Source organism: Diabrotica virgifera, chromosome 6 (genome assembly GCF_917563875.1).
Source record: "Diabrotica virgifera virgifera chromosome 6, PGI_DIABVI_V3a".
Lineage (NCBI taxonomy): Eukaryota > Metazoa > Arthropoda > Insecta > Coleoptera > Chrysomelidae > Diabrotica > Diabrotica virgifera.
In genome coordinates, this window is record NC_065448.1 from 165,896,997 (window position 1) to 166,041,175 (window position 144,179).

Sequence of the window (144,179 nt, forward strand, 5' to 3'; positions counted from 1 at the left end):
GGCCCTATTCATTTTTTTCGTATAAGCAACCGTTACGGCACAGTGGCGCCGTAAACCTCATATATGCTTTGGCGGGCTCCGGTTTTTGTTTTTTATTTCGTCATCTGTTCGTTTTATTGATAAAGTACTTATGTAAAATAAAACAACACAGTGTAACCTACAAATTATGACCTATGCACATTTTACATTCTTTGCGCCCCAAAGCCACAGTGGTGGCCCAAAATCAATTTTTGCATATTTTCGCCACCTACACGCATTTTATTGCATTAATGCTATTTTAATAGCAAAATATTCATTCTTAAGTGGTCACTAAGCAGTGGCGGATCCAGGGAGGGGTGATGGGGGCAATCACCCCCCCTCTTAAACCAAGTGATATTATATTTAAAGATTATAAAAATATTCATTTATTTTTATAAAAATTTAGCCAATTGGCACCCCCCTCTTAACGATGCTGGTTCCGCCACTGTCGCAAAAGCATAAAAAGTACGCCATTCTTTTAAAAATAATAATATAAGTATTTCTATAAAAATAAATGAATAGTTTTATAATCCTTAAATAGAATATCACTTGGTTTGAGAGAGGGGGGGGGGGGTGATCGCCCCGATCACCCCTCCCTGGATCCGCCACTGCTTAACGACCACTTAAGGGTGAATATTGTGCTATTAAGGTAGCATTAATGCAATAAAATGCGTGTAGGTGGCGAAAATATGCAAAAATTGATTTTGGGCCACCACTGTGGCTTTGGGGCGCAAAAAATGTAAAATGTGCATAGGTCATAATTTGTAGGTTACACTGTGTTGTTTTATTTTACATAAGTACTTTATTAATACAACGAACAGGTGACGAAAAAAAAAACAAAAACTGGAGCCCGCCAAAGCATATATGAGGTTTACGGCGCCACTGCGCAGTAACGGTTGCTTATACGAAAAAAATGAATAGGACCTAATTTTAACCTTGTATAAGTTTTGTTTAAAAAGAATGCATAGGTAATGAGAAAATCGTAAAAACATGCTCGCCAAGGGATAGGGGTAGTTTCTGCAGTATATTTTCAAGGATAGGGGTGGTTTCCGCAGGGATGTTGCAATAACCAAATCTATTTTTGAAAAGCACTATTGATGAAGCATATGCCCATATGGATCAAAAAGCAAAAACCAAAAAAAATTTCAACCCCCCATTTTATTTATTTTTTTTTTGGCTACAGGGGTTGCACTAGGAAATCGCTTTTGGTGTCTATGCATCGGTAATAATAACGTGCACAAAAGGATATATGAAGCATATTAATAAAGGGCATTGTGTGTGAAGGATTCCAAGAAAATCACTTTATTTATTAATTCTTCTTTTTTTGGGGTGGTTCCGGGGAAAAAATGGGGATGCGTTATACAAATTTGTAAATAGCACCAGTACATGGGTAATCACTGAAAGTCTTTTTACTCTAACATAAACGGTTCAGATGGTATAAAAAGGTGTTTTTTAAAATGTAACACCCTGTAATTAAAAATAGTACAATTACCCTTAAGTCAAACCTATACCAAAAAATCAGTTACTTATTTGTAAATAATCGTCGCAGAATTTCTTCTTAATTTCCGTTACAGTTAGGGAAAAATATATTTATTTTAAAAACTTGTCAACTTTGGGGCTCCACCCCTGCTAAACGGTGGATGATAGACGTATGCTGTCGGGAAATAAATAGTAGAAAATATAGTCCTCTTCATATTTCTATAAAAAAATTTTTTTGTAAAAGGTACAGGAAGGGCTACGTTCCGCAAAAACCACAAATTACCCCCTTTAAAGGGGTGAAAATGGGGGTTCCGGGGCTAAATTTTTTCAGAAAAAGTTAGTCTTATAATAAGCACCCCTTGATATAACAGAAAAAAAAAATAAAACCGGACTAGTGTCCATTTTGCAAGGTTCAACCTCTGTTTCCTACACTATATATAGAATTATTTATATTATAAATACTAAATATTTATATAATTATATTATAAATATATATGTATTCGGGTTTTGAAGAATGGCGAAAATGTGAAAAGTAGGATACAGAAACCATAAATAGCTCGAGAGGATTTTTGGAGTTTTTTTAACTTTGCTTTTTTCAGAAATATTTACATTCTCAGATAATTTATTTAATGTATTGCAACGCAATATAAACGAGATTAGTTTCTGTGTAAAAAAATTAGCGAATTTAAAGACGTTATTAACAAAAAGAGAGAGATGACTTTGAAAAATGCTGGAATAATATGATGGCAAGAAGTTTACGCACTGATAATGTTGAGCACTGTAGATGCGGACTTCTCGATCTGAAAGTTCCGGTTTTTTAAGTAATTTAGGAAAACATTGGTTTATCAGTATGATGAATAAAGTTTATAAATATCTCGCTTAATATATTATATTAGGCGAGATATTTGATTTTTGTCGTGAGTTTCCGATATCAATAACCATAGTTTCTATATCTTGCACAGACGCAGAAAGGGGCTTCAAGTGTTCAATGGATTCATCTCTGGACTGCGAGGGGGCCCATTCAATTTCTGAATACGTACAGCACTTAAATATCCAGTAACGACACGCGATACGTGACGCCTTTCTTATCGTGCATTAGATGAAATTATTTCCTATATTTGCCGTGTGCAAGTACTTGGAGGGGATATGAGAAACGATCGTACGTGAATAGCGGAGAAATCTTGCAACTTTCTTAAATAAATCATATTGTCAATTGAAATTGTCAAATCGACGTATATTTCATACCTACTGCCATTGAAGAAGAAAAATTATATGTTGCTCCCCAATATTGATATGATATGCAATTATTATAATATAATAAATATATAAAAATAAATTTAATTAATTGTATTTTGCTTGCAGTACTGCATTTTAATAATTCATTTTATTTACTACATACAATTGTTTACCTTTTAATAACATAACCTCAATATTACTTTTTCTTCTTATAATTTTTTTGGGCTATAGCCTTGACAATTATCCAGCAACCAGGACCAATATGATTGGCTAATATAATTAAAAGTGCGAAAAATGTTGCTGAGCTATGAAACCAAGTGTCGCTTTTCTGAACTTGCACGGTCCCAATAGGGTATGAAAGGAACAACGTGTCCAAAGAAACAATTTCTGTAATGTAACCTTTTGCTATTTAAAGAGCCTACACATAAAGACACCAAATCAGTCCTTGCTGTCAAGGAAATTCCACTCCACTAAACAATCTCGTTTCTCTTATGTTGCACTGTGCGTACCGCTCACCTGGTCGACGAAAAACTCTTAAGCGTCGATCAGAGCTTAGACTCGTTCGACTTTTCGTCAAGGCAATAATTAGACTCGTCTGTAAAAACTTACTAATGAAGTAAAAACCTCACATGTAGGTAGGTGGTATATAATTTATTAAAAAATTTTTTCTAAAAATGATCCAAGATGGATAAAATCACAAACGTTTTCGGACCAATCAGTCCATCATCAGGTGGTAGAAACCTAAAATAAGCAAACCACTGTATTAAAAAAGCCAAGATGAAATTTGACTGTCTGGAAGTTAGGAAAATTACAACATGTGGTTACTTACTTCAGATCCAAAGTAGTTGGAACTAGCTACATATTTAGGTCAAAAGACCTTAATGTAATAATAATTATGCCATTTAGGCTACAAAAATGTCGACAATAAGTCGATGTCACAAGAAATTAAATTGCAACGGTATTACAAAGTGGTCTTCATCTTGGCCTCAAACTGACAGACTAAAATATGACATTGAACGGATATTGACAAGACCTTCTAGGGAATTTTATGTGTATGTAGTTATATTGTATTTTAGAAATGCAAAAAATATAAAAAATATTTTTACTTAACTGAATGAATTTAATTAGATATTAAATAAATGAGTAAGAATAAACAATTTAAATTAATAGTCACATGAAATTATTTATGAAAATTTCATGGCGGTGAAAGCGAAAATTTTGCCAACAGGTAATGACGTCACTTGGTAAAAAGAAGAACAAAAAGAAAAATAAACTGAAGAAAAATAAAAATAAAATAAAAAGAAAATTATTAGATAATAATTATAAGGTAAAAGAATTAGTGAATAAATCTGGAATTTGGCTATTCGCGGTGTGCAAGTACGTGGAAGGGGAAACGAGAAACGACCCTGCGCGAGTCGCGGAGAAATATTGCAACTATCCTAAATAATTCATATTGTCAATTGAAATTGTCAAATTGACGTATATTTCATACCTTCTGTCAATGAAGCAAAAAAATTATATATTGCTACACAATATTGATATGATATGCAATTATTATATAAAGGTAAATTTAATTAATTTTATTTTGCTTGCAGTACTGCATTTTAATAACTAATTTTATTTACTACATACAATTGTTGACGTTTTCATAACATAACCTGAATCTTATTTTTTCTTCTTATTATTTTTTTGGACTATGGCCTTGACAATTATCCAGTAACCAGGACTAATATAATTGGCCAATCTAATTAAAAGTGCGAATTTTAGTATAGAGCGTAGAAATAGGGGTCGCTTTGCCGAACTTGCACGGTCCCAATAATGAAATGTAATATAGTTGATAGTCATAATGTAACAGTATAACTGGTTGTCTAATTTCAAGTAGATGTAATAGGGTGAATAAAACACAACTAAGTAAAATACTATGGTTTAACGGAATTGAGATTAAAGTACTAAATGGATGTATTATTTAAGAGAAAGTACTGTGAACTGTAAATACGAAAACGATAAGTGAAAGTTAATATGGTGTGAAGTAAATAATGATATGATGCCAAATTATTGTTTGAAAATTATGTGAAAATAAAATTAAAATTAAAAATAAAAATATAGAGGGAATAAAACGAGGGTGAAAATAAGCTAGAAATGATGCATTATAAAATAAAACAAAAATTGTAGGCCTTGAATTAATGGTTGTCTAACTTGAAGAGAGATTGAAAATAAAATTAGGTAAAGAAATTAAATTAAAGTTAAAAAGAAAATGAACATTTTATGTGGTTACTGGACCAACAGAGACATGAAAACCTAAGCCTACCTCCACAAAGGATAGGAGACACGCAAAGGCACACACATATCCGTCAGCTCAATGATCACATAATAATCATGACAAATTGGCAAAATAGTTCTCAGATTAACATTGTAGGTAATGGTGTGATAAATGTATAGTAAAAAGTAGAGGAAGGTCTTGCTTGTTGAATATAACAAAGCTAATAGAAAGCAAAATGAAAATGTTTGTGGTCAACAAACTGACAAGAGACAAACATGCCTAAACCTACCTCCACAAAGGATAAGAGACCTGTAAAGGCACACACATATCTGCCAGTCCAATGATCACAAACACTAATATCAACAATTTAACTTAGATGAACTGAAGGATTGTATATTAGAGGTGTCCAATAACCACCAGCAACCGAACCACAACCAAAAAACCTGTGTATAAGAATAAAAGGTAAATAGTTCAGAAAAATATTGTAAATGGATGGAGGGTTTGTGAAATGTATATTAAGTAACATGTAGTTAGGTAAAGATGTGGATTCGGAGTTATCAAGCTGAAAAATAAGAATGTCTTAAAATAAAAATGAAGAGAAATATCATGTGAAGCATGGACCCTGTGGAAATAAAATAGATGTATTTAGAAAAATATGAATTAAGTGTAAAAGGTTAATTCTAAACTATGGAAATAATTGACGGTGTATAGGAGTAAAGTCACGGTTTAATGAAGTTTGACGATTAACACAATTGGGGCTAGTACGTATGTCCTTGATAATCTCCAAATCCTCATACAAATCTAACCTGAGTGTATTTTTATCTTGAATGTTGTGGATCAAAGAAACCCCTTCTGGAACCTTGAGATGATGTTTATTGACTTTAAGATGATGGGAAAAAGCAGAAGTATTGTCAAGTTTGGAGTGTTCAGAAGTTCGAACTGTAAGAGACCTAAAAGTTCTGCCCACGTATGTAGCATCACAGTCAGAACATGACAATTTATAAACACCACTGCGATTCATATAGTGGATGGAGTCTTTGGTGTTGGATAGGATTTTACCAAGAGTGTTATGTACTTTAAATGAAATATTAATATTGTCAGAGCTATTAAGTATATGTTTAATCTTTTCAGAAATTGATGAGTTATGGAATGGTAATGATCTATATAAAGGAGGGATGGTTGGGTTAGAATTGTAAGCCGATTGCCGGAGGAGATTGGACTCTCTCTTACGGATAAGTTTATCAATGATGTCAGGACTGTAGTCATTGTTTACAACTATTTGTTTAATTATATTGAGTTCTTTGTTGAATTCATGAGTTGATAAAGGAATAGTGTATAGTCTATGTATGAAACTTCTAAAAGCTGAATATTTATGGGAGAGAGGATGATTGGAGGATGCGTGAATGACATGATCTGTTTGTGTAGGCTTGCGATAAATACCAAAGTTGAATTGATTATTAAGTCTGGTAATGGACAGATCTAAAAAATTGATGGCATTAGAAGACTCTAGTTCCATAGTGAATTTGATGTTTGGATGAAGTTGATTAATTTTTGACAGAAGAAAACACAGCTGTTTTCGGAATGCTGTTTGACAGCTGTGTCGGAATTCCCTAGGATAAAGACGAGACAATCGTCGACATAACGGTACCAGTGTAGGATTTCAGTGTTTTTCATGATATAATTGGATTTTAAGTTATCCACAAAAACATCAGCTAAGAAAGGAGATAAGCAACTGCCCATAGCTAAACCATCAGGTTGTTTATAAAATGTATTATTAAATATGAAAAAATCTTGTGACAGACAAATTTGCAGAATATCTATAATCGGTGAAATGATTTGGGGTTGGATGTTATTATTGGTTAGGAGAGAATTTACCAGACTAATTGTTTCATTTTTGGGCACTGAAGTGAATAAGTTGCTAACATCAAAGGAAAGCATTGTTATGTCAGGATGAAGATTAATAAGTTGAAGTTTCTCAACTAATTGGTAAGAATTTATAACTGAAAATTGAGGAGTGAAGTTGATTAGATTTTTAATTGTCTTAAGAAGGAACTTAGATAAAATAGAATAGTCTGTAAAAAGATTTCCCCAGTCCTGAATGTTCCAGTTCACATGTTCTCTAGCGAATTGTAGTCTAGTCCTGCGATGGTCTGCGTTTAACACAGGTCCTTGAGCTGCGACTCGGATATGAAGACTTCCTTCCGAAAGACGTCTTCTGGCAGTGTCAAGACTGGACTAAACATGCCCAGCTTAAGTAAAATACTTTAAGATGTGGTGAAACGTTTTCTTAAAGCACGGAGGTTACCGTGACACCTCTCTTTCGCTTAGTAAGCACGACATCGTTCCGTTAACCCGTGAGCCGTTAAATTTAATTTTGAGATTCAGATCAGTTGGATCTTTCTGAATACTCAGCTATTTGAAGGGTCAGTTCTGATTAGCTCATCTCTATAATTGCGACGAGAAACGAATTAAGGATTAAAACCCTACACTTTCTTCGTTTTTAAAGATACGAAAATAAAAAAAAAACAAAATGTTCACAAAACATGAGACTACAACATAATTTCGATATATACCCACCATTGCACCTTTTACTACCTATACAGTGTGTCTAAAGCACCCATAACACAAGAAAACCATCCAGTATAAGCTTAAACAAAGTGTGTGTAAAGTTTTGCCGAACAGTGTAAACACCAAAGAGAAAATATAAAATAAAAAAATAGCGAAAACCGGTAATCTGTTCACGAGGAAATCAACTATGAAAATGAGCACATTTTTGGATATCAACTATGAAAATGAGCAGTTAACTGTACATTATAGTAAACTAAAAAAACATGCGAACTGACAGATCTAAAAATTACGAAAACTTCTCTACACTGCACATTGAAAATTTGAACGTGAATGGTAAAGAGAAAAGTGAATAAGGAGCTCCAAATGAGTGCAAACTTTGAAAAAACTAGAACATAAACATGTCATGAGTATTTTCAAGAATATGTTCGTTGTTAAGGTGCTGCCATACCCAGTAAAAACATGTCCGTTATACCCTTAGGCTAGGGCTCCACGAGCTACATATTGACGCTAGCAGGATCAGTAAAATTACGGCGGCAGCACAGCAGTAAAATCATGGCTCCATGAAAGCGGTAGTTTACAGCGCAAATAGCACCGCGTCTTGGTCTTGTAGTGGCTCTATGAACTTTAGTATGACGTTTTACCATTTCCAACTATCGAATATGAAAAATCGGGTTTTTCAGATTCGATACCTTGCCCTCGCATTTTACGTGATACATATTGTGGCAAATTCTCGTTATTGTACCTTGATTAGAAGCGCGGGAAATATGCTGTTTAAACCATCGAATATGAACATTTTTTCATTTGGTTGACTGCAAACTAACGAAAATGGTTATATTCGATACTTCTGTTTTGTATAAATATATCTAAGTCTAAAGGTATATTTGTACAACGCTAAATGTCGAATGTGTCACATTCACTAGTTTGTGTTGTAATTTATTCAACAGTTATTCAATTATAATCTGTAAACTGTCGAAAATGAAACTGCTGAGAAGAATAAAATGCACGTGTTTACAATTAGTGCGAATTTTGTTTCAGTATCGCTTCCAAGAAATTCTTGTGAGGCAGTTTATGATTTCATTTTAACGGATTTTAATTATTTGATTATATAGTTATTCGCTGTTATACATTCGCTACTTTGAATCATCGGACCGAAACAAATCTTTGATTAATACAAAAAGCAAAGGAACGAATGTGATTTTTTGGAAAGAAAAAAATGATAAGCAGTTCAAATTTGTTATCAATCTAACAAGGATTAAACATTACATACAAAAAATATAAAAATTTTCTCATTTGTCAATGCGCTGATTTAGGAGTCTCTAAAAAAGAGTTATTTTGCTCTCCTGAAAAGTACCACTTTTCACATTCGATAGTTGGAAATGGCAGGGACGATATAGTATGGATTATGGATAATCTATCATGAGTATTAATATCGAAGACTAGGCACTAAAATAAGATAACAAAATCCTGGAAAGGGAGGAACACTTTAGGTATATGGGTAGCTGAATTGACTGCAGAGTTGAAAGCGATGAGGAAATTTTGACCAGAATAGAACTTACACGAAAAAGCTTTATTAGCTGGCGTTCTGTATTGTGCAGTCTGTCATTGACCACACGTCTAAGAGTATTGAAGTGCCACGTCTGGTCCGTTTTGTTCTATAGATGTAAAACTTGGAAAACAAAAATAAAAAATCTCAACAAATTAGTAGCGTTGGAGTTATGGTGTTACCGTCGCATGCTCAGAATCTCGTGGTGAATGAATGAATGAATCAAAAATATATATCTCTTATATATCATATAAGTATCATGTAAACCATATTTCTCGATGTTACCAATTTCATAAGGTTGCTAGTTTCATGTACTAAGCAGAAAGCACTGAAGATGATCTGATCTAGATCGAAAACGTTTTGCGAATCCTTTTGAATGACTTTTAATGGTTTTTAATAAACTTTTTTTATACCATTGTACAAACGAAGTTTTTACTTCTGTATGATTTTTTAATTATGGTATACAGCCAGCTACTGAGATTTTCCCATTGATTATTTTTTCTAATATTAATAGTTCACTATCAAACTAAAAAAAAAAATTTCCAATATGAATACCTATAATTCAAAATACCAAACACAGCAAAATAAACGAAAAAGAATAAAAAAAAATCAGATTGAATGGCAATTGCACCTGCCACATACTAGCAACACAATACTGCCTGTGGGGCCAGGCACGAGCTGAACATAACTGTTAGGAAATAGGTCTACCACTATCCGTATGCGACATGACCTTAGCTACGCGCCTCATTCACCTTTAAGGCGACAATCTACAGCTCAGTGGAGCCGCCCAGTATTATCGCTGTTGTTTTCATTTATCACAATTCATTTTGCTGCTACTGCTAGCGTCAATCTCTAGCTCATGGAGCCCTAGTCTTAGTTATCACTAAATATCGATGAAATTCTCACAGCCCAAAAAATTTACTTATATGAAAAACATATGTAATACATCAGTGGCGGCCGGTCAGGGTCGGCAGTGCCGACCCACACATTTATAGATATAGATTTTTTTAATATTTGTATCTGTGAAATAAAAAAAAATCTATCAGATAATACAGACTAAATTTTATTCATGGTTTTTAAAAGGATTTGATCAATCCGAGCGTTAAGTGATCCCTGCGCATAACAGACTTCTCAAAAAATGAATGATCCGAGCCATTCATCTGACTTTTCGGCTAGCCGTCCCCAACTCCGTAGCTTGATGATTTACACGTAAAACTCAACGAAATAACAAGTCGATGAGCAAGCGAACATTACATTCTCTCCGTGGACAATAGCAGATACGGCATGGCAGGTTAAGCGGCAGGTACGGCATATTTCGGTCTGCCGGTTGGTGTTTCATTTGGAAGCATGCATCGGCAGAAATTGTCAAATAATCACGCCGTTTTACGTCGTTTAATTGATATCGTAATTTTTTTAAGTTGTCAGGAATTATCATTTAGTGGACATGATGGATCAAAGCATTTGTTAAAAATCAAAGTAATTATAGAGAATTAATAAAATTGTTTTAGAAATATGTACCTATTTACTTTATGATTCGAAGTGTATTCGTAATACAGAATGAACTAATACATATAATCAAATAGTTACATTTTGAATAACGTTGTTGAATCTGAGATTTAGAAAACCATTTGCTTTTCACTGGAAGTAGATGAAACTTCTGATTATCATGTCATTCACAATTATCAATTATTGTTGTTCGATACGCGTTACGTGGTAATATTTATGAGAGGTTTTTAGGTTTTAGAGACGTGAGTAAAAGCAATATGGCAGAATATATTTTTGGTGTTTTAAAGAACAGATTCAAATTTTTTTTATATCAAAAATAAATTGGTAGGGCAAACTGGGGCAATCTTATGACGGCGTTGCTGTGATGAGTGGTGAATTGAATGGTATCCAGACAAAAGTTAAAACTATTCCATCACAAGCTTTATTTACTCACTATTATGCGCATATAATGAATTTCGTTTTACATGATAAGTGTAAAAAAATAAAGAATATCGTCTTTTTTTGCCAGTTTAGCTCACCTAAACGGATTATTGCTTTAGAACAAATTTGTTTCGAAAAAAAAAGCGAACAGTTTGTCAGACGCGATGAAATTTTAAATCTCGGTTAGTTTTATCTAAGCAGATTATCTCTGGTAGTTTTAGTATCTGTAGCAGATTTTCGTGAACAGCTTTTGGAAGTTTTTGATTTTATTATCGAAGGCGATGACTTTGAAAGTGGCGATACCTCGATCCGTGAAGCAATCGGTTTGAGAACTTTATTAAATAATAATTACTCGTTTAATATTCTTTTAAATATTTTTAAGACAGAGTTTGCCCAAGATATTCCTTGTTGTTCAAAATCAGTCAACTGACATTATTACATATTTCAAAAATAGAATACGAAAGCTGGTGCAAAATCTCAGATATTTTCGTAATGATAGTAGTTTATAATATAAACGCAGTGACGTTTTGGATTCGCTTGATATTTCCGAACCATCCCAAAAAAGACAACGACCTGATACATATCTCGAAAAACGAGTAAGTATATCTTGAAATTTTGGATACCTACTATTATATGCAAATAGATACTCGTCTTTTGAATTTTAAAGATTTGCAAATTTTTGACCTCTTTGACGATTGAAAATTTAAAAGTTACCTTCGCCAAAGAATTTCCAAGATATTTATTATTACAAGTTAGGTACTTAAAAAATTATGCCGATCCAAATATTTTCATAAAGTGGGATAAGTTACAAAATATGTATGGGCCATTCCACGAACATACGCCTGTTTTGGATTACTTCGACAACGAATATTTTACTGTGCAACATAAGAAGTACGAAAGTAAATGGCGCTAATAATTATTCCAATAAACAACAATGTAATTTGCAATTTACTTTCGTTCTTCTTATTTTTCACAGTAAAATATTCGTTGTCGAAGTAATCCAAAACAGGCGTACGTTCGTGGAATAGGGTATATATATAATTCTATGTAGTAAGTACTGCAATTCATTACAAAAACTGTTCATCAATTTTCTTATTACCACCAATTTCTGCCTCAAATAAACGGGATTTACCTTGTCTCAAAAGAATCAACACATATTGTCGAAACACCATGAAATACAAATCAAGTACATCAAATAAAAAAAAAGCAAAAAACAACAAAATCTCCTATGATGATTTAAGCCTTTTAGTTTGATGGTATACCTATATGAGGAGACAAAAAAACCTTGCCGACCCTGTCTCCAAGGCCACGAGCCGCCACTGTAATACATATTAACACAAATGAAAACAAAGCAAATTCTGGTTAAAATTTCCAACGTAAAAATATTACAAAAAAATCCATAGGTATAACTTCAACATACTTAAACGATTCCTCACAGTTCGATGTAGGATCTACATAATTAAATGTCTCGAGTCTCCTTGAATTATTCTCACCGATGTCATTTTCCATTGGATCCTTCTTTATTTGAATACGCTGCACTGTGTTACGCTTACTTTACTGATTCCTCTGTATAATTATTGATTTGTCAATTAAAGTAAAATGATAAATTTACGTCATAAATCTCTTCTATAATCCATATACTACTTTCTGGGCGTAATTTATTCATTAAGCATGATCGAATCCTTAAAAATTCATATCTACTTGCTTTATATTAGGAATAATCTAAATCAGAGCTGCAGCAGTTGAGGATCTATACTTGGTTGATCTAAAAAGTGAAATCAAATAAATAAATTAATAGCTTGTATAGTCTGCCCGGAGGATCTTTGCTAATATATATTACATTACCCACGAATTACTTTTATTTTTTTTTTCTACCCAAAGAACATAAAATCCTGAAATTAAACCGACTGTACAGTTGTGGCCACTGAATAGTTTACACCTTCATTTTTACATTGTAATACTGTAAAATCGCAGTGTATCGCGGTATCCTGAATAAAGTACGCGCCTCCTAGTGGCGGGATACGGGCAACAATACATTGGCTTATAGGGCAGTCCTTACAGTAGGGATCCTGGCCTATACAGAAAAATTCAGGCGGGTGTGGGATAATACTGCACTTTGGTTGCATTGGTGGTGTATTGGATAAACGTGCAGGGCAGGGTATGCTGCAGATAGAAAAGGCATTCAGGCATCAAATATCCAAAAATCTTTTCAGGCCATAAATATTGAAAGACCTACTCCAACGCAATAAAAACTTATACTGAAATGATGGCATCTCCTGAGGTAAAATATGCCGGAAGTAAAATGAGCCCGTTCGGATCTCCGGGGGAACACCATTACAGGTTAGAAAAATTAGAATAGGGTCTTGGAATCTTGGTAGTCTTACGGGTAAGAGTCTGGAGTTAGTGGATGCGCTCAAATGAAGAAGAGTTTAAATTGCTTGTATTCAAGAAACTAGGTGGAAAGGACAAAGGGCGAAAGAACTAGGTGAATGATACAAATTGTGGTATGTAGGGAGTAGTAACACTGGAAATGGAGTTGGTATAATTGCTGTTAGTGAAATGAAAGATAACGTAGTAGAAGTTGTAAGAACGAGTGATAGAATAATGTCAGTGAAATTTGTAATTGATAAAGAGGTATTGAATGGTGTGTGTGTATGTATGTATGCTCCTCAAACAGGTCTAGGTGAGAATGAAAGAAGAGCTTTCTATGACCAATTAGTAGACGTACTGAGTGTTATTCCAGCAGAGGAAAAAGTTATAATAGGAGGGGATTTCAATGCACATGTGGGCCAAGCCAAGACAGGATATGAAACAATCATCATCATCATCAGTGGCGTTACAGCTCTTTATGAGCCAAAGCCTTCTTCAGAACAATCCTCCATTCACCCCTGTCTCTGACAACCCTTCTCCATTCTCTAATTCCAATAGATTTTAAATCAGTTTCTATGTTGTCTTGGTATCTAAGCGCTCGTTGTCCTATCGGCCCTCTTCGGTCAAAAACTTTTCTGACTATGGCATCTTCCTCCCGCCTGATTACATGACCTATCCATCTAAGACGTGCTATCTTAATGAATTGTACAACGTCAGGTTCTCCAAAATTTCTATACAACTCGAAAGTTGTAATGCATGCGCCACAAACCTTGTTCTTCTATGTCACCATATATTCGTCTTAGGATTTTTCGCTCAAAACGTTTGAACAGTTCTTGGTCATTCTGAGTAAGTGACCAAGTTTCTGAACCATATGTTAGCACTGGTCTTATTAGTGTTTTGTAGACAGTCAATTTAATTTTTCTAGGTATTTTTGAGGCCATCTGTCTTCTTAAGCCAAGTAGCACTTATTGGCGAGCACTATTTTCATTTTCATTTCTTTTTCATTTTTACTCAATTTGTGAGTATTTAGAAACTATCTTTCGGTCCTTTTCCTAGACGAAGAGAAGGTAAATGCGTGGCCTAAGTGTCCTCTATTTGCTTTCTCCTATTTCGTCGTCTCTATGTGATTGATTATATATTGTAAAATCCGGAGATATGGGATGCAGCCAGAAAGCAGTTTATTAACGAAAAGTCTTGGATTTAAAATATTGTTTATTATATTTTTATTTCAATTATTCTAATTGTTTAAAAAGTAGTAAACTTTGTATCTAGGGCTTTTCGTTTTCCTCGTAATACGAGAGATGTCGCTGTATTGCGTCTCAAAAGGCGGGTTCATCGCATCGCGATGGTTTGCTTTAAAAGAGGCAGAATGTTTGTATTCCCTTCAGAGTTGTGACTGCATAATCTTCACTGATGATGCATAAGGATGCTGAAATAGTTACTATATGGAGATGGTAGTCCAACTCTGAATCGAATATAAACAAAACCTGCCTTGAACCCTTTTTATCTTTTTCATTTTTACTCAATTTGTGAGTATTTAGAAACTGTCTTTCGGTCCTTTTCCTAGACGAAGAGAAGGTAAATGCGTGGCCTAAGTGTCCTCTATTTGCTTTCTCCTATTTCGTCGTCTCTATGTGATTATATATTGTAAAATCCGGAGATATGGGATGCAGCCAGAAAGCAGTTTATTAACGAAAAGTCTTGGATTTAAAATATTGTTTATTATATTTTTATTTCAATTATTCTAATTGTTTAAAAAGTAGTAAACTTTGTATCTAGGGCTTTTCGTTTTCCTCGTAATACGAGAGATGTCGCTGTATTGCGTCTCAAAAGGCGGGTTCATCGCATCGCGATGGTTTGCTTTAAAAGAGGCAGAATGTTTGTATTCCCTTCAGAGTTGTGACTGCATAATCTTCACTGATGATGCATAAGGATGCTGAAATAGTTACTATATGGAGATGGTAGTCCAACTCTGAATCGAATATAAACAAAACCTGCCTGAACCCTTTTTATCTTTTTCATTTTTACTCAATTTGTGAGTATTTAGAAACTGTCTTTCGGTCCTTTTCCTAGACGAAGAGAAGGTAAATGCGTGGCCTAAGTGTCCTCTATTTGCTTTCTCCTATTTCGTCGTCTCTATGTGATTATATATTGTAAAATCCGGAGATATGGGATGCAGCCAGAAAGCAGTTTATTAACGAAAAGTCTTGGATTTAAAATATTGTTTATTATATTTTTATTTCAATTATTCTAATTGTTTAAAAAGTAGTAAACTTTGTATCTAGGGCTTTTCGTTTTCCACGTAATACGAGAGATGTCGCTGTATTGCGTCTCAAAAGGCGGGTTCATCGCATCGCGATGGTTTGCTTTAAAAGAGGCAGAATGTTTGTATTCCCTTCAGAGTTGTGACTGCATAATCTTCACTGATGATGCACAAGGATGCTGAAATAGTTACTATATGGAGATGGTAGTCCAACTCTGAATCGAATATAAACAAAACCTGCCTTGAACCCTGTTTATCTTTTTCATTTTTACTCAATTTGTGAGTATTTAGAAACTGTCTTTCGGTCCTTTTCCTAGACGAAGAGAAGGTAAATGCGTGGCCTAAGTGTCCTCTATTTGCTTTCTCCTATTTCGTCGTCTCTATGTGATTATATATTGTAAAATCCGGAGATATGGGATGCAGCCAGAAAGCAGTTTATTAACGAAAAGTCTTGGATTTAAAATATTGTTTATTATATTTTTATTTCAATTATTCTAATTGTTTAAAAAGTAGTAAACTTTGTATCTAGGGCTTTTCGTTTTCCTCGTAATACGAGAGATGTCGCTGTATTGCGTCTCAAAAGGCGGGTTCATCGCATCGCGATGGTTTGCTTTAAAAGAGGCAGAATGTTTGTATTCCCTTCAGAGTTGTGACTGCATAATCTTCACTGATGATGCATAAGGATGCTGAAATAGTTACTATATGGAGATGGTAGTCCAACTCTGAATCGAATATAAACAAAACCTGCCTTGAACCCTTTTTATCTTTTTCATTTTTACTCAATTTGTGAGTATTGAGAAACTGTCTTTCGGTCCTTTTCCTAGACGAAGAGAAGGTAAATGCGTGGCCTAAGTGTCCTCTATTTGCTTTCTCCTATTTCGTCGTCTCTATGTGATTATATATTGTAAAATCCGGAGATATGGGATGCAGCCAGAAAGCAGTTTATTAACGAAAAGTCTTGGATTTAAAATATTGTTTATTATATTTTTATTTCAATTATTCTAATTGTTTAAAAAGTAGTAAACTTTGTATCTAGGGCTTTTCGTTTTCCTCGTAATACGAGAGATGTCGCTGTATTGCGTCTCAAAAGGCGGGTTCATCGCATCGCGATGGTTTGCTTTAAAAGAGGCAGAATGTTTGTATTCCCTTCAGAGTTGTGACTGCATAATCTTCACTGATGATGCATAAGGATGCTGAAATAGTTACTATATGGAGATGGTAGTCCAACTCTGAATCGAATATAAACAAAACCTGCCTTGAACCCTTTTTATCTTTTTCATTTTTACTCAATTTGTGAGTATTTAGAAACTGTCTTTCGGTCCTTTTCCTAGACGAAGAGAAGGTAAATGCGTGGCCTAAGTGTCCTCTATTTGCTTTCTCCTATTTCGTCGTCTCTATGTGATTATATATTGTAAAATCCGGAGATATGGGATGCAGCCAGAAAGCAGTTTATTAACGAAAAGTCTTGGATTTAAAATATTGTTTATTATATTGTTATTTCAATTATTCTAATTGTTTAAAAAGTAGTAAACTTTGTATCTAGGGCTTTTCGTTTTCCTCGTAATACGAGAGATGTCGCTGTATTGCGTCTCAAAAGGCGGGTTCATCGCATCGCGATGGTTTGCTTTAAAAGAGGCAGAATGTTTGTATTCCCTTCAGAGTTGTGACTGCATAATCTTCACTGATGATGCATAAGGATGCTGAAATAGTTACTATATGGAGATGGTAGTCCAACTCTGAATCGAATATAAACAAAACCTGCCTTGAACCCTTTTTATCTTTTTCATTTTTACTCAATTTGTGAGTATTTAGAAACTGTCTTTCGGTCCTTTTCCTAGACGAAGAGAAGGTAAATGCGTGGCCTAAGTGTCCTCTATTTGCTTTCTCCTATTTCGTCGTCTCTATGTGATTATATATTGTAAAATCCGGAGATATGGGATGCAGCCAGAAAGCAGTTTATTAACGAAAAGTCTTGGATTTAAAATATTGTTTATTATATTTTTATTTCAATTATTCTAATTGTTTAAAAAGTAGTAAACTTTGTATCTAGGGCTTTTCGTTTTCCTCGTAATACGAGAGATGTCGCTGTATTGCGTCTCAAAAGGCGGGTTCATCGCATCGCGATGGTTTGCTTTAAAAGAGGCAGAATGTTTGTATTCCCTTCAGAGTTGTGACTGCATAATCTTCACTGATGATGCATAAGGATGCTGAAATAGTTACTATATGGAGATGGTAGTCCAACTCTGAATCGAATATAAACAAAACCTGCCTGAACCCTTTTTATCTTTTTCATTTTTACTCAATTTGTGAGTATTTAGAAACTGTCTTTCGGTCCTTTTCCTAGACGAAGAGAAGGTAAATGCGTGGCCTAAGTGTCCTCTATTTGCTTTCTCCTATTTCGTCGTCTCTATGTGATTATATATTGTAAAATCCGGAGATATGGGATGCAGCCAGAAAGCAGTTTATTAACGAAAAGTCTTGGATTTAAAATATTGTTTATTATATTTTTATTTCAATTATTCTAATTGTTTAAAAAGTAGTAAACTTTGTATCTAGGGCTTTTCGTTTTCCTCGTAATTCTTCTTTTAATTTCTTCACTGACATTGTTATCTCTATTTAGCAGCGAGCCTAAGTATATGAAGGTGTCGACACCTTCCAGTTCTAGGTCGTCAATTATTATTCTTGTAGGTGTCGGGTTGCTTGACCTAGTACAACACATATATTTGGTCTTTTGAACATTTATATTTAGCCCCGACGAAGTTTTAATTGTGGAACGTGATTTTAATTGTGGAACGTGTCATCCTGACAAGTTTATGATTGTGAAAACTAGCAGGTTGTTTTTACGTTTATTTAATAGCAAACTTTATATAATATATATGAAAAAATGTCTGTTCGGCAGATATGTTTGGCATTTTAATAAGTCCGACACGTAGAACATGTCAAATGACACGCATTTAATTGGTGGTAAATAGCAGTGTGATTTTTGCATGAGGGTTTAATGAAAGGCTAACTAATCAATTGGAAGTTCTGTCCGAAAATACATGGGACGTTTTCGTAGTCTGACGTTCGAAACCTGTAACCTGTTCCACAATTAAAACTTCTCCTGTTCCCGTACATCAAAGTCTGTCCGACTAGACACCGTTAAGCTATTAACACATTTTCAGCTTGCTATTAATAAACTATTTTTGGTACGCAGGATCCAGGCCTATTATTGCTGCCAGAAAACAGAAAAAAATGTTTATTTGACAAATAAATATTGTTTTTCGCTTAAACTCAATATTAAAGCTGCCACCCACCTGCCTCTTAGCAGTTTGAACATTTAATTTAAGCGAAAAGCAATGTTTATTTTTCAAATAAACATTTTATCTGTTTTGTGGCAGTCGTAAACTGTATTTGAATTAAATAAATTAGATACATTATTCTTTTTGTGCCAATTAATTTAATTAAAAAAAACTTTTTTGGACACCCCATATAAATAAGAATGTTAATATTGAATGGGTTGCATATGTGAGTCCATATTAAATGTAGTAATGAAACACCGACTTACTCATAATCATTTAATAATACTTTGACGACTGGTTTCGATCTCTATACTATTGAGATCATCTTCAGGTCGGCGTTACAAGTAGTTAAATGATGCCGTTACAAGAGATGCGTTGCCAGTTCGTTGATAGGATGTTTATACGTCCAACTTATGCTAATAGGATAGCTAGGTGAGGTACAGGGCAAGCAGACATGTTTCGTAGGTCAAACATAGTAAATCTTTTGAAATTTTAATGGATCCTGAAGGAAGATGTGTACTGAGAAACAGAGAATGTTGTGTTAGAAATAAGAAAGATTCTTAGTTGTGTTAAGAAAGATAGAAATCTTTCTTATTTCTAACACAACATTCTCTGTTTCTCAGTACACATCTTCCTTCAGGATCCATTCAAATTTCAAAAGATTTACTAGGTTTTGACCTACGAAACATGTCTGCTTGCCCTGTACCTCACCTAGCTATCCTATTAGCATAAGTTGGACGTATAAACATGTTATCAACGAACTGGCAACGCATCCCTTGTAACGGCATCATTTAACTACTTGTAACGCCGACCTGAAGATGATCTGAATAGTGTAGAGATCGAAACTGGTCGTCAAAGTATTATTAAATGATTGTGAGTAAGTCTGTGTTTCATTACTACATTTAAGAATGTTAATGTTTATAATAAACATTAATATTATTACTGTATAGACTATAGAGAATTGAATAACTTTCCAAATGAGCTACCACACGACCCCTACTCTCATTTAAAAAAATCATCGATTATGTCATCACGTCCAGATGGATGACGTCACTAGTAGGATATATATGCGAAAAAATCATGTACAGTTGAGTCCAGGGTTCTTTACCCGTGCGTCATTAATACCTGGCGAGATAAAACACATACTTTTTGTTTAGCATCATTGTCTTCCACCCATGAAACTAAAGACAAACCAGATACCGCCTGTTATAAAGTAAATACACATGTTATTTTTATAAACGCTTTAGACTCGGTACATCGAAAAGAGATAGATACAAAAAAGACGCTTGGTGACGTTTTCAGATTTTAAGTACAATTTGTGACGTTTCTGGTTTGTTCACTTGTCACTGCCAGTTTGTTGACTTGTCACTGTCAGTTTGTTGGATTTTTTGCTGTTTTCTTGTCCTGTTTTTGCAGTTAGAATGTTACTTCTATTAAATAAACAGTTTTTTTCACAACCAATTTTATACTGGAGTTTGAAATTTTATGGTAAGTGTATTTTATTTTGCCATTAAGGAATGGTTTTGTTTAAGTTTCCGTAAAAGTGAAATAAATAACAAAAAGAAAATATTCTATTTCCAAATATTTTATTTTATTTTCAAATATTTAATATTACTAATGATATTAAAATAATTTATTACGCTTCTTCAAATGTAGCTGTAATTCTGCACCAAAATTTAAAGTTCTATTTATTCGATAACATAAAATTTTATAGTATAATCCGTGGTCGGAGCAGTACCCACTTTCTGCCACTTGCTGTTGCGTGGAATACATTTCCGACTTATTTCGTATGGTTTAAATGATGACGCACGGGTAAAGAATCATGGACTCAACTGTATACGTACAGGGTGTTTGGTAAAGAATGGGCCATAGCTTAACCTTAGATTCCTGAGGTTAAAATAGGTCGACGTAGGGGAACGTGAATGGTTGACCCTTCCCAAATTCTACGCCACTGGCGGAATTTTTATTTTAATGCAATTATTTGATTCTCCAATACTTTCTATGTAAATAACATGCTCTTCATTCGTAACGATAAAGCCATTAATTTTCGAGATATTTGAAGCTAAAAATGAAGGAGCATAATACATTAATCAAAATAAGTGTGCCTTTTCATTTTTAACTTCAAATATCTCGAAAACTAATAACTTTATCGTTACGAATGAAGAGTATATTATTTACATAGAAAGTATTGGAGAATCTAAAAATTATGCTAAAATACCAGTTTCATCAGTGTCATAGAATTTGGGAAGGGTCAACCATTCACTTTCCCCTGTCGTACGCCTCTTGTATTAACCACAAACGATTATTTAACATAATTTAGTAGGGTGTACAGTACCTACACTTTCTGCCAAGTACCACAACGATATGTCAAATAGTTTTATAGTACCGGGCACACATAGTTCTTAAAGTTTTAAATAAAGAATAAATTATTAAAAAAAGAATACTTTAAAATAATTTGACATATCGTGTGGTACTTGGCAGAAAGTGTAGGCACTGTACACCCTACTAAATTATGTTAAATAATCGTGTCTGGCTACTACCAGAGGCGTACGACAGGGTAAAGTGAATGGTTAACCCTTCCCAAATTCTACGCCACTGATGAAACTGCTATTTTAGCATAATTTTTAGATTCTCCAATACTTTCTATGCAAATAATATACTCTTGATTCGTAACGATAAAGTCATTAGTTTTCGAGATAATTGAAGTTAAAAATGAAAAGGCACACTTATTTTGATTAATATATTATGCTCCTTCGTTTTAAGGTTCAAATATCTCGAAAACTAATGGCCTAATCGTTACGAATGAAGAGCATGTTTTTTACATAGAAAGTAATGGAGAATCAAAAACTTGCACTAAAATAGCAATTCCGCCAGTAGCGTAGAATTTGGGAAGGGTCAACCAATCACGTTCCCCCGTCGTACGCCTCTGGTAGTATCCAGAAACGTGTGTTTAACATAATTTAGTAGATTGTACAATGCCAGCACCACTTACCAAATTTCGTGTTGTTGTCCCATGCCTGTCAGGAAATATTCAAAAATAAATAAAATAAAATTTTAACTTCGACACCCTGTATTTCGGTTATTATCAACTTTTGTACTAAGATAAGTTAGCTTAAATCGACCTATTTTAACCTCAGGAATCTAAGGTTAAGCTATGGCCCATTCTTTACCAAACACCCTATAAACGTGTGTCTGTTCGTGTTTGGTTCGGAATGTTAGCTAAGTTTACAGAGCAAATTTTAAGAGATTGATTAGATATATATTTAAAACTGAATCAACAACGTGTAACAAAGTATTTACTAGTTTATACCTCTTGTTGGTGTAGTCGACCTGGATCTAGACTGGTTGGCAACTGGCAGTAAATCTGATTCCAAATTCTAAAAGAAAAAATCGTTAGTTCATTTTGTACAATGATTGTTTTTTTCCGAAAATATTGAGAAAACACGAAGTTACCTCGCAATGAAAAACAAAATCTAATCAACGGTTTAAACTTATGGTACACTTTAGAGAGTGGTAGTGTATGTATGTAGGTCTTCCTCTAACTATTTTCTGAACTAGATTTCTAAAGAGAGCATTTAGCTCTTAGAGAGCGCATTCCCAAGTGATGATTAGGAAACATTCACAAAATATTTAGAGCCTCGGACAGTCAAGCCTCGGACACTCATAGGCGTCCATACACATGGGCAGGGGGGCCGTGCCCCTCTAGCTTTTCGGGTGATTTAAACTATTGGTATCCATAGTGTACAAAATGTAATGTTCAAAATCTTCACGTCTGCCCCCCACCCTGAAAACTTTTATAATAATAATCCACTAGGAAGAATTTCCTGTAGCTGGCTGTATACCATTAATTACAAGTAAAATTTAATAAAAAATTTTGGTCTTGGTAAAAGGTATATTATTTTAAAAAGCCCTATAGGGCTACAAACATCGAACAGAACGTTTTCGCTCTAAAAAGAGCATCATCAGTGTTGCCTAAAATAAGTAATAACATAATAATAATAATAACATAGTAATAAACATAATAAAGTAATAGCATAATATGGTTATACTTATTTTAGGCAACACTGATGATGCTCTTTTTAGAGCGAAAACGTTCTGTTCGATGTTTGTAGCCCTATAGGGCTTTTTAAAATAATATACCTTTTACCAAGACCAAAATTTTTTATTAAATTTTACTTTTATAATAATATAACAAACAACCCAGCAAAATAGTTCGTGAGACTCAAATTCTTAGTGTGAGAAAGGACAACCAATTCTAAACGGGCGACACAACTACGGAACGCCAAAACTATCGCACGTTCAAATTTTTAGCGTGTGAAACCGGGGTTACACTAATTATTATCTCCAAACTATAACGTGACATTGGTAGAGTTTAAAAAAAGAGCATACTCTAAATGGATCCTTTCTCGCGCCCTATCAATAATTAAAATCAGTACTAACAATGAACCCCCCATCTAGCATCTACAGACCATGTCTTTAAATATTGCCTAGGGAACATGGTACTCTTTAGAAGGGTTTCAAAAACACCTTTTGGAATACCAGGAGCACCCATATGGGAACGATTAGGTTCCTGAAAGGGTTTCAATATGTGTTTATTGTGGGTAGTGAGTAGGTACTAAGATAAACATGTTCTCATATTTCGGTTACATTCTTTTTTAATTGAAAGTGATTTTTCATCTTTCAAAGATATAGCCTACCTCGGCGGTATCCACAGGCTTTGATTGAGAAACCGCTTCTAACACTCCGCCCACAGCACCCTCCTCCAGAATATCTTCGGTAATAATTCCACTCTGGTCAGCTTCTGCTAAATCACCGTCAGCCGTCTGTAAAATAAACTTGTTTATGTAATCCCTATCATCATGTCTATTCTTTAACTACAAATCGAATAGAAATGAGTCGAATCGAATAGATGTCAGCAAGTCGGATTGGAATTTGTAGGAATTGGTATTCAATAAACTCATCTCGACCTCTACTATCGGAACGTTAGTATCGTATTGGGTAGAAATTGATTTCGACTATACAATCTCTGTCGAGATCACATTTCGACATTGAAATCGGTCTTGACGTTTGCGCATTGGTATCATTATTGTTGGTTTGACGTGTATTTGTTAAATAATTAGCGATTTTAGTCTGTGTTGTTATTTATTTAGATAATTGTATGTTTAATTTTATTTACCAATAATAATTATAGAATCAAGGATAACAGAAATCAATAAACATTCTAAGAATTGCTACTCTAATTAATTTACTGGTCGAATGTGTAGATTTGAGCGTATCTAATGCGCTTCAAACGAAAAACCAAAATTTTTCTTAGGGAAAAAGTTACTTTTACCATGCAATAATATTTTATGTTCAGAGATAAAGTTTACTATGTAATTTAAATGCTCAGCACATGTTTTTTCTTTGGTGTTCCGCTTTTTTGTATTCTTGTGTTGAATTTGTCAAACTTAACCAAAACAAACCAAAATTTCTTCTTTTTTTGCCGGCACCACACTTCGCTATGTGCTACTTGTTATGCGGCTTCGCTGTATGCGCCCAAATATTTGTCCTTTAACCCTCTTTTACCTAAAAGAAGAAATACTCAACCCATGATAATTTCCTTTTAGCATTTTATTGTTTTAGGGCCCAATTAAGCAAAAATCATATTTAAAATTATTTGCTACCCCCCCTCCCACATATGCTGCCCAAACATACATTTTATAAAAGTATATTGCAAATAAACCAGAAATAATTAGTGCCTAAAACTTGTTAATAATTAAACTTAAATACCATAACAATAAGTCACTTTAATTGGTTTTTATAAAAATTTTTTATTAGAATAGTAACCGTAGGTAAACTGAATTTACCGCTTGGGTTGATGGCTTGAAAAATGCGCACACTCACGGAACAAGAAACTAAATTACCATAACTTAATACTTTGAAACAGTTTAAATCAAACAAAAATAGCCAACTGTATATAGAAACAACAGCTGATTGTTACAACCAAAGTTTGAACTATTGAAAAAGCCTCCAATATTTAAAAAATCAATTATATAGTCGATTGATGGATTCGACCGTTACTTGATGGAAGTTCATTTTATCTAACAATAAAACACTGAAAACTTTTGTTTTCTATACTTCCACAAAATTTATTATAACTACGTGACTACAGCTGTTTCGCCAGAGTGTTTTATTGTTAGAGAATTATAAAGTCATGTATCTTGTGAGATACATTGGCCTAAAGAGGGTTAAAGCTTGTAAAAACCAACAACTGAATGGATAGCCGTATTTGCTATTCGTGCTTACGCACACTTCGTCCTATGCGGCCGAATAAGGCGCCCAAAAAATAACATATTTGATGAATTCTTCGCGCCGCACTAGCCTTTCCAGTATCTTAACGTCACAGAACACATATTTAATTTTTCAGTACGGGGTTGCTATACCCTATCCCACGAATATACGACTGTGTTGGATTATTTCGACAACGAATATTTTATTGTGCAAAATATGAAGAACGAAAATAAATTGCAAATTGCATTGCCGTTTATTGGAATAATTATTAGAGCCATTTACTTTCGTACTTCTTATGTTACACACTGAAATATTCACACTAAAATATATATTTAAAAAACACACCATACAGCTAATCACTCTGGTCTGCCATATATCTCATTTTTCTTTTCTTATTAACATTCTGTCACCTCTTTCTTTTTAGATTCTTTAGACTTTACTTAACAATAGGATACTGCACACCTAAATCCATTATGACACATTCATTCAAATTTCTTTCAGACTATAATATTTAAGTTTTAATGCATACACTATCCTTTTTCATCTCTTTCTTATCTTTCTTTTCATTTCCATTCATATCAGGCAACCTCCATTATCCATTTATTCCAATTTAATTTTTCACATTTTACATTTGTTATATTTCAGTTGCTATCACATACGTTCACAAACTTCTGCACTTAAATATATTTCATTTAGTTCAGTCTGTTCATTCCACTACCACCTATATAAATCAAACTCATAGTTCTCTATTTCATATACTCATTCAATTTAGATTCTTCTTTACATACTGACACCAACCCATAATTTGACCTATATTGGTAGCTCTCATTCTATTTTTCATCCACTAATCACTTCGTTGGTAGCCTATCAAGGTACATTTCCTCTAATTCCTTCAGTCCATCCAAAACTACATAAAGTTCAATTAGACTTTATTGTCACATAGTTTATTTTATTATATTATTACATACTTTCATTCATTCCACAATATTATATATAGTATTTTTACTACAAAAACGTTATTACGTAGGTCAAAATTTTTGACGTAAGGGAACTGTCAAAACATTAGAATGTGACTTTTCATTATTGCCATGTTTATAATAAACATGGGAATAATGGAAAGTCACATTCTAATGGTTTGACAGTTCTCTTACGTCAAAAATTTTGACCTACGTAATAACGTTTTTGTAGTAAAAATACTATATATATATATATATATATATATATATATATATATATATATATATATATATATATATATATATATATATATATATATATATATATATGCAATCATATCCTTGACACCTATATTTACCTCACTAACTGTATTCTTTAGTTATTTAATTTTGCCCACAATTATTCTCCCACTTTTAACAGACATAATTAATCAGTACAATACTATGCTAATAAATTTAACACATTAAAATAGTCGCTTTTTGCATATATACTGTTTTCTCGCAATATTCTACCCCTTACCTTCAACCTGTTGCCTGCTTGCCTTGTTAGGGAACCAACAGTACATCCCATAAAAATACTCTTAAATTCTGATTTTTGGTTTGTTTAGCTTCGTATTTTTCCACGCAAGTCCAATAATTGTTTATTATGTAGTATATTTCATTGTATTTAACTAAATTTAACTTTAATCTCGTCATTTCACACTCGATGACGTCACAACTTAAACCATGAAATATATCTACATTAAATTTAATAAATCTATAAGTTATTCTGGAACAGAGAGTTGCTAATTTAGACTTAACAATATATTTTAATATTCAAATAATTTAAATTGCATTTTCAGACATTTATTAACAACCTTTGCATTTCCTAAAAAATCCAAAATCAAATTAAGCTTTAACCAAAAATTGGCTTTACCTTGTCATGTCATGTCACTCTTGTCAAATTATTATATGTCCACTTCCGAATTTCTCAGTTGGTCTGTGCCCATTGAATTGGTAAGTACCTAGCATCTTCGAGCAGGGAAGCATGGTGCCCTTTTAGCATGTGTTCCATTATATCTATCAACATCGACTTGTAGTCATCAAATTTTACTAAATTATATTATGTAAACCATATATTATGGGGTTACCACTATATACAGTGTGCGAGTTTCAAACTACTCGACAGAATGTAAGTATTCCCACATGATTTTTCATTCTAACAGTCACAATTTTAACCTTTTTGCTTTAATCTAACGTGGAAATACTTCATTCTAGGCACTGAAGATGTTCTGTATTAGAACTAAAACGTTTTGCAATCCATGACATTTTAGATAGTTTTTAAATAAACGATTTTATACCAGAATACATCTCGAAGTTTTTACTTCTGTATGAGTTTTTTTTACTGAAATATTCGTTGTCGCGATAATCCACAACAGTCGTATGTTGGTGGAATGAACCATACCCAGAGACATGTAAAGAGGATAGACTTGGCTAGGGATATACCACTCAATCATACGCATCGAGGTGTAACGCCGACATAGGATTGAGTGGTCTAGCCATCTTTGTCAGTCACATGCGCGGGGTCGCTTGGTTAAAAGAGATATATAGACCACCGATCGATTGTTTACATGCTGTTTCCGCGTTACGCTTTTTTGGTGAGTATGCCGAGTCTAGGCTTAATATGTCAATGTTGCTACCACCTCCTGAGCGCATCAAATAGAAGTTGGCGTTTTCGATTTACACTGGTTACGATATGAGTTACAGAATGCCAATCCAAACACGAAAACGACGCGGTAGATACCCAACATTCCGATTTCGGGTAATTACGATTCGACTTGGTCATTTCTATTCGAGTTGTTAAAAGTTACAAAACAGGACTGATTATCTTTCAAATAGTAAATTTGGACATCTCGAGAACTTCCAGGAATCGAATAGTAGTCGATTCTTAGTATTCGCGAACCATCACTACAGTCAACAATCTACTAAGAACTAAGACAAAATATTGCTTAACTTCATCGAGAGATGTAACTGAATTAAGGTAATTCCGAATCCTAACTATTTACTTACTTGTGCCGAAATCATGACATTTTCTGGTTCTGGTTGATGGTTGTTAGTTGAACTGCAAATTTCATCAGTCAAACGTACCAATCCCAATTGTTCAATCAAGAAACACTCAATGTTTCCTAAAATTTGTTGTTTCACATCACCTAACCTAAAATATACTTAGTAAATATTTTCGTTTGACACATCAAACTACTACAGTGCGCGTTTTAAGTCTCCTAAGCCTCACTCAGTTATAGAACCGTAAAATATCAATAAACAATTTATTAGTTAATTAAACTAAGGAATTCTTCGCAAGTTTTTATATTTCAGTGACGTAATCATTAAAAATGCGCGTACGGTTGCTATCTTGTAGGATAATTTTAAATATTATCATAGGGCAAGTAATACTTTCAAGATGGCACCCGTCTACCATTTTTAATGATTATATCACTGAATTCCATTGAAGACTGTGCACAAGTACCTTGGTTTAGTAACACAAATTTTTAATTAAGTCAAAGTTTTTAACCTAATAGAAATATTAAAAATATTGAAAAATATTAAATATATTCCTAAAAGATATTTAATTGAAAACTTATTGGGCCATTTTTCTGGTAACACCTCCATGGCTTCTAAAAATTGCAAGCCAGATGGATGCTGAAGCGAAGAAGACAAGAGATAATTAAAAAACTGCCTTCACATTGCAGCTGAATAAAAATGGTATACATTTTTATTTTATTTTATATTGGTTTTAGTCCTTTGAGTAACTAGGTCCATTTTCCATTGGAATTTACCAGCTGAACATACGGGGTCGTGAATTGTAAGTTTTTGAATTCCCTCTTGTCTTCTTCGCTTCAGCATCCATCTGGCTTGCAATTTTTAGAAGCCATGGAGGTGTTACCAGGAAAATGGTTCAATAAGTTTTCAATTAAATATCTTTTAAGCACATTTTTAATATTTTTCACTATTTTTAATATTTCTATTAGATTTAAAACTTTGATTTTCAGTTGCCAGATGTCGCTAGACACCTACTCCATAAACGTCAGTTGCAATGCGGGGATAAACTCTCGGAGTTTCGTCACTTGGGGCAGAGAGCAGCAAACCTACGCCTCTCTGATGATGACTCCAATTAGAGTCGAAAATCGTCGATTTAGCGTGCTGGTTTGCGCTCTCTGTTCTAAGTGAAAAATAAGACAGTTTTGCCTTCGCATTGCAACTGAATAAAAATGGTATACATTTTTATTTCATGTTAATTAAGTTTTATTATGATTTTAAGCTTTTACTAATTTTTAGCAATTAAATTAAACATTTTCAGGTTTTTGTGCTGCAAGTATTACGTAGGTGTCGTTGAAAAGAATATAAAACAGCTTTCAAATTCGATATTACTTGTCATATATGATCTAATTTAAAACTATCCTACAAAATGGCACAATTAAGCTAAGTTTTGTGGTTTATAAAATAAGCAAGGGGTGGTGAAAGATATTTTAAACATGCACTGTATTAGTTTTCATCCGCTTGTGACAACTATGAATAAATATATACATAATTATGTTGTATTACCTTTTACCGTAATAGCTCTCCAATTCTCTGTTTAAGAAGCTTTCTAAATGATGATGGAAAAGTGTTTCTTTTGATACATCCTTTATACATTCTAGTCCAAGCAATAATTGTTTTAGAGTCCTAGCAAATTGATTCTGAATTATGGTTTCTTCGTGATGATCTAGTAAAACTTGAATTTTTTGCAGGATAGAGGTGTAGACAGAGTATTCCTAAAAACGTATTCGTACGCTTACAATATTTTCAATTTTTTTTAATTCAAAATTTAATTAAATTTATATTTTAAGTAATACTTACGTTATTACTAGATGCATTGGAAGATGTATTTAAATCTAACGATGGTGCAGACTGCACAGAATATTTTCTAGATGGGTCAACCTAAAATTTTTAAAATTGTAAAACAATTTTGACATTAAACATGGCCCATTAAAATGATATAGCTATATAGATACAAGTTGAATCAATCGTGCAGGATATGATGCTGGTAGAAAAGAAATTCAGGCATCAAATATCTGACAAGACTATATTACAACCATTAGGTATACTAAAATGATGGCATCTCTTGTAAGTAAAATATTTCTGAAACAAACTGAGCCTCCGTTCGGATTTCTCGGTGAGAACTATTTCAGGGAAACACCTTTAGAAACATCAGAACAGGGTCTTGGAATCTTGGAAGTTTTATAAGTAAGAGTACCCATGGAGTTGGTCGACGCGCTTAAAAGATAGAACAAAGTGCTTGTATTCAAGAGAGGAGGTGAAAAGGACGAAGAGCGGAAGAACTAGATGAAGGATAAATTATGGGGAAGGGGAAAGTAACACTACGAATGGAGTTAGTTGCTGATAGAGAAATGAGTAATTTTTAACGCTCATATGGTATTCACTGATCTTGGGAAATCACATAATAGTTTACAGATATATTCTGTAGTGGACGCTCAAGAAACGAGTTCTTGGTGAGTATGTAAAGTTCTTTGTGAGAGACACGTATGAGGGAGTAACAATTAGTGTTACTACATTAGTGTACTAGGCTGTTCAATAAGTTTTGCGGTTCGATACGAGAGGGCGTTGCTACTAGCCTAATTTTTTTGTTGTGTTAGTACACTCTTCATATGAACGTATATGAGGTATCATTTTAATCTGTCAATTCATTATTTGTTTAGAAGCCATTCAGTATCAATGTGTCGCAATATTTTTTACAATGGAAATAATCAAGTATCGCGCAGTGACTGAATGTTGAAAGTGTATAAGGACTCTTCGCCTTCAATGATTACAGTAAAAAGATGGGTTGCTTAAATTAAACGTAATCTTACAAGCCTTGAATACGATCCACGTCAAGGACTTCCAAAAACAGCAACAACGCCAGAAATCGTAGAAAAATACAGGATATTGTATTGGAAATTCGTTCGAGTGATTTAGTAGAAGCCCTAGGCATCTCATTGGGCAGTGTAAACAATATTTTGACTGAAGTATTGGATTTCAAAAAGTTGTGTTCACAATTGGTGCCGCATTCTCTAACAACGGAACACAAACATATTCGAATGCGACTTACTCAGCAACATTTAGAGCGTTTTCGAAAAGATAAAGTAGATTTTGTGCGTCGATTTATCACAATGGATGAGACTTGGTCTATCACTATGATCCTAAATCAAAACAAGAGGCTAAAGAATGGTAGAACCTGGGTTTTCGGCTCCGAAACGTGTTCCTGTCCAGAAATCGACCAAGAAAGTTTTTTGTATGAGTTTTTGGGATGTGAGAGGATTTTTTTTGTGAATTACTTGCAAACTGATAAAACAATAAACTCTGGATATTATTGTAACCTTTTAGACCAGCTTAAGGCAAAAAAATCGCGAAAAAAGACCAGGTTCTCAAAAGAAAAATATCCTTTTTCATCAGGACAATGCACCCTGTCATATAAGCATTTTACTGTTGTTCTGAAGCTATTTCCTTGTGGCATTTTTATAATTACGTATTTTTTATGGGAAATAAGCCACAATTTTACTAAAAAATGAATTTATTAACGTTTCGAAGCCCAAATCGGGTTTCGTTGTCAAAATACAAAATAATATTAAAATAAAACAAACATGTTGTTGCTAAGTAAAAAAATTCTTCTAATAATTTATTTAATCTGACTCATTTATATTGGCAATTCAGACGTATATTATACATTTTAAAGTAGAAGACTTTAAAATGATATCGCCAATATTTATGAGTTGCGTTCCTGGGACGACTTTACTAAAAGATAGTTCATTCGATTACATGAAATCAATCCCAACTCAAGAATATCCGTCGCAAAAAAATCATAGCATGTGATCTGTCTTTAAAAAGACAACCAAATGCAACGATGACAGTAAAATTCTCGCGTTAGAGATTCCATAGTAAATCACGAGGGAAAACCAGGAAAAAACCTCGTGATACTATCCCGACATCGTAAGTATTTGGTCTTACATTTAATCTACCTTCAAAAAACTAATACCAAATTCTGACTTTAATATGTTTAAATTATAAATAATATTAATATTACTAGATATACAATAAGTAATACTAAAATATAAAATTTGTACTAACTCGATATGTTATTGACTTACTAATCGTGGTATTTTCTTTCTATTATATATATTATTATTATATATATAAATATATATTCTATTATATATATAAATATATAGAAAGAAAATACCACGATTAGTAAGTCAATAACATATCGAGTTAGTACAAATTTTATATTTTAGTATTACTTATTGTATATCTAGTAATATTAATATTATTTATAATTTAAACATATTAAAGTCAGAATTTGGTATTAGTTTTTTTTTGAAGGTAGATTAAATGTAAGACCAAATACTTACGATGTCGGGATAGTATCACGAGGTTTTTTCCTGGTTTTCCCCCGTGATTTACTACGGAATCTCTAACGCGAGAATTTTACTGTCATTGTTGCATTTGGTTGTCTTTTTAAAGACAGATCACATGCTATGATTTTTTTGCGACGGATATTCTTGAGTTGGGATTGATTTCATGTAATCGAATGAACTATCTTTTAGTAAAGTCGTCCCAGGAACGCAACTCATAAATATTGGCGATATCATTTTAAAGTCTTCTACTTTAAAATGTATAATATACGTCTGAATTGCCAATATAAATGAGTCAGATTAAATAAATTATTAGAAGAATTTTTTTACTTAGCAACAACATGTTTGTTTTATTTTAATATTATTTTGTATTTTGACAACGAAGCCCGATTTGGGCTTCGAAACGTTAATAAATTCATTTTTTAGTAAAATTGTGGCTTATTTCCCATAAAAAATACGTAATTATAAACATTTTACCAATGGCTAAAATCCATGGCTTAAAGTTCGAATTGTTGGAGTATCCACCGTTTTAATCAGATTTGGCTCTTAGCGACTTCCATTTGTTTCAACATCTAAAAAAAATCCATACGTGGAGAGCATTTTTCATCAAATGATGAGTACATAACAGCTGTGGAAGCGTATTTTGCAGCCCTTTCTCACTACAATTGCAGATTCTCACTACAAGGATGGAATTTATAAATTGGATTCTCGTTGGAACAAGTGTATTAATGTTCAGGGAGACTAAACTTAATAATAAAGCGTATTTTAAATAAAAAAATTGAGTTTTTCTTATCGAACCGCAAAACTTGTTGAACAACCTAGTATTAGGACAACATTTGTGCCACATAATTTGAATATTTTATTGTTTATCGTCTTTACTAAACCAATAGGAGCGCTTAAACAAATGTTCCCTTAATTTTATTTGAGCATGAAATGACTGAAAAAATTAGAAACTAGTATACTTACCCATTTAGATTTCAAAAAGTGAAGAATCACTTACTTGTTTATTTATATTCTGCGACGACGATACACTCGATTGCGTGACGTTTCTTTCAATAGATTGCAGTATATTAAATCTTCCGTTGTCAGACTGAATCATCTGCAGATCTCTAAATAGCTGAATCAGAAATTGCGGCCTATTTTCATTGGCAGATATTAGAGAGGCGACTTCTTTATATACGCTTTCTCGCATAGCGTCAAATCTAAAAGAAAAATTTAGTTAACATAAATCTGCATTTTATGTAATATTTATACAACAGATCCAAAGTTATAGAAGATTCTGTATAGTCTACAGCTGGATGGGGGCCGAAGGACCATTACCGTTTTAAATATCTAATGAGATCCAAAAACTGCATCTCTATAAAATACCCTGTGAATGCTACAACTTCTACGTGGAAGAAACTTCAAGACCACTAGGTTTCAGGGTAAATGAGCGTGAAACATACATCAGGTGCTGCACTATCACTTAGAGCAGAACTACCAAAACCAACAGATGTGACCGGTATATTATCTTTCTTATTTATACTATTTATACCTATTATAATATATTATACAGTGATGAGCGCGATAATAACCGGCAAAATACCGCAAAAGTACATCAAAACATATTAAGTTGTACGATAAAAAGGAATGAAACTAGTAGAGGTGGGATATTAAGCGATAAAAACCTATACATTTACATTTTATTGATTGTTTCCCACCTTTAGACGCATTGGACGAGTTTGGCAAATGCCACTGTGACAGTGACAGTTTTAGTTGACATACTCCTCTGATAGTAGTATTGAATATAATATTGTATATAAGATTGTATATAATATTGTATATTATATTTATATAATATTTATATATTATAATATTGTATATAATATGATACTAATATTGGTAGACACAATAGTACAAACTAAATTATCAAGCACTTCATCAGTAGTAATTATAAAATTTTTAGAAACAATCCAGTTACTTACGAATACAGATAAACAAATTTCTTTGGTTTGGATTAAGGCTCATTATGGAATTAACGGAAATGAAATAGTGGATAGACTTGCCAAGGATGCTACTACAACAGGGGAAACGATATAAGAACCATTAATGCCAGTCACTGATCTACGACAATGGTTTAAGAAAAAACAAATGGAGCAATGGCAACAGGAATATGATACCTCTCTTAAAGGTATAAGATTTCTTGATATCCAACCAATAATTTATAGAAAACCGTGGTTTAACGATATTACAAATCGGCACTTCATTAAAACCTTAATAGAGCAAGGAACAAACATGGTTTATATCCAGTACACAAAAATAAACTAGGGTTGGCCACTTCTCAAAACTGCACTTGCGGGGAGTTGGGTACATTAAAGCATGTGATTTTTGATTGCGCAAACTTCCAGATGCTGAATCAACAGTTATACAAGAATCTACAAACAGTATGAGTTACTCTCCCCACCAATTTAAATTCCATTCTATGTCCACGAAATATAAAAAAAAATTTCAAAAAAATATATATATAAAAAACAATAAAAATAACAAAAAAAAAAGAAATAAATATTAAAAAACAATAAAAAAAAACACAAAAACATCACAAAAAAAGCAAAAAAAAATCACAAAGAAGGCCTAAACCTCCGAGGTGTTGATTCGGGTTTAGGTCTTAGCGCTGAAAAAAACATATTTTAATATCAATTAGTGGTTTAGTATAAGTATTTAGTAAAAGTGTTTAATATTAGTATGTATTTTTAATGTCATTTATATAATACATGTATGTAATTATTCAAATATAATGTATATCAGTTAAAATTAGGAAATTGTGTCTATGAAAAAGATAATAAAAAAAATTTGAGCTGGCCAATTGGTTCAAACCAAGGTCATACATCTAAACACACACACATACTCCTCTGATATGTCTAAAGGTGGGAAACAATAAATATAATGTAAGTTTATAGGTTTTTATCGCTAAATATTCCACCTCTACTAGTTTCATTTCGTTTTATCTTACAACTTAATATGTTTTCCATCTTTTGCGTTATTTTGCCGGTTATTAGCGCGCTCATCACTGTGTAGTAGTCTATGATATCTAAAAAGTGCTACTAACTTGGAAATTTGTGGTGCATCGGCCACGCTTTCCTCTCCTTCGTCATGTCCCTTCGCTTCTTCCGGAATGCGACTTTCGGCGTTACTTGGATTGTCTAATAGTGGTTCACTGTTGGTATTTGGATGACTCGGAAGCCCGAAATACATGTCGGTATTGTCTTTGTGATAAACGTCTTTTGCTGGTTGTTCCGACGCATCACAATTCCTCATCGAATTGTTCATGATATCAGCGTGTGCTCCTCTAGATAGGGCGTCTAAGGTTTCCAGGCTATAAAGATTTCTTTTAATAGATAAATACATAATAATGGTTCAGAAAGACTGTCAGCTGATTCAAGTATAATGTAAAATATAAGATAATTAGAATTAGTATAATCTATTCAACGTCAGGAAAAGGTGCGTCTAACCAATTATAAGCGAATTATCTTAATTTCGAATTCTTACTCTCTCCATCACTATTTTACGATTCTTCGGACAATATAAATACCGGAGAAAGATGATCAAGCACAGACACACACAAAATTATGGGAAATAAATCAATTAAAGACTAATACAGCTCAAAAGCTCTGGGAAATATGTAAAAATGATATGTCCATACGTCTGAAGAGACAAGTGTATTGTCGGTGATAACATACGGAGCTGAGACCCTAAAGGCGCATTTAAATCAAAGCGAACACGAACGAACGAAGGAACGAATTCGTATGTGTTCGCTTGGTCATTCGTTCGCTACAAAGTAGGACCAGTTACATTGAAGCGAACGTTCGCATTCGTTGATGATCGGGAGTGCATATTGCCCGCAGATGTATTTAAGATGGGCCAGTCACACATTGTGTTTAAGTTTATTGCAGTGTTTCTTGTTGGGTAAATTTTAATACAATAATAGCTTATAAAATGCAATGTATTTTCTGTAAGAAAAAAATATGTCATACTCATAAATATAAGTATAAATTTTGATACGACTTCAATAATTTCATTTTGTCCTGTCTCTATTCTATAATTATTTAATTTAAAAAAATTGATTTTAATAATTCAAATAAAATAAACATTATTTCCAGACTCAAAAATAATAATTTATCCAGGTATTTTTATTATTTTGTTGAAAATTTTGATGATAAGTTGTATTTATTAATATTTTATTTAAATCTGACATTATCAACTAAAGTCTGAGATAAATAAAACGTCCAAAAATGTCTAGCAATTATAAATTCATATTTCTTCTTCTTAAGATGCCGTGTATTTCTGCGTAGGCGTCTATCGTACATTGTCTTGTTAATAAAATCTTACTGTTTTAGCAGCATTGCAGAGCATTTCATAGCCGTGGGTTGTTGTCCACTGGCGGTGGCGATTACGCAGCCATGACATCTTTTTCCCAGACCGTCCTTACCCTATATCTTTCCGGCGAGTATCAGTTGCTGAAAAGTGTATCGTTCCCCTCGTAATATGTGTCCCAAGTATGCAGTCTTCTTACTTTTAACATAATTAAAAAGTTCCCTATCCTGTAAAACTCTCTCGCTCTTCTTAGTACTTAAACATTTCTGACTCTGTCCGTCCATGATATTCTACATTCGACGTAGGCACCACGTTTCAAACACTTCAAATTTGTTAATGGAACTGGCCTCTAACGTCCATGCTTCCATTCCTCACAAGAGCACAGGTCAAACGTAACAATTTTTACCATATAAATTACATACTGACAAAATATTTGTATTCATATTTCTAATAATGACAAAATTAATGACAAAAAAAATTATCCTCTTAAAATAATTTTGAATTCAATATATTTAGGTAGGTACCTGTAATGTGCTTCGAACTAATGAACGCAATCTGTATCAGCAGCCAGGTAGCAGGTATTATACGCTGTTTGGGGGAGCATAGAGAATAATATATTAAACAACCAGCTTTCTTAAAATTCTTCCTCGAAAAAGTTGCTTGCTCTTGGTACGATGACTATTGACTATATTATGTTCAAATATTAAATTGTAAAATTGGTGTATCAAAATAAATTTGCTTTTAATTAATTTTAGCAATTCATTTGATTTGCTTACCTCATTAGTCTTTCTGGGTTGAAATTTATCCAATAAAAACATTAGGCTTTTAAAAGCAAACCAATTCGAAGCTTCTTTTTGTCTTTCTCGTCTAAATGATGCCAGAAGCTAATTAATTTTTTTAGTTCAGAGACATCTATTTTAACTTGTTTTAACATTTCCTATAGAAATGTTAAAACAAGCATAAGTTTTTCTGTTTATTATTTTATATAGCTTCGATTTCGGGTTTCATCGGCATTCTTTATTTCTATATAACTAAATTAATTGAAGTATCTTTTCATTGGTCCATTCCATATTGTAAAATTATGTTTTCACGACTACACAATAAACAACACTATCAAATTAATGTTTGTAAATAAATTAAATCAGTACTTCTAAACGAATTCGTTCTCTACAGTCTATCCACTGTCCACATTGAACAACGATTTCCTTTGATGATTCGCTCACTTACCAACATCGGTTGGAACATGTGCGAATGCGAACGAATTCGTTCGGTCGTGCTCGATTCGCTGTACAAATACAATAAAGTTAACGAACGAATTCGTTCGTTCGTTCGCGTTCGCTTTGATTTAAATGCGCCTTAACATTAACGAAAAGGTCAGCAAAAAATCTAAGAATGACCCAGAGATCATGGAGAGCCATGCTAGGAATCACAAGAAGAGAAAGAATACCAAATAATACCAGCAGGCAAAGAACAAAAACCAAAACCAGTAGACCAGGTAGCTTAAAATAAATGGAAAAGAGTAAGTCCTGTGGCAAGAACATCGAACAGGAGATAGACTATAGTCTTTTTACTACAAAAGCAAGATTACGTAGGTCAAAATTGCTGACGTAAGAGCACTGTAAAAACATTAGAATGTGACTTTTCATCATAGCCACGTTTATATCATTACTTGTCAGAGATGATGTCCATTATTAGTTTTCATTACTTGCCGAAATATATTAATTAACAACAATATTATCATAGTGTAGGTATAATCATTAAAATAGATTATTTAATATGTATTTTTAAAACTAAGTACTGCAAACGCTAAAGTTCATAAGAAAACTTTCTGATCTTTAAATCTCATAATAATCTTATCTAAAAAATCCAAATTCTTTAAATTACTTCTCTGCAGTTGCAGTTAATGGTAAAAGGGAATCCCATTATTTTGTTTTTGTTCAAAATAATCTTTAAAGAAGCATTTTGATCTGGCATATATGTTTCTCAATACAAACACAAACACAATAGTATAGTGTAAGTACCTACACAACAATAATTGCAATAGTTTTTAAATTAAGCTATACTTAATATGTAGGTATTTATAAAAACAGTACAGTATTTTAAAGCTATATTTTGAATCAAATTGTATACGAAATGAAGTAAAAATGTAGCAACACAGAACTGTCACATCAGTAGCGTACGATTGTCTAATATATTTAAATAAAATTATTATTTTCTGGAGTATTTAACTTAAAGGATTGTTTCATAAAATTCATATTATTAATAATAAACAAGCTGAAAATGCGAGCATTATCATAACGAAAACTTTGTGTTTATTTACGTATTTTAATTCATAATATGGAAAATTGCTATTATGAAAAGTTGTTTAGAATTAAAAATTATGTTTTAATGTGCAATTATATCATTCTAATTTAAATGTTGTGCACTATAAAGGTACTTTACTCTTGATCGAAATTCATATTTTTATATACCTCGTATAAAATTAATAAAATTTGATATATGATGGTTGCATCATAAATCTTAGACCATGAAGAGCTTTTTATGAAAAATAACTTTTCTTCGTCAAATTAAAAATAAAAGAGTAATAAATGAAAATGTTGTTGGTATCCAAAATTTGAGAAAAATCTACAAATATTCTTTTCCATTAGAATAGCCAGGGAGGTAGTGTCAAATTTGACCGGAGCATTTTAGCATGGCTGCTTTCTTTTTATTTAGTTAGGTATTCCAAAGCTTATTAACAAATGATGTGTCAGCTGGCCCAAAACCGGGGATTTTAGACAAGAAAAGGTAAAATATGAAACTTGATGGAAAAACGCTACAACTTATGTCAAATATTTATCTACGTGACTTACAACTCTTAATAGCCTTGCTGACTTCTCTACTAACTTTCACTCAGGCAATCCGGGTTCAAATCCTGGCGTTGAAATGTTTGTTTTGATTTTAAAATTGACATTTTATTTTGAAAAATAATTATTTTTATAATAAGGGCGTTATTCAGCGGAATACTGGATTTATTGTGTTTTGATTGATTTGCACACTTTCGATAGCTATTTTCTATTGGATATGATGCGTTTGGAAGGAATTGGCTGTAACCACTGGATATATTTCATGACAAAGCTATTTAGTATTAATTTAACTCAAATTCTAAAAAACAGGATTTATTGCGTTTTGATTGATCGCTCCTCATACAGACAAACATCCATTGCTATATACCTATTATATAGAGAACAGGGAAATATTTAGATTGCTATTAAAAAATAGGGGTTGGTGATAGAAAAGTGAAAAATTAGAGTTGTATGTATCTTTTGGTTCTACATCATATTACATTAAGAAAAAACAGTTTGTCCAAAAAATAAAAAAAAAATGTCAGGAGGGGGTGGTGAGGGCAACCCCCTTTTTAACTTAGATTCGTCGTACTAACTTAGGAAGCTTCAGGGGTTCATTTACAACAACTTTGCTTACTAAGGTCAATCATAATATTTATGATCAAATGCATAGTTCTATTTCATAAGTTCTATGCATAATTCTATAAAAGACATACAGATTTTTTTATATTGTCTCGTATAAATAATACAAACGTGGTATTATAAAAATAATTATTTTTCAAAATAAAATGTCAATTTTAAAACCAAAAAATAATTGCAACGCCAGGATTTGAACCCGGATTGCCTGAGTGAAAGCTAGGAGCGAAGTCAGCAAGGTTATTAAGAGTTGTAAGTCACGTAGATAAATATTTGGCATAAGTTGTAGCGTTTTTCCATCAAGTTTCATATTTTACCTTTTCTTGTCTAAAATCCCCGGTTTTGGGCCAGCTGACACATCATTTGTTAATAAGCTTTGGAATACCTAACTAAATAAAAAGAAAGCAGCCATGCTAAAATGCTCCGGTCAAATTTGACACTACCTCCCTGGCTAGAAGGATGTAATTGCACATATCAGACCATATTTTTTTTTCAAACAACATTTCATATAGTCGGTTCGCTAAACTCAGACACAACTGGCTAGTGATTTTAGTCAGTAATTTTACCAATTTGTCAAAAAAAATAATTACTAAATAGTTAATAATTACTAAATAATTAGTAATCTTGCCAATTTTGGCAAAATTGGCAAAAAACAAAAAAATTACCTACTAAAATCACTAGCTAGTTGTGTCTGAGTTTAGCGAACCGACTATAATAACAATTTTCATTTCATAACAAATGGAACAGTCCATTTATCATTAGGTACTCCCACTAAAGGGAAAGCCGTATACTCGTATAAACCTTTTTAAAATTGTTAATAAAGCATTGCTTTCAAATTATACTCAAATTGTATTTTTGAACATCGTATTTATTTTATATAATAATTAAATTCATTATCAAATGTCATTGATATTTTATTAATACTTTATTTAAAATTTAGTTTGACATTCACGAAGTGTCAAAGTGTAAATAACCTATGCTTTGCTTAACAAATTCAGATTAAAAAACTAGTCTACTTACTAGCAACGATTTCAGCTGACGTTTAGTGTGTCGGCAGAAAATAAAAGGATTGTGACGTCACATTTTAGAATCTGAGGTCAATTATCTCGAAGACGGTTAGAGATATCGAAATGCCGTTTTCAGATTTGGATTTAGAAGACAAAACTACATAAGAATCCATCGATAAATCTGCTCTAAGTATTGCAGGAACGGCAACGCAATAACACACAGACTTTGCGAATTTATAAACGAAAAGTTTTCGTTGAAAATGTTTTTGGTTATTTAATTAATGTAATTCTAAAATTCTCAATGTAATCGCGATTACGTTTTCTTATTATAATACCGTGTCGTATAGCTGTGCTAGAGAAATGTCAATTTTAAAGTTGATGTTTATCTTTACGTTAATTAACATTACAAATATTTCGGCGTATTATTAATATATTTCCGCAAGAAATGAAAACCTATTGACATCATTACTTAGAATAAAGAATTAGAGATATTATTTGTACAGTAAATAAAAACACAGAAAATATTTGACAAGTAATGACATTAACGTGGCCATGATGAAAAGTTACAATCTAATGATTTGGCAGTACTCTGAGGTCAAAAATTTTGACCTACGTAATCTTGCTTTTGTAGTAAAAAGACTATAGAAGATTATTGGAATAGCGACCGCGGACGGACATACGAAGCAGAGGTCCAACACCAACGCACTGGAGAGACGATGTAAAGAAAACTGCCGGGAACTGGATGGTAGCTCAAGACAGGGAGACATGGAGAAACTTAGAGTAGCCCTATGTTCAGCAGTGGATGATAACGGCTAGATGATGATAGCTCAAAAGTGAGATTTCCATAATCCAACAAGATTTAACAGCTGTCATGATGATGACAAAAGATCTATCATTCATGTTATCTATTATTTAATGACGTTTATATGACGTTTAGTAATTTCTTCGCAGCTTTTAACAGTTTCGCAAATGCCATTTTTAATTTCCAATAATTTAAAATTTTTCCATTTCAACACATTCATTCGTTTAAATTCCATAATCAAAACACCATTGTATAATTCTATAACGAAGAAAGTTTAATCAGACCATCTTTTACTACAAATCAAATTTAGATGCAGAGTTAACAGGGAAAGAAACGAAAGACAACAAAGAATAAACAAACTGGACCTGGAAAAACTGAAGATCCAGGAATGTAAAGACAAGTTCGAACAAGAAGTCGTAAATGAGTTAAGGACGCTAGAACTGCACTCCGTAGAGGGCAAATGTAGTAATATCAAAACAGCAGTACTGACAGCAGCAGCGTCCACCCTGGGAAACAAGAAAAAGGAGAGGAAAGAGGAGCATGGTTTGATGACGAGTGCAGACAAGCAATAGAGAAAAGAAATGAAGCACACAAAATGTACATAACAAGAAGAACACGGGAAAGACGAACATTATTTGAAGTCGCAAGACGGAAAGCAGACAAGATATGTAGAAAGAAAAAGAGAGCCTATGAAAACAGACAAATAGAAAAAATGGAAGGACATTTCAAAAACAACGAAAACAGAGGGGCATACGAATACCTAAAAAAGATAAGAAGTGGGTATAAACCTCAAACAAGTCTATGTAAAGATGAAAGTGGGCAAATAATCAGTGACCAACAGAAAGTCACAGAAACCAGGAAGCATTATTTTCAGACCCTACTTGGAACACAAGTAGACATGGAAGATGAAATGGGTATGAACTACGTAGAAAAGAATGAAGTAGATAATGGAGTAGAAGCTCCAACTATAGAGGAAGTTCTCGAAGCTATTAAGGCCCAGAAAAACAATAAAGCTCCTGGAGTTGACGAAATACCAGCAGAACTGTATAAGGTAGGTGGCGACCACCTAGCAAGTCACATCCGCGCGCTCATCAAAGACATATGGCAAGAAGAGAAAATACCCGACGACTGGAAGAAAAGTATAGTATGCAGTATGCCCGATCTATAAAAAAGGAGACAAACTCCAGTGCAAAAACTACCGTGGAATCTCTCTACTATGTACAGCATATAAAGTCCTCACGTATATTATAAACCAGCGGCTCCAACCACTAGCAGAAAATATTATTGGAGAGTATCAGACGGGCTTCCGACGGGGAAGATCGACACTGGATCAAATATTTAGTCAAACAGATCTTGAGCAAATCATGGGAACACGATATTGATGTTCACAACGTGTTTGTAGACTTCAAACGGGCATACGACTCAGTCAAAAGGAACAATCTATACTATATATTGGCTGAATTGGCAATACCACACAAGCTAATAAAACTCATTAAAGCCACAATGGATGAAACTCAGGCATGTGTACGAATACAAAACCACCGGACAGACTTTTTCAAAATTTCGCAGGGACTAAAGCAGGGAGATGGGCTGGCCCCAACATTGTTTAACCTGGCACTGGAGTATGCCGTTAGGCAAATGCAAACTGGAAGAGGAAACCTACTGACTAACCGAACGGTTCAACTGGCCTCTTATGCCGATGATATTAATATTATGAGTAGAACATCAACAGGAACACAGGAAACATACGCAGAGTTAAAAGCACAAACAAAAATGCTAGGTTTGGAAATTAACACAGAAAAACAAAAATAATGACAGACGAGAAGAAATATAGTCCCACAAAACATTATACATGAAGATGACATTGAAACGGTTGGAAAGTTTACATACCTGGGAGTAGAAATATATGCCGACGGATCAGAAGACGGAGAAATGCGGAAGAGAATAACGCAGGCAAACATAGCTTATTTTGCCCTCTCCCATATATTTCGGTCTAAAAATGTCCACCGAAATACAAAGATGAGAATCTATAAAACTTTAATTCGACCATTAACATGCTATGGCTGTGAAGCCTGGGTCCTGAAAGAAACTTCCAAAAACAAACTCGACACATTCGAAAGGAAAGTACTGAGGAGAATACTAGAACCTCTGAGGGAAAACGGAATCTTCGGAAGTCGATACAACAACGAACTTTATCAACTTTATAAGGAAGTCAGACTTCATTAGAATACAAAGATTCCAATGGGCCGGACATGTGATAAGAATGGGAGAGGATAGGCTACCAAAAAGATAATTGAATGCTAGAATGCAGGGAAAGAGACCGATTGGAAAGCCAAGAAAGCGCTGGAAAGACACAGTAAACAGCGACGCACAAGCCCTTTTAGGAGTCCGTGTATGGAGAAGAGCAGCCACAGACAAGCAAGGGTGGAGGCAAAAAATAAAGGAGGCCATGGCTCAATTTGGGCTGTAGTGCCGTAGAAGAAAAAGAAAGTTTAATGGTATTAAATCTTCTTCTTCATGTGCCTTATCCTTTAAGGACATCATGGCCCATTTAACTCTATCTGCAGCGGTTCTGAAGAGTTCTACTGTTGTTTTTTTCCCGTCGTCTCCCCATCCTCTTTTTTCGTCTACTTTCACTTGTATAACTACTCGCATCAACTCATATTTTTCATTTCAAGTATGTGACCAAAGTAGTTCATATTTATTTCTTTCATAGTGCTGAGTATTAAATACATGGTTCCAACTTCCAGAAAGGCGGCTGTAGATATGAAGAAGGCCATGCGATCTGGCCAGGTGTCAAACGATGTAGGAATGCAATCAATATTAAATCTAACAATAATCTCGTGGTTGGCAAACTTAAAACGAGATTCAAAAAATGCCAAAATAAGAGAACAACAAGCCCAGATTTTAAAAAACTAAAATTAATTTAACGTTAGAATAACTAAATTATACAATACTTACCCGGTATCTTTCGTAGTCGTTCTTTGAGGAGTATTTTCTTGCGAAGTACTAGAAGAATCTTGCTCAGAATTACTCTTCCGAGAGAATGACATAAATGCAAACGGATTAATAACTAAATTTGGTTGGTTACCGAAGTTAGGCCGGTCGATAACAGGAGGAAGATTTTGTAGAACTCCGGTGTTTTTGGTAGATAGAAGATTTTGGCGGGAATAACTAGAAAGCATAATACAGATATTCATTATTGCAAATTTATTTATTTTAAAAATAGTAATATCTGTTTATATTAAGTAGGTTGTGGATCTTACATTTAAACGCCGTTAATTGGTACTTCAGCGGTCTTACAAATCGTAAATGTCAGTGCATGATATAGGTCATTATGTTTGTCAACATAAACGTTTTATTGATATTATCAACGAATATAGACGCTAATAGAAGAATTCTTCCCTGTATCTTTTCAGCATAGCATTTGTGTTCGACATGGTGTCGAACTCAAATGTCGAACCTCCCCCTCAACTACCACCACCGCAACATCCCTTGTCTACAAACTATTCTCTCTCTCTCTTGTCGTTTCCCCATATCTGAGGATCGAGATTTCTTCCAATACTCCTAACAATTTTTTTCCATTGGTCTCTCTCTTCAGCTGCTCTAAGAGCTTCGCAGAATGAGTTTCCAGCTGAATTCTTAATTTGGGCCCTGATTCTAATTCAAAGGGCACCGCACACATCTTATGGAAAATATAATGTCACTCAAATTCAATAAAATTGATATGAATATATTCGTTTTAAATTAACGGTAAATTCTTATCATTGCGCCAACTCTTAATTATGATTAATTATGGCGCAAATTGCAATTAAAGTTTATCGAAATCACATTTTTTGAGTCCATAAATGTGTCAGTTACAATCACTATTGCTCTGGGTGCTATTCAAAACAGCTTAAACCCCGCTGGGCCTAAGCGGATTAGTGAAACTAATCCGCTGATTTATGGAGTACCGATAATTTGGGTATTTTAAAATATTTTTTCTCTCTCTGACTTTTGTATGTACCCATTTGATTTCAGATTTATTTATATCAATTTCTACTCTTATTATTGAAAATACAGAGTTGGCGAAATGATAAGAATTGACCGTTAATTTGAAACGAATCTATTCATATAAATTTTATTGAATTTGAGTGACCTTATATTTTCCATAAGATGTGTGCGGTGTCCTTTCGACTCAAAACAAGTCGCAATCAATATGGCGACGTTGAAATGCGACTGTGCAAGCCTTGTGGATTTTAGTTGAACTAACAAAATGATGTCATAAAATAGCGACTTATCGAAATTAATGGCGACTCCAAAAAAGTGGTTGATATTATAATTTCGAGTCGAAATTGTTGTGACACGGACATTAATGAATGGCCGAAAGCGAGGTTAGGTTTAGTTTAGGAGATGTGTTTTGTTTGTTTCTTGCAAGGAAAACTAAAGCAAAAGGTATTAATATGGCTGGGTTTTATGGAAATTTGCTGGTTTTGGAGGAATTAGATAGAATAGTATTAAATTAGAAATATAATAATTGAGAATGTCCACAACGTGAATTATCAACTCAATGAAAGATGTAAGTTAATAATCTGGGAAAATTAGTATAAAACAAGGAAAATTATGTACCAGCTATTTTATTGCTGGACATGCTGGAATCACATCTTAAGATTTCATATATTAGTAATAGAGCTATGCAAAGTCCGCAGAAAGTGTGCTATTTCGTTTATAAACAAATTAGCGTTCCGAAATCTTTTTTTAAATTATTGCTCTGTAACTCAGAAGATTTTAACGTTAAACCAAAAACACTCACAAAAAAATTCCCTGTAATTTAATTCGGCACATAGATATTTTTTTCGATTTTCTTAGGCGGAAATTTTCCACGGAAAATTCGGGTTTTCTAAACAAAATCTTTAATTTTCAACTAAAATTTTAGGGAAGTAATTATTTATCAATAATTAAATAACTTGGTGACATAAATCTTTTTTGTTATGAGTGTCTTGAAGATATGAAAATTTGTATGTACAAAGAGAACCGGAATAAAAAGATAACGGTTCAAATATTGAAATCCTGTTGTTTATAACTCTGTCGCAAATGCCGGTCAAATTTGACCGGTTATACCTGGAACCACTCAATTCGATTTTTTTTCTTCGAAGAAGAAGCCGTGCCCTTTTCAACAGCGTTAACTTAATTTAATTTAATATGATATTTTCACTAGTAATACCACTAGAGGTCAAATTATTTCCGGAAATTTTTTTGAGATCATGAATATTTTGAAAATTTCCTGAGTCGCAGACGAGGGAAATTTTCTAAAAATATTCATGATCAAAAAAAAATTTCCGGATATTAATTTGACTTCGCGTGGTATTCGGTAAGAAAATTCCACACCAAATTTGCATTTGAAAATCCAAAGCTACATGAACAGATTAATAGCGCGCCATAGCTTTGTCAGCAATTATTTAGGCTTTCAAATTCGTAATTTCTACTCATTGTAGTTGCATGGGAATACCATTTCAAGATAGAAAATAGTATATTCTTCAATTTTACATAAGTTTTGAGTAACTACAAGTGACAGAAAATGAATCAAAACTAAATTATGTAAACAAATAAAAACCAGTCTGTCAAAAATGTTCTGTTATTGTAAACGTCAAAAAATTTCCACTATAATTCGCTGTTGGGTACCCCACGAGCAAAAAATTTCCGATAAAATACCTCCGTTGCCATGGTGATCTGTCAAAATAACGTATTTTGATTGGTTCAAAATTACAGGTGTGGAATTTTCTGAGGAGTTCCATTTATTTATAAGCCAAAAAATTGTTTCTTTATAACATTCCTGAGACCGCTCAAATAGTCCGATTTCAATTCTGTAAAGTACGTTGAATAGGTATATGTAGTGCTTTTTATACGAAAATCATATTTATTTTGGTGTATCATAATCTTTCTGGTTATTATTTCGACCGAAATTTTTAATTAACATTTTAATTATTGCTAAACCATTGGTTAGATTGTCGCCGGCCTCCTGATATATAATCTACTATAAAAATCTTTCATGTCACCAATTTATTTAATTATTGATAAATAATTACTTTCCTAAAATTTTAATTAAAAATTGCAGATTTTTTTTTGGAAAACTCGGATTTTCCGAGTAAAATTTTTGTTGAAGGAAATCGAAAAAAAAACTTTGTGCAGAACTAAATTGCGGTGAATTTTTATTTGAGTGTTTTTGGTTTAAAGGAAAAATCTTAGGAGTTACAGAGCACTAATTGAAAAAAAAAAAAAGAAAATTTAGGAGTGCTTATTTGTTTATAAATAAAATAACACACTTTCTGCGGACTTGTCATACCCCATATTACTAATATATGCAATCTTAAGATTAGATTTTAGCAATCAAATACATAGCTGGTAAATAACTTTTCCCAAAATGACATTTTTTCGATAATTTGCCCAGACTATCAAGAAACGTTGCGGTGGTTACATAGCCAATAAATCCAATAAACAGGAGGACCAACCCAAATTCTGAGCAGTGTCCAAATGATAACGTTAATATCCCCAGTTGGAACTAATATCGAAATGAATAAGAAACGCTATAAATTGCGACAGTCATGGCGGACTCGAAATTAAATTGCGACATCGAAATGAATTAGAATCAGCAGCTTGGTCGGACCATCTAGTTGGTGATCGTCCTTTCGTTCCTCCTACAAACTATTACTGCTTCTAAAACACGGAAGAGTGGAGCCACTTTAGAGATTTTCTTATCTAAATGCCACGTGGTCGTGTATATGCAATACTTAGCCTTAACTTTTTACATTTTATAAAATTACAGATCAAATCCTACTTCTTTCTTTACTCCTACCATATCTTTCTGTAGAAAATGAAATATTAATATTTTTAGTACAGTAGAACGTCAATAATGCGGATTAATTGGGACCGGACCCCATCCGGATTATCAAATTATCCGGATTATCGAAATTACCTCAAAAAAGGCCAGTATACACATTAAAGTACAACAAACGTTTTAAAATTTTATGTTTTCGCTTGTACAGTAAAGTGTCAGGTGAAATTAATCAAAACATTTTTTTATGTTTAAACTTTGTATTGTAATTTATAATAGCACCATTAGTCCTGTCGCCAGTAGGGGTACAACGGCCTCCTTAATTCAGATGGACTTACCCAAGTTTTCTTAATGTATTTTGACCCGTAGAACACGAGTTTTTTGGGTAACAGTCGATCCGGATGTCGATAAGATTGTTATAAACAAAGAACTTGAGGAATCACATAACAGCGATTTTTCGCAAAACAAAACATTTTTTTGTATTTTTTGAGTCATTCTAAGCAAAAAATGTTTTTACAAGTTTTTTCGTAGGATGCATAGTTTTCGACATAAACGGGGTTGAACTTTTAAAAAATCGAAAAATTGCAATTTTTGAACCCGAATAACTTTTGACTGAAAAATAAAATAGCAATTCTGCTTACTGCATTTGAAAGTTCAAGTCAAATTCTATCGACTCTGATTATTTTCATTGCTAAAAAATAATTTTTTTATTGTTAAACAAAGCTATAAACACATAGTGATGGAATGGTGTTTTCAATGCATTTCTAATTTGAAATCGAACGAGTAAGCGCGCATACAGAATTTCTACGTATATTACGTACATAAAAAAGCATGCATTTGGCACGGGAAACACTATGTTTATAGCTTTGTTTGACAAATAAAAACTTAATTTTTAGAAATGCAAATAATCAAAACCGATGTAATTTGACTTGAACTTTCAAATGCAGTAAGCAGAATTGCTATTTTATTTTTTAATCAAAAGTTATTCCGGTTCAAAAATTGCACTTTTTCGATTTTTTGAAAGTTCAACCGCGTTTATCTCGAAAACTATGCATCCTACGAAAAAACTTTTAAGACCATTTGAGACCATTTTTAAGACCAAAAAATGTTTTGTTTTGCGAAAAATCTCTGCTATGTAATTCCTCAAGTTCTTTGTTTATAACAATCTTATCGACATCCGGATCAACTGTTACCCAAGAAATTCGTGTTCTACGGGTCAAAATACATAAAAAAAAACTTGGGTAAGTCCATCTGAATTAAGGAGGCCGTTGTACCCCCCCTGGCGACAGGACTACATGTGTACAGTAAAAACATCAGACACTATTTGGGCTTTTAAAAAAATGTGTAAAATATTTTGAACTGCGGTAGAGGTTCGTTTTTCGCAGCGAAGTTCTTAATTTATTTTAAAAGAATCAGATATTTTTGCTAGATACAAATCCGGATTATTGACGGTCCGGATTTTTTACGTCCGGATTATCGACGTTCTACTGTATTAATAACTGAATCTTTTTAGAACTCTACAAACAATATTGTGATTCAAAAGTGTAACAAAATGTTACGTGACGGTTGTGTTGGAACAAAACCATTTTTAATTCAAAGTTATAAATTTTTTTTGAATGTAATAAAAAAATTACTTTTTTCTACGACCGTTTAATAACATGCTCATTATTCGCTATTTTTTAATAGATAATAGCACCCATTACTGTACCCGTGAGTAATAGTTCATTATTCACGGGCTGAAGTTAGATTCAAGTGGCTCCTGCCACTTTAAATATTAATCGTAAATAAACTGCAAATAAACTTGTTTATTTAATACAATGATGATTGTAATTTATATCAATAATTCACTTCGAAAAATTTTTAAAGGGATTTTAACTGTAACAATGTCAGTATATTTTTTACGTTTATATCTTGTTTACTAAACATTTTGACGTTTATCATCTATTTTAGTGATAGTGACGTTAGCGCATTTTGTTTGTGTTAATTGGAATTTACAACTAATATTGTGTTTATTTTTCAAGTTATATTCTGTTAAATATGTTACAACATATTATACTACACAGTTATATTATTTTATCATATACATATAGTTAAATGTAAATATACATTATAACGTATATGAAATATGTCCACCGAAAATAGCCATTTCCTATTTATTAGATTCACTGACAGTAGGTACAAATTTATGCTTATAATTTTTCGGAAACGAATAGAACTTTGATTGACTATTTGTTGTTGTATTTTTACAATAAATAAGAATTTGGTAATAGTAGGCAACCAATTATTCAGCCATGGGGTAAACAGCATTTAGGTATTTTTGTAAATTATTATAATTTAAATCTCGAGTAGTTGACAATTATATTTTTTACTAATTCAAATAAAAAAGGTCGTAGAAAAAGTATAGTATTCTACTAGCATGTAATGGCTATTACTGACTCTGATGAATTACGACACTCGCCTACGGCTCGTGAGGCAAACTTCATCATCGTGAGTCATAGCGTTCATTACATGCTCGTTGAATAATATACTATTATGTAATATTGAGGTTTTCATAGGTACCTTTTTATGTTTTAAAATTATAAATTTAACCCTTTAATATATTAAAAATAAAGATTTTGTGAAAAAACAATTTTCAAATCAATGGCATTGAAATTTTATTAAGCCTGGAAGAGCTCCGTTCATAATCCATTCCCATTTTCCTCTAAGTCTTTGTGTAGTCTCTTTCTACAGGAGTATTTTGAAGTGATAAAAACCGCGACAATTTCTCCGATTTAAACTCTTCTTCTAGTAGAGTAAATATTCGTTGATATTATTTTTTTTTAATGTTTTTGAGAACAATTTCCGAAGCGGCAATCTAAACTTCAAAATATAAACGTTGTTTATAAACGATTGTACTCAAATTTTTATTAAAATGTGGTAAACAATAAGTTAGGTTATGTATATGTCAGTTTGTGTAAGTGGCTAAAATCCCAACCCGGTTATTTATAGGTGTAGCACCAATTAGGATTTTTTCTATAGCATTCCTTACCTTCTAAAATTGTCCCAATAGTTATTAGCTCTATTCCCAGGCACAACTTGGTTGTTCAAAGCTTGGCCAGACCACATATGATTCGGAACCGAATGCGCAGGAATACTGCTCTCCGTAGTATTATGATGGATATTTAATCTATTAACATTTATATTGTTCAAGCAAGATTCTAGCAACTGGCTATTATTGTTGAGGCAATTAAGAGGCATATTTGGTAAGGAACAATCGAACTGGTCTGGCATAGGCATGGCAAATCCGGCATCTTGATTGATTTTTCGATCAATATCTGACTGGTGGCTCCGTCGGTTTGGTGAAACTTGGGAGTTAGTTTGGACAGGACCCGGTGAATAGTTATTGGCTGGTCCTATATTGCAATGCTTCAGTCGTTCTTGAAGCTAAAAACAGTATTTTTTAAAGCTACAGAAAAAAGCATAAAATGCATCTTGGACTTATAATAAATAACATAAAAACCATAAGTATCCTAACTCAATCGTCTCCAAATCACAGAACATACACTCTCAAACATTGATGAAAGTCAATTGAACACAAGTCAAAAATAGATAGAACCCATGAATTATTTCCAATATACATTCACATAAAGAAAAATCAAAACTGTATCAATAACAAGACTGATATGTCAAGTTGACATTTGGAAAATACCCCCCCACATTTATTTACCATTCTAATCTTTTGGCAGAGCTGTGGGGTACTGACGTCAGAAATCGTATGAATGATGAGTGGTGTAAGCGTATTTTTGTAGTTAAATAAGCACGTATACTGTATACATAGCATATATAAGCATATAAGCTGTTTACTCCTGCCACTTCTCTAATGTGTCTAATGTGTATTCTTTGATTATTCTTAATCGTTTGTGTATCTTTCTGTGTTTTTACCGTCTTCAGGATTCTGTAGAATAGCTTTTTTGTAGATTAGAAGGATATATGAAATATGTCGTTTCTATATTCATACAACTATCGTAGCGAAAGTTAAGAGAGTACTGAGTGGAACACATTTAATGTGATGATGTGTATTTGACCAAGGCTAGGGAAGGAGAGATAGTTCTACAACGCAAAGTTAAATCTGGTTCAGGTTGGAGTCAGGTGCTGAAAGAGGCTTGCCATGTAAGCAGTTGACCAGTTCCTGTGTTAAAAAAGTTCCAAAATGTGACGGCACTATATCTTCTCTCTAGTGGTTGGAATACTGCGAATATAACTTCATCTCCTTCATGTGCCCCACAAACGGCTACCACGAAACATGGATCCTCTGGTACATACCAGAAACAAAGAAACAGTCAAAACAATGGACTTCACCCGGCGAACATTTGCCCGAAGAGGACAAAGCCTGTCTTATTGGTTGGAAAGATGATGACCACTGTTTTCTGTGATTCACAAGGTGTGATCTACATCGACTACCTGGAGAAGAGTAAAACGGTCACAGGGTTGTATTATGCCGAATTATCAGGCCGATTCAACACCAAATTGTAGTAAAAAAAGTTCTCTTCGCCATTTAGCGAAGAAAAAAGTGCTCTTTCACCACGACAATGCACTGACATAGACCTTTGCCGTTGCCAAGGCGAAATTGGACTACGATTTGCTTCCCCTCTACCGTATTCTCTTAACTTGGTCCCTTGCGACTTTTTCTTGCTGCCAAACTTGAAAAAATCACTCGCCAGGTAAGTGATCAATCACATGAAGGCAATCTCACGGAGGACCACGTTGAAGACTTCGAGAAAATGTTTTTTTTTTAGACGGACTAAAGAAGTTGGAGCATCGCTGGGTCAAGCTTATGGAGCTAACAGGAGACTATGTCGAGAAATAAATTTCCACTTTTTCAAAATTTTCGTTTTTATTTTGTAGGGTAAGTACTTATTGGACCGCTTGTATTTTTATACAGAAGTGTCGTATTATAAATTATTCTTAAAGGAAACGGAATACTAACTCACCTTTTTTAACGTACTTAAGCAAAAATGACATGATTTAAACTAAAATTTCACTTCAGTTTTAGTTCTCGTGCGAGTCGGACGTGTCAATAGCCGGTGCTGACGAGTAAACTAAACGCTTTATTAATACGAATAATAAGTATCGATAATTATTCAAATAATACATAGACTAATAACTCGCGTTTTTGTTTTCTATTTTTTAATTAAATGAGACCGCCCCCTGAACCTGATGGACCTCCCAATACCACCCTTAGTAGTCCAGATGTGGAAATGGAATCCCCTAGCAATTTTAAAGGTTTAAGTAAGGCTGAACTCAACCAAACTGTAAGTACTTCCGATCCTATTAAATCTAAAGATGACAAACAAAAAGAAATTTTTAAGTATACCATAAATGATCTTGGCCCGTATCATATATATGTTGTAAATAAGGATAGCGATTTTAATGGCAAACTTAATGAATTAAAAATTGGTGATATTATTCTTACAAAATTCCCAGAATTAGATAATAAAATAATTAGTATCGATACAATTGGCAGAAATAGATTAAGAATCAAATTTACGGATTCTAAAAACGCTAATTACCTTATCGACAAAAAAAAGATCCGGTTTTTGTTAAAAACAATTTGGAGGTTTATATACCTAAATTTATTATTATTAGACAAGGTGTTATACGGGATGTCTCACCGGAATTCTCCGATGAATGTCTTAAAAATAAAATTAAAAATACGAAATAAATTCTAATTTTGAGGTAGTAAACGTTTCTAGAAAAAAATAGAAAAACGGTTACCGATGATAAAATAAATTATGTTCCTACTAGATCGTGTGTAGTTAGTTTTAAAACACAAGTACTTCCAAAATACGTTACTATAAATAAGGTGTCGAAAGAAATTGAACGATATCAACAAAAGGTACTACTTTGTTTCAACTGTTTGCGCTGTGGCCACCAGGGGAAGCAATGTAGGAGTACCCCCCGTTGTAACAATTGCCAGAAAGGCCACAATACAAAAGATTGCCAGGAAACAACAATAACTCCAAAATGTTTTAGTTGTATGGGAGACCACTTCACAACAAATCTTAAGTCACGTCCAGAATTTAAAAGACAGAAATTAATTAAAAAATGCATGACTAATAGTAATATCAATTATCATAATGCCAACAAACAAATTCCCCGCAAATCTTATGCAGACGTAACATCAAATAACATTATTAAAGATTCTCATCAACAAAATTTGCCTTCTTCTAATTACCCTCTTGTTAATCAAAGTTTAAATAGTTCTTCTGTTACCCGTCCATTCACTTTTTCGGCCAATAGTAATCATAACAAATATACAGTCGTCAAATTTTCTAAAGGTAGCAAAAGGCAGAGACCAAATAGTCCTGTCTTAACACAGTCAGATCCAGAATACACATTTAACTTTAGACAATCAGGAATTAATCTTCCAATTATAAATAGTCCTTCATATAAAAATAATTTAAGTTCAAATTCTCACACGCTACAGAGTCAAACTCTGATATTTTAGATATAATTTTTACTATTGTTACCGAACTTTTTAAAAATTTTAGGTAAACTAATAATCCCAATGTTACGAAGCAAGACTTACAACAAATATTAATTAGTAAACAATTATTAAACACGCACAATATACCTACTACTTCGTCGTCTTCTCAGCTATAAACAAACTCAACATTTTACAGTGGAACTGCAGATCTGCAGTTGCCAATAAAGAAAACCTAGAATATCTCTTAAATACAACAGAAACTACCATAGCAGCTTTGTCAGAGACCTGGTTCAAAAAGGAAAGGTTTTATAACTTCCAAGGTTATAATATTGTTCGGTCAGATCGTATGGATGGTTTTGGTGATTCCAAAATCCAATAGATTATTTTCAGAAGTCGTAGTACAGAAACCAGCAGAAATGATGTGTACATGCATCGAAGTGAAACTTCTACCTAATAACAAAGCAGTGTACATATTGTCAATATACATTAAACCAAAGACTCGGATAGAATTAAGAGAATGGATACATTTTTTCGAAAACCTACCACGACCTTTTATAATTGCTGGAGATTTTAACGCTCATCATCTTTCTTGGGGTTGTCAATTTAATGATGTCTACGGTGTTTCTTTGCTCAATGCTATTAACCACTGCAATCTTGTGTATCTCAATGATGGTGCACTCACACTTGTTACGTCAGGTAGGAAAAGTGCCATTGATCTGTCTATTTGTACGCAAGACATAGTACATTTAAAATCTTGGTCAATCATACAGGATCCTCATGGATCCAATCACCTTCCTATATATATGAACTTTAATAACTCTGACTCAGGCTTACAAACCTCTGGTCCAGTTCACAACATATGGGATCTTAAAAAAGCCAACTGGAATATGTACACGACAACACTAGAGGAAATGAGCACCATATGTAACTACAACAATTTCATAGACATAATAAACTCAGCTGCAAACACTTGTATCCCGAAAAGAACAATAATAATAAATAAGTACTGGAAGCACAAACCAAAACAATGGTGGAATGAGGCTTGCAACAACATTGCTCGTAGGAGAAAAGAAGCTTTCAGATTATGGAAAGAAAACCCAAACATACAAAATTTACTTGAATTCAAACGAGTTGATGCCATCGCAAAAAAAATATTCAAAGAAACAAAAAGAACGCAGTGGAGGAAATATGTTGAGAGCCCAAATCAGACAACTCCCATCACTGAAGTATGGAAAAAGGTAAATAGTTTTAAGAATCGTAAACAACAGAATAAGCTACCTATTGATCCGGAAGCGAATTGGATAGAAGAATTCCATGCCACAATCTCACCAGACTGGGCAAATGAATGCATAGAATACAAAATAAGTTATCTTTAAAAACTGTTCCCAAAAACAACTTGCACTTACTTGAACGTTTTGAGATGTGGGAATTAGAGAGATCGTTGAAACTACCTAACAATACTTCACCAGGCGAGGACAATATAACTTACTTCATGCTGTTTCACCTCCCATATAAACATAAAAAGTTGCTGTTAGATATCTATAATAGTATCTGGACTGGTGAAAGTCCTATTCCGGATAGCTGGAAGAACTATATAATACTACCCATTAAAAAAAGACAAACCGTTAGACCTCTCAAGTTCGTACAGACCTATATCCCTGGCATCCTGTATTCTTAAAACTCTGGAGAGAATCATAAAGAATCGATTGCAACAATGGCTAGAATTTGAACACATCCTACCAAACTCACAATATGGTTTCCGGAAAAGTAGGTCCACTATCAAAGCTATTACTGTTCTCGTTACAGATATACTGACAGGATATACAATAAAGAAACATACAGCTGCAGTTTTTATTGACCTTTCCTCGGATTTTGATAACGTAAACGTAAACATTTTGTACCATAAGCTGACATCAATAGGAATACCTCATCAAATATGTTCATTTTTAATTTCAGTATACTCCGATAGACGGCTTTCACTAAAATTAAACCAAAATCTTCAAGGATCCCGAACATCGAATCTAGGACTCCCTCAAGGCAGCATACTCAGCCCGCTACTTTTTATACTATATACAATGGACTTCGAAGTAAATTTGAATAACGTGAATATGATACAGTTTGCTGATGATATAGTTATCTACACCAATGGTACTACTATTCCAAATTGTCAGAACATTTTAAACACAAACCTATGGTCAGTTAAGCATTGGTTAGATTCAAACAACTTAATTCTCTCTGAAAAAAAAATCTGAGGTGTGTATTTTTACTAAAAAAGGGATATAACTCAAGGACACTTACAACTGGGACCATATCTTCTTCCAATCAAAAATTGTGTTAAATACCTTGGACTCTATTTAGACAGAAAATTACTGTGGAAAGATACCATCCACCATGCAATAAAAAAACTTAGAAAACTATGAATATTTTGAGAGCATTCTGCCATACCAAATGGGGATCAGATCCAAATACCGCTTTACTGTTCTATAACACAATGGTTAGAAGTATATTGGACTATGGCAGTCACCTATATGGAACAGCAGCACATACTCACCGAAACAAAATAGAGACCCAGAAAAACACATGTTTGAGAATATGTCTTGGTTATCTGTCTTGGTTATCTTAAATCTACCCCAATAAATATTATAGAAGTCGAATCTGTAGAACCTCCACTATCTTTCAGAAGGCAGCTAATTAGTCGCAAATTTATGGCTAAAGCCATATCCAAAGAAGCCAGCTATCTTCGTAACCTTCACGACCTCACTGTCCTAGTACTCACCCATCCATATTGGCACTCACAAGCAACTCCACTCCTAGTAAACAGCTACACCACAATGGCACAAATCTCTAACACCCTGTCAATCAATAAAACTATACCTATCTACACCGAACCTCCCCATGTTTTCTTTTCAAAACATATAAAAACGTACTACCTGGACCCAAAAGAAAATTTTCTAGAAACCATTAATGGAAGATGGCCTGAACACCAATACATATATACTGACGGATCCAAGTTGAATGGAAAAGTAGGCTGTGCTTTTTATGACGCAAACTCTTCCCAATATTACAAGTTTAAGCTACCAGATGAGTGTTCCATATATACCGCTGAAACAATTGCCATAGCAAAAGTATTTAGATACGTTCAGTCCAGAAACACACAGAATCATATTGTATTCACTGACAGTAAAAGTGCAGTTGACCGAATAACAAACCTGAAATCATCGAAAAACCTTACTAGCATAAAGGCAGAAATGTTAAAACTGAACTATGAAGCAACAAAACAAAGGAAAACAATAACTGTAGTGTGGATTAAAGGACACTTCGGAATAAAAGGTAATGATGTAGTAGATACACTAGCCAAATCAGCCACTGACACAGGATACGATCTAACCACCAATATTGTTCCATCTACAGATCTTACCTCCAAGTTTACTTCACATTTAAAACAATTGTGGCAGCAGGAATATAATTCATCAGTGACAGGGCTTAACTATGTCGGCCACCAAAATAACATAGCATCAAAAAGCTGGTTTCATGGATTAACAAAACGAAACTTCATTGTTACAATAAACAGAATTAGATCTAATCATGCTATGACTCCTTTGTACAAATATAAAATAGGACTGGATGAAAACCCATATTGTCTATGCGGAGAAGTTGGTGATATGAACCATGTAATCCTAGAATGTTCAAGAAATAAGAAGAGCATTGAATCATTTTTCGAAGATATGGTAAAGCTCAAATTCTGTTTGCCAACCAATCTAAATTGTATAATTTTTAGTAATAATATTAACTTATATCAATGTTTGTATAATCATTTAATTCGTTGCAAAATGAAATTGTAAAAAACTAACACCATTGGAAGCAATTTTGCGATACAAAATATTATTGTAAGTGTGTAAAAATTAAAACAAATAGGTATGTTAAAAAAGTAAAATAATGATAAACAAATAAAAAAAAAACAAAAAAAAAACAAAGAAAAAAAAAGGAATTAAAACTAAACAAAAGAGTACTTAAATAAAGCATTAAAAAACACTAAAAAAATATAATTAAAAAAATATGCATATAAAAAATGCACTAAACAGAAACACACAAATTTTACTAACATAATAACATTTATCCTAGGGTGTGAGAATTTGAACAATCAATTTATTTATATTGGATCAAAAAATGCTCTTTTTATATTTTATAAATAAAAACAAGTCTGGCTAATTGGTTTATGCCAGAGCCATTTACAAATAAAAAAAAATAAACCAAAATCTTCAGAAGATAATTTACTTGCCATATCAAATGGGGATCAGATCTAAATACCGCTTTACTGTTCTATAAAACAATGGTTAGAAGTATATTAGACTATAGCAGTCACCTATATGGAACAGCAGCACATACTCACCGAAACAAAATAGAGACCCAGAAAAACACAAGTTTGAGAATATGTCTTGGTTATCTTAAATCTACCCCAATAAATATTATAGAAGTCGAATCTGTAGAACCTCCACTATCTTTCAGAAATTTATGCCTAAAGCCATATCCAAAGAAGCCAGCTATCTTCGTAACCTTCACAACCTCACTGTCCTAGTACTCACCCATCCATATTGGCACTAACAAGCAACTCCACTCCTAGTAAACAGCTACACCACAATGGCACAAATCTCTAACTCCCTGTCAATCAATAAAACTATACCTATCTACACCGAACCTCCCCATGTTTTCTTTTCAAAACATATAAAAACGTACTACCTGGACCCAAAAGAAAACTTTCTAGAAACCATTAATGGAAGATGGCCTGAACACCAATACATATATACTAACGGATCCAAGTTGAATGGAAAAATAGGCTGTGCTTTTTATGACGCAAACTCTTCCCAATATTACAAGTTTAAGCTACCAGATGAGTGTTCCATATATACCGCTGAAACAATTGCCATAGCAAAAGCATTTAGATACGTCCAGTCCAGAAACACACAGAATCATGTTATATTCACTGACAGTAAAAGTGCAGTTGACCGAATAACAAACCTGAAATCATCGAAAAACCTTACTAGCATAGAGGCAGAAATGTTAAAACTGAACTTTGAAGCAACAAAACAAAGGACAACAATAACTGTAGTGTGGATTAAAGGACACTCAGGAATAAAAGGTAATGATGTAGTAGATACACTAGCCAAATCAGCCACTGACACAGGATACGATCTAACCACCAATATTGTTCCATCTACAGATCTTACCTCCAAGTTTACTTCACATTTAAAACAATTGTGGCAGCAGGAATATAATTTCATCAGTGACAGGGCTTAACTATGTCGGCCACCAAAATAACATACCATCAAAAAGCTGGTTTCATGGATTAACAAAACGAAACTTCATTGTTACAATAAACAGAATTAGATCTAATCATGCTATGACTCCTTTGTACAAATATAAAATAGGACTGGATGAAAACCCATATTGTCTATGCGAAAAAGTTGGTGATATTAACCATGTAATCCTAGAATGTTCAAGAAATAAGAAGAGCATTGAATCATTTTTCGAAGATATGGTAAAGCTCAAGTTCTGTTTGCCAACCAATCTAAATTGTATAATTTTTAGTAATAATATTAACTTATATCAATGTTTGTATAATCATTTAATTCGTTGCAAAATGAAATTGTAAAAAAACTAACACCATTGGAAGCAATTCTGCGATACAAAATATTATTGTAAGTGTGTTCACGAAAAAATTGACATAAAAAAATTAAAACAAATAGGTATGTTAAAAAAGTGTGTGTGTGTGTGTGTTTATGTTTTATTGGCACTGGTTTAAGCAACCAACTGGCCAGTCAATGTGTTTTGAATTCTCTCTTTTACAAAATATATGCTTAGTATCTAAATTTAAAACTATTAGTACTACTGTTTTTTTTTTACTCTGTTTTTTTTATTATTTTTTTTATTATATTTTTTAACATTTTTTTTATTACAATTTTAATTTTTTTTTTTTTTTTAGTTTTTTTTTTTTTTTTTTTTTTTTGTATATTTTTTTTTTGTATATTTTTTTATCGCGCTAAGACCTAAACCCGATTCAACCTCGCGGAGGTTTAGATCTTAGTATCTTTTTATTTTATTTAATTATTTTTTTTTTTTTTATTTTTTTTTTTCTTTTTTTCTCAGAGCTTTAATTTTAAACAATTAACATGGTTGTACAAAATTTTATAAACATCTAGATTGTTTGATTGTAAAAGGTATATAAGATTAAAAGGAAATTGTACATTAACTTGAACTAGATTGGCAAAAAAGTTTGATATTTCAATAAAATGTAAAGGACATTCTAATAGCATATGTTGTAGATCAGCTAGCTCTCCACATAAACATTCATCATTATCTACAAGTCCTATTTCTCTTTTGTAGACTGGAGTCAGACAGTGATTACTTCTTATTCGACAAATAGTTTTGATAAAGCCTTTATTGGAAACTTGATTAAACCATGTCTTGATGGGAAGTGTAGGCTGGATTTTTTTGTAATAATTTCCTTTGTCTGAATTATTGTATTGTTCCTGCCATTTCGTCCGTTTGATAGATCTCATAATAGAAATTATGTCTCCCATAGGAAGTTGATAAGTATGCAGAGTGGATTCCTTCGTTGTTGCTTTTTTAGCCAGATCATCTACTATTTCGTTGTTTTTTATACCAATGTGTGCTTTTATCCAACACAATATTATATTTTTGCCCGATTTCAAAGCTTCACTGTTCATTGCTATGATGTCACTGATGATATAATTTTCTGCAAAATTATGTACATTATATTTCAATGTCTTTACAATGCTTTGGCAGTCTGTAAATATAACATAATTGAGTTCTTTTTGATTAATACATATTTTGTATGCTTCTTTGATTGCAATGAGTTCAGCTGTGAAAATTGTCATTTTATCAGGTAATCTGTTGTTTATTTTTATACTTTTTTGTGGGTAATATATAGCATATCCAACTTTTCCTTCCATTTTTGAACCATCCGTATATAATTTCTGATAACTCCCCCAGTTTTTTTGTACACACTGAAGGTGGTCTATTTTAGTAAGGAAGTCTGTCGCACGAATATTACTTAAATGACAGTTAACTGGAGATAAATAATCTTCATAATTTAGCTTTCGAGACGAGCTTTGTTCAATTTGGTGTATGTCGCCAATGGAATTAGAAACGTTGAGGAAGCTTTCCACAACTAAAAGCAGTTTCTTTTTTTCCCAGTAATAATGAGTTAGGTATGAGGTGGTTAAATGAACAATTTTATTTAATAGCAGTTTATCGTTTACCGCTGTTTTAACTATAAATTTCTCACTTAGGTATTCCCTGCGTAATGAAAGTGGAGGTTCATTAAGCTCACATTCCATGACCAATATAGGTGTGCTACGAAGATAACCAGTGCATAACCTAAGTGCCTTATTTTTGATCCTCTCGATTTTTTGGAGTACAGAGTTTGATGCTGAGCCATAAAAAATAGATCCATAGTCTAAGATTGATCTTATCAAATTTCTGTATAGTAATATTGATATGTTTGGATCAGCTCCCCAGTTACTGACACTTACAGTCTTCATGATATTCATTGCATTTTCCATTCTTCGTAATATGTAATTTGTGTGTTCTTTCCAATTTAATTTGGAGTCTAAAAATACGCCAAGAAATTTTATTGAAGTTTTATAAGGAATACTAGTATTATCAAATTGTAGATGGCTTTGAGGAACATATCGTTTTTTAGTAAAGGTAACAATGGTTGATTTACTCTCTGATATTGTTAAGTTATTATCGGTAGCCCATTTTTTTATAATATTCAATGTCGATTTAAGGTAGTTATTACATCTATCTATTGACTTATTTTCTGCATATATCGCAACATCATCAGCGTACTGTAGGATTTTTATGTGTTGAGGAAGTTTAGTTTCTAAGTCAGCAGTATACAGTATATATAATATAGGACTTAGGATGCTACCCTGAGGTAGTCCCAAAGATGTGTATCGGGAGTTAGATTGATCTCCATTTAATCTAACGTGAACTGCTCGATTAATGTATAAGTTAATGATGTTCCATGTTACTATCTCGGGTATTCCTATTTCCAACATTTTCGCGTATAGTATGTGAAGATTAACATTGTCGTAAGCCCCTTTTATATCTAAGAACAAAGCACTAACTGCTTTCTTATAAGTAAAGGAACTATAAATGTCTATTAAAAAGTGGCAGAGGCTATCTTGTGTGGATTTACCTTTTCTAAAACCAAACTGACTTCTTGGTAATAGGTCGTTCTTTTCTAGCCAAAATTCCAGACGGTTTTTAATAAGTCTCTCATATGTTTTTAGTATACAGGAAGCCAGACCGATTGGACGGTAAGAATCCCAATTCTTTGATGATTTTCCTGGTTTTAAAACCGGGATAATAGTGTAAACGTGCCAATCGTCAGGAATCTTTATGCGGCGCATCCAAATTTCATTATATATATTTAGTAGTGCAGCCTTACCAATTCTTGAAAGATTTGATAGCATCGAGTAATGGATATTATCGGCACCTGGTGCTGAATTTGAGTTTTTCTTCAACGCAAAGTTTAGTTCAGTGGCAGAAAATGGTTTGACTAGGAAACGGATTGGTTCTGGATAGTCGTACAGAGCATTTAGTTGTAAATCAGGAATTACTAATTCTGCAGACGGCGGTGTGATATTTTGATGGAACTCTTCTATCCACGAAGCTTCCGACAGAATAACAGGGACTTTGTTCTTTGTTTTTCTATTTTTTATTCGGTTAACTTTTGACCATACATCTTTAATAGGGACTGACCTATTTAGGGATCCGACATAATCTCTCCAGCTATTTCTTTTAGTTTGTTTAGTGATCTTCTTGACATGTGCATCATCTTTTTTATACTTAAGTAGGTTTTCATGGTTTGGATTTTCTTTGAATATACAAAAACTTTCCTGTCTTCTTCTGACTGCTTCTTCACATTCTAAATCCCACCAGTATTTTCCTCTGGAAGTCGGTTTTTTTATTTTAAATTTGGGGATGCAGTAGGATGCAGTTGTATTTATATTGTGCAAAATTTGTTCATAAGAATTTATATCTTTAAATTGAGAGAATACATCTTCCGAATACTGTTCATATAATTTCCAGTCGGCATTCTTTAAATTCCACTTTTGTGAATATGGATTATATGTATGAGTTGGTTGATCCTCTAACTCTACTCTTATAGGCGTATGGTCTGAACCAAATAGGTCTTGAAGTGTTTTCCAAGTGATCAGGTGGTTTAAGTCAGGAGTACAAATGGTCAGGTCTATTGCCGATTTCGAGAAGTTCCTAAAGAAAGTAGGAGAGCCATCATTTTTGAATATTAAATTATTATCGTCTATACAGTCCATCAAGATTTTACCTTTCATATCTGTTTGGTTGTCTAGGCCCCAGGCAATGTGGTGAGCATTAAGGTCACCTCCTATTATAAATGGTCTTTCTATAGATGTTATGAAATTGTTCCATTGTTGTAACAATAACTTGGTTCCTGGGGGAACATACATAGATATAAATGTGACAGTATATGACTTAAACGTTATTTTTATTGCTACTTTATTGACGTTTATTAAATCTACTTTCATGGTGACTTCCTCGTAATATAGGTTTGAATTTATTAAAATTGCTGAGCCACCGCCAACAGTTACTGAAAAGCGGTCGTCTCTGACAATATTGTACCCGTGAAAGTTATAATACTTTTCTGGTTTAAATCTAGTTTCTGACAATAATGCGATATCAACTTTCTGGTCTTCTAATAGGTGGATAAGGTTTTCTCTATTAGAGTTAGCCGATCTACAATTCCATTGACAAATTACCAATCTATTCATTATTATATAAGAGAGAACTTAAAACTGATTGAATTGAATTTACTAGAACTGATTTTTCTGGAATTTCAAAATTTTTGTGATTTATATTAGAGATAATACTTGTAATTATATTTGATATTAATTCTGTTAATTCTTTTGATGGTTCATGTATTTTAGATCCTTGTTCTGGATTAAATGTAGATTGATACGAAGAAGAGGAGATAATACCACCAGGTCTGTTGGACATGGGGTTTAACTTTATTATTTTTTGATGTTCCATTGTTACTTGGTCTGGTGAGGAAGAGATAGGTCGTTTGTATTTTGGTGGTTTTATTATTGTATATCTATTTGAAACTGAAGGTAGAGCGAACTGATTGGAAGATGTTTGAGACGTGGACAATTGAGTAAAGGAATATGAAGAGGATGGTGCATTCATATTTGGAGTTTGATGAGAATTTATTGAGGAATTATTGGCTGCTATAGATGCATAAGTTATCTTAGGAAAGAGTTTAATTGTTTCCTTAAAAGATAAGCTGTTTTCAGACATATAATGTTTTATTTTCTTTTGGCGATCAAATTCTGGGCATATCTCCCATTCATTAGTGAAGTGTTCACCTTCACAGGATAGACATTTTTTGTTAAACGATGATAAAGGACAAGAATCGGAAAGGTGAGATTCATGACACTTAAAACAGCGAGGATTACTTTTACACTGCTTACTCATGTGCCCATACCTATAGCAGTGGTAACAGATAATTACCTTTTGCTGGTATTTTTCAACAGTGTGTAAGACATGATTAATTACTACATACTTTGGTATATTCTGGCATTTAAAAGACACAATAACTGATTTTGTTGGATTAAATATTACTTTGTCATCTGCTACTATTTTTCTTGTTATTCGTTTCACATACTCAACCGAGAATTTGCAATGGTGATCAAATTCCTTTATTCTATTTTTAAGATATTCTTCCGATATATCTGAATCTATATCCCTTACTACACCTAGTTTAAACAATTGAAATTTTGGAATGTATGCGGTCAGATTTTTTTGAATAAGGAATTTGGAAGTAACTAAAGCATTTGCGCTACTATAATTTTTAAATGAGACCCTAACTCGGTTGCGTCCGATTGAGTCAATTTTTTTTATATAATTGTCAATTTCTGGATGTAACGTAAATAGGATCTCGCCTATTTTAACAGCGTTTAATTTTCCTGTAAAATTTAAACTGGAGTTTTCAATGAAAATGTAAAAAGGTCCTAAATCAATTTTTTCGTATAAATAAACAGGCCTGGTTTTTTCTGGTTGATCTGAGTTTACTAAAGTATTTTGTTTTTCATTAATATTGTTAAGATTAATACTACTACTTATCTTATTTTGAGGCTGGTTGGGTAGAAATCCATTTAAATCTTGTAAATCACAGCTACTATCCATCGAATTCTCAATATCAGGCGGTTCGCCTCCACTAGATGACTCCATAGAGGAGTTTTCAAGTAACGTTTAACTTATGAACACTTTCAAAATGTAAACTAAATAAGGAAAAGTTTAACAAAACTAAACAAACTAAATTAGAACGGTATAAATCAAATAATCCGCCAAAAATTAATATTTTTCGGAGAGATTTCCAAATTTAAATTAACTTTGACAATTATTTTGACGTATGTATGTTAAAAAAGTAAAATAATGATAAACAAATAAAAAAAAAAAAAAAACAAAAAAAAAAACAAAAAAAAAACAAAAAAAAAACAAAAAGAAACAAAGAAAAAAAAAAAAGGAATTAAAACTAAACAAAAGAGTACTTAAATAAAGCATTAAAAAACACCAAAAAATATAATTAAAAAAAATATGCATATAAAAAATGCACTAAACAGAAACACACAAATTTTACTAACATACATAATAACATTTATCCTAGGGTGTGAGAATTTGAACAATCAATTTATTTATATTGGATCAAAAAATGCTCTTTTTATATTTTATAAATAAAAATAAGTCTGGCTAATTGGTTTATGCCAAAGCCATTTACAAATAAAAAAAAATAAACCAAAATCTTTAGAAGATAATTTACTAAGTAAATTGAAAACTTACCATTGTTACATTATTTTTCAAAAGTCCCATCTCTCTCTGCTGCATCCAAAGCATCTGATAACACTGATTCAAAGTATTTAACATGAACGATTGCGTCTGCATTGTGTTATTAGACAACCAATTGTAATATCCAGCAATATCATTGGGTACGTTATTACACATATTTGATGGAAACCACTGCGGTGGTACTTCAGGGTTCGGATTTGCTATATTACCGGTGTTGGATCGTTGCGGCGGTGGTGCCTGAGGAAACGGTTGTGGAGAAGAGATGAGATTGTTACGCAATTGCTGCATGTTTGATGGATTCTCGTGATTAACTTGCTGTTCCAGTAACGTGTCGCACATGCTTCGTATCATTTGGAGTTGTTTTTGCATCTGAAACATCAAAAATAACAATAAATGTTTTTTGCCCGTATAATAAGGCCTCTCGCAACAATAACCGATATTCGCCCCGAACGCGAGCATAATCAGTAATTCTAAGATACTAAATGAGCTAGTGCTTCAGACGTGCCTTTGTCCCTGTGTTTATCTGCGGCGATATTCAACTTTACACAAGCGTAGTGGAACAAAGACGATGATAATCATAACATAAAAATATTATAGTAGAGAAATTTGAAACGGGAGAAGAGCTATATCTAAATTTCAAAGATTTAAGAACGGCTTTAGATGAAGATGAATAAAGCCATATCTCTGTTGATTTCTCATAACATGGCCAATATATTCTAGTTTGCGCTGTTTGATTGTGTTAATAATCTCGGATTCCTTGCACATTCTACGTAGGACCTCAACATTAGTTACACGATCCACCCATGAAATTCTTAAAATGCGTCTGTAACACCATATCTCAAAGGTCTCGAGTTTTCTTAAAGAAGCTTCAGAAAATGTCCAGGCTTCTAAACCGTATGACGTAGAAAATACATATCATCTGATGGTAGAGATTTTGGTACCAAGTGACTTCTGAAAAGAGACTTACGAACGCTGATCTTGCTTTTTATATGCGTTGTATTATTTCAGCAGAGTGGCCCATTGACTGTCTATGTTGGTACCAAGGTGTGTGTAACTATCCACCCTGTCAATTGATTGTTGGTTAACCAAAAGCCGTGTATTTAATATTATGCGCTTACTGACCATACACTTAGCATACACTTTGTTTTTTTCGTATTGAGATCAAGTCCATGTTCCCTACTTGTATCTGATATGCGCGACGTTATTCTTTGCAAACCATCTAAGCTATCTGCAAAAATTACTGCGTCGTCGACATATCTAATGTTTAGACGCACTCCGTTGACTAATACGCCCTCCTGTATTTCTCCCAGTGCTTGCTCGAAGATATATGTATTCAGAGTACATAGTAAATATCACCGTGGACAGAATACATTCTGATCTCACTCCTCTATCTATCGAGACTGCCCTTGTCAATTGGTCATCCACATCATGTTGGCAGTTTGGTTGTAATTTAAATTATACAGGGTGTTTCATTGGGAACCGGAAATACTTTAATGGTAAATAGAGGTCACCGAGGCCGTTCTAGGTGTACTAAATTTTTTGCCCTACCGACTTTTATATCGGAGTTACAGAGTGTTTTATCGATTTGGCTCATTTCTTTCCTAAGCCATAACTTTAGAACCACCCTGTATATTTTTTTAATATTTGGTACACATATGTCTCATTCAAAACCCAAACGACCGACATACTAATCACAAGAAAAATCCAGGTCCGGATTAACAAAAAATTATAAAGTAATTGTGACCTTAAAACAACACCCTGTATATTGAAATTTTGAAAATCTGTTTGCATATTTGAAAAGAGCACAAAAAACTAAGTCTAATGGTTCGCTTGGATTTTTCGGCCAGATAATTTTTTGACTTTAATTTTGAAATTATATTGAATTTTTTAAGAACTCTACATTAAAAAGCAGGTATTATTAATTTTTAATTATAAATTATTAAAGTTATTGAATAAATACTCATTTTAAAATGAATCAATACTTATTTACCACATTGGAAAGACCCAATTATTAATCACAAAAAAATCCAGGTCCGGATTAACAAAAAAACATAAAGTAATTGTGACCTTGACACAACACCGTGTATATTGACATTTTCAAAATTTGTTTGCACATTTGAAAAGACCACAAAAATCCGAGTTTATCGGTTCACTTTAATTTTTGGTGCAAAAATGTATTAACTTTAATTTTGAAATTAAATATATTCAAATTTTTAATAACTCTGAAATTAATAAGCAGGTTTTTAAAGCACTTTTAATAATAAATCATTCAAGTTAATGAATAAATACTAATTTTAAAAATAATCAGTTATTATTTACTGCGTTAAGGCTGTATGACACTATACATTTTCTTGTATCATTTCTAATATCGTTTCTGATATGTCAAAAAAATGCATAGTGTCATACACAGATTCTTGTACAAGAACTGCGGCAATTTCTGCGCAAAGAGCAAAAACGTAAAACCTGCTGGTAAAACATCTAAAATGTCATAATTACTTACTCATAATGGCGGCTGAAATGAAAATGGGATAATGTATTGATGAATTTATTTGTGTTTTTGTAGGTATTATTTATAAATCTTTTATTGATACTTAATATACCGTTTGGTATGGACTACTGTTCTACTAATAACCATATATTTAGCTCGTAGTAAAGTTCCAACTATAAATTTAGGTTTCATGGTGCATAATTTTTTAATAGACGAAAATACAATAGTTCCTACTTTGGATCAAACTGAAGATAATTCTAATGCAAATATTTTAGCACAAATATCAAAACAAAATAAAAACACAAATAATCAACCTCAGTCAACGTAAAATTCTGGTTAACATTAAAATGTTAATTATATAAAAGTTTATAAATTTTATAAAATATTTAAAATCAGCTGTGTCTGTAGATGCAGTACTACTATAACGTGACACAGGGTGACAAACAAGATTTCGACCAATCACGTGCCGAATTTCATACAATTTTCGATACAAGAACTTGCATAGTGTCATACAGGGCACAAATGTACGTACAAGAAATGATACAAGAAAATGTATACAAGAAACGATATCAGAAACGATATTAGAAATGATACAAGAAAATGCATAGTGTCATACAGCCTTTAGAAATATTTACTAAATATAATAGTATTTAAAGATTACTCACTTACCAATCACAAGAAAAATCCAGGTCCGTATTAACAACAAAATACAAAGTAATTGTGACCTTGAAAAAACACCCTGTATATTGAAATTCTTAAAATACGTTTGCACACCTGAAGAGAGCACGAAAAACTAAGTTTAATGTCCCGCTTTAATTTTTTGTGCAGACAATTTAATGGCATTACTTTTGAAATTATGTCGAAATTGTTATTATGAGTTCCCAGAGTTCTTAAAAATTTCGACATAATTTCAAAATTAAATTCATTAAATTGTCTGGCCAAAAAATTGAAGCGAACGATTAAACTTAGTTTTTTGTGCTCTTTTTATACCTTTGTGCAAACGGATTTTGAAAATTTCAATATAGAGGGTGTTGTTTTAAGGTTACAATTACTTTATATTGTTTTGTTAATCCGGACCTGGATTTTTGTTGTGAATTGTAAGTGGGTCGTTCGAATGTCGTAAATAAGTATTATTTTTAAAATGGGTATTTATTTAATAACTTTATAATTTATTGTTAAAAGTGCTTTAAAAATCTGTTTTTTAATTTCAATGTTCATAAAAGTATCAATATATTTAATTTCAAAATTAAAGTCAATAAATTTCCTTCACAAAAAATTAAAGCAAACCGATAAACTCAGATTTTTGTGGTCTTTATGTATATATAAGATGTATTATGTATACCTATATGTATATGATTATGTATATATAAGATCACAATTACTTTATGTTTTTTTTGTTAGCCCGGGCCTAGATTTTTCTTGTGATTAATAATTGGGTCGTTCCAATGTGGTAAATAAGTATTGATTAATTTGAAAATAAGTATTTATTTAATGGCTTTAATAATTTATAATTAAAAGTTAATAATACCTGCTTTTTAATGTCAGAGTTCTTAAAAAATTCAATATAATTTCAAAATTAAAGTCATAAAATTGTCTGGCCGAAAAATTGAAGCGAATGATTAGACTTAGTTTTTTGTGCTCTTTTTAAATATGCAAACAGATTTTCAGAATTTCAATATACAGGGTGTTGTTTTAAGGTCATAATTACTTTATAATTTTTTGTTAATCCGGACCTGGATTTTTTTTGTGATTAGTATGTCGGTCGTTTGGGTTTTTGATGAGACACATGTGTACCAAATATAAAAAAAATATACAGGGTGGTTCTAAAGTTATGGCTTAGGAAAGAAATTGGCAAAATCGATAAAACACCCTGTAACTCGGTTATAAAAGTCGGTAGGGCAAAAAATGTAGTATAGCTAGAACCGCCTCGGTGACCTCTATTCACAATTAAAGTATTTCCGTTTCCCTATGAAACACCCTGTATATGGTTCGTACAGTATAAATACCAAACAAAAAATATTTAAGTCGTAGGTCTGTTCCTTTTTAGAATCGTTTAGCCAAGTACACTGGAATTACAGCCACAAGACATATTTTATTATTACGCGTAGAAATTATATTTGAAGATTTCTATTATTGTAAACTTAAAGAAATAAACCATAACTTGTTTCATTTAATTTGTAAAAGTGGATTATAAAGCGTTTTTATCAAGCATCCTTGTCAGGATTACACTTTAACCGTGATCGAACGAAGGTGATAGTTTGGCATAAATTGGTGACACTTATTTGACAGTTGCGATGTTGACACTTTAGATTTGTTTTTATTATTCACTACAAGTATTTGTCGTATTATATTTATTGTTTATATCATTTGCTTTAACGAAATATTATTACTTAATTCTTGTCTTGTATTTTTAATGTTTTTATTTATTTACATTTAATATTCCTTTATTTGATTTAAAATGAATTCAGGAGTTTTTTGTAATTTGGCAACAATGCCAACTTACATCTCTGACGTGCAATGGTATTTATACTGTACCAACCATATGATCTTTAAGTCTCTAACATCTAATCCAGCCTCTTTCAAGATGGTTATGAGCGTATCATATTTTACTCTATCACATGTTTTTTTGTAGTCGATAAAACAAATATATAAGTCATAGTTGACATCCCTGCACCTACGTATAAGCACTTGAGACAGCGAATAGAGCCTCTCGTGTGCATAAGGCATCACATCACGGTATCCAAATTGTGTCCATGATACCTATTCTATTGACAACACTGTTTTATTTTACCATTTAACCTACACTAAAACGTGAGATGGACTTATAGTCATGAATTTTGTATATTAATGTATTTTTGAAGTTATACTTCTTTAGGCGCGATTTCATTGAGGGTGAAATTTTATTGATCTGCGCGCATGCGCACACCGACAGTATGGTATTAGTCGTTATACGGGCTCTGATTGGGTGTTGAAATGATCTGTCAATAATTGGTCAATATGGAAGTTATCGGTAAACAAAAATATTGTATATATTAGTTTTTATTGTTGTGAGGACAGAAATAAAATCAAATTTATAATTATAGTGACTTTTTAAATAGTTTTGAAAAGCCGCAGGTACGTAATTCTAAATGTTTCAGTTGTATTCCAATAAAAAATTATCTTCATACCTATCTATTTGGAAAATGTAAAAAAAAATAATTGCTTTAATTTACATAATCTGATTACGAACAAACTTTCTACAAATCTTCATCTAATATATCGTTTTCTTACTCTATATTTTGTTGTATGTTAATTCGACAAAAATCAAACTAATAATTTGATTCATATAAATAAACAAAATGTCAAAAAGTTTATGGTGTAAACGTTTAGGTTGTGTATATTCCCACATGACGTATACGCGAATGTGGTGTAGTGGGAAATCGCTTCAACTCTCGTACGGCGCGGTAGACGTGAAGTGGGTTCAAGCCCCAAGCAAGTTATTTTTTTTATTTTTTTTATAGATTTTATGATTGTAAGTATATTATTATATAATTTTAAAGCGACCACTTGGCGACACATCATTCTAGAAGGAAAAGGGACCATAACACGTAAACAAAAAAAACCTGATCTAGATAAATCGAATTGTTCTTTTTATTTCACAGACATTATGGTGAGCAAACTTTTGTTTTTAATAATATATCCTCCCTGGATTATTTGAGACATTTTTACACTTCTATCACCCCTACTGTGGTTTTTTCTTGCACTTACACAAATTCCAACAACTACCAACTATTTAAATAAATTCAATAAGTGAGAAATTTAAATCAACACAAAATGCGTTTTCCATAGTTATTGATTTCATGTGTAATGTGGTTTGTCTACTTCCACCATGGACAAACATCACATAACTGTATTGTAATACAGCTACTCTAAACACATAACTGTAACATCAAGTTTAATTTTACTTTATTCGATTATTTATTACAGTGGAGTGATGGCCGTTACTGTTTTCAATTTTAACAAGCTTTACACCAGTGGCTACATAACTAACAAGTGAATATTTCAACTTCCTGTGGAACTGTCATTTCTGTCATGTCATCATTCAGGATTTCCGTTATCATTCGCCAGTTGCCACCATCTATTCAACATGTGAACATCTCAATTTGGGCTGAAATGGTACCTCGAGCAGAATACATGTGATCTTTTGTGCATCCATGTTCAAGTTCACAATTATAATCTATGTTTCCATGACGGATCAATTTTAAAGGGTTTTCACCCGTGTATGTTTGTATATTGGTGGTTAGCTTGTCAGCATCGTGTGAGTATAACCTATAACTTTTTAAAACCGTAGTCAAAATTTCAAAAACTTTTCATTAACTTATCAGGTTATACGTATTTTAGGTCAGCACTGATGATTATCGGTTATCCGATCGAAAACTAGTTCTGAGTTGTAGCCCTTTTTAGGGAATTTTAATAAATATACCTTTTATAAAGAATTTTACTTGTTTTTTTTATTCTGGTGAATGTTCTAGGGTTATCCAGTATCGGCATCAAATAGTACAAAAGTTATAAAAGTTCGTTGAATTTTAATCGTCGAAATTTACCTACAGCTAGTTTTTATTTGTACGCGACGCGAAATATGAAATGTAAAATAAATTCTAGTTATTTTAAATATGTATCAGTGTAAAATAATTATTGTAAATATTAAATGAATTAAATGAGTGTGTGTAAAAAAATATATAAATTAAGTGTTTTTATTTAAAGTTAGTAAAAATAATAAATAAAGTCAATCGTGTAACAATATTTAAAATTTCATAAATTTTCTAGATATAACCCGGTATAGTTACATACTTACTTGATTTGAATTAAGTTCTTCCGAGTTTGACCTGCGCGTTTTTTTAAAACGACTAGTCGCACCAACTGAGTTGCTTCTGAAGTGCGCATCAGACGCGTAAGGAACTGCGTTTGAAGGTTGATACTCACTCTGCTGAACATAGTTCCCACGCTGAGAGTTTTCCGGCTGCGAATTAGCTAAGCCAGAAGGTGAATAGTTCAAGGATGGAAGTGATAGGAAGTTGTGTTTCAGTTCTGAGTAGTTATTTGCAGCGTCGGGAGAGTCGTCACTAGAAATAGAAAAACGAAATAACGACCGTATTTTTCGTTAAGGGGGGAGGTATGGTTTGACATTAACATTTCAAGCACATTTTTGTGAATTTTTTAAACTATGGTTTAAGGTAGAATTATTTTATTTTTAAATTAAATGAACATATTCAGTACAATTCAAAAAATAATAAAAAAAATCAAGGCAAAATATTGAAAAATAAGCCAACGTGGCAAATTTTTACAGACACCTAAAAAAATGTTTTGCGGTGGACATCAGAACTCCTCACTGGATAATGTTAATAAAAAACTTCAAAAATATTTTAATTAGATTATGAGTTTCTCAAGGTAACGCTATCGCGTTTTTTAGTTTTAACGATTTTTGAGTTTTTGGTATCACTCAGAAGTCAAAATAATGAAATTTTTTGTAAAAAAGGTGAAAATAAACATATTAATTATTGTTAAGGGGATCGGTACACATTTTCGGCTCCAATGCTATTAAATGGGATTCATTTTTTTCGAATCCTGAGAAAACTAATAAGTATTTTTGAAAAATTTAAACGCAGAATGAAAGATTACGTTATTACCGAGGGCCGAAAGCCCCTGAAAACGTCTATAATGTTTATTTTAATACGTTACAGGCGTGAAAAACTTTAAGAGAGAAAATTTAGTCTGATTTTAATCTCAAATATCTCATTCAGAAGAAACTTGTTATTTATTCTAATGTACTTTCGGCCCTCGGTAATAACTTAGTCTTTCATTTTGCATTTAAATTTTTCAAAAATATTAATTAGTTTTTTCAGGATTCGAAAAAAATGAACACCATGTCCGTGGTAATATTTTGTAAATCGAACATTCGCTATCTTTGTCCTACAACGCACTCAGTCGAACAGAATGTTCTGACAAGACAGTGACAATTTTAAGATATTTGACAAGACTTCAGAAATATTTTGAGTTGTTTATTAAATAATATTGATAGTGTATTTGATTAAATAATTGATTTAAGACGTGAAATTAATAAAAAGTTATTTATTGTTTATTAATTATGGAAGATCAACAGCAGATAATTCACCAGGATATATTTTGCGATATAAGTATTTTGTTGTTAAAGATGTTCAACATCTAATCTAAGCGTTCCATAGAAACAATATATTATTAAAAAAATCACTTCATCACTTTTCCTCTTTTTTCGATTAAGTATTAGTTTTGATTGCATAGTATATAAATTGATATAATTATTGAATACATAGTTAGTAAAAAATATCATATTAATTAACTGAATTAAAAATATCCAAGAACATTCAAAAGTCATCTCTAAGTTACTGGTAACAATGTCATTGTCAAGTAGTGTTTATATACATATCCATACCAGTGAGAAATTTACTATAGTCTATTCGCTAATCTGAGACACAACTGTCTACACTACAATCACAATAAAAAATGCACTATATAGAAATAAACAAATCAAGACACGTTGAATGTTGGAGGAGCACTCCCAAATCATGATTTGGGAGTGCTCCTCGTGCTTGTTTATTTCTAATGCATCTTTATTGTGATTGTAGTGTAAACAATTATGTCTCAGATTAGCGAATCGACTATATACGTAATTTACCGTGTAAAGAAAGAAAAAGTAGGGATAGACGTAAAATATCTGCGCCTGTGCTTTTAAACAAAAAATAAGCATAAAACAAAAAAGACATCGACAGCGTTACCTCACGAAATGTCTTAAAGAAAATGCATGCAAAATTTCAGGTGGATCGGTCAAATAGTTTTTGAGTTACAATGACCACCGTCCTTGAAAAAAGGAGTTTTGAGAACAACGCGTTTAAAGTTTTGACAACTTTTATTTGAGTGATGCACACCGGAATATGTTTTTGAGTCGCGGAGTAATTTACAAAAGAGAAGGGGAATAGCAGTTGAATATTTCTCACTACGCTCAAGCGCACTGGCGCGAAGCTGCTGCAAAGAAAGTCGAAAGTAGGAATATTCAACATGCTGTATTTCCGGTAATTTTGCCTCGATCAATCTGAAATTTTCAGAGAGTATTCTTAAAGTTATGTCCTTTTTTTAAATTAAATTAATTGAAAAAGACTGTAAGACTTGTACACACTTCTAAGTACCTACGTCAAAACGGCAAACAAGTGTACCTATGTTCTAAAAAAAAATGTTTTTTTTTTATTGTATCGTCTAGCAATTGCTCTTCTATAAAGGTTTTATAAGAGGACGAAGCTCTGATGATGCTAAAACGAAGCTACTTAGCTGATAATAAAACATTTTTTACACACTATCAATTTTTTTGACAACATACACTTGTTTGCCGTTTTGACCTTTTTTTAAATAACAAAATATCGAAAATTTCAAAATTTTCAAACCATATCTTCCCCACTCCCTTTCAAAAGTATCTTACCTTGAAAATCTCTCAGAGTCGCTCTCTTGTGATATTATAGAAGTCCATGGGTCATTTAAACCGTTAGTTATTGAGCTGATCTCAGATTTCGTGTCAATACCAATGTCTTGATTTAAATTTGAAGCATTACCTATAAAATTTAAATGCAACAAAATGATAAAATGACTGGCAAAGGACACTACATAATTCTTGAAAATAACGACAGCCTTTATACACGAGCAGGACACCCTCAAAAAAGCGCTTAGTTTTCGAGATACTGACCACGGAGAGGTGAATGGCTAATTTTATTCATACTTTATATTTTCGAGGGTGCTGAAAACGAAAATGAAGTTTATTTTGAATTTTATGTGGGGAATGTCAAAATCGCAATTTTAACCTAAAAATAAAAAAAATGAAATCACGTTTTTTGCGTTTACCTCGTTACAACTCTGTTCAATTTTAATATTTTTTTCTGAAATTTTTACAGTATATAGCTAACATTTATGAAGACAACGGTACCTGTTTCAAGCTTTTATTCTTATCCTGATAAAGGTTATGAATTTTTCAAAGGAAACGGTGCGGATTTGTGCATTGCAAAGTTGAATCGCTGCAAAGTTGTGTGACGAAATTTAAAATTTAGCTTCTTAATCACGTTTATGTTAAATTAGAGAGTACAAAGAAGTTTTCTGGTTAGGTTTAGATCAAAATGTTTTATAGAAAAAAATAGTGCAACTTTTAATGTCGACATTAGAAATCCCCAATATAACGCTTATTTTTCGAAATACTGACCATGGGTGGAGAATGGCTAATTTTGGTCTTAGATTATGTTTTTGACCGTGATGAAAACGAAAATGAAATTTATTTTAAATTTTAGGTGGGGGAATATTGTCAAAATTGCAATTGTATCCTAAAAATAAAAAAAAAATAATAAATTACGTTTTTATGCATTTAGCTCGATACAACTCTGGTCCGTTTTAATATTTTTTTTTCTAAAGTTTGTACACTATATATCGCTCACATTTTTGAAGACAATGGTTTCTGCTTTAAGCTTTTAGTCTTATTCTAGTAAAAGTTATGAATCTTTTAAAGTACAAGGAGCAGATTCGTGAACTTCAAAGTTTAATCGCAAAATTTGACTGACAAAATTTGAAATATAGATTTTAAATCAAATTAAAAAATAAAACATGAGTACAAAGAAGTTTTCTGGAAAGTTTTTAATCAAAATGTTTTATAGAAACAAATGGTGCAACGTTTAACATCTACGTTATAAATCCCCAAAATAACGCTAATTTTTCGAGATACTGATCATTGGTGGTGAATGGCTAATTTTGGTCTATGTTTTTGATGGTGCTGAAAACGAAAATCAAGTTTTTTTTGAATTTTAGGTAGGAGAAAATTGTCAAAATAGCAATTTTGCCCTAAAAATAAAAGAAAGTTAAACCACGTTTTTCTTAAAATAAAAAGTTGCACGATATTTTTTCAATAACACATCTAGACCTAAAACTCCCCATAAAACTTCTTTGAACTCTAGGGTTAAAATAAACGTAATCAAATACATAGGCGTAACCAGGGGGGGTTTTGGGGGTTGTAACATCCCCCCATTGGGATGTACTTTGAGCTCTATACGCTTAACACCATAGCCCTCTGGACCTTCCAGTAGTTGTAACCCCCCCCTTTCAGGTAGTTGTAACCCCCCCTTAGGATCATCCTGGTTACGCCTATGATCAAAGAGATAAATTTTAAATTTTGTTACTTAATTTTTGCGATTTAACTCTGCAATTCACGAATCTGCACATTTTATTTTTAAAAATTCATAACTTTTATAAAAAAAGACTGAAAGACTACAGTTACTTTCATAGTCTTCACAAAGGTAAGAAATATATGCCGTAGAAATTTTAGAAAAAAATATTAAAATGGAACAGAGTTGTAGCGAGTTAAACGTAAAAATTCGTGACTTCACTTTTTCATTTTTAGGTTAAAATTGCGATTTTGACAATGTTTCGTCACATAAAATTCAAAATAAACCTCGTTTTCATTGTCAGCACCATCGAAAACATAAAATAAGACCAGAATTAGCCATTCACCTCCCATGGTCAGTATCTCGAAAAATAAGCGTTATTTTGGGGATGTATGTATAACGTCTGTATTAACAGTTGCGCCATTTTTTTTCTATTAAACATTTGTAACTAACCCTTTCCAGAAAACTTCTTTGTACTCTACGTTTTAACATAAACGTGATTAATAAGATAAATTTTAAATTTTGCCTCTTAACTTTTGCGATTAAACTTTACAATTCACGAATCTGCACCTTGTACTTTAGACAAAAATATTAAAATCGACCAGAGTTGTAGCGAGTTAAACGCAAAAAAACGTGATTTCACTTTTTTTATTTTTATGGTAAAATTGCGATTTTGACAATATTCCCCCACCTAAAATTTAAAATAAATTTCATTTTCGTTTTCAGCACCGCCAAAAACATAATCTAAGACCAAAATTAGCCATTCACCGCCCATGGTCAGTATCTCGAAAAATCACCGTTATATTGGGGATTTCTAATGTCGATAATAAATGTTGCACTATTTTTTTTTTTCTATAAAACATTTTGAACTAAAATTTTCCAGAAAACTTCTTTGTACTCTCTATTTTAACATAAACGTAATTAAAAGGCTAAATTTTAAATTTCGTCACTTAACTTTTGCGATTAAACTTTGCAATGCATAAATCAGAACCTTTTCCTTTGAAAAATTCATAACATTTATCAGAATAAGAATTAAAGCTTAAAGCAGGTACCGTTGTCTTCAGAAATGTTAGAGCTATATACTGTAAAAATTTCAGAAAAAAATATAAAAATTGAACAGAGTTGTAGCGAGGTAAACGCAAAAAAACGTGATTTCTTTTTTTTATTTTTAGGTTAACATTGCGATTTTGACAATGTTCCCCCACATAAAATTCAATATAAACCACATTTTCGTTTTCAGCACCTTCAAAAATATAAAGTATGAATAAAATTAGCCATTTTATTCCTCCCGCTCGCCTATTACCTATCTAACATTTAACCAAAGTTTTAAGATTCTAAATCGTCTCTATTAAGCTTTGACTTCGGTAATCAGAAATAGGGTGAGTTCTTATTCTTTTGGCATCATAACCCTGGATGGGTCTTTGCCTTTCTGGCTATGTACTTCCATTCAGATTTCTCGTGTGCCCTTCTCCTTCATTGGCTTACATTCATAGATTTCAGGTCCTCTCTAACGTCATCCAACCATCTCGTTCTGGGCAACCATCTTGTCTCGGACATATCCCAGCCATAACAGTCTTTGACTTTTCACAGATCTTCCAATATCATACCCTTCATTTAATTCGTTAATTTCGTCATTTCTACTGATTCTCAACATTGACTACTATTATTGACAATAATACCATACAACTAGGCGAAGCAATAAAGCACTAAAATTGGCCTTACCTCCGAAAAAAAAACGACAAGACGGAGCTTAATAATTCTTTTTGCATTCGATTCGTGAATGTGCCAGGAAACTTTGTGACCCATAGCCATGATACAATATTGAAAAATTGCATACAAAAAATGCATTCCTAATAGTATGATAAGATTGATCCAAAAGATGGCATAACCCAGAAATCCAAAGTGAAAGTTCTCCTCCAACACCAAATTGTTCTATATGGTCCACATAATGTTCAGAGAAAAAAGTCACACCATTTTGAGCGTCGGGTTTGGGAGGGAGAGGGGGGAGAAATCGGTAAATTCGTAGTTTTTTGCGTTTTTCGTCAATATTTCTAAAACTATGCGGTTTAGCATGAACAACCTTTTATACAAAAAAGTTCTACATTAAATTTGAAATAAAAAAAGTTTTATGCATAATCCTTTTTAAATGAACGGTTCCAAAGTTACAGAGGTAGTATAGTATAATTGGTCCAAAAAAGGCCTAACCCAGACATCAAAAATAAAAGTTTTCCTCCAACACCAAATTGTTCTATATGGTCCACACATGGTTCTGTAAAAAGTTACACTATTTTGAGCATCCGGCTTGGGGGGGGGGGAGATGGGAGAGAAGTCGGTAAATTAGTAGTTTTTTTACGTTTTTCGTCAATATTTCTAAAACTATGCTTTAGCGTAAACAATATTCTATACAAAAATGTTCTACATAAAATTTAAAACAAAAAAGGTGCTTTACATAATTGTTATAAAATCAACGGTTCCAGAGTTACGGAGGGTGAAAAGTGGAGGTTTTCGATATTTTTATATTTTTTGGGCAATTGATGAGGATTTTGGGTGCTGAGGTTGACGTTTCTTCAAGTGGTTATCACTAGCATACCATCGGTCACTGAAATAGCAAATTTGATTTATAAAATCCAATCCTGTTAAATAAAATCAGTAGGAAATTGTCCAAAAAATAGAAAAAGTATCGAAAACCTCCACTTTTCACCCTCCGTAACTCTGGAACCGTTGATTTTATAACAATGATATATACAACCTTTTTTGTTTTAAATTTTATGTAGAACATTTTTGTATAGAAAATTGTTTACACTAAAGCATAGTTTTAGAAATATTGACGAAAAACGTAAAAAAACTACTAATTTACCTACTTCTCCCCCATCTCTCCCCCCCCCCAAACCGGACGCTCAAAATGGTAAAACTTTTTACTGAACAATATGTGGACCATATAGAACAATTTGGTGTTGGAGGAAAACTTTTACTGTGAATGTTTAGGTTAGGCCTTTTTTTGGACCAATTATACTATACTACCTCCGTAACTTTGAAACTGCTCATTTTAGAAGGATTATGCATAGGGCCTTTTTTATTTCAAATTTAATGTAGAAAATTTTTGTATAAAAGGTTGTTTATGCTAAATCGTATAGTTTTAGAAATATTTACGAAAAACGTAAAAAACTACGAATTTACCGATTTCTCCCCCCTCTCCCCCCCAAACCCGACGCTCAAAATGGTGTGACTTTTTTCTGAACATTATGTGGACCATATAGAACAATTTGGTGTTGGAGGATAACTTTCACTTTGGATGTCTGGGTTTCGTTCTAGTTATACCATACTATAAAGTGTATCTCGAACAGACAATAAAAAAAATTCAGAACTCGTCAATTATCGGCGGAAATGAGTTCAATTTTGTGACTCGGGGGGTTTTTGGGGTCGCTGAAGATGAATATGACGTCGTAAGTGATCTCCGGAGTACCTGGTGCCCAGGGTACCTACTGTTTACTTCGTCTTGTAGAGTTTTCGGCAAATGCAATAAAAAATTAGCCAGAAATCATTACTCGGAGGTTTTTGGGGTCGCTAACGACGAACATGACATCGGCAGTGATCTCCGGAGTACCTGATCCCCAGAGTACCTACTGTTTAGTAGGTACGCTGGTATTTTTACAGTAAATTTATTAAACAATTAGTCAAAAATTGTTACCCGGGGGTTTTTGGGGTCCTTAACGACGAATATGACATCGGAAGTGATCTCCGGAATGTCTGGTGCCCAGGGTACCTACTGTTTACCTCGTCTTAGGGAGTTTTCGACAAATTCATTAAAAAATTAGTCAAAAATTATTACTCGGGGATTTTTGGCTCGCTGACGACGAATATGACATTGGAAGTGATCTACGGAATACCTGGTACCCAGGGTACCTACTGTTAACCTCGTTTTCTGGAGTTTTCGGCAAATTCAATAAAAAATTAGTCAAAATTCATTATTCGGGGGATTTTTGGGTCTCTGACGACGAATATAACATCGGAAGTGATCTCCGGAGTACCTGGTGCCCAGGGTACCTACTGTTTACCTCGTCTTTTGGAGTTTTCGGCAAATTCATTAAAAAATTAGTCCAAAATCATTACCTAGTCACGAGATAAACAGTAGGTACCCTGAGCACCAGGTACTCCGGAGATTACTTCTGATGTCATATTCGTCGTCAGCGACCTCAAAAACCCCCTGAGTAATGATTTTTGACTAATTTTTTAATTAATTTGCCGAAAACTCCCGAATACGAGGTAAACAGTAGGTACCCTGGGTACCAGGTATTCCGTAGATCACTTCCGATGTCATATTCGTCCTTAGTGACCCCAAAAACCCCCCGAGTAATGATTTTTGACTAATTTTTTAATGAATTTTAATGACGAGGTAAACAGTAGGTACCCTGGCACCACGGACTACGGAGATCACTTACGACGTCATATTCGTTTTCAGCGACCCCAGAAACCCCCGGGTCACAAAATTGAACTCATTTCTGAATTTTTTTATTGTCTGTTTGTGATGCACTTTAAGAATGCATTTTTTGTATGCAGTTTTTCAATATTATATCATGGATAGGGGTCACAAAGTTTCCTGGCCCATTCACGAATCGAATGCAAAAATAATTATTAAGATCCGTCTTGTCGTTTTTTTTTCGGAGGTTCAGTGCTTTATTGCTTCGACTAAACAGACACTTACAAATATCTGGGACACGAGATCAAAATAAGCAGGGACAATCAAACACACGAAATACAGAGGCGAATAGACCCGACCTGGGCAGAATTTGGCAAACCCATATTCAAAAAAGTTCAATTCCCATGTGTCTCAAGCAAAAGGTTTATAACCAATGTGTTTTGCCTGTACAAACTTATGGAGCAGAGACTTTAACACTGACGCAAAAATTCGCGAATAAACAGAGTTACGCAACGAGCCATGGAACGTGGAATACTGAACGTGAGCCTTCGAGATCACATAACAAACCAACAAATCAGGCAAAGATCAGGAGTTCAAAACATCATCGAAAGAGCTACGACGCTTACCTAAGTGGAACTGGGCAGGGCACTTAGCCAGAACATAAGATGTGATGTTGAAAAAGTAACTATTCGTTACAAAGTACTCGTTACTTACGAATACCGAAAGTACAGATTACTATACAGAGAGGCAAATCGTTACTTTGATTACTCTGATAACTTCGTTACTTCGTACCAATCGTATCAGAGCGAGTAGGTACCTATTTGAATATTGTTTCTACAATCGGTTGATATCGGAATCGGACCGGTATTCCACGAGTGTTCGGTATCAGTACAGTTTACTAAAATTTTATCTATGAAGGGCGAAGGCTATGAAGAGTTTTACAGGATTACAGGGCGCTGAGAAGTAACTGAAACAGAGGGAGATGGGAGGTAAATCATTTAACAAAGCATGCAGCCTGATTAATAGATGTCTATACTATAAAATACGATATGTCGAGGTAGATAATTCACAGATGTTTGTTCCTTTAAAAATAAAAATGCAACACATTAGATTTTAATAATAAATACACACTATTCTTATCAGGCCTAGAAAAAAAAAATACCTAGCTTAGATTGACCGGAAAAAATGTAGAAATGATAATATTTCTAGACTGTGATCATCTGTTTTTATTAGACCAGGGCATTTAACACTAAAAACACAGGACTGAATCTATTTTTAAATATAGTAGGTACCTAGAGACTTGCAACTTTTTGCATTGTATTTAGGATTAGGATGACATCTGGAAAAAAGTCTACAATATAAAAATGGGTGGAAATGCATTAGTCGGATCGGGAAATGCAAGGGCCGGATTTTCTTATTTCGTGATATTTGTGGTCACTGAACACGAATATGCAATCAGAACCGACCTCCGAAGCACCTGGGTGCCCAGGGTTACTGATAAGATACAGCATCTAGAGTTTAGAGGGTTTATTTTTGCCACTTAATTGATGCAAACAGATTACTCGAGATTACTGATATTGTGGAACAGCAATGACAGAACAATTAACAACATTAATTAACAAAATTATAAAACACAATAAAATACCGGAAGAATGGAGAACAAGTGAACTAATTCTACTATTCAAAAAGGAGATAAAAGCAACCAGAAAACTAAAGAGGTATCAACTTGTTAAATACTACCCTCAAACTTACAACTAAATTTTTACAAGACCTAAGAATCAGAGGATAAGTGTAGCAGATGAACAACAGGGTTTTCGTAGTGGAAGATCGTGTAACGATGCAATATTCGTCATAAAGCAAATTACTTACAAATCACTAGAGTATAATAGACTAGCATTTCTATGTCTGTCTGACTTGAAGAAAGCATGTGACAGAGTAGAGTAAGACTCACAGATGTAATCCATCTTCTGTATAATTGAGAATTTCCCTTAGATATCATAAAAACTATTGAAAAAATCTACCATAACAACAAAATGAAAGTCAGAATAGATGGACAACTTACAGAATCTATAAATACAGGCAGCGGATTAAGACAGGGAGACTCATTGAGTCCTATGCTCTTCAATTTAATCGTGGATGAATGTTTATGTACTTTTGGATGCATTTTATACTTCAATTACGCATTTCCACCCATTTTTCTTTTTTTTTCCTCTGATTCTGGCCTTTGTTTAGAACTAGAACCTTTAGCCACGTAATTGTATAACTTATCGCTAACTCAGGTTTAATTTGTAGTGTGTGTGTTGAGTAAGTGTCTTGTTACTTTGCAAAGTCGACGTCATTGTCTTTGCAAAGAGACGCTAATTGTATCCGAACGTCTGCGGTCCCTCCGGTGAGTACCGATCCCACAAGGACAGAAACTATTTTCATTTATTAATTTATAATAAATGAAAAAATCTCTGACCCTGGCAAGATTCGAACTCACTACCATTCGGAACTTTCGATCCAAAGGTTAGGCGCTCTTACCACTGAGCCACAGAGGGGATCACCCATTTTTCTATTGAAAACTTTTTCCTGTTTCACTATTTCCCAAAAAATCATTTATTTTTCCTAAATGCCTTGGTCTATGTGTATTTTATTGTTATGATCCAAAAATCTAAAATAATATCTGCCCGGGCCAAAAAATTAGTAGAATTTATAAAAAAAATCGTTTTTAATTATTAATTAGTCTGGACAAAATTATGTCAGGCACCCTTGTTTTTAATAATTTTTAACATAATAGATTACATATCATTTAATTTTTATCCATTAAATAGATCGGTGAAGGTCGTTGTTATATCGGATCTTATACGAAATACTGAGAAATGCGATTCTCGATATGATTACCGGTACTCAAATACAAAAGCAATCATAGTAATCAAAATATCCTCCTAGTACAAAATATGTACTGAGAAATGCGATTCTCCATATGATTACCGGTTTTTTTTTTTGGAGGTCGTCTGACATATGTCTCCGATGGCACTGCAGCCTCATGGGCTTATTGTGCCAGCCATCCTACCTTTTATGTCACCCAATCCACAAGCTTGGTTCCACGTACCAAATTGTACATCCCTAGCATGGGTTGGGTGGCATATTCTGCTGGACTTAATTTTGGTTGTCCAAAAATAGCCTGCCTCTTGTGATCCAAAGCCTCACACTCGTACAGTACATGATATGCTGTTTCAGTTCCCCTATTGCACTATTGCCCTATTATCGGTACTCAAATACAAAAGTAACAAAAGTAATCAAAGTAACAAATACTGTAAATGATTATACAAAAATAACGATTTTTAACGATTACTCGAAAGTAACTATAATCAACATCACTAATAAGATGGACGGTGGACAAGAGGTATCATGGAATGGAGACCCAGTAACTATAATAGAAGTCGAGAACGACCATCGACTAGATGGACCGACAACATAAAAAGAGTAGTGGGAAACTGGTTCCAAGCGGTCCAGTGTAGAGAACACTGGAAGGAACTGAGGGAGGCCTATGTCCAGCATAGGCCGTGGACGCGATTGGTTTATTGATGATGATGACTGATTCTCAATGTGCTGTCTTCCTCTTGCACCGGGCCGTATACTTTTCTAAATATCTTTCTCTCGAATGTATTGAGTTGGGCTTCATCTTTTTTTAACATTTAGTCTGGGCAGATTTATCGGAGAATAGGCCATTTTTGGTAAAAGTTATTTACCAGCAATTTTATTGCTGGAATCGAATTTTATGATTGTATATATTAATAATATAGATATGCAAAGTCCGCACATAGTGTGCTACTTTTTTTATAAACAAAATGACGCCCGAAAATCGTGTTTTTTTCAATTTTTGCTCTATAACTCCAAAGATTTTAACATTACATCAAAAACACCCAAAAATTCACCGTAATTAAATTCTGCATAGAGACGTGTTTTTCCCGATTTACTTCAACGAAAATTTTCCCCGGAAAATGCGGGTTTTTTCCAACAAAATCTTTAATTTTCAACTAAAATTTTAGATAAGTAATTGTTTATCAATAATTAAATAACTTGGAAATATAAAAGCTCTTTTCGTATAGATTATAATTCCAGAAGTCGATGAAAATTGAATAAACAGTTTAGCAACAATTGAATTGTTAATTAAAAATTTACGGTCGCTATAATAACCACAATAATTATGATACATAAGAATAACTATGATTTTTGTATAAAAAGACACTGTACCTATCTACTGTACTTTACAGAATTGAAATTGGACTATTTAAGGCCTCAGGAATATTTTAAACTTGTAAACAATTTTTTGGCTTATAAACAAACAGAATATCTCGGGAAATATTAAATTAAATTAAATCATGAAAACGAAATTGGAAAAAAAGCATCAGGACGCTTCTTTAAAAGAAAAAACGTTTAATTTTGATGAGTTGTTCCTGAGATACAACCGGTCAAAGTTGACCGGAATTTACGGCAAAGATATAAAAAATAGGATCATAATTTTCGAACAATCACGTTTTTATTTCGGTCCTCTTCCTCCACAACAATTTTCATATCTTTAAAATATTCATAACATATATTATTATAATAAAAGCTACCGATATTACGAGTGAAAATTGCCAAAAATAGCAAAATTCCAATCAAAAATTAGGTCGGAGAAAATGTAATCGCAAAGTTTAAAATCGGTATAGCATCGAGCAATTTTCTTCATTCTTCTTTTGTTCCCAAGTAACTCGAGTAGAGCCATCTAACTATCGCATTATTAAATGTCAAAGTTGCTTTTGTTTTGTTATAATAAATTAATTTATTTATTATAACAAAATTTTTTAATTTGTTTAAATAAAGATTGTTTAAATAATTATAAAGCTTTCAAATGAGAATATCTGTGTTTTTAACGTTAAAAGGTACACTTGTAGTAAGTTTATCTAAAAAAAAAGTCTACAACTGGAAAAAATATGTAGTTTTCTTTTCTTATAAATAAATTAATCTATTGTAACAAAACAAAAGCAAGTGACATTTAATAATGCGTTAGTTAGATGGCTCTACTCGAGTTACTTGGGAACAAAAAAAGAATGAAGAAAATTGCTCCATGGAAGGCCGAGAAAATGCATTTTTTAACGCATACCGATTTTGAACTTTGAGATTACATTTTCTCCGACCTAATTTTTGATTGGAATTTTGCTATTTTTGGCAATTTTCACTCGTAATATCGATAGTTTTTTTTTATAATAATATATGTTATGAGTATTTTAAAGATATAAAAGTTGATGTGGAGAAAGAGGACAAAAGTAAAAAGGTGATGGTTCGAAAATTATGATCCTATTGTTTATATAATCTATACGAAAAGAGCTTTTATATTAAGAAGTTATTTAATTATTGATAAACAATTACTTATCTAAAATTTTAGTTGAAAATTAAAGATTTTGTTGGGAAAACCCGCATTTTCCGAAGAAAATTCCACACCTGTAATTTTGAACCAATCAAAATACGTTATTTTGACAGATCACCATGGCAACGGAGGTATTTTATCGGAAATTTTTTGCTCGTGGGGTACCCAACAGCGAATTATAGTGGAAATTTTTTGACGTTTACAATAACAGAACATTTTTGACAGACTGGTTTTTATTTGTTTACATAATTTAGTTTTGATTCATTTTCTATCACTTGTAGTTACTCAAAACTTATGTAAAATTGAAGAATATACTATTTTCTATCTTGAAATGGTATTCCCATGCAACTACAATGAGTAGAAATTACGAATTTGAAAGCCTAAATAATTGCTGACAAAGCTATGGCGCGCTATTAATCTGTTCATGCAGGTTTGGATTTTCAAATGCAAATTTGGTGTGGAATTTTCTTACCGAATACCACGCGAAGTCAAATTAATATCCGGAAATTTTTTTTTGATCATGAATATTTTTAGAAAATTTCCCTCGTCTGCGACTCGGGAAATTTTCAAAATATTCATGATCTCAAAAAAATTTCCGGAAATAATTTGACCTCTAGTGGTATTACTAGTGAAAATTTCCGTCGAAGTAAATCGGGAAAAACACGTCTCTATGCAGAATTTAATTACGGTGAATTTTTATTTGGGTGTTTTTGATGTTAAGTTAAAATCTTTGGAATTATCGAGCAAAAATTGAAAAAAACACGATTTTCGGGTGCCATTTTGTTGATAAAAAAAGTAGCACACTATCTGCGGACTTTGCATAACTATATTATTAATATATACAATCATAAGATTCGATTCCAGCAATAAAATTGCTGGTAAATAACTTCTCCTTGTATTTTGCTAATTAGCCCAGAGTAATTATCTAGGTTTCACAACCATAGGTTACTAGAGGTCTAATTAATGTTCTGTAGATAGTCATTTTGGTTCTTTTATCTAATAATTTCGATGTCATCAATCTTTTATTAGCATAGTATGTACGATTCCCGCTGGAAATAATTTCTTAATTTCTCTACTTACGAAATTCTGATTGATTTCTGTGCCCAGATATGAGAAGGTATCCACATGTTCGATGTTGTAGTTATCTCTTGCGATATTATTTTCATTGTCGGTGTTCTTTTGAAGGTCATGTACTTCGCTTTTGTTTCGTTTTTTGGTATTCTTGTTTCTTTGTTGGGTTTTTGAATCCTTCAACATTCCATTTTTTAATTCGTCTATTTGTCCCTTTTGTCACTGTCGCGATTTTCTGCCGCAATTTTGCCCCCACTACCCAAGTAGCACAATAAAAACATTTTAGTTTTATTTAAGGTTTATAAAGGTTTTATTGTGGTAAAAAAGAAGACAATGGTTTTAAAGTTACCTTGTAGATATACTGCCAGAACTTTAAAACTGTTAAGCATCTGTCACTAGTCTTAAAGTATCTAATAAGAGTATCAAATAAGACTAATTAATCTTAATAGATAACTTGTCTTATTGTGGTTTTAAAATGGTTTATTTTCAGTTCATTTTAAAACTAATCAGTTTTATGAAGAACTTCCGGACTGTTTGGTTTTATTAGATTCTATTTTGTGACCTTTTAGTTTTATTGCAGTTTTAAAGATTCTCCTAATATGACTAATAAAACCTATTATTAAAACTACTTGATCTCAAGACTATTATGTCAGTAAATCATATGCTTTAAAACTATTTTCTTAGTTTTCTTTAAAGTTGCTTTCTTAAAAGCAATTATTAGGCTATATTAAAACGAAACGCTATTAACTGAATCAATTTGGTTATCGTAAAGACAAAACTATGCTTCTTGTTAGAAACAATAAAACTAAACTCATCTCCTCTTCTTCATGTCCAAAATGGTCGGCCATTTGTTTTAGAGAGAAACAGTGGTATAGTGTGTTGTAAAAAGTGGAAGTACCGTTAGGATGGAAGAAATAAGTCGCAAGTACTTAAAATATAAAAGAACTGGTCATTTTAAAAGAAAAATACAACACACACACACAGCACTACGAGGCCTCGATTTTAGGTTAGATTCACATTAAAACCGAGTGGCATTATTGACAGCAGCATTAAAATTAAACAGTTTTAATTCCAAGGCAACCTTGTTTTTATGTAGGATATATGCTCTTGGAAAGGTATAAAATAAAACCATTTGATCTTAACAATTCTGTGTCGATAGACCAAATAGTTTTATTTGGATTTCGGCCATATTGCTTTCTGGAGATGTTGAAAGCCATGATAGATTACGATATAAGGCTTACATAAAAATTATAAATAAGCGACTTAAAGACATAAATTCGATTTATTTTAACATTAAAACATTAAAATTTTAGATAAAATTATTTTTCTTTCAAATTAATATTTTTCGGAATTAAACTTTTTTATTATTTTTATTTTTTATCGCCAAAAGTCAGAAATTTTAGGGCACGTGAGTTATTTAGACTATTTTTGTTAACATTATCAATAAATTTGGGGGCGCAAGTGTTTTTCTAGTTTGACAGTCCGAAATAACCAAGTATTTTTTATTATTTTATGGTTACAAATACGTATCTACCTATCAAAACATATGTAAAAATTTGTTGGCATATATAGAGTATATGGGTTTGAAGAATCATTTAATATGGTAAATTGTCTTTAAAAGTCTCCATTTAAGAAACCTTTTTAAGTTTGCTATAAAACTGCCTGCACTTAAAATGTCTTTTAACATGGTTTTAAAAGCAACTTCACAGCAGCTTTAAAACCAGTTGCTTAAGAAAACAATTTTTAAGAAGGTTTTTATTTTTGGTTTTATTGACCTCTTTCAGAGTGGGCCCTTTTATGCTGAAAGCGGTTTTATTGCAACCTTAAGGTTTACTTAAAAACCATACATATATACATACATAATCGAAAACCTCTTATACCCGTAGGTGTCGAGGTGACTTAAAACCAAATGGTTTTAATTTTAGTTTTATTCTACAGTTTTAAAGCATCCTTAAAATAGTTAATAAACCCGTTTGGTACTACTTGGTAGATAGTGATTTGAGTCAGAGTTCGCCTCGCGATACGTTCTGACATTAGTTATGTCTGTTGCTCATCTTTTTGAGGTGATGACGTGGTCAATTTTATTGGTATATTTTTTTTTCTGGAAAGTACTAAGTTTCAAAAGTTTAGGACGTTTAAAGCATCATAATCAAGAATAGTAATTGAAAATAAAATAATACACGAATATACTGAATACTGACCTTTATGCTTCCCCATAATTTCCTCCAATTCCCTCTTTTTACATTCCAATTCCGTCTGCAGAGCGATCTTCTGAGCAATACTAGACATATTCGCCTTATTCACTTGATTACCTCTTTCTCTGGAATTGGTGTTAATTTGTTTAGGTCTGCTATCACGACTAGTAACGTTCGGATTTCTGAACATGTTGCTGTCGTTGTGGATGCGAGATTTCAGTTTCGGTTTCTTGACGTCTTTTTCTCGGAATTGTTCTGCCGATGAACACAAGTAACAACTGGTTTTTCTGTCGTCGAACGGGTTGTTTGTGTTCTGGAGGATATTATCCGGCATTTTGACGACTTCGAGCATATCTTTCAATTTGTTTAGTTGTTCTTTCATGGCGCAAATTTTCTTGAATTGATTGTCTAAAAAAATAATAGAAAGATATCATAAAATATTAACTTTTCAAATGTTTATTTCGGAATCAAATTGAGTACATCTTAATCAACCACCGATTTCGAAGCAATATTAAAAATTTAAAAACTTACCCCAGCGCTGATATTAACTCAAATCAACAAAGCCAACTAAGCCTAATTTTTTGGCTGCATATGATTGACAAAAATAATAAAGAAAAATTCAAGAATACATTCACGACGAAATGTCGCGTGGCACCTAAAATATAGAGAGTCGGTTTTGAATCTTACCTGTGTCTTCATAGGTATCACCAAAGCTTTGTAACTGAGCAACTAATCTATCTATTTGGAATTTTCTATTCTGCAATTCTATCATTTTTTTATGGAGCTCGGCGTGTTCTAAAGCAAGTTCTGAGTCCGTACCATCCAGAGTTTCAAGCAAGCGTTCATTCTCATCATGACTGTTATGCATGCTAATGATGTGATTATGCAGGCTATCCACATTCGGCAAACCTTTGTCCTGGTTGGACAATGCGTGAGGATGTGGATGGATCTGCTTTTTTATTTCGCTTCTATCCTTTGATGACGTGTCGAATTCGATATAGTTTCTAATGTCCTTGTTGGATGGAGTGTGAACATCATTACAAACTAAACATTAAACACAACAAATTAGAAATGTAATAAACCACATTAAAAGTATAGTAACCAAAGCACATAGAAAAGTTTGACTATCTAAAACAGCTCGAGCAGAGGAAAAACAAATAATGCTAGAACAAGAAACACCAGAAATTACCACAAATGAAGATGTTAATATTATGTGTAAGTACATAGGAAGTTCGAAAAACACTTGAAAAGCTGAAGAACACAAAAGCTGCAGGTAAGGACGGAAAACCAAACGAATTACTGAAATATTGTGGAGCAGAAATGGCAGAACAATTAACAACATTAATTAACAAAATCATAAAATACAATAAAATATCGGAAGAATGAAAAATGAGCGAACTAATCCTACTATTCAAAAAAAAAGATACAAATCAGGCAGGAAACTACAAAGGTATCACCTTGTTAAATACCACTCTAAAACATATAAACTTAAATAGATGCATAGAAATCGGCCCACTTAAAAATTTTGTCATTTTTGATGTCTCATATTTCCTAAACCTGTTGGCCGATTTAAGTGATTTTTTGAACATATTATAGCCTGATTCTGTAACAATATCGCCGTAATAATATTGTTGCTAAACAGGTAAATTTTCATTGTATACCGGGTGTACCAATCAAACTGTGTTTTTTCTCAAAGTTCGCATCACCCTGTGGAATATTCTAGTATTTATAAAATACTTAAATTAAAACCCAACTATAGCCTCAGGTTTTCTTAAAATTTTGTTTTTTGATTCATTCGTTTACGTTGGATAATAAAAAAGTTAGGTACTTTAACAACTAGACATGTTCTTCATCAATACACAGTGTTTTTAAATAAGTCCGACACACTTTAAGGGATAATTCTGCATGAAAAAATAATGACAGTTGGCTTTATAAAAGTATGTCCGCAAATGTTTCGCTTCCGAGATACGGGATGTTGAATTTTTCCTTACAAACTGACGATTTATTTATTGCTTTAAAACCAGTTGAGATATGCAAATGAAATTTGGTAGGTTTTAAGAGATAGTTATTGCGGATTTTTTGACATAAAATTAAGAATTTTATATTCACCATTAGCGTGCATAAGGGTAATATGATCGGTCATATTACACGTATGCGCGCAATGGTGAATATTAGATTCTTAATTGTATGTCAAAAAAAAAATGTGTGTGTACTTTGTACGCACATAAGAAGTTATACTTCTATATATGATTTCAACAAAATCAATATATCTACTTTAAACAGTTTTTTTGTATTGTATTTAAATATTAAATTAATTTTAGAAAGAACTAAAAGAATACCAAAAATAAAAAAAAAAAAGAATATGCATTGTCCGGGATTCGAACGTGGGACCTCTCGATCTCTAGGCGAATGCTCTATAGACGAGGTACCGAGGTTACCCTTACGGACGACTATTTCTCGGTCATAATAATGACAATCGCGGTGACAAATAGATAATTGAATAAACATTTTCAATAATATTTATTACCCTACTCCCAAAAGACACAAACATTATAATAAATATATTTACTAAAAACACTAATACATATATTCTTTTCACGCACACCTTAGTTGCGCTATATAATTTAAAATATTTAGCGACTGTCACCATACTCTCGTTGTGCGCATGCGCCAGGAATGTTAAAATTTCACCCTCAATCGCGCCTAAAGAAGTATAACTTCAAAAATGTGCAATAACTACGTCTTAAAACACACCAAATTTCATTTGCATATCTCAACTGCTATTAAAGCAATAAATAAATCGTCAGTTTGTAAGAAAAAATTCAACATCCCGTATCTAGGAAACGAAAAATTTGCGGACATACTTTTATAAAGCCAAGTGTCATTATTTTTTCATGCAGCATTACCCCTTAAAGTTTGTCGCACTTATTTAGAAACACCGTGTATTGATGAAGAACATGTCTAGTTGTTAAAGTACCTAACTTTTTTATTATCCAACATAAATGAATGAATCAAAAAACAGAATGTTAAGAAACCCTAAGGCTATAGTTGGGTTTTAATTTCATTGTTTTATAAATGCTAGCATATTCCACGGGGTGATGCGAACTTTGAGAAAAACACAGTTTGATTGGTACATCCGGTAGACAATAAAAATTTACCTGTTTAGCAACAATATTATTACAGTGGTATTGTTAAAGAACCAGGCTATAACATTTTAAAAAATCACTTAAATCGGCCAACAGCTTTAGGAAATATGAGACATCAAAAATGACCAAATTTTTAAGTGGGCCGATTTCTATACATGTAAGTTTAGGTATTATAACTAAAATTGTACAAGAACGAAGATAAGTTTAGCAGATGAATAACAGGGTTTTCGTACTGGAAGATTGTGTACAGATGCAATATTCATCATAAAGCAAATTACTGAGAAATTACTAGAGTATAATAGACCAGAATTTCTGTGTCTGATTGACTTGAAGAAAGCATTTGACAAAGAAGACTCAAAGATGTAATCCATCTCCTGTATAATAGAGAAGTTCTCCTAAACATCATCAAAACTATTGAAAAGATCTACCAAAATAACAAAATGGAAGTCGGAATAGATGGACAACTTATAGAAACTATAGACATAGGCAGCGGAATAAGACAGGAGACTCATTAAGTACTATGCTCTTCAGTTAAATCATGGATGAAATCATCAAAAGCGTCAACAAACTAAGAGGATATAGAATGGGAAACAAAGAAGTAAAAATACTCTGTTTCGCAGACGACGCAATATTGATAGCCTAATATGAAGATAGTCTGCAACGATTAGTCCACAGATTTAACATAAGAGCAAAAGAATTCAATATGACAATTTCATCTTAGAAAACTAAAACAATAGAAATCAGTAAAGAACCAATCCGATGCAAAATAGAAATTGATGGTATCAGTATTGAACAAGTAATGGAAATAAAATACCTTGTTACCTGAATTATACTGTCAAGCTACGGAGACTTGGACAAAGAAGTGATAAATCAAGTACGGAAAGCAAATAGATTGGCAGGATGCCTTAATAACACTATATGGCGAAACCGACATTTTAACACTGAGATGAAGTCCAGAATTAATAATCATAGTGCATCAAAAACAGGACCCGATACAGCCACAACACAAAGACTACTGAAAACGGCAGAGATGAGAGTACCAAGAAGAATTATAGGAAATTCGCTGAGAGATCGACAGAGCAGTGAAGACATTAGTAGACAATGTATAATGTATACAGTGTATAAATTAATGGACGCTGAATACCTAGACAAAAAGAATGGAATAACCACATAAGCAGAATGAGGGAGAAACGTATGGTCAAAATACCAAGAGATAAATCACAGTAGAAGTATCGGCCGACCGCGCAAAAATGGAGTGACAACCTTCGGCCTATTTCATATTTTACGACTTCGGTCGTCACGACAAACAGTCATAACGACAGTTAGTCGTACATTCCATTAGTCCAATACAGCAATGTACGGAGCCTTTCACACAGGACGACCACAACTAACTGTCGTGCCGTTGCTCGAGTGAATCCAGTGGCACGTACATATTGGCAGACAATATAGATGGGGAATTTTTAATTGCACTGGTACAAGTAGACCAGTGTTGTGGGACAAAACTTTGGATGTGTAAAAAGACAGAAATGCGACAAGGAATGCATGGCGTGAAGTTTTGAGTGGAGGTTAACCCTGATTTTGAAAACTTAGAGGACCAGGAGAAAACTAAGTTTGGTAAGTTGTACTTACTTTATTTTACATTTAAAGTATACTCGTAGATTACAAACTTGAATTTTTTGGCCCATTAATTTCCAACGTTATGTAAACGCAACATTTTTAATTGTATTATTTTTAATGTATCACTACGTGAATAACATTTTTATTGCTATATTTTATTTAAAACAGAACAAAAAGTACAAATCTAATAAAATATTTTGAAATAATTATGGCATGTAATGTAATACGCCTAAAGATAAAGACAAGAAGAAGAAGAATAAGTATTTTGATAACGATTTCCGAAGTAGAAATCGAAACGTCAAATAAACTTAATCATAAAATAAAATTGTGGCTTATTCCCAACTAAAACTTCAGAACAATTATTATATTTTATGTTATTTAATTACAAAAGATTATAATTAGGATTTTTAGTAAAAATGCTTATTATAAAGATATGTTGCTTATCTTTGTTTATTTTACTTCTTATGATAAACTATAGTGAAATTTCATGTTGCTTCCTGTCTTAAGCAAAATTCTATGAAGTATACAGAGCTATAATAAAACTCTAATAATTCAATAAATCATAAAAATTTTAATCCCTTAGGCTTAGGAAATAAGCGGGGAAACCCATCGTTATACCTGCCATGTAATAAACTAATATTTGTCTGCAGAAAGCCCAAATTTTTTACATTGTTGTAAAATAGTACCGGCACATTTGTCTAAATTTAAATACGCACCAATCACATCTGCAGATGTTCAAAGAAGTTTTTCTGCGTATAAATAATACAAGAATAAAAAACCGCTAAACGCCGTAAAAATGAGTGGCGCATAAAATATTCCAGCTACAAAAGATCTGATATGAATATTACGTGGCGCGAAAATGGATTTTCATTTGATGCAAAACAAAATTCTAGTTTTATTTTAAAAGATTTTTCCATAATATTTGCTAAATTTGAAGTAAACGCGCCACAAAAGAGTAACTTTGATACAGTTTGAATTTTGAAACTCTTTTGTGGCGCGTTTACTTCAAATTTAGCAAATATTATGGAAAAATCTTTTAAAATAAAACTAGAATTTTGTTTTGCATCAAATGAAAATCCATTTTCGCGCCACGTAATATTCATATCAGATCTTTTGTAGCTGGAATATTTTATGCGCCACTCATTTTTACGGCGTTTAGCGGTTTTTTATTCTTGTATCAGGAGTTTTTCGAAGTTATTTATAAATTAAATGTATGAAGTTGAATGCAATGTTCCTCTATTACACGTCAAGCTTTATAAATGGTCACCTTTGTTGCATTATCTCCCAAATGATCTAGTGTCCATCGAATGTACACTAGATTTTTTTTTATTCGAAATAGATTGAAAAAAAATTGAGATGGCCGGTAAATGAAGTCGGATTGCCCGTTGCCAGATCAAATTTAGCGTCGTAACCACTACAACTACATAAACCATTTCGGGAATAATCGTAAATTGGATTATACTTTTGTAGCTTAAAAACTTCTAAACGGCTTAACCGATTTTGATCAGTAAACATGAGTTTGAAACGTATTGACCAGTAGTATCTGATGGATCTAAGGTCAAGTATGAAAATTGAAGCTACTACAGGAATTATTGAGCTTGAGAAACCGTTTTTCCCACAGGAAATAGATTTTATCATACTTATGAAGCCTATAACCTAAAAAATTCAAATTTTCCGGGATATGAGGTATACACCGTTAAATTCGTCTGGTGTACTTCTATAAACGCTAAGTTATTGGCGCAATTTGTAGGTTGAAATGTTGAGTAATTGTCGAAAAACCAAAATTTTCAAAGTTTAGTTTTTCAGTTTTTCGGCTATACTGAGCCGTGTGTAGGTCTGATTCTGACGGCTTATACACCATTTGAAAGCTTAAGTCAACACTATTAATTTGATGTATTTGCGGTTCTCCTGGCTCTTCTTGATCCGAATATATATACCCCCAAAACATATGCCGTTTTGTACCTACCAAGTCCTATAGCTGGCTTATGGGTGGTCAAAAGTCACAAACTACACCGGTTCTAAATCGGCCCTGACCCCCTCTTCAAACACAGAGGAAAAATATCAAATCGGTTTAACTTTCAAACACACATACATATATATCCACAAACATTTTCCCTTTTTTAAATAAAAATTAAGTCACATTTCTAAGCTCTATAACTTTTGAATGGTATAACCGATTTTCAAAATTAGACATGCGTTGGAAAGGTAATGATCAGTACTGTTAGAAGCCGCAAAGGTCGGACTTAAATTTTTGAAGTTTTTGGGAGTTTTGGGGGCCAGAACGAAAAACAGACCTAAATAGGAAGGGCCGTAAAATCGACACCCTTGGACCAAAATGGATGGTTGACATATGAATGGGTGAGTCTTTTTCTGAACTTGAAGATGGGAGTTGGCACAATTTTCAATTCAGTCAGATTTAGAAAATTGAAAATTTCGTGTATATAATAGTGTCGCGTGTAGGGGGGCGTATTTCTGCGCCACTGGCGAGAACTGCCGTTCTCTGGTAATTTTTTCGATATAAAACTAACAGCTTCGATAACCAATAAATCGAAAACTATTAATTTTATCAAAAAAATGTATAATGAACATTTTTTGCTTATAATTAATATTTTTACCAGCATTTGCGGTCAAAATATAATAAAAAATTTCCACCCTCGAGATGAGGTGGCAACAACCCCATGGTAAAAGCGTCTTTCGGCATCATATAGATTTTGATCCTTGGACTATCCACTACTTATTGTCAAATTTTCAAGCAAATCTATCCATTCTGTAAAAATTGCGAAGTGAAAAATTTCAGTTCCTGGACTAATTATACTTTTGGAGCTCTATAACTTCTGAACGGTTTACCTGATGTTGATCACTAAACATGAATTTGAAACGTATTGACAAGTAGTATCTGACCAGCATCCAAGATCGAGTATGATAACTGAACGTATTACAGGAATTATTGAGCTTGAAAAACCGTTTTTCCCGTAAGAAATAGATTTGATTATACTTATGAAGCCTATAACTTAAAAATTCGAATTTTCCCAGATATGAGGTATACACCGTTAGACGCGTCCTGAGTCCTTCTACAAACGCTCAGTTATTGGTGCAATTCGTAGGTTGAAATTTTGAGTAATTGTCGAAAAACCAAAATTTTCAAAGTTTAATTTTTCAGTTTTTTGGCTATGGCGAGCAGTGTGTATGTCTCAGCTTGATCGCTTAGGCGCCACTTGAAAGCTTAACTCAACCCTATTGATTTGGTGTATTTGCGGTTTTCCTGTCTTTCCTTGAACCTAAGATATATACCTCCAAAAAATATGCTATTTTGTATCTACCTAGTCCTCTAGCTGGCTTACGGGTAGTCAGAAGTCAAAAATTAGACCGGTTCTGAATCGGCCCTCACACCTTCTTGAAACACAGAAAAAAAAATTCAGATCGGTGTAACTTTTCCACACACATACATACATACATACATAAATATCCACAAACATTTTCCATTTTTTAAATAAAAATTGAGTCATATTTCTGAGCTCGATAACTTTTGAATGGTATAACCGATTTTCAAAATTAAACATGCGTTGGAAAGGTAATGATCTGTGCTATCAGAAGCCGCAAAGGTCGGGCTTAAATTTTTGAAATTTTTGGGAGTTTTGGGGACGAGAACGAAAAACAGGCTTTAAATGGGAAGGGCCGTAAAATCCACACCCTTGGACCAAAATGGAGAGGTAACATATGGATGGACGAGTCTTTTCCTAAACTTTAAGATGGGATTTGGCCCAATTTTCAATTCAGTCAGGTTTAGAAAATCGAAAATTTCGTGTATATATAGTGTCGCTTGTAGGGGTGTTGTGCGCCACTGGTGAGAACTGTCGTTCTCTGTGGATATTATGTATAAATAATATATTATGTATAAATAATAAATTTTGCCCGATTCATTCTACGACCTGTGCTCTCTACGACAATAAGATGAATACTGTCGTAAAGTGTGAAAGTCCGATAAGCACGACAAACCATCGTACGACCGTTTGTCGTGACGACCAAAGTCGTAAAGTATGAAATAGGCCTTCCATAGAGGTATCAATCCGCTAATGGACAAGCAGAATTGCTTATAAAGAGGAGGAAGAAGAGGAAAAGTATAGTATAGTCATATAATCAAACGAATATAACATTTTAGATAAAAGCAAAGAGAATGAAATGATGAATGAAACATTGACCTCAAAAAGGAAGTTGTTACAGTAACGCACATAAAATTCTCGCAAGTTTTGTGCACTGTTTCTTGGTATAATAATTAGTTTTTCTTTACTTAACGACATAATATAATATCTACTAATACCTTCTAATAATAAATTGCTTTGATTGTGTCCTGGAGAACATCGTTTGTTTTCAGATTTTCTTCGTAGTGGATACCCCATTTGCTGACAATCTTTTAAAAACCCTAAATTGTAGCCTACATTCTCTAAGTTAACATTCTCTTCATTTTTCCTACTGGTGAATGCATTTTCTGCAGGAAAATCGTCTATTCTACTTGAAATCTAAAAAAAAAAAGATTTGAAACGAATCTTTTGATTCCACCAGGAAAATTACTACTATCTGTATTTGTATGTATAAAATCTGTATTTCTCTATGTCACGCCATATCTTGAGAACGACTTTACCGATTTCTTCAATTTTTTTTTAAAGTTTTATAATACGGTGTTGAAGATTTACAGAAAAAAAAATTTAAGAATATTGCACAAAAATTCAAAAATTTCAGAATGTAAAATGTGATTTACACTTACACAAACGACTACTCTGGACTACCTTATATTTTTGTTAGAAAAATTTTTCTTTGTCAAGTGTTATCTTCATTCCAGGTTAGCAATCATCTGCTTTTCGAAGCAACTACTTTAAAGTGTTGTTTAAAGTTGCAACATGTCTGATTTGTCTGATTCCCACACTACTTCTGGCCCTCTATTTAGCTTGTATGTATTAGGACCCTGAAGATACCATATTTTAACCCAAGCATTATACGTTCAAGATATTGCAGTTTTCTTTAATTGTTGTGTTTTGTCTTCACCCAATTTTGAAAAAAATGTGAAAACTTTTAATTATCCACGTCTGTCTGTCTGTGAACACAACTCCTCCGTCATTATACTAGTTAGAATGACAAGTGAGGTGTCAAATGAAAGCTTATAATCCAAGGATGGTACTCAAGGTGAGAAATTTGACCTAGACTGTCTGTCCGTCCGACCGCGAATATAACTCATCCGTCATTATCCCAGGTAGAATGACAAATGAAAGCTTATAATCCAAGAATGGCACTAAATGTGATACATTTGACCTAGGGTGTCTGTCCATCTGTCCATCCGACCGCGAATATAACTCCCCCGTCACTATACCAGGTGGAATGACAAATGAGGTGTCAAATGAAAGCTTATAATCCAAGGATGGTACTAAAGGTGAGAAATTTAACCTAGGCTGTCTGTCCGTCCTACCGCGAATATTACTCCTCCGTCATTATACCAGGTAGAATGACAAATGAGGTGTCAAATGAAAGCTTATAATCCAAAGATGGTACTAAATATAATAAATTTGACCTAGGCTGTCCGTCCGACCGCGAATATAACTCCTCCGGCACTCTACCCGGTAGAATGTCAAATGAGGTGTCGAATGAAAGCTTATATCTCAAGGATGGTATTAAAGATAAGAAATTTGACGTCGGACTTCCGGTTTTAGAGTTGCAACCGTAAGTACTGTTTTAAAGTCACCAAAATAGTATAAGCGATATATCATTTGACGTGCCTTAGCAAGATGAAAACAAATAGAAAATTTTGGTTTTTATATCACTTCCGGTTAAAAAGTTCTAACCAAGTGCCAATATATTCGCAGAAATAGTACATGTAACACATAAATCGGAGCGTATTGAAAAGTTGAGTTTAAATCTTTAGTTCCGGTTTTGAAGTAATTTCTGTTTACACAATGATCACCCAAAGTTTAGTAACAATGCCTCAAAATCATTAGTAAAATCGTATATCAATCGACGCAAAGTTACACGAAGAGTTGAAATATCGACTTCCAGTTCTACTTTCGATTACTCTGGGTGAAAACCTAGGACTTACGAAGTCCAATTACTTGTTCAACTTTCGATTTGTTTGTTCGTTTTTCTTAATACTTCGTAATGTTGGTAAATTATTATTCTAAATGGGAAACAAGCCACAATTTAACTTAAAAAATGATTTTACTGACGTTTCAACTTCCAACTCGGACATAGTTATCAAAATACAAAATATTACTTAAATTGTCGCTTATTTCCCATTTAGAATAATAAATTACATAAATGTCACAAAGAAATAGCTTCAGAACAATAGTAATGTTTGTAATATCAACTCACAATCTTTAGAAAGGAGTTAAGTCTTCTTGTCACCTATTGATTCTAATGAAGGTAAAGGGCAGGTAAGGAGATTTTTTTTTATTTTTTTTTATTCCTTTTTATTACAAGAATGATAATCTATTGCAGTTTTCAGAAAACAGAAATTTTCGAGTAAAAGTAGCTACAGCTTTGATATTACAATAATAATTATATCACTATTTATATAATACTGTGTAAATTTACAAATAACAAAAACAACTACAGTATCAAAAAAATTAATCCTAATTCTAGATTAATCTATAAAATAACTAAAACATAGTAATTTCTTACCTGATCATCTGTTTTCTTCATACTAGCCATTAACGAATTTGTTACTTTCAAGTATTCATGGATTTGGTTCAACTTATCCTCTATTTGCTTCTTGTTTGGACATTTTGTTATGTTGTCACATTTTAAAGTAGCACTGGAAGCATTTCTTTGAGATGTTGGAGAACTGGGATTGGATGATCCTATAAAAACAAAACTACAATTCAAGTAACAGCAAAGATATTGAAGTTTAAAAAGTTAAGAATATCTAGAACGAATATAGTTGGATCAAATAATAAATATACAAAATTAATTATAGACAAAATCTATATGAAAGTACCTAAAAGCAGGTTTCTTAAAATGTAATATCAAGTAACGAACAGGGCAATGAAAGTACTGGGATTTATACAAGGCACATCTCTGGACCTCTGAGGTAAACTACATTATGTCGACATGGTGTTGTTTTGAATAAGTTCCTTTAGTACACTTATTTTATTAGTTGGATTATACAAATTTGGTTCTACAATTATCATTAAAATATGGTCACATTGTTTTTCCAATAATTATGGGATATATCAGATTTTTATAACATTCAATGACATAGTGTAGTTTACCTCCAATGTCCTGATCTGTCTTTGTTCACATTTAAAAGACTTTATTGTGGTCTCGTTAGGCCCATTCTAGGGTATGGATCAGTTGTATGGTCCCACCATACAACTGCTACCTTGAACATATTGATAGGGTCCAAAATAAATTTCTTTTAAGAGTGAATACTGGAGAGTGGAATATGATTATCAGTGGGTAAGAGACAGTCATGATTTTCCAGCACTCTAGTCAAGGAGAACATTGTTAAAATTATGTTTCCCGGACAAAGTCATTAATACTATGCTATTATATCGACGGTTGAAAGGTAAAAGGTTGTAACCCATAAATCAACTTTTTTCAGGAGTTAGGAAACAAATTCCATTTAAGTATCTTGATGAGGAATTAACCTAATAATTTTTTTCATTAATTTATAGATCAATTACTGATTAATGAAAAAAAAATATAAACTTAATTCCTCATAAAATTACTTAATTGGAACGTTTTTTCTACTTCCTGAATAAACTTGATTTGTGGGTTACAACCTTTTATCTTTCAACCGTTGATATATTGTAGTCAATTTTTATCACTTGTCAGTCTTAAAGTACCTAGTAGAAACAACAGACAATCAGAAATCTCTTCAGTGTCATTTCACCACATTAATTATGGTATCAATGAACTGACTACATGATTGGTCCACAGTGCTAATAGCCTGCCAAGACAAATAAATATTTTTGACACCAAAATTAGTTCATTTAAAAAACAAATAAAAAGTAGGTATCTTAAAATAAGTGATCTCTTTTACACGATAATCCTAGTCTGTTCTTGCTACCTGTATTAAAGTTTGTTATAGTTTATTATTTTGGGATATTTTTGATATTTTAAACATTTGTTGTTGTTACAGTGTAATTTTGTTAAAACTTTTGTAAATGGATGCAGTTAATAAATAAAATAAGTAAATAACCATAAAACAAAGTAAGTTATCAATCGATGTAGCACAGAAAACGACAATAAATATCGTTCCCGTACCACCAGATTGACAACAGGTGAAATACTTTCTTTGGTTGCAACCTCCCGAGATTTTTAAAAATTATAAATCATACAGGATACCGAGGAAATTAAAATGAGAGAATTTTAAATAATTCACAACCCATCTGCTCAGCGTGGTAAAAGTTCCAACAAGAAAGATTCCTTAGTACTCAACAAAAGAGTAAATGAATTAAAATGTATAACATTTTCAATTTCTTTGCAACACGAAAATGCAGCAGCTGCATAATACTCTGGTTAAATCGATCCTGCACTCTCCTATTTAACCAGAGTATTATGCAGCTGCTGCATTTTCGTGTTGCAAAGAAATTGAAGATGTTTATACATTTTAATTCATTTACTCTTTTGTTGAGTACTAAGGAATCTTTCTTGTTGGAACTTTTACCACGCTGAGCAGTTGGGTTGTGAATTATTTAAAATTCTCTCATCTTAAAATAAAAATGTATACAATTTTTATTCAGTTGCAATGCGAAGGCAAAATAATCTTACTTTTCAATTAGAATACGGAGTGCAGTCCAGTCCTTTGAACCGCGATTTTCGGCTCTTATTGGAGCCTTCATCGGAAAGGACGTAGGCACTGTTCTCCATATTTTAACTGATTCGTATCGAGAGGTTTTCCCACCCATTGCAACTGAAGTGATGATAGTAGGTGGCTAGCGCCATCTGGCATTGAAAGACGAAATAGTTTTCAATCCTAATAGTAAATTACTAATATTGAAAATATTAAAAATATTACTAAAAGATTTTTAAATTGAAAACTTATTGGTACACTTTCCTGGTGACACCTCCAAGACTTCTACAATTTGCAAGTCAAATGGATGCTGCAGTGAAGACGAGAGGGAAGGAATTCTAAACTATGCAATTCACATCCCCCGTCTGCAGCTGGTAAAGTTCCAACGGAAAAATGCACCTAGTTACTCTACGGAGTAATACGACTATAAAATAAAAATGTATACCATTTTTATTCAGTTGCAATGCGAAGGCAAAACAATCTTACTTTTCAATTAGAATAAGGAGTGCAGTCCAGTCCCTTGAACCGCGATTTTCGGCTCTTATTGGAGCCTTCATCGGAAAGGACGTAGGCACTGTTCTCCATATTTTAACTGATTCGTATCGAGAGGTTTTCCCACCCATTGCAACTGAAGTGATGATAGTAGGTGGCTAGCGCCATCTGTCATTGAAAGACGAAATAGTTTTCAATCCTAATAGTAAATTATTAATATTGAAAATATTAAAAATATTACTAAACGATTTTTAAATTGAAAACTTATTGGTACACTTTCCTGGTGACACCTCCAAGACTTCTACAATTTGCAAGTCAAATGGATGCTGCAGTGAAGACGAGAGGGAAGGAATTCTAAACTATGCAATTCACATCCCCCGTCTGCAGCTGGTAAAGTTCGGAAAACGGAAAAATGCAGCATCCATTTGACTTGCAAATTGTAGAAGTCTTGGAGGTGTCACCAGGAAAGTGTACCAATAAGTTTTCAATTTAAAAATCTTTTAGTAATATTTTTAATATTTTCAATATTAATAATTTACTATTAGGATTGAAAAGTATTTCGTCTTTCAATGCCAGATGGCACTAGCCACCTACTATCATCACTTCAGTTGCAATGAGTGGGAAAACCTCTCGATACGAATCAGTTAAAATATGGAGAACAGTGCCTACGTCCTTTCCGATGAAGGCTCCAATAAGAGCCGAAAATCGCGATTCAAGGGACTAGACTGCACTCCGTATTCTAATTGAAAAGTAAGATTGTTTTGCCTTAGCATTGCAACTGAATAAAAATGGTATACATTTTTATTTTATAGTCGTATTACTCCGTAGAGTAACTAGGTGCATTTTTCCGTTGGAACTTTACCAGCTGCAGACGGGGGATGTGAATTGCATAGTTTAGAATTCCTTCCCTCTCGTCTTCACTGCAGCATCCATTTGACTTGCAAATTGTAGAAGTCTTGGAGGTGTCACCAGGAAAGTGTACCAATAAGTTTTCAATTTAAAAATCTTTTAGTAATATTTTTAATATTTTCAATATTAATAATTTACTATTAGGATTGAAAACTATTTCGTCTCTCTCATCTTAATTTCCTCGGCATCCTGTATGATTTATAATTTTTGAAAATCTCGAGAGGTTGTAACCAAAGAAAGTATTCCACCTGTTGTCAATCTGGTGGTATGGGAACGATATTTATTGTCGTTTTCTGTGCTACTTCGATTGATAACTTATTTTGTTTTTCGGTAGATGACTCTAGTACTCTAGTACATCCGTGACATTTCGTTCTTTGCAATTCGGAAAGGCCCAAAGTATGATGCCTGGGGAAATCGGAGAGAAGAGGATATTGGACTACTGATGAGGAGGAAAAACCTCCGAAACCGGTATAGACTCTTCCTGCACTCTCCGATTTAACCAGAGTATTATGCAGCTGCTGCATTTTCGTGTTGCAAAGAAATTGAAAATGTTTATACATTTTAAATAACCATACTTACCAATAGAATTTAGAGCTGAATAACCAATTTGAGTGGCAAAATTCTGATTTTCCAGTGTAGATTCCACAATTAAATCTTTAATTTTATTACTTCTTCTAGGATTTTTAACTTCATTGGAAGAATCGCGAGATGGATAACAATCACTGGACTACAAATTAAACAAACTAGAGACTTGCAAAAATACTTAAAAACACCATTAAATAAATTGGAAAAGACTAACAAAATGAAGGTTACGGCAAGAATATATGAGTTAAAATACTTATGTGTGGTTGGTCTGTCTCACTAGCAGGACAAGTGCCCCTTTTTTTCGATCAGGGAAATCTACATTCCCTTAAAGTGAATCTACTAACATCGACCTAGGGTCATTTCAATTTTATAATTTAATATTATAAACATGTGAAGTAAAGGTTTTATTAACCAAAATGTGGGCTAGTTTCAACTAGCGATGATGGTCTGACTGGACCGAAAACATTTTGGAGAATTGTAACTCATTTGGATGAATTTAAAATTTTTTTAAATAAATTGTGCCTACTAATAAAATGGGAGAGGGATAATTGAAAGGGTCCGCTGAATAACGTTGTAAGCACCACATCACTTGTTTTTAAGAAATCGAAAGAGAAGTTTTAAAATTATAACAATGGCAAACTTAAGCATTTTAAGAGTTAGTGATAAAGTTTGTAAATAAAAATTATAAACTGTATTATTCACCCTTAAAATGTATAAACTCACCATTATCACAATATTAAAACTTTTTCTTCAACTACTCAAAAACGAACAATGTGGCACTTACGTTATTCGGCGGACCCAGTCAATTGATATACGGATACGAGACCCTTTCCATATCAGTTGGCCCAAAGTAGATTTAAAAGAAAATCAAATTTTATAGAACAAAAACAAAAGTCCAGCATACTTAAACTTTGAAAGTTTTAATTCATCGATAACTTTTTTATTTACAGAAATATACAAAATATGTTTTAAATTAATAAGAACGATTTATTAAACAGAATAATACTAAATTAAAAAAAAAGCAAAAAATATCTAATTTTAACAAAACAAATGTGGAAGTTTACAACTAAGTGACATCTTTTTTATTTTTAATTAGATTCAAAATTGTTCGAGACATAGTTTTTATAAAGTTCTGACAACACTCTGGTGTAAATGGATCCCATATTTTTTGCAAGTTTTGCTTCAATTCTTTGACGGATCTAGCAGGATGTTTCCTCAATGTTGTTTTTATTTCGCGTAAAAAAGAGGCGCAAAAGTTTTTTCTCGGGGACAAGTCGGGACTGTTAGAAACGTATTCCAGAAGTAGTATACCGTGGTCACCAATCCAGTTTAAACTCTTTTTTGAGGTATGGCAACCTACGCCATCTCGTTGGAAGACAAAATCTTTCGCTAATTTAAACTTATTGAAACGACTTTGTTCCACAATCGGTAAGAAATTATTAAAACCTTCAAATAATATTTGCCTGTATTTAAGACTCCATCGATAAAATTCAATTTTTCCAAACTATTCGATGACATGCTGCCTCAGACCATGATAAACGTAGGAAACTTGACTTTTCTGTTGAAACATTAAGCTGAAAAGCTTTACTTTTCCTGCGACTCCAACACAAACTCGACTCCAACACAACCTTCAAATCTGGATTCATCACTCCATTGTATTGTATCCCTTAGTGAATTTGTCCAACTTCAATGCTCTTTTGACCATTTTAACTTATTTTTCTTGTGTTGTAATGTTAAGACTGGATTTTCGTTAGTCTGAGATAAAATTAAAATTTTCACAAAGAATTCGTATTGATTTTTTTAACTTTACCAATCACTCTGTAAGTAGAAAATCTTAATTTGTGGACCTCTCAGTGACATGTCGATCTAGAAACGTATGTTCCCACCAGTTTACTCCAAAAACTACTTAAATCTAGATGAGTTGCACGTCGGTTTTTCACTATAATGCGTCTTAATCCCCTTCTATCTTCTTCGCTTATTTTACTTTTTCCTACATTTATAGGTTTTGTGATGATAAAACCTGAGGTTTTGTATCTTCTAACTATATTTCTTACACTATACTGTGGCAATTGAAACATTAATTCGCGATTTTCGATAATTAAAAGATCTATTGATGATTGAACAAAAATGTTCTCATCCATAACTTTACCTTCACTCATTCCCATCGATGACTTCATCCCGACAAACGGCAATAGGCTTTATTATAATATCACAAAATCTATTTAACAATTATTATTGACAATTGTTTTGATATCATTTTCCATAGCCTAACTCTGATTTTAAGATAATTTTGAAAAAATCAATGTATGTTGATGTAATTGAATCAAAAGCCACGATTGCCGCGATTTTTTTATTATTGTTTGAAATAAATAAAAAAAAACCATAAGGGTAATGTTTTCAATAAATATTAGTAAAAAATGCAATAATAATTAATATGGGAACTTATAAAAATATGTTGATTATCACTTGTTTATGGTAATCGTCATAAACTGCAAATTCCAAAGGTGGGCCAACTGAAATGGGAAGGGGCTCGTACATGCAGAAACCGAAATATCCGATAATCAATTTGACTTTATGTAGGGCAGATCAACAATAGAAGATGCAGTTTTCATTATAAGGCAGTTAATGGAAAAATACAGGAATAAACAAACAAATACTCATATAGTATTCACTGATCATGAGAAAGCATATGATAGAGATCCTCGAGAGATTCTATAGTGGACAATGAGACTGATAAATTACATGTGAAAGTAGGATTGCACTAAGGCTCAGTCCTTATTCATCTCATTAATTTTGAATTATATAACAGAGAAGCCACAGGGTAACATTCCCTGGTGCTTAATGTAGGCTGATCATGTAGTGTTAGTAGGAAATAGTGAAAACGACTTAGAACAAAAACTGAAACAATGGAGACAAGCTCTTGAGGAAAAAGGTTTATAACTTAGTAGGACAAAAACAGAGTAAGTACATATTTGTAATGATTATTTAAAGATGGAGTTATTACAAACAAAATGATATCTTTGGATGGTGAAATGATTGTGAAAAGTAATAGTTTTAAGTATCAGGATTGGTATTACAGAGTAATGGGGAAATATATGTAGATGCATGCAGTTGAATTAGGGTTGGATGAATGAAGTGGAAGAAAGTATAATGGGATTTATCTCATTATTAAGATCGTCTAAAAATCCTTAAATTTACTAAAGTATTCGTTAGATATTTATTTAAAAAACAATAAACATCACGCTTATTTGTTATAATTGCAAAGTGGAACACGTTAGCTAAAGTGCACGTTTTGCTTACTCAACAAGGTTGATCATTCATTTGACACGGTAACGAAAATATCGAGGGGTTCAAGCAAAAACCCGATAACTAAAAATAACATTGTTTCGAGATAATCGCGATTAACGATTTTAGGAAGTTTGAAGAACATTTCCAATCGTCATAGGAAGTTCAATCAAATCGTCATTAAACTGGCATATGTGAACTGCCCAATAAGCTTACTGCTGGCCCAGATGGAGTGCCTAATTATTTATTAAAAAAGTGTGTCTGTACCCTTGTAATGCCGCTTGTTATGTTGTTTAACAAATCTCTGGAAACCTCTATGTTTCCTTCTTCATGGAAAGAAAGTTATATTGTTTCTATATTTAAAAATGGTCAGAAAGACAACATTGAAAATTATCGTAGTATATGTATACAATCTGCAATCCCTAAGCTCTTCGACTGTCTTATAGCAAAGCAACTTTCTTGGTTCTGTAAAGGCTTAATATCTCAATCTCAACATGGATTTTATAGCAAAAGATCCACTGCAACCAACTTGGTTTGCTATCAATCTGATATATTATCTCAAATGGAAAACCGTAAACAGGTAGATTCTATATACACAGATTTTTCCAAGGCATTTGATCATGTGATCATCAAATACTATTGGACAAATTAATTAATGTAGGCTTTCATGACACATTTGTTGAATGGATTAAAAACTCTACATATGGTAGAAGCCAAAGAGTCAAGATAGGTTGTCATCTGTCTGACAGTATTTCAGTAACATCTGGATTTCCTCAAGGTGGCCACACTTCTACACTTCTTTTTAATATCTTTGTTAACGACATCACTTCCTGTTTCCTAAATAGCAAATGTCTAATGTTGGCAGATGACTTGAAATTCTGGAAAGTTATAGATAGCCTAAAAGACTAAGCTCTGTTGCAAGATGACTAAGGGTCGATTTCTCATACCTGCGGTAATCTATGGTTCAGTTGAACCAGGTTCACCGGTGATCTACGGTTTTGTTGGGAATGTATTTCTCAATGCACATTCATTTCAGCGCTCATTCTACAGCTTTCGAGAAATGCCAATAGATGGCAAAAGGTAAAGAACTGTTGCCATTTTGAAGTACCTTTTTTATGCTGTTTTTGAATAAAGTTAAATTTAAGTATTTATAGTCAAATAGTCATTTTAATAATTATAAATAAATATTATAAAAATAAAAATAATGTTATCATTTATCGTTAGGCTTAATATAATAAAATAGGATATATTTATATATGACAGCGTTTCGTGTTAATACAACGCATGCGTAGTAAATGAAATCATTTGAACTAAGTTCTGAAATCTTTGAACGGCCGAATTCCACTGTTCAAGTATCGTTCAAGTTTAAACTGCCATCGGTTGAATGTGCGAATTGAGAAAGACGATTTTGACTTTAAACTGACGTTTACTAGAAGTTCAGGTTAAACTGGAGTTGAACTCGATATGAGAAATTGGCCCTTAGACAGATTACAAAATTGGTGCAATCAGAACAAACTTCACTTGAATATAAAAAAATGTTGTTTTATAAGTTTTTCTCGTAAAGTCAATAGAATCGAAACAAGTTATACTATTAACAATATGCCATTGGATTATGTTTCTTCTATTCGGGATTTTGGTGTTATTTTCGATGAGAAACTTACTTTCTGTGACCACATAAACACTATTTCAATAAAGGCATCTAAACTTCTTGGTTTTGTTACTAGGAATTGCAAGTACTTCTCCATTAATTCAACAAGGTTAGTGTATTGTTGTTTAGTTAGATCTATTTTAGAATACTGCTCAGTTGTTTGGTCACCCTAATTTTCAGAATAATATTGATACATTGGAAAGACTCCAGCATAGATTTTTGAGATATTGTGCTTACCATGTTCACACTGCCATTAGAAATCATGATTATTCCTATATTGAACAACAATTATCTTTACCCCCACTTAAGAACCGTAGTGATATATCAGGTGCTATATTTATATATAAGATCATACATGGATTTATTGATTGTCCAAACCTGTTAAATCACATTAACTTTAATGTTCCAAACCAAGCTCTACGTTACCACAATGTTTCCAACATTCCTTTCCGCAGAACAACATATGGCATTCATAACCCATAGGATAGATACATCGGGCTATTAAATGAATTTGATTATGATATTTTCAATATAACTTTACCTCGGTTCAAAAGATCTCTTGCTTTGTGATATATATGTATGGTATTGTTGAATTTTGTTCTTATTATATTTTGTATGTTTTTAGTATGTAGTGAACTTTTTAAATGTAACTTTTGTTATTGTTTTTACACTATAGGTAATTTATGTTTTGAAACCTAACTGATATTGTATTGTAATTTAACTGTTAATGGGGTTATCCCGTGTTTCAAATAAATAAACTTTCTATGGCGATTTGAAATCTTCTTCAACCTTCCTAAAATCTTTAATCGCGATTATATCTAAACAATGTTATTTTTAGTTATCAGGTTTTCGCTCAAACCCCTCGATATATACAAACATATTTACAAAACGAAGTATTTGATAAATATGGGAACACGATCAGATTTGAGTCATTAGTGGGTCAGTAGAGTTAGTTAGTTAGTTAGGTTTGGGAGTTTGCTGCCGTTAGAGCAGAATAATGTAATCACCTATCAACTGAATACATTTATATGGTATTAGTTAACCAAAATAAAGTAGTTATCAGTACATAGTGTATTCCTGATATCAATCCCATCACCAGTGTAGTTAAATCACCACGTACCACCATGAAAGCAAGTTGTGTGTTGTGTGATAAAAAAATTCCAATAAAGCTGAAGGGAAAATTCTTTAAAACCGCCAAAGGCCAGCTATAATGTATGTATAACTGAATGGTGGGCAGTAAAAAGAAAGAAGAAGAACGAATGTATGTGGCAGAAATGAGAATGCTTAGATGGATGAGTGGAGTGACAAGGAAGGATAAGATTAGGAATGAGTATATTATGGGAAGTCTATGGCTGGCATTGATTTATGCCAAAATGAGAGAGCATAGGTTAAGATGGTTTGGTCATGTTCAACATCGAGACACCAGTCACTCAATATGACAAATTTCTGAACTGCATGTTCCTGGAAGAAGTAGGAAAGGAAGACCTGGGGGAGATTCTTAGGCAGGCCATCTGGGATAATAAATTTTTAAATGATACAGGGGATTAATATTGATATGACCCAAGATAGAAACTTATGGAGAAATTAATTTAGAAAAGTCGACCTCGCATAGGGAAAAGGGCAAAGAGAATGATGAATAATATCATCATATGCTCAAAAGTTTTTTACTTATATTTACATTTATTGATTCCTGTCCAGTAGAATGTGAAATTTTTGAATGATCAATAGCTATTAATTTTATCCAGTTCTTGTCAATTTAAACCAAAAAGCAAATAATTAACTAAATAATACAAAGGTCCTTACACTGTTAGAAAAGCTTCTTAACCGCTCCACTTCATTAAATGGGCGATTATAATTGTTTCGTTGTTTAGGAACTGTACCAGTACTTCTTTTATTGGGGTGTCGTTCCTCTTCAGCCATTTTCAACTCTTTTTATAAAGGTATCATTAATTTCTATTTATTTTTATGGTTTCTCTCATTTATATTTACTTACTTGACATTTACGGGATTGTTTCGCTTTACGGTTATCTTCTTCTTTTTAATGTCAAATTTGTCAAATTCATTCAGAACGACCACCAAACCTTGCACCAAACCCACTTATTTCACTACATGCAAACCTTTTTGCATAAAATTGTTTAATTGGTTGCATACACTATGGTGTTCCGAGTGTAGCCAAGCCCGGAAACCAGAGCAAAATATGGCCGCCCTCAGTGATCACTGGTTGCCCTAGTCGCACACAAAAATATAAATTTTACATAACTGTCAGTTTGTAAAAAGAAGATTGAGGTTATATAGAAACATTGCAAAAAATAGAAAATGCAAAATTATATTTTGATTAAATTAATGTTATGTTCTTTTATTAGAACTGCTTGTTTTGAGAAAGTCTGAAGTGCCTATAGATAGTGCAATATTGATTCGGAGAAAAAAGACGTTAATTCATAACAGAAACTAAATGAATCTGAACCAAATCATTGTAAACAAAATTCTGGTCTCATTATGGATGGGCTGCAGTGGAGCTTGCAATAATTGGTTTCACACTGATTGTGTAAAAATATCAATTGCTTCTTAAAAAGCTAAAACGGTATTGTGATAATTCTATAGAAAAGGTGAGAGTATGAGTTTAAGTCATTTAGGTTCCCATGTGTGGAAGATACTGGGAATAAGATAAGAAGCTGGTCAAAATAGTAAAGCAGAATACATAGCGTGGAAGGAGTTAGTATGGTTATTGTTAATGAAAAGTATAAGCATTTATCAGTTATTCTGCAGGTGGATTCTCCCAGGCATAAACTGTTGCTAGAAAAGGGGGAAGATCAGATGAGGATGCTGGGGCTAAACTGGTCTGTTACTTACAAGATTAGTTTTTGTGATAATTTGCAAAATGTGTTTAGGTGCCTCTTTTAATACTAGTGACATAACCAGTGTTTAAACATGGATTAAAAAATAGTGTGTGTACTTTTATGTATGTAAGTTATACTTAGAGTAGACGCCCTCTTAACCGACTGACCCTACACCTTTTTGGATGATACTATTTTTAGATTAGAGGTCATACAAGTTTCATAATTTGTCTTGTGAGTGATATTGTTAATTACATATGTATATACACATCGACATTCGTTTCACTTTATATTTTGACTTAATTTGTTTGAAAATGAATCGTGACCCATGGGAAAAGTTATAGCGGACGGACTATATGTACATACTACTTTTTTGTTTATAGATCATAAAATATATATATTTTTAATAGAGTTACATATGTAATGTCTTTCTGAGGGTGGTTTTAAAGATTTTCGGTTTAACCAACTTTTTGATTATCCGACCTATGGGCAGCTCCCGTCATGGTCGGTTAAGAGAGCGTCTACTGTATATATGATTTCAACTATTTCAAGGAAATAAATAGATTCAAAACAAACAGTTTATTTGTAATTTATTTAAATATTAAATTAAATTTTAATACTTACTACTTTCCAAAAAATTTCATTAAAAGAATAGCACAAATTAAAAAATTATAAAACATATATTTACTAAAAACACCAATATATTTTGTTCACACTTTATTTCCACCGATACGTAACTTAAAAGATTTAGCAACTAACTTTATATTGTCTGTGTGCACAATAGTGCATACTGTTAGTTTTATAAAAAACTCACAACATTTTTCCCAATCGCACCTAATAACTTCAAAAATAGAATCAAGCTAGAAACATAAAGCATAAACGAACTTATAGGTGTTTAATTCAAAATGACAAAAAACATATAAACGTTTTTTGGACAGAAAAGTAATAGACCACTTGTGCGTTTAGATTTGTCAATTTTAATCAAAACCTAAGTAATGACTGCTAGGTCTGTATGAATTTTTAAGTCTGTATTACTCATTATTCATCACAAATAGCTGGTAATGTATCCAGTGGAAATGTATCAGAAATTTCAACACCTCTTCTTGGTTAATGTGGAAGAGACAGATAAAATTAATGGAACATTGCTGGAATAAAGCTTATGTTAAGCAATAGTCCATATTCTCCACTTACTGCGGTCACTTTATTAAGTAAGCAGTATCTGTAGGTTTTCATGTGATTCGGCTAAAAGAACTGTATCATCAGCGTATCTCAGGTTATTTATGATCATGCCATTAATTCTAATGCCTATGTTTATTTCATCCATTGTCTTACTTAATGTGTCTTCCGAGTACCTATATATTAAATAATATTGGTGAAAGTATACACCCTTGTCGAACACCTTTTTTTTTCATTTCTATTTCTTCTGATGTTATGTCTTCTATTCTCACTACCACTTTTTGGCCATAGTATAAGTATATAGCGAGCCTATAAGGGTCCATTTTCCTATAAGTATGGAAACCTAAAAACTGTTAATTGTAATAAAATGAATTATTCTATACCTATACAATATTGTGACAATCAATTGATATCGGCCCTGGACAGATAACGAAGTACAGGCATATTTGTGCTCTTCACAATTTGTTAGTTCTTGAGTGGTGAATCAATATCTATGAAAGATTTTTTAATTTTTGCATACTGGTAAACAAAAGTATGTTACATCTACTACTGTAAGGAAAACTGTAAACAATTTAAAATGATTGATTTAACATGTAGTGTTACCACTTTAAATTCTTAACCTGTCCAAATTAACCGGAAACAAAAAGCTGACAAGTTTCTTTGCTAGTGACATGTGAGCGACTTTACTAATTTGATTTTTAGGCATTAATATTTATTTTGAATTGACTTTATTTATTTTTAAATAAGAACACTTATTATAAAATAAGAGCTTTTCTGAGTAGAGAGCCGTAGAAGAGTTTGCTATGGAACTCTAAGGACCTCATTGCCTTCCTTATGTATGAACAGAAAACAAAAAAAGTTGTGACTGGCTAAATGACACCCAAGTCTATGCCATAAAAAAAATAAGAACACTTATATTAATTTAAATACACAGACTTACTTCATATTATTTATTTACCACACTAACTTACAAGAACAATAAACACTTAATAGTATTTAACTTATTAGGAAATACTACACATTATCAAATCTAATTTATATTGTACTTTACAAAATTTATCTAATCAAAAATACCTCCAAATCGTACGCTCTAATACAGTATCTTGTCGTCGCTTTATTAGACTTCTCACTCATTCACAATCGTTGCCTTAAATACTATTTACAGTTTTTCTAGAACAAAAAGAATGATAGCGTCATTTACCTGTTAAAAGAGTCTCCCTTTGATTCTAGAATGAAAATAATATTTACATAAAATAAAGTAACGTTTACATGTATCCAGAAACTGGTGCCAGTCTCACTGGAATGCCAGTGGCATGAAAAATAGACCACCTTTCTATTCAAGACAGCGCTGGCAGACAGCTCTGGACTGGCGCAAAAAAGTGTTTACACTTGAACAAAACCCTATACAAGATGACTCTGCCACATCCTTGGTAGAGGAAGAAATTAGAATAATCACAAGAAACTTCCTTGATGGACAACGGATCATCCAAGTAACGAATCAAGACTGCTAAATACCCCTCCTGGATTTGAAAGGTGACTGAAGAAACCATGGCCAACAGACTTAATAAATTAACTAGTTATGTGAACTAATATAAAATATATTATACAGGAGAGTTGCCACATGGCAGCTTCTCCCTCATGTGTTCAACATTCACACCATTTACTTATAGCTTCATGATCAGATGGTAAATTAAATTGTGTATTAAATAAAAAAAAATGTCAAAATATTTTTTATACATAAAGGTGGAGCCTCGGGTGGAGCAGAATCTATTTCCTGAATTTCAGTTATACAATTTTGATCGCTTATGGAAGATGTTTGTTGTCCTTTATATACTTTCTTATTTTGTACACCAATCCTTTTTCTCGGCGATTCCAAATTCAATTCTTGTTCTGCATTACTTCCAATCATTGACCAATGGAATGGACTTCCGTATCCTTGATTGGTCGTTTAGGTTCGTAATGGTTTTCTTGTATGGTAGGTTTAGTTAGGCATTAATTTTAAGAAATGTTGCTGGCTAAATGGGCACAGCTTCCAAAGGCCACAAAAGAAGAAGAAAAAATAAACAAACAAAAATCTTACATAACCTTCTATCTAAGCCTTCTATACTATAGGAAAACATGACTGGCACTGGGTGCGTTCGGATGACCACAGCGGCTGGACAGCTGAGCCAGCAGTAGCTGTCAGACGTCACCGCTGGAAGTCAGCCGCTGAGAGATTTACTAAGCTTTCCCTATCACAGCTGGATACAACCACTCAGCCGATTTCTGCTGACAGTCAGCCGCTATGGTCGTCCAAATGCACACACTTATACGCTCTGAGCTTCGCTGGTGTCGCTCCTAGCGGATTACTAATTCAACTTTTACCAGTAATTTTTAAATTTATTATTTAATTTTATCGCTTAATATTTACAATGCAAAAAAGTAATTAAATTGTAATCGATTTTTTAAAAATTTTGCTGTTTTAACGTTCTCTTAATGAAATGTAGATGGCGCTTAGATGATTTATATCTAATTATAATTAGATATTACAAAATATTAAAAAAACTTAATTCAGTATTTAAACCGTAAGTATACTTAAGATAAAAATATATACCACAGCTTTGACCAACTAATATTTTCTCTAATTAATGTTTTTAATTTCAATTTTAAATTATTCACTTTGACATTTATGTCAAATTTCCAGTAAAGGTTTACAGACTTGTCACTACTGGCTCTCGCGATTTTTTAATTATCCCCTCTACCTACGAGCTCAGCGTATATTACAGATACAGTTGGAAAAATGAAAGAATACCCATGAACGATCACATCAATCGCTTAATTTATGTTTGTTGTCTTTTTCTATAAATAATAAACGTTTGTTATAGAAAAAGATAGGAAACACAAAATAAGTGATCGATGTGATCGTTCATGGGTATTCTTTATTTTTCCCACTGTAGTTATCTTTGTTTCACACTCAAGACAAAGAGAAACAGTGTCACCTGTAGTTGCTGTGGTAAATACATACCGTCGAAAAAATGAAAGAATACCCATGAACGATCACATCAATCACATATTATTCAGATTATTAATAATCTATCTCTCATTTATTATTTATGAAAAAAAAACAGCAAATACAAAATATGTGATTGATGTGATCGTTCACGGGTATTTTTTCATTTTTCTGACTGTATATGTTTTTATTTGGCAACAGCGCTTGTTTCCAAACTTAACGGTAGTGAAAAACTAATAAATGAGGAAAAATTTGTTGAATTTGCTTGCCGTCAAGTTTGTACGAGTACCAGTGGGTTATATTTCATTAAATATAATATGAAGTGCATGCCTAATTGTTTAACTTTTAGTTTATCATACTTTAACAATGAATTGGGTGGCTCTCTGATCCAATATAAGTACTGTTATTATTTCCACTAAAAATGGTTACAGGAACAATTTTTGAAATTTTTTGATTTGATTGATATGACACATTTTTAAAATTCTGATCAGTCTGACGTAGAGGACATTTTGTTTGAATAATAGGTTTGTTCTAGCAAACAGTCGAACTAGTCAGCAAACAGTTGGTCAGTGAGAGAACATAATACAGTTACAAGTGCTATCCCCTCTACTCGCGCTGGTCCACTATTCGCTAATGGTTTCAGACCCTTTGAAACTTGTGCTAGAACAAACCGATTGTCTGTAAGAAACAAATCACAATAACAGAATAAAACAGATTTTCCCACCTACCTCTATCCAAAGTATACATTTCCTGGCCTCATTGTAGGGAGCATAGTCATATTTTTTTCTCCCTAGGGAAACAAACTACTTTTAATCCCTAGGGAGTAAAAGTAAAAGTGATGTTGACGTCATACTATGTCATAGCATAGATGAAATAACTTATTGACACCCTATACTATTACTCTATTTTCTATTAGGTAAGTATCCATACATTTTAAATTTTATTTATAGATGTTGCAAAATGGTAAAAATAGTAAATTGTTATTTTGATTTAAAAATTTTTCACTAATAATTTGATAGTTATACTGTACCTACTTGTTAATTTTAGTTCTCTAATAAATTTTGTTAGTTCTATTGTTATTGAATACACAAATTCCTGTATTCAATTATGATTCATGTATTCAATCAACAGTTATATAAATATTTTAAAAATGAAAAAATGACTTATTTGAGGGAGGTGGAAAAATGTATAACATGGGAGAAGTGCCTTTTCCTCCCTTGAATGATTACTGTAGTAAACTAGTAAACTTTATTCTTGGGAGGAAAAGGTGCACTTCGCTCTCTTGTTATACAAATATCTATAGGTGTTAAATTGGTGAATAAACAAAAAATCAATATAAATAATTAAATACTTTCGCTTTCTTCTCTAAATATTGTTGGTACAGCATTGCATTTTAATTTTCTGCTGCCATCTTGTCTAACTTTTTTCCACATGTCACAAGTAGTGTTCCTAAACATTCAAAAATTGAATACAATATTTTTTAATGATATAAATATTATAAAGAGAATGCATCAAATGCAAATACTCAATTAATTTTACTTGAAGAACTTACTTCACAAACAACAGCATATTTGTTTGGATCTTGTTTTAACCCTATATTTTTAATCCACACTTTCCGTCGTTCAGATTCTTTTGGGAAAGAATTCATTTTCACATTATTTTTCCCCAATCGACTTCGCAACCTTTTACCTTAGAGGAAGGCATTTTTCAACCGGAATAATAGTAATAGTAATTTAATATTTCTCGATCTATCTAGTTAAGTGAGGTTAAACCAGAGTAAACGAAAAATAAACAACTGATCATCTGTTTACCCCTTCCAAATTAATCCGGAAATCTGAGCAAAAGATGGCGGAGCCAATCAGCTTTTAGCGTATACGATGGCAACACTCTTCCAAGACGCACACTGTGGTGTTCTATAAAGGCATTTTTCGTCATTTCCTTCCTATGTGGCTCAGTGGTAAGAGAGAGAAGCTACCTTTACCTTTGGATTCAGGAGCCGTGAGTTCGAATCTCAGCTGGGTAGGAAATTTTTCATTTATTAAAAATTATTAAATGAAGAAAATATAGTTTCTATCCTTGTGGGATCCACAGGCAGACGTTCGGATACAATTATTATTCGCGTCTCTCTGTAAAGACAATGAAGAGTTTTCAGTAGTAATAACCCAAGGACATTGATAATTGTTCGAAAAAATTTTATAACAGATTTCGAAAGCTTGTTGCTTGGAAACAGACCGACGCCGTAGGCGGAGGTCTGTTGCTTGTAAACAACAAGCTTGAGAAAGTTGTTAAAAAATTTTTGAGCATTTATCAATGTTCGAGGGTTATTCGGATAGAAAATTTTTTGCTGGTTATGAAAAAAAAATACAGAGCAGAAACAATTTATTTAAATGTGCAATTAACAAAGGAACAATTAGAAAAATTTAATGAAGATCCAGACATGTTACAACCAAAGTATTAAAAGTATTACAACCAAATCGTGACATTTTGAAATATTGAATATTTGAAATGTCAAAATCGAAATGAAACGAAATGTAGGTATCCATAGCTACATGATTGAGTGAAAACAGCCCATGGGATCTGTTTTCAGTATAATGTTGGTTTTATTGGTTGTATTCAATCAGATGACCACAAATTAATTGATTTCATTGGATTTCTAATTGAGCAAAAAATTTTCAAAGTAACAAGACTAGGTATCTGACTGCAAAATCAACTGTACCATGCCAATGGCCAAAGGTTGTCGAGGCGTTAAGCTAAATAAAAAAATATATAAATTTAAATATTTTAAATAAAATTTCAGAATGTAGGTAGATACCTACTTATGGATTGTCGAATGTCAGAATAGTCCAGAAAGCCACTGCGCATCCGCTAGGAAAAATATTCCGATTCGGATTTTTTGCACAATCTTACTTAAAAAGAAACTTTTAACTAATTTGCATGTTGCCAGGACCAAAAGTGGGTCAAAACTTTTTTAAACGTTTTTTTTTGTTTTTTTCCTAAAATTATTATTTTTTGAATGGAACAAAGTTTTTTTAGGTTTTTTGGATCATTCCAAACAGAAAAGGTCTTTAGTGACATTTCTCTAAAGTTGATAGTTTTTGACATAAAAGCGATTAAAAATTGAAAAATTGGTCATTTTTAACCCTCAAAAACTATGTGAAAAACGGAAAATTTGAATGTTGCCAAGGTAGTTAGATATTCTTTAAATATCGATTGATGAAATCCCGAAGAGTTTTTTGCAATACAATATTCAAAACTACTTTGTTTTTTAATTGCTAATCAAGCGTGCGCCACACTATTTTCCACCGACAGTATGGTGCAAATGAAAGGAATAAATTCGGTATTTCGTAAACCGGCGACTTTAAGGAAAAATCCCGAAACAGGTCGATTTTTATTTTTAAGTTATGATATTGTGGCATATATGGTATACTAGGAACGTCATCCATCTGGGCGTGATGACGTAATCGATGATTTTTTAAAATGAGAATAGGGGTCGTGTTCTAGCTCATTTGAAAGGTTCTTTAATTCTCTATTCAGTAATATAAACATTTATATAATTATTTATACAGGGTGTCTTTCTACTTCTTTTTTGTCAAATAATTTAATTTAATAAAAATCTTTTGGACACCCTGTATAAATAATTATATAAATGTTTACATTACTAAATAGAGAATTGAAGAACCTTTCAAATGAGCTACCACACGACCCCTATTCTCATTTTAAAAAATCATCGATTACGTCATCACGCCCAGACGGATGACGTCACTAGTATACCATATATCATAACTTAAAAATAAAAATCGACCTTTTACGAAATAACGAATTTACTCCTTTCATTTGCACCATACTGTCGGTGGAAAATAGTGTCGCGCACGCGTGATTAGAAATTAAAAAACAAAGGAGTTTTGAATACTGTATTGCAAAAAAACTCTTCGGGATTTCATCAATCGATGTTTAAAGAATATCTACCTACCTTGGCAACATTCAAATTTTAAGTTTTTCACATAGTTTTTGAAGGTTAAAAATGGCCGATTTCGCAATTTTTCAATTTTTAATCGCTTATATGTCAAAAACTATCAACTTTAGAGCAAAGTCACTAAAGACCTTTTCTGTTTGGAATGATCTAAAAAACCTAAAAAACTTTGTTCCATGCAAAAAAAAATATTTTAGGAAAAAAACAAAAAAAAAAACGTTTAAAAAATTTTTGATCCACTTTTGGTCCTGACAACATGCAAATTTGTTAAAAGGGGTGCTTTTTGAGTAAGATTGTGCAAAAAATCCGAATCGGAATATTTTTCCTAGCGGATGCGCAGTGGCTTTTTGGACTAGAAGTAAAACAAAAATAAATAATATGAAGTACCTCCCTGTAGAATATACAATGTGTCAATTTGAAAAGTTGCCACCCCATATAATTTGGTCCCTATAAAAAATCTAAAAATATGCAAAAACACGTTAAATTTATTTGTAAGGGGGACATTTTGTAGACCAGTTTTCAACGAAATTACATCAACCCTGTAGCGGGGGCGGACACAACCCCCAAAATCTTTAAGGGAAAGGGGGGTTGAGTGATACCTCATTTTGAAGGTCATTCAATTACCTTTTCAAAAAATACCACATACCTTATATTTCTTTTTAGTACTTTTGGAAAAATCTTGGACTCTAAAATTCTCTAGGAGCTCTAAAAAATTTTGGAGTTCTGAACTCGATACTTAATATCTTTACGGTTTTACTTGATTTTTCCAAAAATACTTCAAAAAATACTCTAAATACTTCAATACCCAAAAAAAATCAATTTGGAGTTCTGAACTCGATACTTTAATATCTGTACGGTTTCACTTGATTTTTCCAAAAGTACCTACTGAAAAGAAATATAATGTATAATGTGGTATTTTTGAAAAGGTAATCGAACGACCTTCAAAATGAGGTATCACTCAACCACCCTTTCCGTTAAAGATTTTGGGGGTTGTGTCCGCCCCCGCTAGAGAGTTAATGTAATTTAGTTGAAAACTGGTGTACAAAATGTCCCCCTCACAAATAGATTTGACGTGTTTTTTGCATATTTTTAGATTTTCTATAGGGACCAAATTATAGGGGGTAGCAACTTTTCAAACTGACACCCTATAGGTGAACCCATGAACCATTAATATTTTAATATAGAACACTGTTTAATATACTGTTATTGCCTGCCTATCTTATGTAGGTAGGTAGGTACCTACCACAAATGGTTTGTGGTACATACCTACCTACTATGGAAAAATGGTTTCTAGATCTTATAATTTCAGTTAATTTCTGTATTTATTTCTATTTTAATAATTTTTTCTTCTTTTAGTTTTTGTTCTAATAAAAAAGAAATATATTTTTTTAGCCAAACAACGAACTCTTCGTGTCTTCGTCTTTCTTCAGCAGGGTCCATCTTTCACAAATATAGTTCACAGGGCGTTTTACAAGTTTTTTTTGTATAATTGCTACTTCAAATTTTGCCCTAGTATTTTAGAAATTAGTAGTTTTTATTTGCGTAATATACCTACCTATCTTGTTTCCTTTGCTAATTCTTTTCTTTATTTCTGCAATTACATCACTACTTAAGCTTACTAGGGATCCTAAATAGGTACCTACGATAATTATAATTCTGCTACCTTTTCAAAGCTGTGAAAATCTCCTTGGAAAAAGTTTCTATTGTTTCGTCCCGCCTTTTTTTCACATGCATATTTGGTTTGTGACGAAGCCACTTTTACAGAAGGTGGAATTTTTAATACGCTTAATGCACATTATTTTTCCTATATACCTACCTAGTTCTTGGTAAAATTCCTCATGTTATAAAAAAATAAATAGGCAAGTACCCACCAGGAAATGTCCAGCATAGTAGCATGGATGCATGGATACCTATAGTGTTCTTAATGATATTCCGATCGTGATCGGTCCTGTAAAGAGGCCCAATCGTTTAAATGGTCAGGATTATCACAACTTTTTTTTTACATAATACTCTAGTACCTACTCTAGGTGATTTATTGTATGATATCTATTAATTTACATGTTCGAAAAAAGTTGTGGCTTCTACATTATGGTTGTCCGGACCACTGTGGTATGCTTGTTTGTACCTTTTCGAATAATAATTAACGTACGCGTATATCGGAAGGGGCGGTCCAATTTATTAGCCAGTAAGGTCTCCAGATTTAAATCCTTGCAACTTTGAAACAATAAAGTAATTATACAAGAATTTGGCGATCTTTACGCACGTGCATAGGAAAGGTTGGTCATCATGTAAAGCATCTGGTCATCTGTATCATCTATAGTTTTGTGTATAGAATGTTCATATTAACTAGAAGTGGCCATATTTCACAATTAGAAATGAATTTGTTAGACAATGGAAATTTACTTCGAAAATTTCGAAGATTGTTAAATTTTATGTTAAAATGATGAAATTTTGAAAAATATAAAAAGTTATATACAAAAATGTCCAATACCCCTCCTAAACCGAAACGAGTAGTTTATGATTACAGTTAAAAAACGTATCCATGCCAAACGATTAGATTCTTCTTCTTATTGCGCCGTCTCTTAACATATGGCCCAAGGATTGCATTTTTCTTTCTTGGAATATTCCTAGTAATTCTTTTTGTTTGTTCATGAACCGAAGTACCTCATTGTTAGAAACTTTTTGTACCCATGGAATTCTGAGCATTCGTCTGTATACATACCTATTATATACATCTCAAAAGCATTTATTCTCTTTTCTGTTTCAGAGTCCATTGTCCAACTTTCACAGCCATATAGCAAAGACAGAAAACGATTGGATATATTCCACTAAATAAATATACACAATGATATCCTTTAAAAGACAATCGTGTTAAAGATATTTGTATTATACCGATGTTAGATCGCCATATTTAAAAAGATGTAGCTCTCTTAAGAAGCATTTTTGCCTAAAATGATTTACGTCAAATTGAACTAGAAATAAGTTCCAGAATTTTTAGTTTCCTTTTTTGAAAAGCATTTGTGAATAGTCGGAGAGATAAAAGCGGATTTTGTGCGTGATAAGTAATATGGAAAAACTATATGGGAATATGTTGAACTAATTGTGTACATTACTTTCCCAACGGCGGGAAACCAGAGTGGGGGCCGAGGGTAGATATAAGGGGTCAAAGTCGCGGTTTTTATTATTTTTTTTGTGATGCTCTTGATAGAGATAGTGCACCAAAATTTGGGAATAAAATAAAGGGGTGGGGGAAGGGGTGAATATAAAAATTATAATTGGGTTTTTTTGTGACGTTCCTGATCGAGATAGTGCACCAAAATTTGGGAATAAGTAGACCATGACATATCTAAGTAAAATCCCCAGAGCCGGAAATCGGATTGGAGGACGAGGGTAGTTATAAGGGGTTAAAGTCGCGGTTTTTATTATTTTTTTTTGTGACGCTCATGATCGAGATGGTGCACCAAAATTTGGGAATAAGTAGACCATGACGTAACGAATTAAAATCTCCAGGGGCGGAACGCTACGTGGCCGACAAAGGGGTGGGGACAGGGGTGAATATAAAAATTAAAAGGGGTTTTTTTGTGAAGTTCCTGATAGAGATAGTGCACCAAAATTTGGGAATAAGTAGACCATGACCTAACTAAGTAAAATCCCCAAAGCCGGAAACCAGAGTGGGGGACGAGGGTAGCTATAAGGGGTTAAAGTCGCGGTTTTTATTATTTTTTTTGTGACGCTCATGATCGAAATAGTGCACCAAAATTTGGAAATAAGTAGATCATGACGTAACTAAGTAAAATCTCCAGGGGTGGAACGCTGCGTGGCCGACAAAGGAGTGGGGCAGGGGTGAATATAAAAAATATAAGGAGTTTTTTTTTACTTAGGAGGATTTTACTTGGTATTCCCAAATTTTGGTGCACTATCTCAATCACGAACGTCGCAAAAAACCCCTTATATTTTTTATATTCACCCCTGCTCCACTCCTTTGTCGGCCACGCAGCGTTCCACCCCTGGAGATTTTACTTAGTTACGTCATGATCTACTTATTTCCAAATTTTGGTGCACTATTTCGATCATGAGCGTCACAAAAAAAATAATAAAAACCGCGACTTTAACCCCTTATAGCTACCCTCGTCCCCCAATCTGGTTTCCGGCTCTGGGGATGTTACTTAGTTATGTCATGGTCTACTTATTCCCAAAGTTTGGTGCATTATCTCCATCACGAACGTCACAAAAAACCCAATTATAATTTTTATATTCACCCCTTCCCCCACCCCTTTGTCGGCCACGCAGGTTTCCGCCCCTGGAGATTTTAATTAGTTACATCATGACCTACCCTATTTATTCCCAAATTTTGATGCACTATCTCTATCAAGAGCGTCACAAAAAAATAATAAAAACCGCGACTTTGACCCCTTATATCTACCCTCGGCCCCCACTCTGGTTTCCGGCCGTTGGGGAAAGTAATGTACACAACTAGTTCAACATATCCCCATATAGTTTTTCCATATTACTTATCACGCACAAAATCCGCTCCCAGCTCTTAGACTAGAACACCCTACATATGTATATGTAATGTAGGAAAGAAAACTAAAGTAAAATTAAAGACAGAAAGAACATAACCCATTACAATAACAACTCATATCAGACAGGAGAACTTACTCTAATAAACAGGATGGTAGGACGAAACAAAGCCATTATCAGGAACTACGACAATATTTTTTAACAACCAAGCGACAGCTCAATTTTTGAGTAAAGATGGGGATATTTAAGGTATTTTCGATTATTTTACTTTCACACCTAAGCCAGGGTATGAATCACCCCAACATTTTTTAATGGCAATGGGTTCATATATCCTTCGAAAGTCCTTGAAATTCTCCATACATTAGTCTTATTATTTTTAAATTCGATACAGTACCTAGTTAAATCTAAAATGAATGTAAGTATATATTTTGATTAAAAAACTAAATTTCTATGGAATTTGAGGTATTTCTTTAAATTGGTTCCAATCTTACTTGGATAATAGGAAACAACTGGTTAGATCAAATGATACTGACTCTAGTCTCAAAAACATTGTATGTGGAGTACCACAAAGCTCAAAATTGGGTCCTGTGCTTTTCCTTATCTTTATAAATGACATCACTAATTTAGACATCGATGGAAAAATTTTTCTTTTTGTTGATGATACCAGTATCACTTGGAGCAACTCAACTATTGCAACTCTTCATGCAACTATAACTTCTGACCGTTGATTCTGCCAGATCTCTACCGTTGACTCTGTAAAATTTCCTGGTATTTTTTTAGACAGCAACCTCAAATGGTCCCTTCATATCGATTTGTTAAGTAAGAAACTCGCCTCAGCCTACTATGTTATACCTAAGATCTGTTTCAAAGAAACTCAATTTAGCATTTTCTAAAATAACATATTTTTCTTTGTTCGAGTCTCATCTTCGATATATGGTCTTCCTTTTTGGGGCTCTAGTACAGCTGCCCAATTTGATGTTATTTTCAAATTACAAAAAAGAGCGATAAGATGTGTATTTGGCCTCAGAAGAACAATATATTGCAGAAGTTATTTTAAAGATCACGGAATTTTAACCCTTCCACCTTTGTATATTTTAGAAACTGTTTGATTAATTCGTAAACACCTGCATGTCTTTCCAATAAGGCCTCATCATGACTACTCCACCAGAAATTCAACTTTTGATGTCTATTTATCGATCCCGTCCTCTGAGTTAGTAAAGAAATCTATATTATATTCCGCAAACAAACTATAAAGGTAACCATCTCCCTTTACTACTTAAATCTGCAACATCTTTCCCGTAAAGTAAGTTCCGTAAAATGACAAAAGCCCATATATAATATCTAAAAGACCATAATATTATTCAGTAGAAGAATTTCTTAATGACTAACAAAAGAAATTACAATAATGTACAAGTAACTAAGGTATATTTATCTATATTTGGGTGTCACATAGAGCAGCTTAAACTTATTAGTTCCTATGTTTGTATTTTATTATGCTGTAGTTTCAATTTGCAATTTATATTAATTTTGCAATATATTGGTTTTGTTCTTTGCTTCACTTTATTAACTTGTATATATTATTTTTATATACTGACGATTTATCTAATTTTAGAAAATTGTATTTGCTATTTTTTTTTGACTCTATGTTAAGCTTTGTCATAATTTGCCATAAAATTGTATAATTTTCAGTGACAATGAAGCAAATTTCTATTCTACTTCTACAAAATTCGTTCAAAATTTTTAAAGTTACAACTTACACTCGTGTACAGAACTGCTCCCTAAATAAAACCAAAAACAAAAAAGTTTACTTTGTCGTTTAAACCGGTCGGTGTAAACTATGTTAAAGTGGTTCCACTATATCTCTTACTTATACTATACATATGGGCACTGCTGTATTAGGTTATAATTAGTTCTTTGTCCAATAATATTACCCTCGAATTCGAATAAAACATTTCCAACATAATGTTGATGTAGAAATAAAAAGAGAGCCTATGAAAATGGACAAATAGAAAAAAATGGAAGAAAATTTCAAAAACAACTAAATTAGAGGGGCTTACGTGCTCCGGATAGGGGAAATAAGTTAGACGTAAGTCTGGGTCTCTAACTTATTTCATACAAGGGGCTACTCTACTCAATTTACCCCCGGCCTGTCGGATCCTCGTCTATTTTCAAGGTATAGACGGCTTCACTTGTCATCAGCTACGCGTCAGTTCTAATAAGAACTAATGCAGAGGGTTTGGCACTGAGCCTTAATACAAGTAGATATGGAAGATGAAATGGGTACGAATTATGAACCACGTAGAAGAGAATGAAGTAGAAGCTCCAACTATAGAGGAAGTTCTAGAAGCTATTAAGGCCCAGAAAAACAATAAAGCCCCGGGACGAAATACCAGCAGAACTGAATAAGGTAGGTGGCGACCACCTAGAAAGTCACATCCACGCGCTCATCAAAGACATATTTATGGCAAGGCGAGAAGATACCTGACGACTGGAAGAAAAATATAGTATGCCCGATCTATAAAAAAGGAGACAAACTCCAGTACAAAAACTACCGTGGGATTTCTCTACTATGTACAGCATATAAAGTCCTCACGTATATTATAAACCAGCGGCTCCAACCACTAGCAGAAAATATTATTGAAGAGTATCAGACGGACTTACGACGGGGAAGATCGACACTGGATCAAATATTTACAGTCAAGCAGATCTTGATCAAAACATGGGAACACGACATTCACAACGTGTTTGTAGACTTCAAACAGACATACGACTCAGTCAAAAGGTACAAACTATTCTATCTATTGGCTGAATTGGCAATACCGCACAAGCTAAGTAGACTCATTAAAGCCACAATGGATGAAACTCAGGCAGGTGTACGAATACAAAACCACCGGACAGACTTTTTCTCAAAATTTCGCAGGTACTGAAGCAGGGAGATGGACTGGCCCCAACATTGTTTAACCTAGCACTGGAGTATGTGGTTAGGCAAATGCAAACTGGACGAGTAAACCTACTGACCAACTGAACGGTTCAACTGGCTGTTTATACCGATGATATTAAGAGGCTACAGTAGCGATCAACAGGTAGCAACAAACGCGTTCCAAGATTGCGGCTCTAATTTTGAATATTTTGTCGAGATATTTGGCACACATATTCGTAATATAATAAAGAATGGCGGTACAGAGCCCAATTTCAGAAATATGTTAGTACGTGGAAATTACTCTATAACTAAATAAAATATTGAAAAAAGGAGCCTGTACTGCCATTAAGAAGAAAAAAAAACTTTCTTCAAATAAACTTTTTTATCCCATGCCTAGATTTTGTGTAATCTTGGAACTACTAAAATTTTTTATTTCTAACAAGAAATCAAACATATTATAACTAAATAACTAATTAGGCAACATAGAGAAATTATCACTGTCATTTTGACAAACCTGCGTCAGATTTTCTCTAATCTGTTCTGTCATCTTTATCGATATCTGTTCAGTGCCGTAGTGTATTAATTTAAGAATTCGTTTTTGTTGTTTCATAGGAAAATAGTGTTTATTGATAGTTAATTTATTATATATTTGTTGTTGTTGTATAAGTTGTTGGCCTCTTTGAAAGAATAGATTGTTGTTCATTGTGAGTTTTAGTTATATGTAGGTAGGTAAGTATATTTTACGTAAAAATATTTCGAATTCTAATGTTAGTATAAAAAGTTTTAGGAGGATTTTTTATTCTAAAAATATTATCAATAGTTTAACAAAATGGAAAAAGTAAATCAAACGAAAAATAAAGTGAAACCTTCCAAGAAAAAGTCCATTAAAAACCGTGCCAAAATTATGCGAAAATCGAAATTTGTTTCGCTTCACAACAAAAAATGATTATTTATTAAAATATAAAGGAAAAGATTCCTCTCATTGGCTGTATACCATAATAAAAACTTACTAATGAAGTAAAAACCTCACATGTAGGTAGGTGGTATATAATTTATTAAAAAATTTTTTCTAAAAATGATCCAAGATGGATAAAATCACAAACGTTTTCGGACCAATCAGTCCATCATCAGGTGGTAGAAACTTCAGATCCAAAGTAGTTGGAACTAGCTACATATTTAGGTCAAAAGACCTTAATGTAATAATAATTATGCCATTTAGGCTACAAAAATGTCGACAATAAGTCGATGTCACAAGAAATTAAATTGCAACGGTATTACAAAGTGGTCTTTCATCTTGGCCTCAAACTGACAGACTCCTTGTCAGACAGCTGACAGACTTGAGTCTGTCAGTTTGAGGCCAAGATGAAGACCACTTTGTAATACCGTTGCAATTTAATTTCTTGTGACATCGACTTATTGTCGACATTTTTGTAGCCTAAATGGCATAATTATTATTACATTAAGGTCTTTTGACCTAAATATGTAGCTAGTTCCAACTACTTTGGATCTGAAGTTTCTACCACCTGATGATGGACTGATTGGTCCGAAAACGTTTGTGATTTTATCCATCTTGGATCATTTTTAGAAAAAAATTTTTAATAAATTATATACCACCTACCTACATGTGAGGTTTTTACTTCATTAGTAAGATTATTTATTATTGTTTTATTATTAGATATTTCATGCAAACACCTTTCTAAATACCTACCTGAACATAAAATTTTCACCCATTTTGGTTTATTTTTATAAATATCTATTTATTAATAATAAAATCGTTTTCTATTACTTCCACTTAGCGCGACTATGATATTGATAAAATATTAATCTTAGATAATGTCAAAGATTACCACTGTTGCCAAAGTTTATGATACTATCTCCTGAAGTTATATTTTGTTGCTACCTGTTGATCGCTACTGTTTACTCTTAATATTATGAGTAGAACATTAACAGGAGCACACGAAACATAGGTACGCAGAGTTAAAAACGCAAACAAAAAGGCTAGGTCTGGAAATTAACACAGAAAAAACAAAAATAATGATACAGATGAGAAGAAATATAGTCCCACAAAACATTATACATGAAGATAACATTGAAACGGTTGGAAAGTTTACATACCTGAGAGTAGAAATATATGCCGACAGATCAGAAGATGGAGAAATACGTAAGAGAATAACGCAAGCAAACAGAGCTTGTTTTGTCCTCTCCCATATATTTCGGTTTAAAAGTGTCCACTGAAATACAAAGATGAGAATATATTAAACCTTATTTCGACCAATACCATGCTATGACAGTGAAGCATGGGTCCTGAAAGAAACATCCAAAAACAAAATCGACACATTCGAAAGGAAAGTACTGAGGAGAATACTAGGACCTGTGAAGAAAAACGGAATCTTCACAACTAGATACAACAACGAGCTTTATCAACTTTATAAGGAAACGCCCCTGTCAGACTTCATTAGAATACAAAGATTGCAATGGGCCGGACATGTGATAAGATTGGGAGAGGATAGGCTACCAAAAAGAGCACTAAACGCTAAAGTGCAGGGAAAGAGACCGGTTGGAAAGCCAAGAAAGCTCTGGGAAGATACAGTAAACAACGACGCACAAACTCTTTTAGGAGTTCGTTTATGGAGAAGAGCAGCCACAGACAAACAAGGGTGGGGGCAAAAAATAAAGGATGCCAAGGCTCAATTTGGGCTGTAGTGCCGTAGAAGAAGAAGAAGAACATAATTCTGAGAGTGGTGAATAGTTCTAGAATTGTTATAATGGAAACCCAAGTAAAGCTTATACTTTAATGTCCACTTACTGCTACTTATATTGGCGAATACGCCACTGCTTTTGCCTCTGAATACTTTAAAATCCCAATAATTTAAAGGTAGGTACTTAGGTAGTTAGTTTACAATTAGTTGGTAGACACCGAAGTATTTGTTGGAACAAGTGTGTTTAATAACTTTTGACTTCAAAGCATACTCATGTACCAGGTATTTACTATCTTGAACACTAGTTTCTAGTTAGAATTGCTTGAGAATGTACAAGATGCCAAAAATTTGTTTGACGAAGTTGATGAAATTCTCGCACAGCATAACTTTAGAAGGGAGTTCGTTGAATTTCGATACATCTGCATTAAGCGTAAATTTAAGTCTGAGGAAAGTATTTTAGTTTGTGTGGTGCATATAAACAAGCATACAATACAGGGTGTAACAAAAAGGCAGGACATAAATTAAATCATATATTCTGGGACCAAAAATAGTTTTTTTATTTAATTACATGGCTTTGGTAAGGACTAATAATTAGCCAGGCATTTTTTCATTTAACTATAATATTTTTTTTAACAAATTAAAAACTAACTTTTTTATAAAAAAACTCATACAGAAGTAAATAACTTCAATTTGTATACTGATATAAAATAGTTTATTAAAAAACTTCTTAAAATGTCATCCAATTGGATTGCAAAACGTGTTAGATCTAAATTAGATCACCTTCAGTGAATTCTGCTGAGTAGATGAAACTAGCACACTATTAAAAGTGGTAACCTCAAAATATCTGGTTTACATAGTATTACTTAACAAAATATAGTGACTCCAAGACGATGTTCATGGATTAAATTATCATATAAATGCTCAAAGGGCAACATGGTTCCCTGCTCTAAAAAATGCTAGGTTCTTGAGTGTTCAATGGGCACAGACCAACTCAACACAGTTGAGACTATTGTCTAGATCAGCGTTTCCCAAAGTTTTTTGGTCGAGGAGCACTATTCAGACAGAAATTCTGAAGGGAGCACTTACCATTTGCACCTGAAACCTATATACATAGGTGCCACAGAGAACGAAAGATGTTAGTGCGGGGGGGGGGGGAAAGAATATTAACCATTACATTTTCTATTCATTTTATTCAATTTTTTTTCAATCGCAAACATAATGGAAACTTAATTACATAAATATAACGAAAAACAAAAATAAAAATGAACACACAGATCCTATTTCTAAAATCTTAAAAAAATGTAATGTCTTCACTTTAATGTGAAGAATGAGGTTGCCTTGATTTGCACATCTTATTAATATCCGGTTGAATTTGGGATAACTGCAATCGAATATCAGGTTCCGCATTCAGTCGAGATATATAGGGGAGATTTGGACAAAACCGGGTAGGTTGATAAGACCGGGTACCCCTTAATTCTTCTGTCTGCTGCTATCTATTAGACAATGTTAAAATTAGTGTCCCTTTACCACCAACAGTCGTGTGTATTCATTTATACCTCATTTGAGTAATCTGTGCGGGAGCAGTAAGACCTCACCTGTTTTTTGATGCAGGAAACTCGATTTTTAAGGTAAGTTGATAGCTGTTTTCTCCTCTAATGAATAACTAATGGCCATTTCAAAATTTAATACATGTAACCTAGTATATTACCTTTAATTTGGTCAAAAATTTTGAATATTATATCATAATTTAAAAATTTAAATAACATTTAATGTCTTGTTTACGAGTTTGACAAAACCGGGTAGTCCGAAAATCGACAAAACCGGCTACCCGATATTATCAGACGTCTTGTTACTTCCAGTTTCGGCAGTGGTTTTTTGCTTTTAGTTAACTACAACGTGTGGCTTCTTCTGATGAAGAAGCTAGTAAGAAAGTTAGTAGGAAAAATTAAAAAAAAATCTCCAGTCGTAAAAAATTAAAACTAAATGAACTGGATAAAAAAATAAAAAACGTGGTAAAAAGGGCTGCACCAAAAACAAAATTTTTGAGAGTTTGGAGGAAGAAGATAATAATGACGATGCGTGTCTATATTACAATTAACTATTTTCAAATTATAATGCGAAGGAAGGCTGGATAAAATGTGTGTCTTGCACCAAATGGGCTTATGACGCCTGTAGTGCCTATGATGATGTAAATGAAGTTTTTATTTGTGACTTCTGTTCATATATTTTCGATTTTTGTTCACATACTTTTAATAAATATTTTATTTTCTGCCCATTAGTATTTTTACATGGTAACTAAATTACTACCCGGTTTTTTTTATACCGGTTGGACAAAACCGGGTATTTTGCAATATTTTCATAAAAATAAAGAAAATTAAAAATCTAAGAATATTCTTAAAAATTGGCATTGGCATATCAAACTTAAGTCATTTGAGAATATTTCAATCTGCAGCAAACATTTGCTACTCTCACATAGCAAAAGATACAGACGGTTTTTGGAGTGGTACCCGGTTTTGTCCAACTCTCCCCTACTTTGATTTAGTGGCCACATAGGCAGAGGAATGCTTCTTCACATAAGTATGTAGTATGTTGTTGTATGTTGTTGCAAAAGGGAGAAGAATAATTTTCGCTTTATCTGACAAAATTTTAAATTCGTCTTTGAGTTGACACCAGAAATTAACTAACGATTTTCTTTCAAAAGGTTTTTTATCGCAGAATCCGATGTCAAACCTATCAGGCCTTCATACTGCTGAGATGTTAAGGAAGCTGTTTTTTTTTTAACATTGCAATGTATGGAACTGCAACCCAGAAGTTTTCTTTAATTTTGTCGTGGAGTTCCTCAGGAAAATAATTATGAAAGTTTTCAATTAAATTTAGCAGATGAGTGTGGAACTCGTTAAAGACAGCTTAAGGTATTTCCAATTCCAGTTCTTCTCTAAATTCTGTGATTAGTGGAAAGCCATCCAGATTTTTATTTTTCATCGATTATGTCCAAAAAATTAATTTCTTCCTATACGCTTGTATTTTATCATTGGAGTTAAAGACAGTTACTGTCTTTCCCTGAAGTGAGAGACTAACTTCATTGACCTTGTTAAAAATATCTGTTAAATATGCCAATTTAATTAACCAATGCTCGTTACACAATCAATCACCCAAGGTAAAATTGCTGTCAATTAGGAAGGTTCTAACTTCAGCTCTCATTTCAAAGAGCCTAGCTAAACATTTGCCGCGAGAAAGCCACCTTACTTCCGTATGAAGAAGTAAAGACGAATGTATACTGCCCATGTACATCACTCTAAACAGCCTTCTATTCAGTGGTCGTGATTCGATAAAATTAATTATCTTCACGGTTTCGTCCAAAACTACTTTTAAGGAAGGCGGCATTTTTTTCATAGCGAGATTATGGCGGTGGATACAGTGGCTACTGCTGCATTCCGTGGCTTTTTCCTTTATTCTTGAAATGACGACCGACGTTCTTCCAGTCATCTCTTTCGCGCCGTCTGTGCACACATCGACGCAGTATCCCACGGCATGCTATTCTCTGTGAAAAAGCTTTCTATTAACTTGAAAATTTCGGCACCAGTTGTGTTAGTTGTCAATGGTTTGCAAAAAAGTAGATCCTCTTGAAAAAATTCCAAGTGCTGGTACCGCACAAATGACATTCAAATTGTCAACCCAGTTACATATGTTGACTCAACTATCTGTAATGAAAACCTGCTAGATTTTATTCGAGAAAGTAAGATAGCTTTCACATCCTCTGCCAAGTCTCCCATGGAGCGCAAGATTTTATTATTTGACAAAGGTACCGTGCTTACTATTTTCATGGTTTAATCATCCAACATACATTCAATTATGTCCTTGACACTATAGAATACATGACCGTAATAAACGCAATCCAAAATTGTAGAATAGACAGCAGATATATTAACTTAATAAAAGAAACTATGAACCAAGCTACAGCTACATACTACCTAAATGAAAATGAATACACGAACCCTGTACCATTAAACAGGGGAGTCAAACAGGAAGACACTCTATCACCCAAACTGTTCACTTTAGTTTTGGAGGACGTGTTTAAAAATCTAAATTGGAAATATAAGGTAATAAACATCAATGACCGCTACCTCAGTAATCTACGATTTGCGGATGACATAATCCTGATAGCTACTGACCTACAAGAGCCGCAAACCATGCTTTCAGAACTACACACAGAATCTTCTAAAATAGGACTGAAAATGAATTTAAACAAAACAAAAGTCATGCACTCCGAAGAAGCCGTGACAATAATAAACGACAAAGTTGTAGAAAAAGTTGAAGAATATATATACTTAGGACAAAAAATAATACTAAATAGGGAAATTCAAACGGAAGAAATAAAAAGAAAAAGAAAGTTAGCATGGGCAGCATTCGGTAAACTGAACTGTATACTCAGAAATCAGCAAATTCAACTAGGTACATCTTAGATCTAAAATTTTTGATGCATGCATTATTTCGATATTAACATATTGGGCACAAACATGGACAATCACAAAAAATAATATGAACATAGTCACTCAACAAGCGATGGAAAGAGCAATGCTTGGCATATCACTTAAGGACAGAAAAACAAACACATGGATAAGACAGAAAACCAAAGTCATCGATGTGGTACAAAAATCATTAAAATTTAAATGGGAATACGTTGGACATATAGCTAGGAGCGATCTAAACAAATGGCACAGAACAATTCTAACCTGCAGACCATACCAACACAAAAGACCCAGAGGCAGACCTCCTATGAGATCGACAGATAGTAGCGTACAACAAAAAACAATGGAAAGGAAGTCTTGAAGAGGCTTATGTTCAGATGTGGACGTGAATGGCTAGACGAAGAAGAAGAAGAATATGATATGTATTATCATAATCCCTCTAGTCCAGAAAGCCACTGTGCATCCGCTAGGAAAAATATTCTGATTCGGATTTTTTGCACAGTTTTACTCAAAAAGGACTCCTTTTAACAAATTTGCATGTTGCCAGGACCAAAAGGTGGTCAAAAAATTTTTAAACATTTTTTTTGTTTTTTCCTAAAATAATTTTTTTTGCATGGAAAAAAGTTTTTTTAGGTTTTTTGGATCATTCCAAACAGAAAAGGTCTTTAGTGACATTTCTCTAAAAATGATAGTTTTTGACATAAATATAAGCGATTAAAAATTGAAAAATTTCGAAATCGGCTATTTTTAACCCTCAAAAACTATATGAAAAACTGAAAATTTGAATGTTGCCAAGGTAGGTAGATATTATTTAAGCATCGATTCATGAAATCCCGAAGAGTTTTTTGCAATACAATATTTAAAACTTGCTAATAATTGCTTTTAATCGCTAATCAAGCGTGCGCTACACTATTTTCCACCTTCAGTATGGTGCAAATGAAAGGAATAAATTCGTTATTTCGTAAACCGGCGACTTTAGGAAAAACTCCCGAAACAGGTCGATTTTTATTTTTAAGTTATGATATTGTGGCATATCTAGTTTACTAGTGACGTCATCCGTCTGGGCGTGATGACGTAATCGATGATTTTTTTAAATGAGAATAGGGGTCGTGTGGTAGCTCATTTGAAAGGTTCTTCAATTCTCTATTCAGTAATGTAAACATTTACATAATTATTTATACCTTCCACTTCTTTTTTTGGCAAATAATTTAATTTAATTAAAAATTTTTGAACACCCTGTATAAATAATTATCTAAATATTTATATTACTGAATAGAGAATTGAAGAACCTTTCAAATGAGCTAGCACACAACCCCTATTCTTATTTAAAAAAAAATCATCGATTACGTCATTACGTCCAGATGGATGACGTCACTAGTATACCATATATGACACAATATCATAACTTAAAAATAAAAATCGACCTGTTTCGGGATTTTTCCTTAAAGTCACCGGTTTACGAAATAACGAATTTATTCCTTTCATTTGCACCATACTGTCATCGGTGGAAAATAGTGTCGCGCACGCTTGATTAGCAAAGGAGTTTTGAATATTGTATTGCAAAAAACTCTTCGGAATATCATCGATTGATGTTTAAAAAATATCTATCTACCTTGGTAAAATTCAAATTTTCAGTTTTTCACATAATTTTTGAGGGTTAAAAATGGCACATTTTGCAATTTTTCAATTTTTAATCGCTTGTATGTCAAAAACTATCATTTTTAGAGAAAAGTCACTAAAGACCTTTTCTGTTTGGAATGATCCAAAAAACCGAAAAAACTTTTTTCCATGCAAAAAAAATAATTTTAGGAAAAAAACAAAAAGACACGTTTAAAAAATTTTGACCACCTTTTGTTCCTGGCAACATGCAAATTTGTTAAAAGGAGTCCTTTTTGAGTAAGATTGTGCAAAAAATTCGAATCAGAATATTTTTCCTAGCGGATACGCAGTGGTTTTCTGGACTATCTCTAAATTTCACTTGAATTAGTAATCTAAAAACATACAGTTCGCACAACTGAAATTATCCATTTCTCTTGCGAATTATTGCTTATGAATAATTTTTTCGAGTGTACCACAACACATCGGCGGTAATAAATTCCGTTGCCTTCTGGAATTCGTAAGACATAAAACTTATATTTAACAAATACCATTCGGGACGTATATCCTCTGCTTTACTTGTTACCAAACTGGGAATACCTATTTGCAAATCAGGGATTACGGAAAGTTACGCTTCTGAAGTTCCATTTCCGAAGGTGTATTGTTTGCTCTTGTTTACTCCAGATTTAAATATTTGTGATTTTTTGTCCGGGTATCTATGTATACCTATACCATACCTAAAATCAACGTTTATTCACAACTAATGGAAACGCGATCAGATTTGGCAACGAATTCAGGACACCTGCGACGCATTTAGAAACAATAATCTTATATATTACTTAATCCTACCACTACCAATATCCTACTACTGACTTCACCCCACTCTTTACCTATGTACAGACATTATGCTTATACATTGCAAACATAACTCTCTTTCTCTATTTATTGTTACTCGCCGCTGGGAACAGTTCTCGTCACTGCTTTCTCCATTTGAAAGCAAAAGACTCTCTTCTTTGTTGACCCGCAGAGGCAACATAAGTGCATAGACCCCTTTTGTGTTACCCGCCGAAGAGTAAAGGCTCTCGTGTGTTCGCTTTTGTTGGCAACACATCTTTTCAAGTACCTACGCGGACCTTCCTCTTGGTTCAACTATTAACGTGAACCTTTCTCTGGATTCTATTATCGCTGAACAAACGCTTTCTCTCTCTCTGCAATAGTGCAAGACGATAATCCGATATAAACAAAGCGTTAATCCGATAAAAACAATTAAAACTCGTACGAGGGAACAAGGGAGAAGCAACCGCATGAGAAACAGGTATATGTGACGTGATAGAATGGCGAATGGCAAAACAGTGACTAGGTAAGATTTTTTATAAACTTATAATATTATCTGTATTATCATAATCCCTCTCTAAATTTCACTTGAATTAGCAATCTAAAAACATACAGTCCACACCACTGAAATTGTCCATTTCTGTTGCGAATGATTGCTTATGAATAATTTTTTCGAGTGTACCACAACACATCGGCGGTAATAAATTCCGTTGCCTTCTGGAATTCGTAAGACATAAAACTTATATTTAACAAGTGCCATTCGGGACGTATATCCTCTGCTTTACTTGTTACCAAACTGGGAATACCTATTTGCAAATCAGGGATTACGGAAACTTACGCTTCTGAAGTTCGATTCCCGAAGGTGTAATCTATCGGAGCGTCCCTTCTTGCGGCAGTCGCAACGCCCATTAGGCGCTCCTGGGATTGACCTTTTCGGATATCAAAGTCCTTGCCTCGACATTCATCATCAAATTATGTCTCCCGCTGGTTATGATTTTCAAATTGGCTGAATTATAATTTAGTTAGATTCCTCCAGATATGGATACCTGCTGGAGTTTGGAATTTCCGATAATAAATTAATTACATAACACCCTTCGCTTCACGGTATGATGATGAGAGTGGGCCATTTTTAGAATAATTTAAATAATAGGGTGCAGGGGCGACTGGAGTAACTGTAAAATATATTTTGACCTTTTATTTGTATGATATCAATTTTTAGTTGATGACAAAGGATATTTAGGTACGGGAAAAATGCTGTTGCGTTACAACTGAAAAATAGAAAATATGGTCGGATTGCTTGCGCAGCTTTCTGTTCCCAAATATTTGCCTTTTTTGCAAACGACGACTACATAATTTAATTATCTGGTTTTACAGGTTATATATCTGTATTTAGGTTGACTGAAGACTTTCGCTTCAATCTTCTCTAGGCATGTTTTTCCGACGAAGCAATATTTACACTGTGTGGGAATGTAAATCATCAAAATTCAAGGTATTGTATAGATACACTAGATAAGTGAAAACCATACTCCAAGATCACAAAAACTAAATGTATGGTCGGGTATAGTGGGTAGGTACTCAGTTAATTGGACCATTTTCTAGAGTAGAACATTTAACAAGCGATAATAATAAAATGCTACTTAGAAATGACCTTGTACCTACCTGTATTACCAAAAACACAAAACATGAAAGTTAAGCTGGTACTAGAAATTGAGTAAATATCTTCGTACAGATATCTTTTTTGAGTATGTATCACAGAAGATACTGTGACTTAGAGACAAAAGAAATAAGATGCCGCATTGAAATTGCACGGTCAATTTCTAACAGAATGAGAAAAATTTTCTGTAATCATCTGTAATCAAAACACTCTTTTGGATCGCAAACAAAAGTTCTTGAACAACTAGAAAAACAATGCGAAGTTTTAAATTCCATAAAAATTAGGAAGTTGGAATACATGGGTGAAAAATACGAACTATTAGGGAACATAGTGCAGGGCAAAGTCAAAGTGAATTCTAATCTCTCAAAGTGAAGATGATTTACAACGTGTGCTGCACGAATTTAATATAACCGCTAGAAAATTTAACACGTTAATTTCCCCAAAAAAGACTAAATGCATGGTTATAACAGCAGATCTAATAAGGTGTAAATTAGAGCTGGAGGGTCAAATAATATAACAAGTCATGGACTTTAAATATCTAGGCATCACACTATCTAGCTACGGAAAGCTCGAAACAGATGTGGAAGATCAGGTGAATAAAGCAAACAACTTGCCTGAATGAAACAATATGGAGAAATAAAAACATCGGAAAAGAAGTGAGAGGCAGAGTTTACAGTCATCAGACCAATAATGACATACTCGGCAGAAACACGACCTGATACAAAAAGGACAAAAAGAATGGTAGAAACAGCAGAGATGAAAACACTGCCAAAAATCGATGGCAAGACACTGTGGGATAGAGCTAGAAGTGCAGATATACAACGGAGATGCAAGGCGGACAACATTAATAACTGGGAGAAAAACAGAAGAGTAGAATGGAATGACCACATAAGCCGAATGACAACATATAGAATAGTAAGGACGGCGAGAGACGGTTCCCCAATAGGAAGACGATAAGTGGGAAGACCACGAAAAAGATGGAATGACAACTTACTGGAGGCACATTGAAAAACAGACAGAGTCATGTCTATATAAAAAGAAGAAGAAGAAGAAGAAGCAAAGCCAAAGTCAGAAGAAACGTAGGAAAACGTAAAATCTCATGGCTACGCAACCTCCGTGAATGGTTTGGATGCAGTTAAATGGAACTAGTCAGGCTCGTAACGAACAAAATTATTATTGCCAAAATGATTTCCGATCTCCGATAGGAGCGGAACTTGAAGGAGAAGAAGCCTTTTTGTTAATGCATGTGATAAGTGACGTAGTCCACTACGATTACACCATTTTCTGAGTCAATTTGATAATTCCCGTGGATAATATCCTCCTCTTGTTTACCATCTCTATTGAGCTTGCGACCAGTATCGCAAACTGTTGTCTATTGTGGGCTTGGTGTATGACAACGTTTCCATCAGTTCTGGTCCAGTGTCTGTTATATTTCTGAGACACGATTTTTTATTTCTTCCTATATCACATTTTCAATCATTTTAGCCCTCAATAATTAGTTGTATTTCCTCGAATCCCTTCTTCTTCTTAGCCTTCTATCGTCCATTTTTGGACATAGGCCTCTCTCAACTCCTTCCATCGATCTGTATCTGAGCAACATATTTCCAAATTGTTCCGACTATTTTTTTATGACATCTACTCATCTCATATGTGGTCTTCCTTTTGTTTGTTTACCTTTGTAAGGCAAATATAATATTGTGGCGTTCCAACTTTCATCTGTTTGTCTAGCAGTGTGGGTCGAGAAGCTCCATTTGAGTTTTGCAATTTTTGGTGTTATGTCCTCGACTTTTGTTTTTGATCTTACCCAGTTGTTTCTCTTTTTATCAGTGGCATAGCTAGCCCCACAGTGGCCCCCTATCAAAGTTTGTTGCGGGGCCCTTTT

The 144,179-nt window shown here is 33.1% G+C and overlaps 2 protein-coding genes and 1 long non-coding RNA gene across 4 annotated transcripts; all 3 read right to left on the reverse strand.

Annotated features, from left to right (window-relative positions):
* Positions 1 to 330: 330 nt before the first annotated feature.
* On the reverse strand, positions 331 to 6,644 carry LOC126887021 (uncharacterized). Its single transcript, XM_050654327.1, has 2 exons — positions 3,563 to 6,644; positions 331 to 3,474 (listed from the first exon to the last, which is right to left on the reverse strand). The coding sequence occupies exon 1, from the start codon at positions 6,507 to 6,509 to the stop codon at positions 5,679 to 5,681; it is 831 nt and encodes a 276-aa protein (XP_050510284.1). The 5' UTR covers positions 6,510 to 6,644; the 3' UTR covers positions 331 to 3,474; positions 3,563 to 5,678.
* Positions 6,645 to 12,386: 5,742 nt separating this feature from the next.
* LOC114334882 (pericentriolar material 1 protein) lies at positions 12,387 to 114,720 on the reverse strand. Of its 2 annotated transcripts, none has more exons than XM_050654308.1 (19): positions 114,439 to 114,720; positions 107,697 to 107,844; positions 103,601 to 103,779; positions 101,256 to 101,454; positions 92,862 to 93,218; positions 92,181 to 92,582; positions 77,380 to 77,509; positions 74,728 to 74,995; positions 67,400 to 67,774; positions 52,055 to 52,449; positions 45,177 to 45,389; positions 35,681 to 35,947; positions 33,596 to 33,797; positions 30,047 to 30,127; positions 29,753 to 29,961; positions 28,220 to 28,364; positions 23,642 to 23,767; positions 22,255 to 22,321; positions 12,387 to 12,795 (listed from the first exon to the last, which is right to left on the reverse strand). In XM_050654308.1, the coding sequence occupies exons 1-19, from the start codon at positions 114,553 to 114,555 to the stop codon at positions 12,758 to 12,760; spliced, it is 3,918 nt and encodes a 1,305-aa protein (XP_050510265.1). In that variant the 5' UTR covers positions 114,556 to 114,720; the 3' UTR covers positions 12,387 to 12,757. The 2 variants fall into 2 exon arrangements, with proteins under 2 accessions (XP_050510265.1, XP_050510266.1); XM_050654309.1 differs by lacking the exon at positions 12,387 to 12,795 and adding an exon at positions 18,050 to 18,368.
* A 2,860-nt stretch (positions 114,721 to 117,580) lies between these two features.
* Positions 117,581 to 121,535, reverse strand: LOC126887026 (uncharacterized). The gene is made up of 2 exons (XR_007698923.1): positions 121,187 to 121,535; positions 117,581 to 117,815 (listed from the first exon to the last, which is right to left on the reverse strand). It is a non-coding gene; the product is annotated as an uncharacterized LOC126887026 (long non-coding RNA).
* Between the last annotated feature and the right edge of the window lie 22,644 nt (positions 121,536 to 144,179).

Excerpts from the sequence above, each read along its gene's own strand:
- LOC126887021 (XM_050654327.1), bottom strand. The coding sequence starts at position 6,509 with ATGGAACTAGAGTCTTCTAATGCCATCAATTTTTTAGATCTGTCCATT.
- LOC114334882 (XM_050654308.1), bottom strand. The coding sequence starts at position 114,555 with ATGGCTGAAGAGGAACGACACCCCAATAAAAGAAGTACTGGTACAGTT. Across the intron at positions 101,455-103,600 it reads TGAAGAAAACAGATGATCAG|ATTTCAAGTAGAATAGACGA; the intron begins GTAAGAAATTAC and ends TTTTTTTTTTAG. Across the intron at positions 77,510-92,180 it reads AATTATGGGGAAGCATAAAG|GTAATGCTTCAAATTTAAAT; the intron begins GTCAGTATTCAG and ends TAAATTTTATAG.